At 46.8% G+C, this 144179-nt stretch overlaps 2 protein-coding genes across 5 annotated transcripts; both read right to left on the reverse strand.

Annotated features, from left to right (window-relative positions):
* Positions 1–26133: 26133 nt before the first annotated feature.
* LOC125449579 (oxysterol-binding protein 1-like) lies at positions 26134–94467 on the reverse strand. 2 transcript variants are annotated; one of them, XM_059642778.1, is made up of 14 exons: positions 94024–94467; positions 62829–63037; positions 60772–61022; positions 60068–60266; positions 57075–57186; positions 54620–54674; positions 44457–44645; positions 41920–42165; positions 38222–38342; positions 36590–36693; positions 36231–36326; positions 34494–34678; positions 29491–29708; positions 26134–26542 (listed from the first exon to the last, which is right to left on the reverse strand). In XM_059642778.1, exons 1-14 carry the CDS (start codon positions 94143–94145, stop codon positions 26391–26393), a joined length of 2259 nt encoding a protein of 752 aa, XP_059498761.1. In that variant the 5' UTR covers positions 94146–94467; the 3' UTR covers positions 26134–26390. The 2 variants fall into 2 exon arrangements, with proteins under 2 accessions (XP_059498761.1, XP_059498762.1); XM_059642779.1 differs by lacking the exon at positions 94024–94467 and adding an exon at positions 82800–82919.
* A 13548-nt stretch (positions 94468–108015) lies between these two features.
* Positions 108016–139451, reverse strand: patl1 (PAT1 homolog 1, processing body mRNA decay factor). 3 transcript variants are annotated; one of them, XM_059642837.1, is made up of 17 exons: positions 139310–139451; positions 139072–139155; positions 132067–132261; positions 131106–131213; positions 129995–130072; positions 126000–126175; positions 123455–123550; positions 121609–121789; positions 119172–119295; positions 118054–118151; positions 117075–117134; positions 116080–116231; positions 115727–115886; positions 114486–114629; positions 113415–113506; positions 112625–112774; positions 108017–108156 (listed from the first exon to the last, which is right to left on the reverse strand). In XM_059642837.1, exons 1-17 carry the CDS (start codon positions 139340–139342, stop codon positions 108135–108137), a joined length of 1953 nt encoding a protein of 650 aa, XP_059498820.1. In that variant the 5' UTR covers positions 139343–139451; the 3' UTR covers positions 108017–108134. The 3 variants fall into 3 exon arrangements, with proteins under 3 accessions (XP_059498822.1, XP_059498820.1, XP_059498821.1); XM_059642839.1 differs by lacking the exon at positions 114486–114629 and having other exon boundaries at positions 108016–108156; XM_059642838.1 differs by lacking the exons at positions 108017–108156; positions 112625–112774; positions 113415–113506 and adding an exon at positions 113513–113689.
* Positions 139452–144179: the final 4728 nt, after the last annotated feature.

The raw sequence follows: 144179 nt of genomic DNA on the forward strand, positions 1-144179 counted from the left end.
GGGGGCATAGCTTTAAATTGAGGCGTGAAAGATACAGGACAGATGTCAGAGGTAGTTTCTTTACTCAGGGTAGTGAGGGAATGGAACGCTTTGCCTGCAACGGTAGTAGATTCGCCAACTTTAAGTACATTTAAGTCATCATTGGACAAGCATATGGACATGAGGTGGCAAATGAAATAGTGTAGGTTAGATGGGCTTCAGATCGGTATGACAGGTCAACACAACATCGAGGGCCGAAGGGCCTGTACTGTGCTGTAATGTTCTATGCTCTATCAAGAGTTTATCCCTGTCTGCCTTAACAAACGATACTACATCCACCATCATTTGAGGAAGAGAACACCAAAGATTTGCAGCCCTCAGAGAAAGTGAAGTATCTCAGCTCTGTGTTAAATGGGCATCCCATTAAACTAGGTGATATGGTGGTTCAGTTATTAGCACCACTTCCCTCTTGTCGCCAGGGATCCAGGTTCAATTCCACCCTCAGGAGACTGTCAACGTGGTGTTTGCAATTTCTCTCCCTGTCTGTGGGGGCTCCCTCCGGGTGCTCCGGTCACCACCCACATCCCAAAGATGTGCAAGTTAGGTGGATTGGTCATGATAAGCTGCCTGCAATGCCCAGTGATGTATGGGATAGTCGTTGGAAATGTGGGGACAGGGACAGGGGTTGAGCCTGAGCAAGGTGCTTTTTGGAGGGTTAGAACATTCAGCCCATCAAGTTCACACTGACCACCCAAACAGCATCCCACTTGATAGGCCACATGGCCCCTATCTGAATCTTTTCTATGCTTCCTTACTTCTAAACGATGACTCCCAGTTTTTGGATTCAAGCACAAAAGGAAACATTCTTTCAACATCCACGCAGACAAGAACCCTCACAATCTGAGATAACGAGGTGTCGAGCTGGATGAACACAGCAGGCCCAGCAGCATCAGAGGGGCAGAGGGGTAACAGGAGCTGCAGATGCTGGAGAATGTGAGATAACACGGTGTGGGGCTGGATGAACACAGCAGGCCAAGCAGCATCAGAGGGGCAGAGGGGTAACATGAACTGCAGATGCTGGAGAATGTGAGATAACATGGTGTGGGGCTGGATGAACACAGCAGGACAAGCAGCATCAGAGGAGCAGAGGGGTAACAGGAGCTGCAGATGCTGGAGAATGTGAGATAACACGGTGTGGAGCTGGATGAACACAGCAGGCCAAGCAGCATCAGAGGGACAGAGGGGTAACAGGAACTGCAGATGCTGGAGAATGTGAGATAACATGGTGTGGGGCTGGATGAACACAGCAGGACAAGCAGCATCAGAGGTGCCACGAAGGCTGATGTTTCAGGCCTAGACCCTTCTTCAGAAAAATCTGGACAGTCCAATATCACACTCTCACCTGGGATCAGTTTTTTGACACATGCGCCTAAAGGAGGAACAGGCACCCTTTTTTTCCTGAAGAAGGGTCTAGGCCCGAAAAATTAGCTTCCCTGCTCCTCCGATGTTCCTTGGCCTGCTGTGTTCATCCAGCTCCACACCTTGTTATCTCAGATTCTCCAACATCTGCAGTTGCTACTATCTCTCTTCCCCTTACAATTTGATTTCTAAAAGTCTGACTCTCCTAAACTCCAAGGCACACTTGCCTAGCCTGTCGAGCAGTTCCTCATTCTAGGATTTTATTTTTTTGACTCACAACCAACTTGAAAGAACTTTCTTAGTCAGAGCTGGTGCATCTGTCTTCAAAGAGTATACCATGGTTAAAGTTATGGAAAGCGGAAAGCTTTTTTAAATAAACTGGGCTGTCTTGTCTTTTAAGCTGCTTTCCCTATCATTTCACCACTTTATTTACATTGAGAAACTGGTTTTGAAACCCTTGTTTCTCACCCTCAAAACTGATTACTGGCTCATAGATCCCATTATAGTTCTTAAAATTGAGAGGTTGGAAAATATAGTATAGATAAAGGATGTAAGTGTCCTTGTCAATCAGTCATGAAAGGCAAGCATGCAGATGCACCTAGTTATTAGGAAGGTTAAAGGACTCTTAGCCTTTATGACAAGCAATATAGGATTTTGTAAAGAGCTATGAGCTTGATTTAACCAGAGATCTAGTGGTGTGTGAGCATTTGTCAAATAGCGATCATAACATAATTGAGTTTTGTGTAGCATCTGTAAGAGATAAGCAAAGATCAGATAATAGAATTTTGGATTTAAGGAATGCATATTTTAGTGGAATTAGGCAAAGGGTTGAATATAAATTAGGAAACTCTGCAAAGAGGGAGAACAGCCAAGGAACTGTGGAGAGTGTCTAAAGAAACAATAAAAAGAAGTTTTGAAACTGCTTTGTACCCATGAGAAGGAGAAGCTTAATTTCACAAAACAAAACAAAAATACTACAGCCATCTAAGGATGTACAAGACAGTATAAAATTAAAGGAAACTAAAGTGTTTAATTGGAGTAAGGCAAATTTCCACAGTATGAGCCAATAACTTTCAAAAGTTGATTGGACTAGACTGTTTGCAGGTAAAAGGGCATCCTATAAGTAGGGGGAGATCACAAGTGTGATAAGAGGTCAGAGGCATTTTGCTCCTGTTCGGATGAAGGGTAAATTCCAAAACAACTGCAGATGCTGTAAACCAGGAACAAAAACAAAAGTTGCTGGAAAAGCGCAGCAGGTCTGACAGCATCTGTGAAGGAAAAAAGAGAGAGCTGATGTTTCAGGTCTGGTGACCCTTCCTCAGAGTGAATGGTAAGGCTGGTAAGATTAAGGAATATGGATAAAGATAGATATTGAGGTTCTAGTCAACAAAAAAAAAATCTTCTTTAGGATATTGACAACTTGGTTCAGCTGAAACTCTTAATCTATATGAAGAGTGTTGCAACATTCTTAAGACAGAAATCAGGAAGGCAAAGGAGCAGAATGAGATTGGATTGTCCTTAACCTTGTCTGTCAATGCTAAGAGCTTCTACAAATACATTAAGAGCAAGAGGGTCACTAGAGTCAGGGTAGGGCCTCTTAAAGATCAAGGGTTGTCTTTGTGTTGGACCCCAGGGGAAATGGGTGGTATTGGTTCTCTCTCTCTTCATTTTCCAGAGCTTTATATATGGCATGGGCACACTCCATTTTTGAAGAAGGGCCTAGGCCCGAAACATCAGCTTCCCTGCTCCTCTGATGCTGCTTGGCCTGTTGTGTTCATCCAACTCCACACCTTGTTATCTCATTGATTCTGCTGGCTCTGCACTGAAGCTTGAGGCCTTCTGAGGTTCTCCATCATTTTCTGTTTCTTTAAGAAGAGAGTTAACTGTTCTTGTACATCTGACCAGGTTTGAATAGCAGATTTTCTTCTCTCAATTTGTAAGCCAGGTCATTTTCTTCACTCAACTGTGGAATTTGATGTTGCTTTCACAACGATCTGATCTTTGCTATTATTGATAGTAGATAGCAGAACCTACAGGTAAACAGGAAAGTTGCCGGCCTTGAGCAGAGTTTTAATGAGATGTTTACTGGATGACCAGTGGCCTGTTAATTAAAGAAGCAGTTGAAAATGATTCCTCTGTAATTGGGTCAAAAGTGGGGTTTTTTTTGGGTACGTGAGAGGTGCGTATATCACTGGGTATCTTAGTGTGATTTAGCACATAATTGTGACTGAACAGAGTTGGGTGATGAAGCAAGAAAAGTGAGCATTTGGTTCTGACTTCTTTTAGACAGCAGGGATTGATTCTTATTCCACTACAGAAGAAGTTAGTTATTTAGTCAGTACCTGGTGAGTAAACAGGATTTATTCTATTTCCAAGATGGAAAGTAATACAGAGCATAGAACAATACAGCGCAGAACAGGCCCTTCGGCCCTCGATGTTGCACCGACCTGTGAACTAATCTAAGCCCCTCCCCCTAAACTATTCTGTCATCATCCATATCCTTATCCAAGGACTGTTTAAATTCCATCAGGTGATAATTTTAACAGCAAATGTAAAAACACAAGTAAACACACGCTTGAATAAAATAACTAAGTTTGTAAATTAGAGCCCATTAAGCTCGGCAGGGCTGGTGATGTGAGACAGTTACAGAATGAATTAGTTCCTAGATGTTAGTGTAACCTAGGAATAACAAGTTTACAGTACTCAATGTTCAAGTAGCTTCCCTCAAAAATGTGGGAGCTGAAAGGCTAAACTATAGACATTTTCCACTTCACCTGGAGGTCAAAAATGGACTGTGTATAGGTAGTCTTCTTTCCCAGTCTTCTATATGGCTCAGAAACTCGGATGACTACCCATACCCTGTATAAAGCTCTGGATAAGGAAGGGAAAGTCAACCAGAACCACACTCATCCTGATGGCCACCTCTCTGTGCCTGGCTGCATCAAGCTGTGCATAGGCCTTCGGCACACAAACACCAAGTGTCACTACACACTGGATTCTACCTGTTCCTGGTTTTGCAAAGGATGGAAGTGGCCTCCCTGCTGCAGAATGTCCCACATAGTTGGCATGTTCCATATTGCCTGGCCCTCACGGACAAATTTGCCAAGGAAAACACCTTTGACAACAAATCTGGTGGGAATTGGTCAGCACACAGTGATCTTGAGACGCTGCAGGAAAAAGGCTGGGTGGTTCCTGTCACGTGCTTCCCTGAGCAGACTGTCAAAGTCATTTGACAGAATACCTCAATCACTAGAACTGTCCAACGGGCACCCAGACATGGCTTGCCTAGTGGTGAGAATTGAGACATTTTTCTTGTACGGCCAGAAGCCCTGCTCCACCGCATGTCGTCGAAGCAGCCACGAGGAGGGGAGGCAGAGACTGTCACACATTCACTGAAATGAGTCTTTGCAAAGGAAGTCTGGAGGGAGATGCAGTGTTCTTTCGTGTTGTTGAGGTTGGTCTGCAGCAGCTCTGCGTTGGGGGAGGCTCTGCTCCAACATCTGTTCCCCGAGATAAACATCAACTGCAATTGGAGGACCATCGAGCCGGTGGAAAAAATCTCTGATCTGCCCAAACCCTTGGTGGTCTTCCAGAACGAGGAATTGGCCCTGACAGAGCGTTGCAGACTGGAACATTCCAAGGTCCAGCACTGTGCTGAGAGATGCACTAAAACAATAGAGGGGAAAGACGCCCATCTTCCTGCTGAAGTTAAATGGGGTTGGGGGCTCACTCAGTTCTCAGACTCACTCATCTCCTCCATGTATATAAATAGTGTCCTGCGTGAGGGAGAGATGTCTTTGGCTTTTTGCAACTGCAGGGAAGGTCAGACCCCAAAAGCTGGTTTCTCCCGAAGAGCAGAGGCTGCTTTAACAGCTGTGAGCGTAGATAAAGAGTCTTTTATGAATAAAGTCTACTTTTGCAACAGTGAAAGGTTCTCCACACTTCCTGTTGTTGATGGGTGCTCTCAAAGGACTGTGTCCTTTACACAGGAGCTTTCTCCAAGTCTGTCTCCTCTGAACAAGGGTCTCCCTCACGTTCATACCTCTGTTGCATTTCCTGAGGTAAATCTTCAGGGAGCCTGTGAAACACTTCTGTTGCCCAACTCTCATTCGAGTACCTTCCTTGTGCTGGAAGATGATTTGTTTTGACAGCTGGAACTTAGCAATCCGAAGCGCACAGCTGGCCCAATGGAGTTGGTGTCAGATGATCTCAGCCTTGAAGTTTGTGGGTATTGGTTGCTTGAAGGGCACGGGCGTTAGTACGCTTGACCACGCAACAGATGCAGAGAACCTGTCTCTAACACTATTGATGGGGTTTCTCAAGGGCCTTGAGGTGGTGCCTGCATCAATCGTAATAAGTTCAGCCAGGCAGACCAGATAGAATACGAGCTCCCTGATTGGGGCTGTTAATCTGGTCCAATCAGGGAGCCCTCCCTGACAGATAAGATGATGAGCATCAGACATCCTGTCCAAGGTGAGAGCAGGCTCTGAGGGAGCCGGATCAGTTTGAAGGGCTCTCAATATGTAATTAAATGGCAACTTGGTGACAGGATATCAGCCCCTGAGAAGATAATTCAGTGTCCCTTTGTAATCCAAGTTTCCGAGCCATATAGAAGACTGGGAAAGACGATTACCTACTCACAAGTACCTTGGTGTCACCATGTAGATCAGAATAGTCAAAGATTATCATCCTTTAGCACCCAAATGTGGCACTCACTGATTGGATGCCATGTGGGATTTCTGCATGGTTATCAGCTGAAATATCTAAATGGAGAAATAGAGTGGGTTTAAATGATTGGTAGAATTTGGCCAAATTTTGGAAAATGTGGTGAAAGAGCGAGCAGATGAGGCAAATGGGGAAAAAAACTACTGTGCAAAAGATGAACAGAATGTGACAGGAAGGGGAGAATATACAAATTCAGCAGTGAATCAACAGATAATAATTCCTAATCTGAATGTACATAGCATTCAAAGCAAAACAGCTGAACATAACAATCTTAAGAGTCAGGGGACCCGAAGCATTAAGTATGCTTTCTCTCTACGGATGCTGCCAGACTTGCTGCATTTCTCCAGCACTTTTTTTTTGGTTTCTGCTTCCCAACATCCACATTTCTTTCCTGCTTGCATTTGTTTAAATAACAATCTGGTCATCATTACAGCAACATTGATGCAAGATGACATAAATTGGTACCTGAATATTGAAGGGCCCACAATATTTAGGAGAGGCAGGAACGTAGGGAAAATGTAGAAGAGTGATTCTGACGGTTGCAAAAATAGAGAGCGGTGACCTAATTTCAGAAAACCAGGATGTCCAAATGTGTTGAGTAGAGATCAGAAGTGATACAAGGGGAGAAGTTACACTCAGCAGTGGTGCACAGGGACCTAAACAGTAAAGCACAGTCAGGTCAAACATAATGGGAAAATAATTTGGACAAGAATTTAAAAAGTACTGGAGAAACTCAGCAGGTCCGGCAGCAGTAAATGGAACTAGTCAAAAAACTGCAGAATGGTAATTGTGGAAGATTTCAATGTTTAGACTGGAAAGATCAGATGGGCATGGGCAAAAAGCTCATAGACACCGACTGAAATTGCTGGAGAAACTCAGCAGGTCTGGCAGCATCGGTAGGTGACGGAGGGAGAGAAACAGTTAAAGTTTCAAGTCCAGTATGATTCTGCTGCAGAACTGAGAAGGCTCACAGGACTCAAAACATTAACTGTCTTCTCTCATCCACCAATGTTAAATATCTGAGTTTCTCCAGCAATTTCTGGGGTTTTTTCTGCCTCAGATTCCAGCATCCGCAGTTGTGTTTTTTTTATATTCTTAAGGCATTCATAGAATGGTTTCTCAGAACGGGATGTTCTGGAACTGACCAGAGAGTAACTGTATTCATCCAGGTGTTATGCAATGTGATAGGATTAATGCATGATCTTGTTGCAAAGGCAACTGTGAGCAATAGTGATCATAACAAGGCTGAGATTTGCATTTAGTTTGAGACATCTCACGCAATGGATCTAAGACTTAAATAAAGATGATCATGAAGATATGCAGGGAAGGAGGAGTATCCAGAGGTGGTGGTGAGAAGCGGCTGAAGAGGATTCTGGGAAAAGTTGGCCCACTCACCATGACGGAGGAGATCATGAAGGACCCAGTGCTTGTCAGAAGGAAGAGCGTCCAGAGGGTGACAGTGACCAATAACTGAAGAGGATTCTAGGAGAAGTAAGCTCACTCATCACAACTGAGAAGAGGATCGTGGTGGACCCGGTAGCTGAATGATGATAGATGTCATGATGACTGAGGCTCTAAGTGCTGCTGTTGCGATTAAAGTATGGGCTTTGGAAACTATCTGGTTTTTCTGAGGAGGGCGAGCATTAAGGTAAGATCTTTCCTTTTCTACTAGTTTAATGCATACTAAAGGGGTACTAATGGCAGTTAGTAGAGTGGGGTGCTCCTCCTGTGGATCAAGGGGTAGTCAAATGAGCCTGATAACTCTCGTCTGCAGGAGGTGTGTTCACCTGCAGCTCCTCTCAGAGCTCATGGATCTGTCGGAGCAGTAGTTGAACTCACCGAGGAGCATACAAGAGGTACAACGTTTTATTAGGAGGAGTTTCAGGGATGCGATTGCACCAAAGGATCAGCCAGATGGATGGGTGACCACCAGGAGAGGCAGTCATTGCAGGAATCCCTTTCAACCTACCTGCCAATGCTGCCTCACATTTTCCTTTGCCTTCCTGATTTCTCTCTCAAGAATGCCCCTACATTCTTTATACTGATTAAGAGATTCAATTGAACCAAATTGTCTATGATCTTTTATTATTGACTGGAACATCGATATCTTTACTCATCCATCGTTCTCAAATCTTACCAGCCTTATGCTTCACTAACAGGAACATGCCTCTGAATTCTCGTTCTCTCAAATATCGTTGCATGTTTGAGCTCCTCCCACTTGTCAGACATTGCAGCAGACTGTTTTACCTGTCAACAATCAACTTTTGAAAGTTCCTGTTTCATGCCACTAGAACCCACCTTACTCCAAATAATTTTTTTTAAAAAAACTTTTATGGAAGCCTTATCCTTTTCCATAGCCATTTTCCCATGTTCAATTCCGATCACAGGGCCCAAAGCATCCCCCACTTTTACTCCAGTCACCTGCCTTATTGCAAACGATATCTGGTTTTGCTTCTTCTCTCGTCAGAGCACTTACATATTGATAAATGTGAGATATAAAATTCACGTGCTCACAATCACAGAGTCAGTGGAAACAAAGTCTTGGAAACAAGTAACTTAAGTTTTATTACGACTCTGCAGAATCGGGTGCCCCCCCACCCCCCCCCCAACCCCTCTCCGCGCTGCCTGGGGGGCACACAGGTCAGGGAGTCTCCCCTTTTTATATATCATTTATCCGGCCAGATCCTCCCCTTTTAGCTCCGTCCAATCTGAGCTCCAAGGTGCACAATCTTCCCGTTGCTTCCCTTGTCCCACCCTCTTCATACATCGCATGTTATGTTAATTAAGCAGCATCGCAAGCATGGGCGTAAAAGTTAATATGCATCTCTCATTAGGCATGCGCTTCAACTGTGTCTATTGTGCTAAGCTTAACCTTTTCACCCTCTGGGAATCTTCTAGCAGTTTTGAACCAGTCCATTCCAGTTTCAAACCACCTGGCCCTCACTCCCTTTCCTTATCACTCGGCTCAGTACTAGATGTCATTTTGTTCAGAGCTGAGTAATTCTTTTCACTGCAGTTTAATCATCCTTATCTCTCACAATAAAAACTTTCTTGAACATATTTGACAGACTCATCACCATCCAAACCTTTAACACTATGGTAGTCCCAGTCAATATTTGGAAAATTAACGTCCCCCATTATTACCACCTTTATTATGCTCACATATATCTGAGATCTCTCTTCACATTTGTTTCGCAGAGGACCTATAGCACAATCATATCAGTGCTCTTTCCTTTCTCATTTGTAATTTCGACCCATATATTTTCACTGGAGCATTTTTCAGGAATCTCTTTCCCCAGTTACAACAGTAATGTATTCCTTAATCGAGAACATATTCCCCCACCCCCTCCTTTCTTGCTACTTTTTCTATCCCTCCTATTAGCATCTAATGTTGAGTTGCAAGTCTTGTCCATCTCTCAGCCAAGTTTCTGTAATGCCTGTGATGTCCCAATTTTATGTTCGTAAACATGACCTGAGTGGATCAATTTTACCCACAAGACCCCCTGCGTTGAAATAAATGCAATCTAGTTCCTTAGAGTTATATTCTGACACTCGTCTTTCTTTTTAATTGACGTGCTCTACTCACATTCAGAACCTTTCCCATCAATCCTTCTGTTTACACTGCCATTTGGAGAAGGCTAGTGGAGGAATCTCAGTATAAAGTCTCCTTTAGTAGATTGAGCAAATGTGTTACAATATTAGTCCCTTTCCTGTTTAGGTTAGACCAATCCTTTGCCAACAGGTCTTTTCTATCTCAAAAGACACTCCAATTGTCCAAAAACCTGAATCCTTGAACAATACACCAGTCTTCAGCCATTGATTATCCTCTTTAATCTTTCATTCCTTCCCTTGTTTCAGTTTGGTATTGGGAGTAAACCAGAAAATGCTACTTTTCAGGTTCTATCCTTTTATCTTCCACCTAACATCTTTAATTCACACTGTAATGCTTTAATCTTTTCTCTAAAAGCATTATTCCTACCAATGTGTGTAAATAATGTCTGGCTTCCCAATCTCACCTTTAACAGTATGCTCTAAAAGTTTAGAGACATTCTTAATCCCAATACCAGGAAAGCAACAATCACCCCAAATTTATGCTCATTGCCTCAGAATCTCCTGTCTATGCCCCTGACGCGAGAGTTCCATATAACAACAATTCTATTAAATCTTGTCAGACATTGGCTAAAGTAAGAGGAATCATTCCAATAACAGATTGCCCCTTTCACTTTTATTGGGGACACCATGCCCTTCTACAGTTCCAAAAGCTGAATAGATATTCGATAGAGGAACAGCCACCAGACTTTTGAACCACCTTCTTACCTTTCCCAAGAGTCACCCATCTATCGGACTGATCCTGCTGAGTAATAATTCCTGTAAACCTACTTCACCAACTCACGCTGTGCTTCATATATGCCCCTAATAACATCAAGTCTTTTAAAAAAAGGATGTTTCAATAATACTTTATATTTACAAATAAGCTACCTAGCATTACCTACAGAAAATGTAAAATGGAAAAAAATATATATCAAATGTATAAAATTTAAACTTAGCTGATTTAAGTGAATTAAAAATGATTCCTCTTCAATAACTTCTAAGATAACAGATCCTCTACAGAGCTGACCACACAAAAGAAACTCTTTGGAGCAAAAAAATACAAATCTTTATTTTAAGAAAAAACTTTAGTTTTTCAAAAAAACCTTTGCAATGTAAAAAGACCCCCCAAAACACAAATTTTTCATGTCTGAATTTAGAATTTGAAGGTGTTCACTGTAAACCATGAAAAGCCATTTTTAAAAAAACATCTAAAAGAAGCAATTTGTTTGTTTTGTGTTTTTTAAAACGTTAAACAAAATGAATAAATTTTATTAGTAAAACAAAATGACTGCAATAACTGCTTAAAAAAAGTTATAATAAATAAATTTTTAACTAAGCCTGCAATCCCAGGAATAGCTACCAGATCCACCCCAGCAATATCCATTTTGGTCTGATGAGGAGAAACTGGTGCAGTTTTTTTTCCCCTTTATTTATTCATCAGATGGGGATGTTGTTGGCCAGGCCAGTATTTATTGCCTATCCCTAATTATCCAATTATGAGTCAGCCATATTGTTGCAGGTCTGGAATCACATGTAGTCCAGACCAGGGAAGGGTGGCAGATTCCTTCCCTAAAGTCCCTCAGATGGGTTTTTTCCTCGCAATCAAAGATGAATTTGTGGTCATCATTAGACCCTCAATTCCAGATATTTTGTTGAATTCAAATTCCACCATCTGCTCTGGCGGGTTTCGAACCCAGGTCTCCAGAACATTACCTGGGTCTCTGGATGAACAGTTCAGCGATAATACCACTAGGCCATTGCGTCCCCTTGCTGTACCACAGTTACTGCTGTTGTAAAAGGCTCAGGGCCAGGCTGATTGGTTGCGAAAGATTCACCTCGCTTGGCTCAACATTTCTCTTTTTATTAGAAAATGGCTGCCTCAGAAGTCCTAGTGAAACACCCAGGAGTTTTTCAGGAAGGCCTACAGGCTATCAAATGGAGCCAAGGGGCACCTTACAGGAAGGCCAGGAAGCAAATGCACAACTTTTGTGAGGCCCATCTGGTGGGGGCATTTCTTTCTGCTTCTGCCTTTGCACATGAAAATCGGGAGCTGGAAAGGAACCGTCAAACCAGTTCAATTTGCAAAATGGTGGTCATGACCGTGAAGCCCAACAGTTGACCTTTTGTGGGGACTTTAAGCAAACAGTAAACCGTTTCTTACAGCTGGATAAGCACCCAATCCCTCGCATGCAGGGCTTGTAAGCAAAGCTGGCTGGGTTGTAGGCGGGGGAAGGGGTAGCGTTTATGAAGCTGGAACCAAGCCATGCCTAACTGGGATTGTGGCTGGATGAGGAGTCCCAGAAGTACATTACAATTAACACCCAAAATAATTCATATCAAATACAAGATTGCCATTTGGGGTATCATCATCAGCCTGTGAATTTTTCCAATGGATTGTAGAGAACATGTTACAGCAGCCACCCCAGGTTGCCATTTATCTGGATGACATGCTAATAATCAGGAAGACCAATAAAGAGCACTTGGAGAACTTGTACAGTGCTTAAATGTTTCTCCTGGGCAGGTATTTGCCTCGGAAGGGAAAAATGGGTGTTTCAGGTATCCCACGTGACCTATTTAGGCAACGGATTTGACAAGACCAGGTTACACCCATCGGAAGATGAAGTGAGGGCTATCGAATGTGCTCCCACATCCATACAGCAGCTTAGATCCATCCTGGAGTTTGCGAGTTAGTATGAGAAATTCATACACAACCTGGCCTCTGTCCAGGCACCCTTCCACCTGCTACTGAAAAAGAAACGTCAGCCTTGGAAATGGTCTCTTGGCCAAGTAGTAGCCTTTAGGGAAATAGTTATAATCATCTAAGGTGTTGGCCTACTATGATCCAAAGTGAGAGGTGGTGCTGACATGCGATGTGTCCCTGTACATTATCAGGGTAGTGTTAGCTCATTGGTGGCCCAATAGAGGGGATGCCCAATAGCTAAAGCTTTGCAGATTTCGGTTGACATGCCCAGGTAGAGAAGGTAGGTTTGGTGGTAATCTTTGGTGCAAGGAACTTCCATCAATACTTTTACAGAAGTAAATTTGTAGCAGTAACAGAATACAAATGCCTGTTAGGGCTACTTAAAGAGAGGACAGAGACATGCCAACGCGAGCTTCAAGTCAAGTTCAGCCATGGGCCCTTATTCTCAGCGTGTACACTTACAAGTTGAAACACCATCCAGGAGGCCAAGTGATAAATGCAAAAGCCTTGAGCTATCTCTCACTGGGATACACCTCAAATGGTGCCTGCCCTTGAAGAGTCCTGTTTTGGTTTTAAACTTTCTGGACACCCTTGTGGGGAATATCTGACCCTGGGCACAAAGATGCCATCCTGGAAAAATTACTGCAGTTGGTGGTGATGGGGGTGAACATAAAAACCGTGGCAAGCACAACTGAAACCTTCCTGGACCTGGCAAGACCAGAACACAGGAGAGGATGGTCTATAACTGTGGGGAACAACGGTGATCGTCTCAGGTAAAGGTCACTGCCAGATACTGGCTGAACACCACCGGGGAATCCAAGGCTTTCCAGAATGAAGGTGAGAAGCTGCGTCTGGTGGCCAGGGCTGGATGCTGACCGAGCCACATTGTTGGGGCAGTGTGCAAAGTGCCAATAAAGGACAAAGATTTCCACCTACGTTCATGGGAGTAGCGGAGAAAATGCCAAGCTTGGTTCCATGTTCACTACACCAGTCCTTCCATGGGCTCAAAGTTCCTTGTCATTGTAGGTGCCAATTTGAAATGCTCGAACACACAGAATTCTTGTCAAACATGGGGATGATGACTGAAAAGTCGTGAGCATCTTTTGCAGTACACTGACTCCCAGAAATGTTGTTGACAGACAATGGAACATCATTTACCCAGCAGGGAATGTGTGTGTTTCCTAAAGTCAAATGACATTGGGTGCATAAGTGGTGCTCCATACAATCCATCATCCAATGGCCCGGCAAAAACAGCAGTCCAAACTTTGGAGCAGAATTAAAGAAACAGCCCACAGCCTCACTCGATACCAAACTGTCCTGGTTCCTGTTCAATTATAGGACCAGCCCTCACGCACCAACAGGGATAGATCCAGCAGAATTGCTGATGGGGAGGGGACACTGCATCAGGTTAGACCAGATCTTCCCAGGCTTTGGTGGGGGGATTATGGAGTGACAAGCATCGGTACATCAATGCCGGACTCAGGACTCCACTAACAAGAGACAGACAGTATACCTCAGGGGATGAACTTTGGAAATGGCCCTGCATGGGTAACAAGTCACTGTTGACGTGATGTCAGGTCCCACAATGTGCAAATTTCAAGTAGAGGTGGTGGCCCTGAACAAGTGCAGACACCACACATTGGCTGCTACCCCAGAAACAGGGTGGAAGTTTCCTGGCTCCTCAGAACATCCAGGAAGGCTGTCAGAACCCAATGGGGGTCTGCCCCTCTGGTGAGCATTGAAGGGACCACTGAAGACCAGGTGGGTGCAGATGTCACAGCCTCGTTGCCATCGCCACCTGAAGTTGAAGAAATTTGGCCAAGACGCTGCCAGTGTAAGAGGTGGGCTACAGTCCCGTAAACACTGTCAGCACAGGGGGGAGTCAGAGGAGCTGGACAGGGTGTAAAAGTGCCCCAGGATGGGCCCCTTCTATTCCTGTAGCCTATGTCTCAGGACGTGGAGGGGAAATGGAAGTAGTGATTGGATTGAGGTCAGCCAGGTGGATCTCATGGAGTGATTTCCTTGGTTGAGGCTTTTAATCTGGTCCAATGAGAGATCCCTGGCTGACATATAAACAAGGATGGGAGACATTCTGTTGACTCTGGGAGCCGACTCTGCACATGTCAATAAAAGGATGACTGTATAATGGGACAGTAGCCTTCCTGGGCGCTATTATCTTGGAAATGTTAATGACTAGTACATTAAATATTTCAGTAGAGTTACAATTAAGCCAATCCTCATTTTAATTTTGTCCATATTTTAACTACAGTGTATGAATAAATTGGTGTTTTGCTTCAAGTCTGATCGTTCACCCAATCGACTTGCAACCAGAATGTATTACCTGGCCCTTGTCTTTGAAATAAGAAAATATTATGGTCTAGGTCATCTCCTTGACAATTTTGAGTGGGTTAAAATTGTTTCAGAGATAGTAGGAACTGCAGATGCTGGAGAATCTGAGATAACACGGTGTAGAGCTGGATGAACACAGCAGGCCAAGCAGCAGAGGAACAGGAAGGCTGACGTTTCCAGCCTGCACCCTTCAGAAAAAAAAAGGGTCTAGGCCCGAAACGTCAGCCTTCCTGCTCCTCTGATGCTGCTTGGCCTGCTGTGTTCATCCAGCTCCACACCTTGTTAACTCATGCTTTGAGGGGCTTAGGTCTCATCCATAACACAATATATTCCAATCTCTCTTTATACGACAGTCCCACCATCCCAGGAACAAGTCTGGAGAACCATAATTGAGCTCATGACGTTTATTTAGATGTGAACTTGTAATGCCAAGATATAGAAGGCTATGGGTCAAGTGTTGGAAAATGAGAATATGAAAGTTAGATGGTTGGCTTTAAACTGGTGTGATGCAATGTGTCAAAAGACCTTTCTCTGTGCTATAAATTTATCCCCCTACACCACCAATATTGCACACAGCTTCAAGTAAAATCTCAGCAAGCAAGCATCTTATACAACTGAAACAAAACTTCAATTCTCCTACACTCAAACCCTCTTGATAAAGGTTACCTTCCTCAGTTTGCTATACCTGTACATTGACCTTCAGTGACTTGCTGTGAAAGACAAGGTTCCTTTGTGCCTCTAGACTTTCCTACTTTCATCATACTTTGTTAGCCAATCTTTACAGTATAGGAGTTGGGGCATCATACTGATGTTGGGCTGAATGTTTGTGAGGTCTCTCCTGCCGCATTATGTCCAGTTCTGGTCACCCCATTATCGGAAGGATGTTATTAAGCTGGAGCTGGCTCAGAAGAGATTTACAAGGATGTCGCCAGGAATGGAATGTTTGAGTTATAAAAGGTGAGACTGAATAGGCTGGGTCATTTTTCAGTGGAGTGGAGAGGGTTGAGGGGTGAATTTTCTAGAGGTTCATAAAATCATGAGAGTTATGGATAAGTTGAAAAGCCAGTTTCTTTTCTCCATGGTGGGCAATTTCAAGACTGGGGGTATGTGTTTTAAGATGAGGAAAAAGAAAGATTTAAAACAAATATTAGGGGCAACTTTTTCTTTAAACAGTTGTTTGTGTGTGGAATGAACTTCCAGATGAAGTGATGGATGTGGATACAGTTACAATGTTTAAAAGACATTTAGACAAATACAAGACTAGGAAAGGTTTGGAAGGTTACAGGCCAAGCACAGACAGATGGCACTAGTTAAGTTTGGGATTATGGTCAGCAGGACTGAACAGTTTCTATGCTATTTTACTCTGATTCTTAATCCATGACAATACTTTACCAAAATTAAAAGGATGCATAGGTAATCAACCTCCTGTTGGGAGTATTATCAAAAGACTTAAAAAAACCCAACTATACTACTACGACCAACAAGCTGCTTTCAATGCTGTAACACTCAAATGTTCAACAAGCTCATCCACCATAATTCCCCCTCCCCCATTAGTCCCAGGTAGACAGGATAGTGAAGGAGACATTTGATACACTTGCCTTTCTTGGTCAGTGCATTGATTACAGGAGTTGAGAGATCATGTTATACAGGGCATTAGTGAGGTGACCTTTGGAATACAGCATTCCATTCTGGTCTCCCTGCTATAGGGACCATCTTATGAAATTAGAAAAGGCTCAGAAAAGAATTTACAATGTTGCCAGGGTTGGAGGGTTTGAGTTACAGGGAAAGGCTGAATAGACTGGGGCTGTTTTTCCTGGAGCACTGGGAACACAAGGGTGATTACACAAGGTCTTTTCCCCAGGGTGAGAAAATTTGACAAAACTCCAAAACTAAAGAGCATAGAATTAAGGTGACAGGGGAAGTTTTTTAAAAACGGACCCAAAGGGCAACTTTTCCATGCAGATGGTGCTGTGTGAATGCAATGAGCTATCAGAGGAAATGGTGGAGGTTGGTATGATATTTAAAAGGCAAGTGGGGAATATTCCATCACACTCCTGACTTGTGCCTTGTAGATAGACAGGCTTCAGGGAGTCAGGAGGTGAATTACTCGCCACAGTATCCAGAGTCTCTGACTTGCTTATGCGGCGAGTCCTGTTGATTTTCTAGTCAATGGTAACTTCCAGAATGCTGCTAGTAAGGGTTCAGTGATGATAATGCCATTAAATGTCAAGGGGCAGTGGTTGGATTCTCTCTTATTGGAGATGATCACCGCCTGGCATTTCTGGTGCCAGAATGTTACACGCCACTGGTCAGCTCAAGCCTGGATATTGTTCACATCTTTACTGCAGTTGAGCATGGACTGCTTCACTATCTGAGGAGTTGGAATTGAACGATAGAATAGAATCCTTACTGTGCAGAAACAGGACATTGGGCCCGTTGAAACTACACTGGCTTTCCAAAGAACATCCCAACCAGATCCAGCACCCCTATCTTACCTCTGCAAACCTGCACATCCTGGATGGGTGCGGCTCCAACAACACTCAAGAAACCTGACGCGGCCCAGTACAAGGCATCAGAATCAACGATCCACCACTGATACTTTAGTAGAAGCAGAGTGCATTATCTACAAGATGCATTGCAGAAATGCACCAAGGCTCCCTTAGACAGCAAGTTCCAAATTCATGACCACTTCCAGGACAAGGACAGCAGATACATGCGAACACCAACGTCTGCAAGTTCTCCTCCACAACAAAGCGATTTCAGACTTAAATATATTGCCTTGATTGTCACTGAGTCAAAATCCTGCCACTCCCTACCTATGAGCATTTTGGGTCCATCTACAGTCTACTGACTTAAGAAGGTAGTTCACCATTACCTTCTCAAGGGACAACTAGTGACAGAAACGATGGACTAGCCAGCTAGCAATGCCCACAACGCACAAAGTGAATAAAAGAGGCTGCCTTTAAAAAATCCTTGTGCATCATTCTTCATCTTTACCTTTCTGTTCATCTGTTGTCACGTCCTGGTCAGTTGGCTGGACAGCTGTTTTATGAAGCAGTGTGATGCAAAAATTGGTTCACTGTAACCCTGCAATGTTTGGGGTTGCCATGAAGGACTCATCTCAACCTCTGCCCTTACCTGAGGCATAGTGACTCTCAGGTTGAACCATTACCAGTTATCCCTCCAAAGAAAGGGCAGCCCTTTGGCCTGTTAATGCTCGAGCAAATTTACTTTTATTCCATCCTTTAGCATCTGTCTTCATTCCAAGATATGTTATTGGATGCTGTCATGCACTGCTCTATCTTGCTTTCAGGGTTGGGCATGTTAACTTCAATAAAAATAAGATCTAGAGCATAAATATACATCAGAAAACCAGTGTAAAATATTAACTTACCACACTGAAGGAAGCTGCAAATCATCACAGTAGTCCTGAGCTTCAAACCAAGAACCAATCTATCATTATTTCAGTGTTAGACTTGTGACATTTTCTCAGAATTAAGGCACAGATTTCCTGTTGATTGCTCTCTCATGGTCTTCCATTGGTTGACCACATAATAGGGTTGAAATGTTCGACTTCTTTCAGTCGAGCGTGAACAAGTGTCAAAATAAAAGCCCAACTTATTGTCAATAGACATGTTCAATTTCAGATAATTGAGGTTAGTGGGATGAACTGAGGATGCCACATCAATTAGGAACAAGATCAAATGAGGCAGACTTTAAAGACCTTAAAATAAGGGAACACTTAGGAGGCAGCGATCATAATATGGTAGAGTTCAGTCTGCAATTTGACAGAGAGAAGGCAAAATCAGATGTAATGGTGTTACAGTTAAATAAAGGTAATTACAGGGGCATGAGAGAGGAATTGATGAAAATCGACGAAGCAGAGCCGAGCGGGGAAGATAGTAGATCAACAATGGCAGGAGTTTCTGGGTGTAATTGAGGACACAGTACAGAGGTCCATCCCAAAGAAAAGAAAGATTATCCAGGGTGGGATTAGACAGCCATGGCTGACAAAGGAAGTCAGGAAATATATCAAAGAAAAAGAGAGAGCCTATAAAGTGGCCAAGAGCACTGGGAAATCAGAAGATTGGGAAGGCTACAAAAACAAACAGAGGATAACAAAGAGAGCAAAAAGGAAGGAGAGGATCAAATATGAAGGTAGGCTAGTTAGTAATATTAGAAATGATAGTAAAAGCTTCTTTCAGTACATAAGAAACAAACGAGAGGCAAAAGTAGATATTGGGCCGCTCCAAATTGATCCTGGAAGGCTAGTGATGGAAGATAAGGAAATAGCTGAAGAACTTAATAAGTTCTTTGCGTCAGTCTTCACAGTGGAAGACATGAGTAGTATGCCAACAATTCGGGACAGTCAGGGGGCACAGTTGAGTACAGTAGGCATTACAAAAGAGAAAGTGCTAGAAAAACTAAAGGGTCTAAAAATTGATAAATCTCCTGGCCCCGATGGGCTACATCCTACGGTTCTGAGGGAGGTGGCTGAGGAAATAGCAGAGGCTTTGGTTGTGATCTTTCAAAAGTCACTGGAGTCAGGGAAAGTCCCAGATGATTGGAAAATTGCTGTCGTAACTCTCTTGTTTAAGAAAGGATCAAGGCAAAAGATGGAAAATTAGGCTGATTAGCCTAACCTCGGCAGTTGGTCAAATTCTAGAATCCATTGTCAAGGATGAGATTTCTAAATTCCTGGAAGTGCAGGGTCAGATTAAAACAAGTCAGCATGGTTTTAGTAAGGGGAGGTCTTGCCTGACAAACCTGTTAGAATTCTTTGAAGAGGTAACAAGTATGTTAGACAGGGAAACCCAGTAGATGTTATCTATCTAGACTTCCAAAAGGCCTTTGATACACTGCCTCACGGGAGGCTGCTGAGCAAGGTGAGGGCCCATGGTGTTCGAGGTGAGCTACTGGCTTGGATTGAGGATTGGCTGTCTGACAGATGGCAGAGAGTTGGGATAAAAGGCTCTTTTTTGGAATGGCAACTGGTGACGAGTGGTGTCCCACAGGGTTCAGTGTTGGGGCTGCAGCTGTTCACCTTATATATTAATGATCTGGACGAAGGGACTGGGGGCATTCTGGTTAAGTTTGCCGATGATACGAAGGTAGGTGGACAGGCAGGTAGTACTGAGGAGATGGGGAAGCTACAGAAAGATTTAGACAGTTTAGGAGAGCGGTCCAGGAAGTGGCTGACGAAATTCAATGTGAGGTTTTGCACTTTGGAAAAAAGAATACAGGCATGGACTATTTTCTAAATGGTGAGAAAATTCGCAAATCAGAAGTGAAAAGGGATCGGGAGTGTTGGTCCAGGATTCTCTAAAGGTTAACTTGCAGGTAGAGTCCATAATTAAGAAAGCGAATGAAATGTCGTTTATCTCAAGAGGGTTGGAATATAAAAGCAGTGATGTGCTTCTGAGGCTTTATAAGGCTCTAGTTAGGCCCCATTTAGAATGCTGTGTCCAATTTTGGGCCCCACACCTCAGGAAGGACATACTACCCCTGGAGCGTGTCCAGCGAAGATTCACACGGATGATCCCCGGAATGGTAGGTTTAACGTATGATGAACAGCTAAGGATCCTGGGATTGTAGTCATTAGAGTTTAGAAGGTTGAGAGGAGATCTAATAGAAACTTACAAGATAATGTATGGTTCAGAAGGGGTTCACGCTGGGAAGTTGTTTCCGTTAGGCAGGGAGACTAGGACCCGTGGGCACAGCCTTAAAATTAGAGGGGGTAAATTTAAAACTGAAATAAGACGACATTTCTTCAGCGAGTGCGCGGCGGGCTTGTGGAATTCATTGCTGCAGAGTGCAGGGGGGCCGGGACGTTGGATGCCTTCAAGGCAGAGATCGACAAATTCTTCATCTCAAAAGGAATCAAGTGCTACGTGGGGAGTATAGAGAAGTGGTGTTGAAATGCCCATCAGCCATGATTTAAATAGCAGAGTGTCCTTGATGGGCCGAATAGCCTTACTTCCACTCCTATATCTTATGGTCTTAAGATCAATGGTTTCATCTTTCATGGACAAAAAAATCCATACTCTTTTTCCTAATCTTAATCAGGAGTAAACATTCTGCACATTCTTTCTTTCGTGAGGGACTATATAGGGAAATGATTCTGATATTATCTTTCCACAAGTTCTGAAGCTTAGTGATAAGGTCTAAAAGGCAACATGACCCATTCTCTCCCCCAAAGTTCCACACTACCTAATGCGGCAGGTTTTCTGAAGGGATCTGATAATTCCATTTCAACGTGGTCTGAGCCCACCTAATGGAAAGATAGCTGTGCGGTTATATTTTCATGCCAGCTCCTAACAACAGGATAGTGTTGATAAAAGGACCAGCTCACCAAGAATTGGAAGGATTCCTCTTTCTGCTGGGGGTCTGGAGACAAAAAAAACCCCTCTAGTCACAGAAGTGATACAACTCTGAATTGTCAAAGTATTGCACAGGCAGGGTGTATACAATGAATGGGAGGGCCCTGGGGAGTGTTGGAGAACAGAGAGACTTAGAAGTTCTGGTGTACAATTTCCTGAAATTTGTGTAAAAGGTAAACAGGGTGGTTAAGGCAGCTTTAGGCACACTTTCCTTCATTGCTCAAACCTTTGCATATAAGGGTTGGGAAGTCATGTTGAGGTTGGTGAGGCCTCTTCCACAGTACTGTGTGCAACTCTGAGCACTTGGTTTTCAGAAGGATATTATTAAATAGGAGAAGGTTCAGAAGAGATTTCAGAGCGTTGACAAGAACGGAGGGATAGCATATAAAAACCAGACAAGGACACACCCACCACTTCGGCCACGGGAGCGAGAAAGTTGAGAAAAGACCTTACCCAAGGTTTATAAAATCACAAAGTGCTTAGATAAAATAAATGACAAAGGGGGAGGGAGTTCAAAATTAGTTGTCAGAGGAGAAAGTCTTCTGCACAACAGTGACACGGCCATGTGCAGACCAAACCTGGTATGCTGTGTGCATTTTTGGTCTCCTTTTCTGAAGGACGCTCTTGCTCTTGAGAGATTGCAGCAAAGGTTTACCAGGCTGCTTCTGGGACGGCAGGTCTGTTGTAGGAGGAGAGACCGACTAAGTTAGAATTGTTTTTGCTTGCGTTCAGACAATGAGAGGGGGAATCTCAGAGACATATCAAATTCTAACAGGAGCGGACAGGGAGATGCAGGGAGGATGTTCGATGTGGGGCATGTCCAGAACAAGGGGTCAGAGCATGAGGACTTGGGGTGGACAACTTTGGGTGAAGATGAGGCATTTCTTCACCCAAAGAATTGCAAGCCTGTGGAATTCATTACCACTGGAAGTAGTCCATGCCAAAACACAATACATTCAAGAGGTAACTAGATCTAGCACTTGGGGCAAATGGAACCTAAGGTTATGGGGAGAAAAGAGTAGGCTGACTTGGATGACAAGTTATGATTGCAAAGATTGGCAGAGCAGGCTCGAAGGGCCAAGTCACTACCTCTTGCTCCTATCTTTTATGTTTCTATGACTTAAAAAGGATACAAAGGGAAACCTCTTAAAAAGAAAACAGGGAGGTTCTTGAGTAGAATGAACTTCAAGAGGAAGTGGTGAGCGCGAATATAGTTGCACCATTTAACAGGTATTTGGATAAGTGCATGAATAGGAAAGGTTTGAAGGGATATAGGCCAAGCACAGGTAGGTGCGATTAGTTTAGTTTGGGAACATGGTCGGCATGAACTGGTGGGACTGAAGGGTCTGTTTCCATGCTGCATGACTATTTTATCATTTGCTCACGAATTACGAAGGACTCCAGAAAATATTCAACATGATGCTCAGTAAGGAGTGGTGTACCACAAGGATCAGTTCAGGGTCCTCTTCTATTTGTGATTTTTGTAAATGATTTGGATGTAGAAGTGGAAAGATAGATTAGCAAGTTCACAGATGATATGAAGGTGGGTCAGGTTGTGGATAGTGCAGAAGGCTGGTCTAGGTTACAAAGGGACATTGATAGGATGTAAAGCTGGGCTGAGAAGTGGCAGATGGTGTTTAACTCTGAAAAGTGTGAGGTGATTCATTTTGGAAGGACAAACTTGAAAGCAGAATACAGGGTTAACAGAAAAATTCTTGGCAGTGTGGAGGAGCAGAGGGATCTTGGGGTTCATGTTTACAGTTCCCTGAAAACTGCCACCCAAGCAGATAGAGTTGTTAAGATGATGTATGGTGTGTTAGCTTTCATTAATAGAAGGATTGAGTTCAAGAGCTGTGAAATTAGGCTCCAGCTGCACAAAACCCTGGTTTGGCCACATTTGGAGAATTGTGTCCAATTCTGGTCGTCTCATTACAGGAAAGATGCAGAAGCATTGGGGAAGGTGCAGAGAAAATTTGCGAGGATGTTGCCTGGAATGTGGGAAAGACTTACGAGGAAAGGTCGAGAGAGCTAGGGCTTTTCTCTTCAGAATGACGAAAGATGAGAGGTGACTTGAAAGAGGTGTACAAAATGATCAGAGATTTAGATAGAGTTGACAGCCAGAGACTCTTCCGTAGGGTGGAGGTAGCTATTATGACGGGGTGTAGTTTTAAAGTGAGTGGAGGTAGACACAGGGAGATGTCAGAAGTAGGTTCTTTACTCAGAGGGTGGTAGGGGCATGGAATGCATTGCCGGCGATGGTAGTGGAGTTGGCCTCATTAGGGGCATCTAAGCAGCTATGAGATAGGCATATGGATGATAGTATAAAGGTAGGTATGGAGGTTAGATAGACTTTAGGATTAGGGTAAAAGTTTGGCACAACATTGTGGGCTGAAGGGCCTGCACTGTGCTGTACCGTTCTGTGTTCTGACTCACAACTCACCTTTACAGCAAAGATGTAACCACACTGACCACAAAATCTTTGGCAACAAGAGGCTGCACAAAGGAACCGAAGTCAGAGAGACAGGAAATGCATGAGACAGAAAAATAAACAGAACTGCAGACACATGTAAAGTAAGACAGGCAGAAGGACACAGAAGTATAGAGAGACTCAGAGAGCAAAGACTATGAAGTAAGCTAGATAGATTGAAAGTTAAAAATAATGAAAATATAAAAATGGTATGAAGATTGAGGAAACGTGAAAGATACAAATATGAAGCATGAACATTAGAAAAGATAACGATAGAAAAATGTCAAGATAGCAACAGAACTGTATTCAACCAGAATCATTTTACAACAAGCCCCTCACTCAATTGCAATGAAGCCAGGAGGGCAATCCTGTTTCAAATGAACGGAAACTTCGGAATCAGCCTACGACCACATAAAAGTGGGAGAAAAGGCAAGTGCCAAAGTGACAGGAATGGCAGCTTGTGCCTACCCATCCACCCACACAACCCTCCCACTCTTCAGAGACTGCACCGGTGTTTACAGGGGACAGGGAAGGCACTGATGGTCAGGGGACTGGTATCAGCAGAGTGGGGCCGAAACTGAGGCAAGGGGCAAATGTCAAGCTGACGAAAAGACATGGAGGGCAGCGGAGGGGCAGTGATTACAACATTTAAAAGGCATCTGGAAGCGGGATACGATTAGGAAGGGTTAACAGGGATAGGTGCTGCACATCTCTACGGCTCTAAATTGTGCCAAAGGGGCTTGCAAGGCTCTGAATGGGCAAGCTACTACCCGCTGTTCCTCTGCTGCCCATCCCACATCTGGATTCTGTTCACCACAATCTTCCTCCCAAAAGTGACATCCCAATGCTGACATCCATGACCAGGACAACACCATCCCTCTCCCACAGAAGGTGGGGAAGCACAAAGCAGGGCGCCCCCCCCCAATCACACCGCCCTCTATGTGCAGCTCCAGGGCCCCATCTTCTTCCCCACGCCACGCCCCTTGCTTCAGGGCAAACGCTGGGACAAGCGATGCCTCCCCTGTCAACAGCAACGACGCGCTCGGAAAGAAAATACAAACCAACGCTTACACGGCAGCACCTTTTCACCAGCTCAGGGTGCCCCCGGAGCGTTTTACAGGCAACGAATTACTTTATTGAAATGTAGTCAGTGTTGTAGTGTAGGAAACGAGGCAGCCAGTTCACGCACAGCAAGATCCCACAAACTGCAAATGTAATAAAATGACCGGAATCATCTGCGTTTTGCTTCTCGTGTGATGTTGGTTGACAGCGAAGACAGTGGAACCCAGGCGCCCCGGGATGGGGTGGGGTGGAATGGGAAGGTATGTGGGGGGTGCAGGGGAGTGAAAAATCACTTCCCACACCCCGGCCCAGCCCCCCAAAACTTACTCTTCAAACTGGTGGCTGCAGAATCTTGAACCCCCCCAACCCCCCCCTCCGAGGACAGGGTGGAAGGGAGCACCCATTTTAGCGTCTCACCCCCTGAAAGACCGGCGCGCCCGCTAGAGTGGCACTCCCAGTTCTGCAAGACCGTCTCCTGCGTCGGCCCTGTGCTGTTCCCTCAACGTGGGAGCACCCAGAGCGTGGCCGGCCGGGCTCTGCTGCTAATGGGCTTTCAGCCTCTGAAATCAAGGGCTGGGGGCCTTGGCGATCGTTGAACGATGGCTAACTGCTGGGGGTGGGGCAGGGGACCATATCCACTGTGCCCTCAAACCACACTCTGGTGAGCTGCGTCAGAGGAGCTCAGCTTCTAAGGTAGCAGGGGCAGGGGAGGGGGGGGGGGGGGGGGGTGGGGGTGCAGGAGTGGGGGCTGAATTCAGCTCCTCTGCACTGACCTGCCAGCATTACAGGGAGCTAACATTCCGCTTCCACCATCTGTCCCACATTAACCCCCTACCCACCTTGAACACTCTCCTCTTACTGGATCCAGATGTTCAAAACACCAAGTAAAAACCCTACTCCCACTCATCACCTGAGCAGTGAAAACCAGGAGTGGCCTCCACACCCCCTCCCCTCCCCCCAAGCAACCAATCGCAGGCCTGGGAAGTCTGCCTCTCGTGGTTCTGATGGGATGGGTCACTTTGCACTTTAAAACAAAAAGAGCCCCCGTCCAGCCCCAACACGCAGTCAAACAGCTTTACCAGTGTTCCTCATCCAGAAGTTACCCTAAACCCCACCCGTCTACTGGGTAAAGGCCGACTCCACTCGGTGCCAGGGGAATGCCACCAGTTCTGGGCCAACCCCGCCTGCTGCACCTTAGGAATGGCAGAACACACACACACGCCCTCTTACCCCCTGCGCAGACATCTAGCCCCTTCACCTCACATCTCCGCCCGCAAGCGCTGATGAGGTGAGGGAACAAGTCTGCAAAGAAAGGCGGATGTGTTGACAGATTTTGCTTTTTACAATATACTGGGTGCCATTTTGTTTTTACAACTGGGTTGACTGTAGGCTGAGTATCTTCACCCTGGAGAGAAGAGGGAGGTGAAGTGAGGGGTGGTGAGAAGGTAAAGTTTGGCGGGGGGGGGGGGGGGGGGTGAGAGCTGTTGGAAGAGAAAGTAGGGATGAGCAACCGATGGCCCTGCCCGCCTCAGTTGTCGGGCTCTTCCTGCTGGATCTCTCGCATCGGGGCCATGACAGACAGACAGAAGCGATCGCTCAGTCCAAGTCCGGAGTCCAGCACAGTCGCCCACTCACGCGCGCACACACACACACACACACACACACACACACACACACACACACAAACCCAGCACCAGGCAGCAGCAGGCACTGGACTTCAGAAGATATCCGGGCACAGGTTCCAGTCTTGCTTCTCTTTCGCCTCCCAGTATCCACCCTTGTAGAGATGCACCAGCTCTTTGGTGAAAGGGTCCTCCCGTTTCTCGAACCACAGTGGCCGATAGGATGAGTCCACGGAGTGCGTTTGCCCTGTAACATGAAGCAGGGTTCAGTTTGTGCAGCAGCCCATTGGAATCATTCTACGCCTAAACTATTTTAACTTCCTTTAATAATTTTGATGTAAAATTTGACCCTTAATCTGACTGCACCTCTATGGATAATTCATATCTAGTTTAAAAAAATGAATGGTCTCTGCAAATCCAGTCGATACATCTATTATGGTCAACAAACACAGATTCCCACATTATGTTATCAATATTGCACAAATCAATTAAGATGCTTGTAAAAGGATCCACAAATGCAGGAATGGATATTAAACAGTTGGTTTTATCACTGTCTGATGTTTCCCCACTTCCTGACACGTACAACATGTCTAGCAAAACTCAACCATACGCGTATGCAGTTATGTTTTTTGTATTTTTGCTTGAGTTTTCCTTAGTCCTGAATGACCTGCTACTGGTAATTCTTGAACAACCCACAACACCACCTTTCTGTAACCCACTGGAGATACAACTTGATGAATTTCTGCCCATTTCTCATCAGCGTGAATGTGTGATGGTCTACTTTCTCATCAAGACGCCATTTTAAGATAGTAAACATCCTGGGATACACTCATTCTTCCGTGCACGCTTTTTGAAACAACTGCTTTAGTTTTTCATCTGTTTAATTCAGCTGATTTCTCAACTAAAAATATCCACTTTCTCCTCCACCTGTTCTTGTTTCTCCTCAACTATTTGGTCAAACATAGTGTGATAAACTGAACTTCAACCTCCTTGTTTGTCCACATCCATCTTCCCAGTGCTTCCTCTGCTAACACTGCGATTTCACATGGCCAACTTTATTACAAATGAAAGCACCTGAGCTTTTTGACTTCTCGTTCCCCCTCAGGGGTTTCCTTTTTATCTTGTAGTGAACTATCTTCAACGAGACCTCCTTTTTCCTTACCACCTGAGAATTTCCCTCTTTCCCCCTCGTTTTCGGTCTGAGGCATAGAAATTGGAACTGGAAGCCAAACTTGGATTTACGAACAACTCAAATCAATCAATCGTTGGCCACTTCTGCTGCTAATCCTGTGGTTTTAATTCTCTGCTCTTCCACAAGTTCTCACTACTTCAGAAAGCAAGTTTCTGAACTCCTCCAAAAGGATCTAAGAGCATTGTCTGTCTGCTCTACTTTCAATGCCCTTACCCACCTATCAAAATTACTTTGCTCGATCCTTTCAAACTCAATATATGTTTGGCCAGATTTCCTCCTCAGATTCCTGAGTTGGGAGAGGGGGGCAGTTATTTGTCTTCTACTCAATCAGCACATGATCATTGAAGCACAGAAAGAGGCCATTCAATTTGCTCCTATTTGGACCACGACAGAAGACTTCAAACGTGACTGATTAAAACAGATGGGCTGCTGAAGCTCTTCACTGTGTTCTCACTGGGGGCACAGACAGAAATGGCAAATTTCAAAGCGAGCAATGGCTGGAAAATACCAGACTTGCCATTTGGTTCGTTCACATTTTCTAGAGCATCCATAAACTCAAACACAAAAATCTGTGCGCCATCGGAAAAACAAACACCTCCAGGTGTTTTGCCGAGAAAGAGGGTGGGGAGACAAAATTTCCATGGCGTATTCCCCATGGCAACGTCTCGATCAACAGTACCCTTTTCTCAAGCTATAGAAAAAAAAAAGTGTTTCTCCCCAAGCGAATGGCCTATTGGTATTATCACTGGACTGTTAATCCAGAGACGTTGATAACATTCTGGGGACCCAGGTTCAAAGCCTGGAAAGGCTGATGGTGGAATTTAAATTCAATAAAATACCTGGAATTAGGAATCTAATATTGGCCACAAGTCCATTGTCAATTGTCGGAAAAACACATCTGGTTCACTAATGCCCTTTAGGGAAGGAAACTGTGCCATCTTTACCTGATCTGGCCTCCACATGACTCCAGACCCACAATGTGATGGACTCTGAATTGCCCTCTTGGGCAACTTGGGACGGACACTATGTGCTGCCCTAGCCGGCAAAGTCCTCACCCCGTTAATGAATAAAGGCTTTCAAAAATGTGCCTGCTCTGTGATTGTCTTATGAGCAAAGGTTGGGATTCTACTCATTGGAGTTTAGAAGAATGACAGGTGATCTCAGTGAAACATATTGGATTCTTGAGGAGCTTGCCAGGGCAAATGCAGAGAGGAGGTTCCCTGTCATGGGAGAGTCTAGAACCAGAGGGCATAGTCTCAGAATTAAAGGGACATCAATTGAAGACTGAGATGAGGATGTATTTCTTCTAAGGATGAAGTGTCTTTGGAACTCCTTGCTACAAAGAGCTGGGAGGCAGGGTCCTTGTGTATAATTAAGGGCGAGATAGATAGATTCTTGATCAGTTGGGGTCACAGAGAAAGGGCAGGAAAGTGGATGCAAGGAATATCTGATCAACCGTGATTCCACTGAAGGGGCAACAGACACGAGGTGCCGAATGGCCTACTCCTGATTCTACTTCTTCCGAAGATGTCTTCAGCAATAACCTACTTCCCAGTTTTAGCATCCAATCTACCCCACGTTGCTAGACAGTTCAAGGACAGGCACAGCAGAGTTTCAGCACACATGATGTGGAGCTGCCGATGTTGGACTGGGCGGGGTGGGGGGCAAAGTCAGAAATCACATCTCTATAACAGGTTCTCGTCCAACTTCACCTGACAAAGGAGCAGCGCTTCAACAGCTTGTGATTTCAAATAAACTGGTTGGATTGTAACCTGGTGTCATGTAACTTCAGACAAGGTTCAGTTCAGCGTTTTCGCTACAACATTTCAATCTCGTGAGGCAGGTACAGTAGACAGATACTGAGAAATGATAACTCTTCACACTGTGTCCTCCACTCCCCACCCCAAGGTGCCTCTCCCCCACCCCCACCCCTCTCAACATCGCCACCCGCTTCCACGACACCAGCTTTTCACCCCCTCTGCCCCAGCCATGTCCTCCCTCACCATCTGACATCTTGCTCATGTCCGACTCTCGCTTGCGTCGCACAGCCCGCTGTTTCTCCTCCAGTCGCTGCTTCTCCATGTTGGCCTCGTCCCACCTGCCGTTCTCCATCAGCCTCTGGTCCGGCCGTAAGCGACTGTCGGTGGGGGCCACACCCTCCTCCAGCTCATTTAGGGTCAGAGCGAGCTCCGAGAAGTAGTACATGGATTCCGCACGTTCTCTGGTGGGACAGAGAGGGGGAATTCATTCTGACTCTTCCTACACAGCGGTACACCCCTCCTCCCTGCCAGCTCTCACTCTATACAGATATTCTGTGGTCCCTCTTCCACAATCACCCCTGAAACAGATCTTCTGCTCCACTACTCCATGAAGGAACAGATCACAATTCCATGTCTTCCTCTACTGCTGGGTATGTCACCACAAGTCATAGAACATAGAACAGTACAGCACAGAACAGGCCCTTCAGCCCACGATGTTGTGCCGACCATTGATCCTCGTGTATGCACCCTCAAATTTCTGTGACCATATGCATGTCCAGTAATCTCTTAAATGACCCCAATGACCTTGCTTCCACAACTGCTGCTGGCAACGCATTCCATGCTCTCACAACTCTCTGCGTAAAGAACCCGCCTCTGACATCCCCTCTATACTTTCCACCAACCAGCTTAAAACTATGACCCCTCATGTTAGCCTTTTCTGCCCTGGGAAATAGTCTCTGGCTATCAACTCTATCTATGCCTCTCATTATCTTGTATACCTCAATTAGGTCCCCTCTCCTCCTCCTTTTCTCCAATGAAAAAAGTCCGAGCTCAGTCAACCTCTCTTCATAAGATAAGCCCTCCAGTCCAGACAGCATCCTGGTAAACCTCCTCTGAACCCTCTCCAAAGCATCCACATCTTTCCTATAATAGGGCGACCACAACTGGACGCAGTATTCCAAGTGCGGTCTAACCAAAGTTTTATAGAGCTGCAACAAGATCTCACGACTCTTAAACTCAATCCCCCTGTTAATGAAAGCCAAAACACCATATGCTTTCTTAACAACCCTGTCCACTTGGGTGCACACCAAGATCCCTCTGTTCCTCCACACTGCCAAGAATCCTATCCTTAATCCTGTACTCAGCTTTCAAATTCGACCTTCCAAAATGCATCACTTCGCATTTATCCAGGTTGAACTCCATCTGCCACCTCAGCCCATCTCTGCATCCTGTCAATGTCCCGCTGCAGCCTACAACAGCTCTCTATACTGTCAACGACACCTCTAACCTTTGTGTCGTCTGCAAACTTGCTGACCCATCCTTCAATCCCCTCATCCAAGTCATTAATAAAAATCACTAAGAGTAGAGGCCCAAGGACAGAGCCCTGTGGAACACCACTCACCACTGACTTCCAGGCAGAATATTTTCCTTCTACTACCACTCGCTGTCTTCTGTTGGCCAGCCAATTCTGTATCCAGACAGCTAAGTTCCCCTGTATCCCATTCCTCCTGACCTTCTGAATGAGCCTACCATGGGGAACCTTATCAAATGCCTTACTGAAGTCCACATACACCACATCCACAGCTCGACCCTCATCAACTTTTCTAGTCACATCCTCAAAGAACTCGATAAGGTTTGTGAGGCGTGACCTGCCCCTCTCAAAGTCGTGTTGGCTGCATTTAATCAAGCCATGCTCTTCCAGATGGTCATAAATCCTATCCCTCAGAATCCTTTCTAACACCTTGCAGATGACAGACGTGAGACTTACTGGTCTGTAATTGCCGGGAATTTCCCTATTTCCTTTCTTGAAGAGAGGAATTACATTTGCCTCTCTCCAGTCCTCAGGTATGACTCCAGTGGAGAGTGAGGATGCAAAGATCTTCGCAAGTGGCGAAGCAATTGCATTTCTCGCTTCCCAAAGCAGCCGAGGACAAATCTGGTCCGGGCCTGGCGACTTGTCAATCTTAATGCTTGACAAAATTTTCAGCACATCAGCTTCCTCTATCTCTATCCATTCCAGCATGCACATCTGCTCTTCAAAGGTTTCATTCACTACAAAGTTCGTTTCTTTCGTAAAGACAGAAGCAAAAAACTCATTTAGGGCTTCCCCTACCTCCTCAGACTCCACACACAAGTTCCCTATGCTATCCCTGATCGGCCCTACTCTTTCTTTGACCATTCTCTTATTCCTCACATAAGTGTAAAATGCCTTTGTGTTCTCCCTAATCCGTTCTGCCAAGCCTTTCTCATGCCCCCTCCTGGCTCTCCTCAGACCATTTTTGAGCTCCTTCCTCGCCTGCCTGTAATCCTCTCGAGCTGAACTTGACCCTAGCTTCCTCCACCTTATGTAAGCTACCTTCTCCCTTTTCACAAGAAGCTCTACCGCTCTCGTCATCCAAGGTTCCTTTATCTTACCCCTTCTTGCCTGTCTCAGAGGGACATATTTATTCATCACTCGCAACAACTGTTCCTTAAACAGTCTCCACATGTCTACAATGCCCTTACCATGGAACAACTGCTCCCAGTCCATGCTTCCTAACTCATGCCTAATCGCATCATAGTTTCCTCTTCCCCAATTAAATATCCTCCCATTTTGCCTCATCCTCTCCTTCTCCATAGCTATGTAGAATGTGAGGCAGTTATGGTCACTATCACCAAAATGCTCTCCCACCACAAGATCTGATACCTGCCCCGGCTCGTTTCCGAGCACCAAGTCTAGAATGGCCTCTCCCCTCGTCGGCCTGTCAACGTACTGAGTTAGGAAACCCTCCTGAACAGACCTTACAAAAACAGCTTCATTCAAATCTTCTGCTCGAAGGAGGTTCCAATCAATATTAAGAAAGTTAAAGTCACCGATTACAACAACCCTACTACGTCCGCACTTTTCCAAAATCTGTCGACCTATGCTTTCTTCAATCTCCCTGCTGCTATTGGGGGGTCTGTAGTAAACCCCTAACGAGGTGACTACTCCCTTGCTGTTCCTAATTTCCACCCATACTGACTCAGTAGGCAGATCTTCCTCGACAATGGAAGTTTCTGTAGCTGTGATACTCTCTCTGATTAGTAGTGCTACACCCCCTCCTCTTTTTCTCCCCTCCCTATTCTTTTTAAATGTTCTAAACCCTGGAACATCCAGCAACCATTCCTGCCCCTGAGAAACCCATGTCTCTGCTATGGCCACAACATCATAGCACCAGGTACTGATCCATGCTCTAAGGTCATCACTTTTATTCCTGATACTCCTTGCGTTAAAGCAAACACACTTTAACTGATCCCTTGGTTCCTTCCCACTAGCTGGTCTACGTCTTGCTATTGCCTCACCTGCATCGACTCTCACCTCCGGTATACAGCTCAGGTTCCCACCCCCCTGTTTAAACCCTCTCAAACTACTCGAGCAAACCTTCCACCCAGGACATTGGTCCCCTTCCAGATGCAACCCGTCCTTCTTGTACAGGTGCCACCTTCCCCAGAAGGCATCCCAATTATCTACATATCTGAAGCCCTCCCTCCTACACCAGCTGCACAGCCACGTGTTAAGCTGCACCCGCTCCCTGTTCCTCGCCATCTCGTGGCACCAGTAGTAAACTAGAGAACACTACTCTGTTCGTCCTGCTTTGCAGCTTCCATCCTAACTCCCTGAAATCACTTATTATATCCTCAATCCTTTTTCTGGCTATATCATTAGTGCCAATATTTAGCAGGATTTCTGGCTGTTCGCCCTCCCCTTTTAGAACCTTATACACCCGATCGGAGACATCCCGGACCCTGGCACCAGGGAGGCACCATACCTTCCGGGAATCCCGATCCTGACCACAAAATCTCCTATCGATTCCCCTAACTATCGAGTCCCCTACCACGAGTACTTTCCTATTCTGCCCCCTTCCCTTCTTTGCCACAGTGTCAGGCTCAGTGCCAGAGAACAGACTACTATGGCTTTCCTCTGGTAGGTGATCCCCCCCCCAGCAGTATCCAAAACGGTATACTTATTGCTGTATACTTTATGCTTTGAAATTGGGCGCAAAGCACCCTTTACTGTTTTAAACTGAACGGAAAGGTTTCCTTACTCTTAAATGGAAAGTAAAGCTCTGTCAATATTGTCCCCAAACACACACAGGACAGGGACAGCACAGGTTTAGATACACAGTAAAGCTTCCTCAACTCAATCTCTAAATAAAACTGTTCTTACTCTTTCAAACTGAAAATAAAGCTCCTCTACATTTGTCCCCTTTCAAACTCTCCCAAGGCTGGAACAGCACTGAGTTTGATATAAAGTTTCCTCCACAAGGTAACCTTAAACACTCGCTGGATAGGGACATAGATAGCAAAGTGTGAAGCTGGATGAACACAGCCGGCCAAGCAGCATCTCAGGAGCCCGTCGAGGCCCGAAACGTCAGCTTTTGTGCTCCTGAGATGCTGCTTGGCCGGCTGTGTTCAAACAGCTGCACACTTTGCTATCTTGGATTCTCCAGCATCTGCAGTTCCCATCATCTCTTGGATAGGGACATCACAGGTTCAGGAACAAAGAATCAGACAGGACTGAAAAAGCCCATCAGTCCACTCAGTCTGTACCCCACTGCTACCTACCTTAGCCCCGTGTCCCCACAATAGGCCAAGAATGTTATGACACTTCAAGGTGTTCATCCAGGTACTGTTTCAAGGTTGTAAGGGTTTCCACCTCAACTACATTCTCAGACACACTTCCAGACCCCTATCACAGTGGAAAACATTTTCCCTCAAGTCCCCTCTAAGCTTCTTGCCTTGCACCGAGAAAATGCCCACTTTATTGATCCCTTCAACTGCTTTGTCCACCCTGCCCATGGTTCTCAATCTTACACACCTCTATCAGCTCCTTCGCTGCGCCGAAGAAAACAACCCGAGCTTATCCAGCCTCTCTTCATTGCTGAAATGCTCCATCCCATGCAACAACGCTGGTGAATCTCCTCTGCACCACTACAGTACAGTCCCATCCTTCCTACTGTGCAGTGACCTGATGTAATTAAAAATTTAAAAATTGGGTGAACACTCACGGTGCTTTGTGCCTTCTCCAGAGCTCCTTCCCTCGCAGAGTCTCGTACACAGTCTTCTGCCTCCCCTCTGCACTGTTCTCCCCTTTGCTGCTGTGCAGGACCCGCGAGTATTCCATCTTTTCGTCCCACGTCCCAGAAAGAATGAAGTGAGCTTTCCCCATGCTGTCTGTTACAACGCCAGTGACCTACAGCCCCATTGGTTAAACATAAACACTCGCATTAGGGTGATCACTCCACATCACAAACATACAAATCCCCAGCTGCCGGGGCGATCTTGCTTTTCTTTTCATTTTGTAATTTGCCAGAATTAATGATGGAACTAAGCCCCTCGCTCACTGTTAGACAGAGACGTGCTTGTATGGTTTGAGGGGCACTGGTCGACAAAATATGGGCAGGGTACGGTTCCGAAAACACCGCAGGTAGAACAGACATTCACCCACGCAGTTGGCATCACTGCACCAGACGTGAACCCAAGCTGACTCCCTACTTCAATTCATGTCCAAAATAGGCAGGTTCAGAGACAGTCTCGATAGAGGTGCTATGATTACAACTGATGTTACTACTGGATGAGTCAGACCCTGATCTGAAATCTGGCTCGGTCAATCACATTTTGATTTCTATTCATTTGAACAAGATGTTCTTTCAAATGAAAGATAAACACGAAATATGGCAGAATTGGTTTTGACAAGAGTTTATTGTTCTAACAGAACAAAAATCAAAATGGAATATATTTATTTACTTATCACACAAGTTTAGATTCTGAAGCACACTGTAAAATACCATTATTCCAAAAGTACTACTTTACAGTATTAACAAGACAGATTTCCCTTCTCTATCAGGCTGATAGGGTTCAATTCAACTATGGTTTCAATCTCTAGTCTTGAGAATCTGATAGCCTCTTCAAGTCATCAGACAATGCATTTAGACCTTTTTCAGCTTCAAGTAACTCCTTCAGAGTTTAAACCAAACAGTTCTGATATGGAACCTGAAAACTAAACCCTTTACATGAAGGTACTTCTGAACAATTCAAAACTATCTCCCATTCTCAGGAGCAGTTGTCTTAAACATTCACATCAAATAAAACTTCTGCAAAACCTGCCAAATTGAAATTCAACTGCAAGTCATTTTCTCTTAAAAGCAACTGTCCTCTTGAAAACCACAAGTCTAATGCACAACTGTTTACTTTATTTGTAACTGATGTAATCAACCATCCCCACGCAAACAAATTTCCCATTTACCTCCCAAACCCTTCACAGACAACTGAAATCCATACCTTACAATAAACGATATTTAAAAATACAGATGAAGCTCACACCTCTTTAACCACAAAGGAAATAGGTACAGGTGGTCTCAGGAGGGGATTTGAGCACTCAGGGTTACCGATAGAAGTGCAAGTATCAAGTGATGCCAGAATTGGACGTGGACAAATTTCAGAGGAATGTTGGACTGCGAAAGGTTGCAAGGATGCAGAGGGGAGGTGACAACACCAGCGAGGGGCTTGAACAGAGAAATGGTCAGGTTGATCAGACGACATTGTAGTCAGTAGGCAAAGTAGAGTGCTGGGCAATGAGACTCAGTTGATGCTCTTTTCACTTGGGGAGTGTTAAGAAAACTGTTTTGATGGAAGGCGAGGACCAAAAGAGGTTTGGGATTGAATTGGAAGTTAAGATGGGAGGAGGGCTGACAAGCCAAGGTGCCTTGCCTCTCTTGGCTCTCAGTAGCGTGATAGAACCCTACCTTCCTTGCCACATCCCGAGAGAAATAGCTGTAAGGTGCGAACTTCAAGTGGCACTTGTCCCTTGTCTTCCTGTTGATGATGTCAACTTCCCCACTCTGTTCACACACAAAACAAAAGTAAGGTCTTTATGATGAACTGGACAATGTCAGGGTCCTGCAAGAATAGAAGTTTGCTGAGTACTGAGCCTGAGGCACAGCTTATGGTTCCAACCCTCCAACAGCATCGCGCTCCCTTTCTGAGCTTCTCGACGCCCAGCCACGGTTGTTTCTACCGACAACAACGCGCGGCCAGTTGGGCTGCTCATCATCATCCCAATAGGATCGTCGCGCGACTAAGGCCCACACAGAGCCTTCCTCACCTGGTCGATCCACAACTTGCCCACTATGATGTTGTGCACAGTGGTGGTGACTTTCTTCCACGTGTAATGGTTGCCACTTTGATGGAAGGCGCAATGGATGGTGCCTGCAGCACAGAAAGGTGACATGTCAGTTAGTGTGTTTGTGACTCCTGTCCTTACCTAGTCTGGGGCGGTTCCACGTGACTCCCAACCTTAAACGGTCTGTTCTGAGGAACTGCCACCTCATCATTAACACACGCGCACACACACCAAGCAGAATCACACAACTGTTTTGGTGCAGAAGGCCGCCAATTGGCCCATCATGTCTACACTGGCTCTCTGATCATGTTTGACGTATTGCCGTGAGTTTGCTTTTTCCTGTTGCACGCTATTTAAACGGGAACAATCTCCCAGTACTTTCCTGAATGCCTCAGTTTAACCTACCTCCAGCTCCTTCCAGGCGCTGCACTCCACAGCCTAATGACCAACAAGGTCTTCCCCACCTCACTTCTGTTCCTTTTGCAAAACACTCCACCACTAGTTTTCAATCTTTCCATGAGCCAGAACAGTTCCTCAAGGGTCTGTTTCTACGCTGCTTGGCTCCACAAAGTGTATCACATCTCACACTTCGGCACCGAACCCGCCATTCCACCAATTTGTCTCTGTCCGTTCAGAGTTCAACTGTCCTCAGTTAATTATCCAATTGCCTCCTGCACACCAAGATCAAATTTTTGTGCGCATCAAGCAGGAAAAGGAAGGCACCCAGTGTCAATACCCGGGGTCCCCCATTACAAGTTGCACCAGCCTGAAAAATACCCAGCGAACATCATTGTTTCATATTCCTCAGCCCATTTCACACCATTGTTACCGACCCACTTAATCCATGAGCGCAACCAACCATTTTCCCCCAAGACTGTTCAGTAGCTCTGTACTGAATGGCTAGAGGGGATTCGGAAGAGATTTACTAGGAATGTGCCAGGAATGCAAAGTTTGAGCTATGAGGAGAGGCTGGATAGGCTGGGACTTTTTCCACTGGAGCATAGGCAGAGGAGAGATACTTTATAGAGGTTTATAAAATCATGGAAGATATAGATAAGGTTAATGATAGGTGTCTTCTCCCTGGGGTTGGAGAATTTCAAGACTAGAGGGCATATTTTTAAGGTGAGAGGAGAGAGATTTTTAAAAAGACATGTGGGCCTTTCTTTTAAAGAAACAGTGTGGTTCACGTGTGGAATGAACCTCCTGAGGCCACAGTGGGTGTCGGTATAGTTAATGTTTAAAAGACACAGACAAGTACATGAATAGGAAACATTTAGACGGATATGGTCCAGGAGCAGGCAGGTGGGGCTAGTGTAGTTTGGGATGACAGCTGAATGGACCTTTCAAAGTTCAAGTCTAATGCTGACCTCACTGTTTGTGCCTCTCCTCCATAACTGTAACTTTGTATTCACTCTATTACCCTAACGCACTTTGCACGCTATGATTTGCCTGTATTGCACGCCAAACAAAACTTTCACATCGAATCCAACCATGGCCCGGGGAGTGGGGGGCAACGACCTCACAGGTAAAGGCAATTCTGTAAAGCCTGCAACTTTGCACAGAAGAGACATGCATGCCCAACTCGACAGCCAGGTTTGACTACAATTCACTTACCCAGGGGCATGATGGAGAGATACTTTCCCCTGAATTTGCTAGCGATAGCTATCTCTTGCCTCAACGTCCAGCCATACTTGGAATCTACATGATGTGCAGCAGCCGGAGGATGGTGACTGACCTGTTTGGGGAATAACAGGACAACTGAGGGGGAGTGGTCCACAGTAGCACATCATCACAATTGTCAGGGAGGGGGTGTTACATGTCACCTTCAGCACCACCTCAGATTCGAGTACAGGAACAGGGAGGCAACGCTACAACTCTACAGTGCCTTGGTGAGACCACATCCGGAGCACTGTGTTTTAGTCTCCTTACCCGAAGAGGAACATCAAATATAGGGATTGCTGGAAAAGCTCAGCAGGTCTGGCAGCATCTCTGGAGAGAAATCAGACTTAATGTTTTGGGTCCAGTGACCCCTCTACAGAACTGAGAGAAGGAATGTTCTTGCTGCAGGGGCAGTGAAGGTTTACCAAACTGATTCCAGGACCAGCAGGACTGACACACAAGGAGAGGTTGAAGCAGTTAGTGTTAATTTTAAACTGCAGTTTAGAAGAATAAGGAAGGAGGAAAACTATGAAATTTGAATTATGTTTATTGTCACGTCTACTCAAGTACAAAGTACAGGAGGATACTGAAAAGCGAGCAATGTCACTAGACAAGGCACTATCTTAGACACAAAGTACCTACGCACAAATCTTAGATACAAAAATAGATCAGGTGTGAAAATAGAGAAATAAAGAGGAAAGCTAGAAGTTCTCCATTATCTTCCTAATTTATACTATGAGGAACTGTAAAGAAATAAAAGTTAAAAGATAAATAACTAAAGAATCAAAGTTAAAAGATAAATGTTAAAATCCTTCTACAGCCTGCAGTGCCTCCACGCTGTGGGTTTTCCACATGTGGACTCCCTCTCCCCACACTGCCAGACTTGAGATCTGGGACAGGCTGACCACATTGGGTCCCGAACTGCTGGCCAACTCCTCCTGCCAGGACTAGACAGGGCAAACTCAGGAAACCAGTGGTATGGGTGGGATCCAAGACTAGGGATAAGGGGTAAATTATTTAGGAGGGAGATGAGAAGAAAATCCTTCACCCAGACAGCGTGATGAGCCTGTGGAATTTGTTACCAAAGAAAACAACAGAGGCCAAAACACACAGATTTCAAGGAGGAGTCCTACACAGCCCTTGAGGCGAATAGCATCCAAGGAGATGGGTGAAAAGGAAGATCAGGCCATTGAGTTGGACAATCAGCCATGATCATCAACAGCAGAGCAGGTTTGAAGGGCTGAATGGCCTACTCCTGCTCCCATTTCCCATGTTTCGACATTGATCGACAATGCACCTTGAACGAGGAAGGCTCTTCGGGGGCATCTAGTTTCAGTTTTCAAAATCTCCTGTCATCGTTGCAAACAGTGATCTCAAACAAAGTATGAAACACAACACCTGATACTGTGGGGGAGGCAGGTAGTCTTACAATATTGATCTGGACGGGCATTCAGAATGCCAGGGCATGGGAGGCAATGGACCAAGTCCAAGTAAATGGGACAAGCATAGGTCAGCGCTCATTGATCAGTACAGACATAACAGACTGAAAGGCCATGTTAGTATGCTGTACGAAGATGAAAAGAGCATCAGCCCCGAGTTGAACCAGTCCACCCACTTCTTCGCACTGCTGGCAACGTATGGATTTTAAAATCTGCTGTCGTTAGGGATAATGTGAGTTGTCTTTTCTTTTAATTTCACAATGTGGCAAAGACTAGTGACAAACCAGACAACTGAAAAGCTTTAAAATCCAACAAATGACGACTAAAAAGATACAACAGAAGAGAAAATAAACTAGGAGGACAAATTAACAAGAGGTTTATAATGAATAAGGTGAATTAGACAAGGTCTTTTCCCCAGGTTAGGGGAGTCCGAAATTGGAGGACATGAGTTCAATGTGACAGGGAAAGGTTTAAAATGAATCAAAGAGGCCACTTTTTCAGAGGGTGGTGCTTGAAAGGAACAAGCTGCCAGAAGTGGTGGGGGCTGGTACAATTACAACATTTAAAAGGCATCTGGATGGGTACACAAATAGGAAGGGTTTAAGAGGGATACAGGCCAAACGCTGGCAAACAGAACGACACGAGGCCGGATTGGCCCGAAGGGTCCATTTCCATGCTGTATAATTCTGTGACTAAAGTGGCGAAGAAATCGCAGATCATTGAAAAAGCTCAGGGTTGGAAAACTGCCAATGTTACACCTTTACTCAAAAAGGAAGGGGAACAAAAATAGGCAACACTTGAGGCTGGTTCGCTTAAGATCTGTTGTTGGGGAAACGTTAAATGTAAGGGATGTAATAGCAAAGCATTTAGGAACACAAGTAGAGCCATTTGACTTTGTTTATGGGGAATCATGCCTGACAATTTTACTGTCACTTTTGGGGTGGTAACAAGCTGTAGGTCAAAGGGATCTGGTAGATGCAATTTAATAAGATTTTTAAAAGACATTTGATAAACTATTGCACAAAGTTAAACACTCATCTTTTAGCAAAGTGGGGGGGGGGGGAAACTAATAGAAGTTATCAAATTGGGATAAAAGGGATCATATCAGGGTAGTAACCTGCTACTAGTGTGCCGCCCCATGGATCGGTGCTGGGGCTACGATTGTATACAAGTGAATGACTCTGATGACGGGAGTGAGTTTCCTGTAGCCAAGTTTGCAGACGACAAGAGTAGGTGGAGGGGTGATGACGACACAGCAGTTCCCAGACAGATACAGCAGGTTACGCGAATGGGTGCTTTGGCAGGAAAAACAGAAGACTAGAACATTATTTAAACAGGGAAAGGCCTCAAAACAGACAGGGATTTGTGGGTCCTAACGCACGAATCACAAGAAGCTAGTATCTAAGTTCAGCACGTCGTCGGCAAGACAAATGAACTGTTTCCCCGTATTCCAAGTACAGCTGAAGATAAAAACAGGGAGGCGCTGCCGAAAAAATTTAAAAAAACTGCTGACCAGACAATGAACAGTTTTGTTGCTGTCATCCAGAGGGTGTCGCTGGGATTGGAGACTTAACAAAGAAAGTTCACGAGGTTAAGCGCAAGTATAGAGGGATGTTCTGGCACAGGAGGTTGAGAAGGTCAGGCCTGTACTCACCAGGGCGCAGCAGAATGACAGGAGACCTTACTGAAACATACAAGATTCTTAAAGGGGCTTGACGGAGAAATTGCTTCCCCTTGCGGGGGCATCCGGGAGATTGTGCTTTTTTTCCCCCCCCACTTAGGAGCAAAGTGAATCGAAAAAATTCTTCACCACAGAGGGCAGTCAAGACTGGGACGTTAGCACTTTCAAGGCTTAGACAGACAGATTTCTCTGGAATCATGAACAGAAATCAAGGTTTAGGAGGAAAATGAAGCTGAAGGTCATCAAATCATCAAGAGATTTACTAAGATGTTGCCTGGTATGGAGGGAAAGGAAAGGCTGAGGGACTGGAGGCTGTTTTCGTTAGAGAGAAGGTGGTTGAGAGGTGACTTAATTGAAACATATAAAATAATCAGAGGGTTAGATAGGGTGGATAGGGAGAGCCTTTTTCCTAGGATGGTGACGGCGAGCACGAGTGAGCATAGCTTTAAATTGAGGGGTGAAAGATATAGGACAGATGTCAGAGGAAGTTTCTTTACTCAGAGAGTAGTAAGGGAATGTGTGCATATATTCACCTGTTCGCAGATCGACCTGAAGCCTTCGTCTTCCAGCCGGTCCAATTCGAAGGTCTCCCCAAGCAAAGGGTTGAAAGGCTTTCCCGTTCGGAAGACGGTGGTGGAGTATGAGGACACAGTGAAGGCAGCCACGTAGCACAGCTGCTCTAAGGCATTCTCGCACTTGGAGGCTTTATCCAGGAGCTCGTGATACTCCAGGTCCTCCGTTAGTCGCTGCAGCATCGACAGGGGTTCGTTGAAGTTAACCTGCAGGAGTACACGGGCGGAAGTGTCACAACACGGAAAGGAGGGAGGACAGAACGAGACAGGTACAGCACCTATTACACAGGTTCGACTGCACAAGAGGTGGCCATTTGGCTCCATCAAGCCCATGCTAACCATCTGCACAGCAATCCTGCACGTACTGTGACACCTCTCTGTCCCACCAGCCCTGTGAACTTGTACCATTTAAGTGCTCATTTTTCAACATATTGATCTTTGCTGCACCCTCACAAGAAAGGTTTAGAGGGATATGGGCCAGAAGCAGGCAAATGGGGCCAGTTTAGTTCAGGAAATCCAGTAGACACTGGTGAGTTAGACCGAGGGGTCCATTTCCACGCTATATGGCTCTACGGACAGTGATTTACAGGGCAATACCAGCGTTTCATTCTGCGTATACCTCCCACGTCTACATGGGCAGTACTTCTGAAAATGGACATCAACACTGGGAGAGGTGGGCACAGACCTTTACAAAAGCTGGTCATTGCTACTCACTGTGGAAAGGCAGCTCTTTCTCAAACCGTCCCCTCCCACACTTCCTGCCTGATATCCGAGACTCCAAGTCATTGCATTTTCAAACAGAGATGTATTAGCACTGGAGCGGGTACAGAGGGAGATTGACCAGACTGTTGCCTGGGCTGGGGAGTTTCAGTGTTGGAAAGAACCAGACAGACTAGGACTGTTTTTCTTAGAACAGGGAGATTGAGAGGGGACATGATCGAGATGAATAGAATGATGAGGCTTACACAGGAACAAACATTGCCCCTTGACAGAGGGGCAGGGAGCATAGATTTATTGTAAGGGGGAGAAGATTCAGAGGAGACTGAGGAAAAATGTCACCCAGACGGTGGCAGGAATCAAGAACTCATGAGGATGGTTGAGGCAGAAACGCTTATTACGTGGAAGTCTTTAGATGTACACCTGCGATGTCAAGACACACAAAGCAGACACAGTAGTGCCAGGGAATGGATGCAGTGGATTCACAGAATCCCTACAGTGCAGAGATGGGCTATTCAGCCCACTAACTCTGCACCGACCCTCTGACAGGCAGCCTGTCTAGACACCCCCAACCCTACCCTATCCCTGTGACCCTGCTAAATCCACCCAAACCTGCACTTCTTTGGACTGAGGGGGGAAACCCATGCAGTCACAAGAACATGCAAACTCCACGCAGACAGTCGCCCAAGGTTAGAATCGAACCCGGGTCCCTGGCACTGAGAGGCAGTAGTGTTAAACCACGGAGGCACCGCGCCATCCGTGATACAATCAGTTAACCGCCCAAAGGGTGGAATCGAACCCGAGTTCCAGGAACTGTGTGGTAGAAGTGCGAACCACTGTACTGCCCTGATCAGGATTGGGTTAGGCAGTTGTTTTTGGCCAAGGCCTAAAGACCTTTCTCTGTGCTGTCAGTTAGACTCAGACTGACTGCAAAGCAATCTCTTGCACTTGCTGCAAGCACCCACTGCAAATGGAAAGCCAGGACCAACAGGACATCAGTCTGCATCCGAAAGGAAGCTAATAAAATGTGAGGCTGGATGAACACCACAGGCCAAGCAGCATCTCAGGAGCACATCCAGGAGGAGCATCCTCTCTGATGAAGGGTCTAGGCTCGAAACATTAGCTTTTGTGCTCCTGAGATGCTGCTTGGCCTGCTGTGTTCATCCAGCTTCACACTTTATTATCTTGGATTCTCCAGCATCTGCAGTTCCCATTATCTCTGCATCTGAAAGGAACTTTGGCTTGGCCACTTTTGAAACACTGCATTTAGTTGTGGCCTCCCTGCTTTAGGCAGGATGTTGTTAAACTTGAAAGGGCGCAGAAAAGACTTAAGGATATTGCTGGGGTTCGAGGGTTTGCCCTCTAGGAAGGGGCTGAATATTATTTCCCCTGGACTGTCGTTGGCTGCGGAGTGACCTTACACAAGTTTGTACAATCATGAGTGGCACGGATTGGGTGAATTAAAAAAAAATCTGGATTGGTACATACATAGGAAGGGCAACAGGGAAGTGGGCTGAATGGGTCAACAAGGTGATGTGGAAGATTAACAGAAGGTCACCTTCAAATAAAAAATTGAGGCCACTAATTGAAGGTGGGGGGGGGGGGGGGGCGCGAGATTAGTTTAGGATATCTGGTCAGCATGGACGAGTAGGGCCGAAGGGTCTGTTCCCACGCTGTATGACTATGCGAAGTCAGGACATGGTGGGCTGGTTTACACCACCAGTGACGGCTCAGCACGGTTTCTGCCCATCCCAGACCACTGTCCTGAGCGCCACACTCACGGGCATGGGAATTTTGGATAGCTCCTTGCCGATGCAGTTCTTCATGATGCTCCAGAGGTTGAGGCTGTAGTTGGGCTTGTCAGGGATGCTGGTCCTCCGGTTCCGCTTGGTCGCTGGCTCTTTGCTCACCAGTTCAATGGTGCTGGTGCTGGAGCTAGTGTTGCTGCTGGACATCTGCTCATCTAACAACTGAGCACAAGGAGAGAGAGGGGGGGAGATGAGGAGGAGGTGGTGGTGGAGGAATGGGGGAGAAAGGGAAAAAAAAAACTTAAGTCATGTCATCACCTGGCCAAAGCAGAACACAAAAGCGGCCACTTCAGGAATAAAACAATGGGGGAAATACAGGAAGGGGAGGGGGAGGACGGGTCCTTGGGTGGTACAAGCGGACCAGGTTAGGGGTCAAAAAGGAAACTAGAGGAAGCAGGGAAAAGGGAAGGAGGAAACGGGAGACTATTTGGAGAGGGGGGATGAAGCGAAGAGATACCTCTCTTATCTACGACCCTGAGACTCTGTCAGTCTCCGTTTGGTCTGTCTTGCTATCCGCTCGGGCTCTTCCTTCCTTTTTCCTCCTCTTTCTGTCTTTGTCTCTCATTCTCATTCTCATTGTCTGTATCTCTCTCTTTCACTACCAGCCATCTCTGCTGCTTCCTTCCTTCCTCAGCTCCTTCCCCAGCTCAACTTCCCTTCCTCCTGTGCCTCTCATGTCAGCCCAATGTCCGCTCCTTTTCTGACATTCCTCTTCACTGACAGACAGTCTAAAAAACAAGAACAGCAGCCCTGTGCCTGGGCGGGGGGCTGAGGCAGGGGGACAGAGGAGTGGGAAGGAGGCAGGAGTTTTTGGGGGGTTGGGGGGTCACACAGGAAACAGAACACGCATGAAAAGTAGAACAAGTTCAGACCCCAGAAAATGCAACATCAAGTTCAATGCTAGGATTCCCGTTTCAGCAACATCAGGATTTAAAACTGTTTAACCGGCAATGTAGGAATAGGCCACTCTGCCCCTCAATTCATGCTGCACTCATGGTTTATCTGCCCCGACATCTCTATAGGTCCCACATTACACAGCCCCTCAGGCATCTTCACCATTCTGACATTTAGTGTGCAACCTAGTCGACTTGTTTACTTCCTTCATATCCCCTGACATGTACCTAAATAGTTCACTCCAACCAACCAGGGAACAGCCACATCCACATCGAACGGAAGTAATTATTCTGGAACTTCCACTTGGATTTCTTAGTGGTAGTTTTGAACTGGTGGCCATTGACTCTACTGACTGGCAAAGTCATCTTCACCAATGTCCATGGGATATACAAGCAGAGGCAGGCCACTCAAACACCACTTAAGACCCCTCTGCCTCAATCTCCATGAGACTGTGGCCGAGCTGATAATCCTCAACTCCACGTTCCCGCCTTTTCCCCATAACTCTACGCCCTCACTGATTAAACCTCTGTATACCCCGGCCTTGAACATAATTAACGATGCACCTCAACGGCCCTTGAAGAATTCCACAGATTCACTACCCTCAGAGGAAATTCCTCGTTACCTCGATTTTAAGAGTGCAACTCCTTGTTCTGAGATTACAACCTCTGATCCAAAATTCACCCAAAAAGGAGCCAAATTTTTTGTACCTACCCCACCAATGATGATAGGATCCAAACAGAGTGGAAACAGACCATTCTGATGTCTACACCGACACTCAAACAAACATCCCACCCAGATCCACAGATAGTTGGAACTGAACTCAGATCTCTGGTACTGTGAAGCAGCAATGCTAACCATTCGGCCACAGTGCCAGCCTTCTATAGGTCTTCGATGTTTCAATAACGTCGCTCTCACTTTTCTGTATCTCAGTGAGCACGGGTACAATCTAGTCACTCTCTCCTCATAAAGGCACTGCCTCTATAACCAGTAATGACCCTAGTGAACCTTATGGTCTGCGTAATTTCCCATTCCCATATGTTATTCCATCTGCCAATATTTTCACCACTACGCACATAACATGTCTATACCCCTCTGTAGGCACCTTGCTGCTTGCCTTCTACCCCTTTTGTCTCATTTGCAAACTCAATAGCATATTCACTTCCACCATCCTAGTCGTTAACATGTAATGCTATTATAACCGCAGCCTCAACACTGATTCCCGTGACACTCTCAGGTTTCCACCCTGAACATGTCCCCATAACCCAACTGCCTCCTATCCGCTAGTTAGCCCTCTCAGTAAGTAGCTGTGTGGAACCTTATCAAATGCTTTCTGAAAATCCAACGATATTACATCTGCTGGCTCCCCTTTATATACTTTAAGCCTGTCAAACTGGACAGCAACAGTTCAAGGAGGCAGCTGACCACTACCTACTCCAGGGCAACTGGGGATGTGCAATAAACACAAACAGCAACCCCCAAGTCCCATGAATAAATAATAAAATTTCTGACACATTTATCATCAATAATTTCCCCTTCAAGAAGCCATGACGACACACTTAAATACTTTACGTATTTCCAAATACTCTACTACATCCTCAACAGCATTTACCATCTTTCAATAATAGACATTAAGCTGTGTGGCCTATAGTTACCCATTTTGACATCTCTTTAAAAAGTAGTGTTACACTGGCAGCTTTTCATTCTTCTGGGACTCTTCTAGGAATCTAAGGCTTTCTGGAAGATTACTATCAGTACACTGCTATTTCCTGGAATAGCGTAGAAGGCGTTCTGTCACCCGAAGGGGTTTTATCGGTGTTTTTAATCCCATTAGTTTCCTGAGCACGTCCTTTCGCGTGCTAGTTATTGTACTTGTATCCTTTCCCCTTTTTGCCTGCGCAGTCATTTTGAAATGATAGTAATGTCTTTAACGGTAAAGATGAACATCAAGTATATGTTTCAACTGTTCTGCTGTTTCCTGGTTCCTCATTATTAGCCTCACAGTTTGTTCTCCCTCATTAAAATTTCTTGGGTCATCTTTCCCAACTATCTCATAATACCTATTAAAACTTGCGTGATAGCTATAACCTACAATTCACTCTGATATCGCACACCTTCTCCTGGGCCTCTTTATCCTCTGTACAATACGGAGACCGGAACTACTCTCAGAAACTCAAACAAATGCAATCTAACCAGTAAACTGCACAAAGAAAACTTTGCACAACATCTCTGCACTTTTACGTAATAAGCCTCAGTGCTGTTTCTTTACCCCCCCCCCCAACAAAAATGGTTTCATAACTACATAAATGTATTTATATCCCCAGATCCTTCTGCCAAGCGAGTAGCAGAAGTTGACTCAGTGCGAAAGTACAGAGGGGAAACGAGGTAAACTACAGCTAGATAGGGCGCTGGAGGCGCCAGATCGGGCGTACTGTGTACAGCATGGGTCTCCTTATTTGAGAAAGGACATACTGGCAGTGGACGGGGTGCAGAGGAATTTCACTAGGTTGACTCCTGAGTCGAGGGGATTGGCTTATAAGGAGAGACTGAACAGACAGAGACCATAGTCACTGCAATTTAGATGAACGAGGGAGAATCTCACAAACACAAAATTATGACGCTAATAGACAAGATAGAAGCAGGGATGGTGCTTCCACTGGCAGGTGAAACTGGAATGAGGATGCATGGCCTCAAAATAAAGTGTGTGTGTGGGGTGGGGGGGGGTTGCAGATTTAGGACTGACTTGAGGAGGAACTTCTTCACCCAAAGTGATGCGAATTTGGAGAATTCTCCACCCAGTGAAACTGTTGAGGCTTCCTTACTGAGTGTTTTGAAGGCAAACTTAGATCTTTGAACAGTAAAGGAATTAACGATCATGGTGCGGTGGAGGATAAGGAGCTGAGTCCACTAAAAAGAGATGAACGGCAGAGTAGGCTCGATGGGCCAAATAGCCTACTCCTGCTCTTATTTCTTATGTTAAAAAGGCAATGTGGAAAGTCCATGAGATGGGTGGAACCAACTGGATACCTCTGTCGGCCAGGAATTGCTCACACATTAAAAACAGTGCTTGTGAACACAAGTTATCAGAGCCCCAGCCACAGTCTTGCTCTGGCTGGAACCGGGTCAGGTCGGGGGAAGTGACACATGGCATAACTCCTTACTTCGTGGAAGAGTATTCAGGTAATCTTAATGGTGACCTTGGGTCAGAGCTTACAGTGAAAAGACACAGGCTCGCCTGATGAGCCATAACCAAGGTAGATAGATACGACAGTTTGGAAAGACAAGGAGAAGGAATAAAATTGAAGGTATTTGGACTCTAGAGATCAACCTTTGCTGAAGTGGAGGACCCTATGCTTGGAAACTTGGAGATTACAGAGTACATAGGGAATCCCTGGCCAGCACGAGGTCCTATTCTCCTCCAAGATCTTTAACTGTTCAGGGAACCTCAGTGAGGCCTAGTGGCTGTGCACACTGATTTTTGTCTTGCACGCTTGCTTTTAACCCTTTCTTAACCAAATGGTGTGAACTTACTTCTATTTTAACTAAACTAATAAAGTCAGTGATGAGTTGACGCAGATTTGCGCTGAGCTAGAAACTGTTGCCGAGGGCAGTTACACCAGGCAGCAGTGTTTCAGAAGAGCTGGCACAGGCATGGAATTGCAGCGTTCCAGCTCCATTTCGCTCATTAACTGGCAGCAGAACAACAATCACATACAGCGATCAGAAAGGCATCTCAAACTCGAGGGAAAGCTCCACATAAAACACCTCGGTCCTGCAGACTAGAATCAACTGTCCCGGGGTACCACGAGGTCAGATGCAAATACACGTGTGGCAAAGCAGTTTGTTCTGATTTGTCCGCGCTCTTCAGCGATCTCACCCTGCACAACACCTCAGCACCGCTGCAGCAGGGAAGGGCATTCAGCCCTGGTCTGCACCAGCTTTGGGAGAGCAATACAGTTCAACCCCCTCATCCACCTCAGTGCCAGAGCCTTTGCCATTTCTCTTGCAAGCTCACTTTTGAAACCCACAATTGTAACCGCTTCCATTAGCGTCAGGGAGCACTGCTCTCAAATTTTGGTCACTGCGTTACAGGAAGGATGTGGAGTCTTTACAGCCGGTGCAGAAGAGGCTTACCGGAATGTCGCCTGGACTAGAGGGTATGAGCCATAAGGAGAAGCTACAAAAACTCAACTGCTTTCTCTGGGGCAGTGGAAGCTGAGGGGAGTCGCGATAGAAATCAATAAAATTACGAGGGGCGTAGATAGGGTTGACGGCCAGAATCATTTTTCCCCCCAAGAGTTGAAACATCTAGTACTAGAGGGCATGTGTTTAAGGTGACATGGGGGGGGAGCTCAAGAGTTGTGAGGGGCAAGTTTTTTTTAAAAAAGAAACAGTGGTAGGAATCTCGAACACACAGCCGGGGTGGTGGTGGAAGCAGATACAATAGGGGCATTTAAGGGGGTTTCAGACAGTCATATAAATAAACAAGGAATGGAGAGATATGGACCAGGAGCAGGGAGAAGGGATTAGTTTAACATGCCGACACGTTCAACACATCATTGTGGGCTGAATGGCCCGTTCCTGCGTTATAACGTTCTGTGCATGTACTCCGGATCCTTGTCAGTCACTGCATTTAAAAAACCTTTCTTCCTGTTGTCTCAACTACTTTTGCACTACATTCCACTTCTGCCAACATTAACTCTGCACACCCAGCATAGTGCCTTAGCCAACCAGGGTAGCAATCTCAGAGTTCTCGCTTTCAATACAGTAACCCACGCTGGTTAGATGTTTCTGGTGGATGCACTATAACTTGGACCCAACTTGCAGCTTTCATCTCGCAGACGGATGAAAGAAATTGCAGATCGGCAAGAAGTGGAAAAGACAAAAAAAATCAGACAAAAAGAAAGCAGGAGAAATGCAATCGACTTTAACGGGGGGAAGCTCCTTTGCCTAAGGAAGGTCTCGCAAGGTAAACAATTGAGCCTCAGGGACATTTTAAAAAGATTCAACTTAGAGAGAGGCCTTTCACTTTCACTTTCAGTTTCAGGCAGTTCTGCCAAACTTTACATGTGTTAAAGAATCCTGACAGAGGAAGAAGACAGTTAGATTTGCCAACATGTGATTAAGAGAGTCAGTGACAGTCCCACACCAGAAACGTTTAAATAAAATCCTGAACAGATTACTTGAAGCGTTTAAGGTCAGATGTATGAATTCTTCAGATGAAGTTACCAGATTTTTCAGACTGAGTGTTGAATAAGAAGAAAACCTGTCAAGGCATTACAGAAAATCATTTTCCGACAGAAGTTCTGCACAAGTGGTGGTTTTGAGGTACCATACCAGGGTGTTGGCTCTAGAGTTAACAGGATGATATTTCACTGTGGGCTTCAAAACCCTTAAACTTGTGTTATCAGTAAATAGCCTTATTTATTCAATGTAATCTCACTTTTGTTGAATTAACCTCAGTTCTACTGTTAGAATGGTTTACGACACTGCTTGCTGATGTCTCAGAGAGATTAAGCCCAATTAAGCTCGGTTTCAACCCGATATCTGGTTTATCCAGTAACAATCTCAGCTGGAATTTAACAATCTGAGCAGTCAAAGGATAATCAGACGTGACCAACTCAGGACTAAAACGGAGATCCGAGCATGGAGGCACAGTGTGGCTTAGGTATTAAACTAATATCTTGATTCTGTCTTCATCAAGGAAGGCAATGCTTCCAAACAGGAGGGAGCTGAGACACTGGAAGGTGGAAGCATTAGAAAGTTATCAGGACCAGATATACGAAACCTAGGACAATGCTGACGCTGGAAAGTGCAGAAGCACTGACCCAAATTCTCCAATCCTCAGGGTTGGTGTCGGAGAACTGTGCCCAGACCGCTCCAAACTTTTCCTATTCATGTACTTATCCAGGGGACTTTTAATTGTTGTAACCGTACCCACATCCACCATTTCTTTGGGAAGTTCATTCCACAAGTAAACTGCTCGGTTTAAAAATAATTGTCCCTCATTCTTTAAATTCCTCTCCTCTCACCTTAAAAACATGCCCTCTAATCTTGAAATCCTCATCCTATGGGTAAAACACTTGGCATTCACCCCTATCTATACCCCTCATGATTTTATAGTTTAGTTTGGGATTATGTTTGGCATGGACTGGTTGGACCGAAGAGTTTGTTTCTACGCTGTGTGCCTATGACTGGACAGTTACGCATGATAAGTAAGGCTGTAAAGGATAAATGCAGCGACTAAAGGTTAAAACATAGCTGAATCTGGAAATTGAGACATCTTTCAAAAAGATCAATGGCAGAAATAACAGTTCATTAGGTAAGGGAGATCAGCACAGGCTAGGAACACTTTTTCTAGATGTGGACACAGACTGCTGGTTATGGCAATCACATCGCTTGAGGAGAAATCCAGAACCCCAGGCTAACCTTCTGGTGAAGATGGTTCCAAATCTCACCACAGCAGATGGTGGGATTTGAAATCAAAAGCTAGTCTAACAGTGACAGTATACCCATGGCTGTAAAAACCCAATTAATTAATTGGTGCCCCTTTTGGGAGGAAGTCTGCCACCCTTACTCCAGGCCCACAGCAATGTGGTCGACTATTAACTGCCCTCTGAATTGATCTAGTAAGCCACTCGGTTGTGTCAGACCATTATGAAGACCATAAACAAAAGTCACGAAACTAGAAGGACCAACACGCATTGAGCTAGACACTGGAAATGACAACAACTCAGCTCTGACAAGATGCAGAGTCCTCCTCACTGACACCACGGGGAAGGGGGATTGCAGTAAAATTGGGACAGCTACCATGCACAGCGGTCAAGCACCAGGCCAAGAGTCACAGTATTTCACTTTGCAGACAGTGCCCCACACACCACTGACCATCGTAATCCGTGGGTGTGTGTCCTGTGTCACGCCACCAGCAGCAAGGAGCAACACTGTGGTATACAGGCAAGAAAAGGCTGCCTGGAAGGCCTCAAAACTGATAAATGTGGCAATAGGTCACACATAAATGGGCGGCACAGTGGCTCAGTGGTTAGCGCTGCAGCCTCACAGCACCAGGGACCTGGGTTCGATTCCAGCCTCAGGTAACTGTCTGTGTAGAGTTTGCACATTCTCCCTGTGTCTGCGTGGGTTTCCTCCGGGTACTCCAGTTTCCTCCCACAGTCCAAAGATGTGCAGGCTAGGTCGATCGGCCATGCTAAATTGCCCATAGTGTTCAGGGGTGTGTGGGATGCTCCAAGGGGTGGTATGGACTTGTTGGGCCGAAGGGTCTGTTTCCATACTGTAGGGATGGAAATCCGGGGGAGATGTAATTTTTACTTAATTGAAACATATAAAATAATCATAGGGTGAGACAGGGTGGATAGGGAGAGCCTTTTTCCTAGGATGGTGACTGTGAGCACGAGGGGGCAGAGCTTTAAATTGAGGGGTGAAAGATATAGGACAGATGTCAGAGGTAGTTTCTTTATTCAGTAGTAAGGGAATGGAACGCTTTGCCTGCAACGGTAGTAGATTCGCCAACTTTAGGTACATTTAAGTCGTCATTGGAGAAGCATATGGACGTACATGGAATAGTGTGGGTTAGATGGGGTTCAGTTTGGTATGGCAGGTCAGCACAACATCGAGGGCCGAAGGGCCTGTACTGTGCTGTAATGTTCTATGATTCTATTCTGTAAAAGTTGCCTGTGCCCACAATGCCGACACTACATAAATGATTGAAAAGAAAAGGCACAGTTTGACAATTTGCAGATGATATGAAACGTGTAAGTGCTGATGAGAGTAGAAATGGACTTCCGGAGTTACAGGCATGCTAATGGAACAAGCAGACCCATGAAGAACAGTATTTGATGCAGTGATGTGGAAAGTGCTGTATTTTAAGAAGAATAAGGACAGGTAATGGAAAATAAACACACATTTCTGGAGGTAATAAAGTGTGAAGCTGGATGAACACAGCAGGCCAAGCAGCATCTCAGGAGCACAAGCTGACGTTTTGGGCCTCGACCCTTCATCAGAGAGGGGGATGGGGAGAGGGAACTGGAATAAATAGGGAGAGAGGGGGAGGCGGACGAAGATGGAGAGAAAAGAAGATAGGTGGAGAGGAGAGTATAGGTGGGGGGGGTAGGGAGGGGATAGGTCAGTCCAGGGAAGACGGACAGGTCAAGGAGGTGGGATGAGGTTAGTGAGGGCTGGATACCTTCCTTTAAATGCATACTAATTACTGATGGTCACAGAACAGTTTGCAAGAGTGATAGAGGAAAAAGCACGCGCGATCCCAGTCTTTTATCAATTGAGGAGGTAGAGGACACAAAAGCGAGTATATTAAGAATAACATTCTAAGACTAAGGGATAAACAATACAGGAACGAGGTGAGGAAGAACTTTTTTTCCCCCCACAGTTGAGAGCCTGGGGAATCCTCTCCTACAGGACGCTGTCGGGGCCAGTTCGTTCAATATATTCAAGAGAGAGCTGGACATGACTCTTGAGACAAAAGGGAACAAGGGGTACAGAGGGAAAGCAGGAGCGGGATACTGAAATTGCATGACTAGCCACGATCATAATAAACAGTGGTGCAGGATCAAAGGGCCGAATGGCCTACTCCTGTAACTATTTTCTATGTAACACTGTTTACAACTGAAGTTGAGTATCTGCTCGTCAATCAGGCAGGACGCAAAGGGCGTTTGAGAAAAGAGAAGATTCAAGGGAATGGGAGTGCTCGGGGGTGGGGTTGAAGGCGGGTAGCTGTGCCAACTTTCGTGTCGGTGGAGAGGTTCTGATAGGGGCGCCCGAAGTCCTGAGGGATGTTGATGGAGTCGACAGGAAAGGAGAAGCTTTTCTTTCTGGCAGCAGGGTCAAGCACCACAGGGTACAGATTTAAGTTGACAGACAAATGAACCAAAGGCTTTAAGAGGACTCATTCTGCAGCAATCATTCGGATCTGGATCACACTGTGCGCAGAGAGCAGTAGACCTGATCGTGGAGTAAGCAGAGACACTAAACATCAAATGACCTGCCTTTGTGCTGTACCTATTCTGTGGACCTGTTCAGGACTCCTTAACTCTCTTTCACTCTCTGAAATGGTCCTCTCTAATGTCACTGAACAGGAAGCTGGCCCTGAAGTCTACCACAGGTCTATCGAACAATCTCTTGCGAAATCCTGGGGGTTCCCGTTTGACAACAACCAAACACCAGAGAAAGAGATGGCCACCCCGTGAGGTGGTGAGTGGAAAATAAATACTTACTTGATCCTCGAATGTTCCCTCACTGCTGGCTCCACTGATATTGCTACCCGTCCGCCTGCAATTAAAGAGCCCATATTACTGACAGCAACTTCATGCAAACAGCTCCTGCCTCCTGTCCAAAGTGGGAACCAACTTCTTTAGCAGCAAGTATTCAACAAACTATGGTCCAAAAGGAAACCAAGAGCTCTCCAATGAGATTTAAAAAGGCAGCAGCTAGTCAGGCAGCAATGAAAATCGCAACAGGTTACAGTTGGAGAAGTGGCGAGGCCGTGGAGGTTCATTGGGGATAGAGACGGTTACAAAGAGAACAAGATCATTGCACACCGCGGAGGAAGTCGCGGAGATAGAGGCGCTAGTCGTGGCTAGAGGAAGTTGAGATAAGGGAAGGCTGTAGGGACTGAAGGAAGAGAAAAGCATTCAAAAGGGAAGTACGCCACTCAGACCCACAAACCTGTTGTGCTGTTCAGTACGATTATAGCTAATCTGTTTGTTTTAACACTTCCTTCTATCCTGAAGAACACTTGACAAGTCTTATCCACCTGTCTCAGCATTATTCAATGAACTCAATCCACTCCCTTCTGAAGCAGAGTTTCAAAATCTCAACACCTAGACAAACAATTCTCATTTGACTTGACATGTTAAAACAGCGTCCCCTAGTCCTGGACTGACCAGCTGACAGAAAACATTTTCCCCGCATCTGCCTCGTAGATCAAGCAAAATCTTATGGGTTTCAATCAAGTCACAGCTTGCTCTTTTAAACTCAAACGCAGGCTATCCAACATATTGTTGTAAAACAACCTATCAATCTAGTAATTCTCCTCTGAACCACCTCCAAGGCATTTACTTCCTTCCCTATACAAGGGGAGGAATACCGCACAGTATTCAAGACGTGCTCTCACCAGCCCCCTCTATAACTAAAGTGTAACATTCTTACTTCTATGTTCAATTTAACTTATAATTAAAAGACAGCATCTCATTAACCTTTGAGATTGTGTGCTGTACTGGCTTACTAACTTTCAAAAATCACAGCAGAACAATTAACTCCCTCTGCATCCTGGAATTTCACAGTCTTTCTCCATTTGAAAGAAAACACTGCATTTTTTTTTCTTCCTGCCCATTCTCCCACAAAACTCCAGACTTCTGCCCACTCACCCAACTGATCCTTGCATCTACCTCATCTTTCATCTCTGCTCCACACATACTGACTATGTAGCTCGGTGTCATCTTGAATTCAGCGACTGTGTCTGGGGGCCCCCCCCACAACCAAGTCCAAGTCCTTGCTGTAATTGTGAAATGCTGAGGCATCAGCAGACACATTTGCAGGACTCTATTTGTTAGATCATGCCAATCAGAGACAGACTCAACTCACTTATGAATTCTGTTTTCTGTCAGCCAACCATTCTTCCATTCACCCTAAGATTTTACTCCCCATATCAACGGTGCTTGTTTGCAACAGCAGCCTTAGATGTGACATTTCATCAAATACCTCCTGGAAATCCAAAATGTACTACGTCTCCAGACATGTCTTTATCCAGCATATGCTACTTCTTTCAAGACCACTTATAAACGTGACTTCCTTTTGCAGAGACCATCCTGATTCTTCCCAATTACCTTCAGGATTTCCAGGCACACAGCTATAAAACTCTTCAATGATCGATTCTAAAATCTTTGCCATGACAAACGTCCATTTAACTGGTCTACAGTTCCCAATTTCCTACTCCTCCATCTTCTTCAAGATTTGCTGCTTTCCAGACTAATGAAATCTCTCCTGAATCTAGCGAACTTTGGGAAATTGGCATCAACACATCTATTACCCATATTAATAACCTCTGAAGACCCTGCCACGAAATCCATCTGGATAACTAGCTTCCTCCTCTACAATACAGCATGAATCAACTCAAATCAGCCCCAAATAATCTAGTAAGAGAGATAAGGAAGATTCTAAGGACTGGAGGTGGTTATATGGGTTGGGAGCACCGGAACAGTCAGAGATACACAAATTAGAAACAGATCATTCATGCAAGATTCCAAAACTGAACAACGATCTACAAGGTGATGGGAACACAGACGATGAATGGGAAACAAGCTGGACACTTGAGGAAAATAAACCTGCAGGACCAGAGGCCTTCAGAAGGGAAAAGGGACTGACAGGATTGGCCTGCAGAAAGTTGGCATGGGCTGAAAAAGGGCTCCTCCTGGGGCGATCTGACTAACACCATGGGACACCCTGCAGTTGTGAAAGACACAAGATAAGCTGTAATTAATTCCTTTTTGTTATTGGTCGGATGGAGTGTCCTAGGTTCCTCGGCCGCAGCTGAAACGGGGATGGGAGGAGCAAGCAAGAAACCTACCCAATGGCAGAGTTCCTGGCCAGCCCAAGACAACGGGGCTGACCAAAGTACCTAGTAAATCAATGACCACCACACCCCGGACCTTTCCTGGCAGAGGCACTGACCTGTGGTACCGCGAGTCCGCCTGGACAGTGATAAACTCCGCCACATCCTCCATTGCGTCAAAGAATTCATTCTCGTCATCCTCGTCACTCAGATCCCGGCTACTGGTGCTCCCTGAAAACACAAAGCTTTTCACCAGAACAGGAGGACAACAGTGAGGAAGGAAGGAAGGAAGGAAGGAAGGAATCAGCCAGAGGTGGATGAGAAAGAGCAACACACACACACACAAACTATCAGCAGTCTTGCATCCCTCAGTTGAGGTATTTTTTCTTAGAAGGCAGGTCAGAGAAGGTGCTCTAGGTTGGTGGGGAAGGAAGGATTGTTTAAGATTAAGTAGGGACTCTCTTCACTGGACTTTAAAAGAACGAGAGGGGATTTCATTGAAACATATCAAATTCTTAAGGGGCATGACAGGGTATTTCTCCTCATGAGACAGTCCAGGGCCAGAGGGTACAGTCTCAATAAAGGAGCCTTTACCTCAGCACGTTGTAGATGGGGGGGGGGGGGGGGGGGCTTGTGTATATTTAAGGCTGAGATGGATAAATTCTTAATTAATCAGGGCATCAAGGGTTATGGGAAAGTAGACATGAGGAAGACTGGATCAGTGATGATTATGCTAAATGGCACAGCAGGTTTGAGGAGCTAAATGGCCTATTTGTGTACATTTTCCCCCCGCTTTTATTCATTCACAGAATGCGAGCACAGCTGGCCAGGCTACATTTATTGCCCATCCTTAATTGGCCAGAAGGCAGTTAAGAGCCAACCACATGGCTGTGGGTCTGCAGTCACATGCAGGCCAGACCAGGTAAGGATGGGAGTTTCCTTCCCTCAAGGACATTAGTGAACCGGATGTGCTTTTCCCAACAATTGACAATGTTGGGAAAACAATTGACACAGTCATCATTAGGTACATGACAAGGAAGGGTTTATCGGGATATAGGCTAAATTCTGGCAAATGGGACTAGATTGATTTAGGATATCAGGACGAGTTGGACCAAAGGGTCTATGTATCCATGCAGTACATCTCTATGGCTCTATATAAAGGAGTTTGCAAAGATACCCTAAAAAGGGTAGAGGAGACTAGAATGGGGGGGCACCTCTGTAGACAAGGGCAGGTCATTTAGGCTGACTGCCTGTTCTAACGTGACATGACCTCAATAATTAAGAGCATAAGATACAGGAGAGACAATGGCCGTATGGTCCATCAAGCCTGTTCCACTGCTCCCATTCACAAAGATTATGGTCAATCTTCTGCACAAGTTCTACTCTTCTGAACATTCTCCGAATCATCTCATACTTTGAGAAATCAAAGTATGCCATTAAGACCAGCTTTGAATACACCAGCTTTGAATACACAGTTGAGGGAGAATCTGATCCTTCAGTCTAGACTCCAAAAAAAGGAAAACATGCCCTCCAGCACCTACTTGTTGTGCCCTTTCAGAATTTTACACGTTTCAATGAGAACATCCTCTCCCTCTTCATAACCCTTCAGTATTTAGACCCATTTCATACAAACTCACCGCGGTCTAATTCCTAAACTTAGGTCATCTCGTGAACCACTACGTCGATTTCCACAAGGCAACACACAATCATCCGGTGGTCTATTTTTGTACTATTCAATTTCCTGATTCTTCCTCCCCAGAAAAGAGCCTGATAGCCTGTGATACTCCATTACCAGGCAGACCAAGTAGTGACCTTATAAAGGTTTATAAAGTCAGGAAGATAGATAGAGTAAACAGCCGAGGTCTTTCCCCTGGGGCAGGGGAGCCCAGAACTAGAAGGCATAGGTTCAGGTGACTGAGGGGCAAGGTGTAAAAGGAACCTAAGAAGCAATTTATTTCTCCCCCCTCCCCCCACACACAGAGGGTGGCACGTATATGGAACGATGACACGTTACAAAATCCTCTCATGGGATGCTGGCGTTGCTGCCAAGGCTAGAATTTGCTGCCCATCCTTCACTGTCCTTGTGGTGGCAGTGGAAAGATGCCTTCTTGAGTCACTGCACCGGCATTCGGATAGACTTAAAGCACCCCTGGAGGGGAGAGTGAAGGAACTGCAAAACAATTCCAATTCAGGGTGGGATGGGGCTTCCAGGGGAACTTGGAGATGGTGGCACGTGACAATGCTGCAGCTTGAAGAGGTGTGTTTAGTCCTCGTTTCTTTCAGGCAGAGAAACTGGGGAAGGTGGGGAAAACGAAGAGGTCACGAGCAGTCTATCAGAACCTGTGTGAAGCCATGGACGTTCTTGAAAAGTTGGAAGAACGAAAGCAGCCTGAATGTGCGTGGTCAAGCTCTGACCTACTGAACCGAGGATTTTAGGTTTAGCTTGTAGTTAGGGTCTTCAAGAAATGGAAGCTATTGCTTCCATCCCTCTTAATTACAACCAAAAGCTGGGGGTTCTTGCCCTGGGCTGCTGGACTTCACGTGAGATATAAAAAAAATCATTTTTCCAATTTGCCTTTTTGTCATGAGTGCATTAATGCGATGTTACTATATTGGAACAGTTAACTAATAATAACCACTGTAATCCATCAACCATTGTTATGTTTTCAAAGAGTTATTCCAAGTTCTTTCTTTTGTTGTATCTTAACTATAGGGTTTGAATAAACGATGCTTTGTTTAACAGCGAGTAGTTTGACCAGTCTCATTGCATCTGGAACAGAATGCCTCACATTTACCTTTAAAATAAGAAAAGTTTAACGTCTTAGGCTACTTTCTTAAAATATCTGGAGGGGTTCTGGTCCAGTTGATACTAGACGTTCCTATGGATCTGCTGCCCTTGTCCTCCCAAGGCGGCTGAAATCACACTGCCATCAACAAAATAATAAGTGCAGATTCCTGAAGGCCCACACTGCAGCTGCTGTGCATTGCGGTGGGATGGGGGGTGTTGGGGGTGAATGTCAAAAGGGAGCAGAGAAGGGCGGCACTGAAACACACAGGGTGAGTCCCGCGTGGAACGCCACCTGAAGGCGCTCGCTCAGCAGTGCCCGCTCACCTTTGACAGAGCCGACACTGAGCGTACTGCAGGGTGGCAGGACCGTAGCGCCGCGGAACGCTCGCTCCAGGTTGTTGTGCTGCTTGGCCAGCTGTTCAAGGGTCTCCTCCAGCCGGATCCGCTGCTCCCGCTCATGCTGCAGCGCTTTCTGCCATTTCTTACTGTGAGTCTGAGCCAGGAGCAGGAAGTCCCGGCATGCCTGACACAAAAACAAGACAGAAGGGAGGATTAGGCAGCAGTATGCATGGACTAAACGCATCCTACCACACTGAAAAGGAGTTGTATTAACATCAGGCCAGATACAGTCAATGATGTAGCACGGGGGGATGGGGTGGGGCTTGTTGAGAGAGAGGGGGATTGGGGGAGTTACCTCAGCAGAAAAACAGGTCAGCAACACAGAGCACTGGGGGAAGAGAGGTTACTGAGTGACATGACAGAGGGGAATGAATCTCATTGGAAACAGAGTGCTATGGGGAACAGGGTTACTGAGTGACAGTGTTCTTGAGCTGCATTAACTTCAGCAGAAACAGGTCAATAACGTAGGACACTGTAGGGAGAGGGGTTACCAAGTGGGCATCAGAGAGAAGGAATTAACCTCAGCGGATACACAGGTGGTCCTGTAGGGTATGAGAAGAGAAGTTCCTGAATGGCTTTGGTAGAGCCGATATGGGAGCTGGGAACGTGGGGAGGGAGTGGCGGCTCACATTGATCATGGCGTTGGAGGTGATTCGGAAGAGCGTAGCTCGCTCGTTGACTTGCTTGATTTTCTCAGAGCTCTCCGGAGGCAGCTTGAGGTTCTCCAGCTCGCTGAGCGAACGCTGTAAGGCCGTGCCGTGCTTCGCAATGAGGTCGTTGCACGTCGATAGATCCTCCACCTTGCTAGTGAGGGTCCTCAACGTGTTCTGCACTTCTGTCTTATCCGTCTGAGAGGCCGGCTCCTCATCGGCAGAGTCATCTTCAAATTGAAACAGTGAATTAAATCACACAGCATGTTGGAGAAGTCAACCTTTCACGTCACCTGCTCAACAGGACAGTTAACGGCTCACTTACCCCCCCACTGGGAAAAATCATCTTTTGCATTCCCCATTCTCCTCTGCCTCTACCGAGAAAAGTAGGACAGTCTCCCTATCACAGGCAGCCAAGTGGAGTAGTTAATTCATTGGATCACAGGGTGGTACGGTGGCTCAGAGGTTAGCACTGCTGCCTCACAGTGCCTGGGACCCAGGTTCGATCCTACCCTCGGGTGGCTGCCTGCGTGGGAGTTTGCACATTCCCCACCTGTCTGCGTGGGTTTCCTCCAGCTTCCTCCCACAGACCAAAAATGTGCAGGTTAAGGTGGATTAGTCCTGGGAACAGGTCGGGGTAGGGGTCAGTGCTGGGCCTGATTGGCCTGCTGCCACTCTGTAGGGATTGTATCATCTCTCCACGACACAGAAAGCCGTCAGTTCACCTCACATCTCCTACTCCACACCACCTCGAGCAGGACAGGTAAACCCGTACACCCCAACACCACCAGCCCCCCCAACCCCTTACCTCCAGAGGGACCCTTAAAAACTCATCTCCATCCTACATGCCTCAGGCAAAACAGTTTAACTCCACACTCCCAGTGGTACAGTCAAATGCTTCAGTTCCCAGTTCCTCCCCTGACAAGAAGTCAGTTCTGCAGTCACCGGGACATCTCACCCCTCATCCGGTGTCTGAAACAGTTCATTCAGTCAGCGATTCATGCAACATGCATTTCAGAGTGCTGGGTCACCATTTACTGCCCATCCCTAACTGCGCTAGAGAAGATGGTGGTGAACTGCCTTCCTAAACAGCCACAGTCCATTTGGTTCAGGTAGACCCAGATTGCCATTAGAGAGAGACACTGATGGAACAGTGGTATATTTCTGACACAGGATGGCAAGCAGCTGAGAGGAAAAACTTACAGGTCAAAGTAGTCCTTACAGTTTTAGTCCTTCTCGATGGTAGTGGGTTCAGAAGTGCTGTCTAAGGAGCCTTGGTGAATTTCTGTAGTGAGTCTTGCAGCTGGTACACCCTGCTGCTACAGTGGAGAGTGGTCGTGGCACCAACGAAGCAGGCTGCTCCTGGTGGTACCAAAGTGTGGAGCTGGATGAACACAGCAGGCCAAGCAGCATCTTGGGAGCACAAAAGCTGATGTTTCGCCCCTAGACCCTTCTAGGCCTGAAACATCAACTTCTGTGCTCCTAAGGTGCTGCTTGGCCTGCTGTGTTCATCCAGCCCCACACTTTGTTATCTCGGATTCTCCAGCATCTGCAGTTCTCATTATCCCTGCTCCTGGATGGTACTAAGTTTCTGGAGCGTAGCGGGTGCTGCACCGATCCAGGTGAGTGAGGAGTCCTCCATCACACTCTTGACTTATGGATAGTCTTTGGGGAGTCAAGTGCATTACTTGGTGCAAGATTCCCAGCTTTTGGCCTGCCCTTGTAGCTCACACTCAGCTAACCATTCATGTCCCACTCTCGTAGAACATCACAGCACAGTACAGGCCCTTCAGTCCTCGATGTTGTGCCGACCTGTCATACCGATCTGAAGCCCATCTAACCTACACTATTCCATGTACATCTCCTTGAGAAAAGGAACCCCTCTGCCAGGAAAATTCATCCTGTACCCTCCTCCCCACACAAAGACAGTTGACAGTTGAGCCCCCTCGGGCCCCGCTGGTCCCAAAGCGGTTATTACTCACTGCATTTTGGCCCGGTGTCCCCGGGATGGCTCATCTCACACCGCCACCTCTCACCTGATTCAGCTTGCATCTTGACAGCCTTGGCCTTGGCCAACTCCAGGGCTGTGATCCAGCGTTGCCTCTCAACCTCCGAGCTGGCCTTTAGGTGGTAAGTCTGGGCTCCCCCATTGGAGATGATGAAATTGCACGAGTCCTCCACTGTGATGTTGGCCGTGGCGAGGTTGATCGTCCCACGGCACGTGTGCCCCATCTCTGCCTGGGTCCTTGGGGTTGGGTTAGGACAAATGCAGGGGAGAGAGACACACAGGACAGACCGGGGTTTTTTTTTTGGGGGGGGGGGGGGAAGGGGGGCAGCAAGACAAAACACGGACAGTGAGGGAGCAGGCAGACAGTGAGAGGGGTGGGGAGAGGGAGCAAGAAAGAGATAGATGGTTAAACAATCTACACATGCAGTGTATTCAATGCAGGGCACACTCGCTCTGCTCATTGTTTCGGTGGATCAGATTTTGGCTACAGGCCGAGAGATAAGTAGCAAACAACCTTCAGAATAGGTAATCAAATCAGTATGGTTGGGGGGGGGGGGGGGGGGGGGGGCGCAATTAAAAATAACACCAAGCAGCCTTAAAATTATTTTAAAATTCTGCACCCACTGTCTTTTGGCGGGAATTCAAAAGACATTCAACCCTGCGAAAATAAAAACAGGCGACCGCTTATTTTTAAATTATGACCCCTTTATTCTTGATTCTCCCACAAGATGAAACATCCTTTCCACATCCACCTGACCACAGCCCATTAGGATGCTGTCCATTTCAATCAAGTCACCTCAGACTCGGACGCCCAGAGGATACTAGTCCAGCCTGTCTAGGCTTTTCTCATAAGGCAATCTGTACTAAACCTTCTCTGAATTGCTCCCAATGCATTGATAACCCTCTATCAGTATAGTGAACAATCCTGTACACAGGCCCACAGTTGTGGTCTCACTAGTGCCTTCTATCCCTAAACCTCTCAACTTGTCTATTTAGTTCCGCTCACAATAAATCATACCATTGAATGGGCTTTCCCGATCACCTTACATCCCTGCGCACTAACCCTGTCATTAATTCACTGGGATACCCAAAGCCCTCTGCGTCTCAGAGCTCACTGTTTAGATAATATGCTTCTTTTATATTCGTCCTGAACCACACAGATAACTTCACACGGGACACCAGCAAAACCTGCCGTTGCTCTTCTTCCCAGAGTATCAGTCAAATCCTTTACATCAAGTGAAGACAACTAGACCTCAATGTAAATCTCCTGGAAATAAGCAGCAACAACACCCCTCCACCAACTAGGGCAGTACTCTTGGGATTCCATTCCCTGCAAAGTGTTCCACAATATTCAGAGGCTGGGAGATATTACACAAATACAAGAGAAAAAAAAATGAAAGTTACCTAACTCCCCACCTGTCCACAACCTGGCAAAAAAATGCACCCCTTCAAATCAGGCAAACTGCATATCCCCTTTGCTGCCCATTCAGACTGTGGAGTTAGCCCAGACAACATCAAGATTAGTGGTACAGGGGGCAGTCAAGGCGGCTAGCTAAGACTAGACCAGATTCCATACAGTGTGGGAACAGGCCCTTCGGCCCAACACGTCCATGCCACCCCTTGGAACATCCCACCCAGATCTATCCCCCTATAACCCACATACCCCTGAACACTACGGGCAATTTAGCACGGCCAGTCCACCTAGCTTGCACATCTTTGGACTGTGGGAGGAAACCGGAGCACCCAGAGGAAACCCACGCAGACACGGGGAGAACGTGCAAACTCCGCACAGACAGTTACCCGAGGCTGGAATTGAACCCGGGTTCCTGGCACTGAGAGGCTGCAGGGCTAACCACTTAGCCACCGTGCGAAGGGATCGTGATCAACTGGGGCAGAGGAGTGGCAGATGGAGTTTAATTTGGATAAATGAGATGTGTTACATTTTGGTAAAACAAACAAAAGGGCAGATTTACACAGTTAATGGTAGGGACCTGGGTTACGGTACAGAACAGAGACCAAGAGATTCAGATACATAATGAGTCACAGGTAAACTGGGTGAGAAGGCATTTTGCATACTTGCCTCATTGCTCAGACCATGGAGGGTAGGATTCGGGATTTCATGCTGACGTCGTACAGGACATTGGTTAGGACCGTTCTGGAGTGTGTGGCCAATTCTGGTTGCTTGTTATGAGGAAGGTTATTATTAAATGGGAGAGGGATGCACATTGGCTCAGTGGTTAGCACCGCTGCCTCTCAGTGTCTGGGACCCAGGTTCAATTCCACCCTTGGGCAACTGTGGCGAGTTTGCACATTCTCTTCGCATCTGCTTGGGGGAGGGGGGTGTTTCACCTGGTGATCTCACACAGTTCCAAAGATGTGCAGCTTAGGTGGATTGGCCATGTTAAATTACCCATTGTGTCCAGGGGCATGCTAATTAATGGATCAGACTTGGGAAATGTGAGGTTACAGGGAAAAGAGTAGGGAATGAGTCTGGGTGGAATGACCTCAGAGGGGAAGTATGGAATTGTTGAGCCAAATTGGCCTGTTTCCACACTGTAGGGATTCTATGAAAAGATCCGAGATAAACTGGAAAAACAGACGACATTTCCCCATCCCACCCACCAGGAGCGTAGCAGGTTGGCGGAGGTGACCTTACAGAGGTTTACGAAGTCATGATGGGCAGAGGTAATGCAAATGGATGGCGTCTTTTCTCTAGGGTGGGGGAGCTCAAAACTAGGAGACATATCTTAGGCTGAGTGGAGAAAGGTTTAATAAAAGGACAAGGCGCAACTTCTTAATATTCAGAGCGGTTCATGTGTGAAATAAGCTGTGCAAAACCTGGTGGATTCAGATACAGTCACAATGTTTAAAAGACATATGGATAAGGATGGGGGTGGGGCACAGGGGGCAGAATCTGGGCCAAACACAGGCAGTGAGGACTAGTTTAGTTTGGGAACATGATAGGTATGGACCAGTTGAACTGAAAGGTCTATTGCCATACTGCATGGCTGTCTCCTTCTTAATAAAGATGCCTAAAATCTACTTATCTCCCCCATGTTTCAGGTCACCTTGCAAAGCCGGACATGAACTATTTATTGAGCAAAGTCTCCCCGTGAAGCGCACTCTGAAAATTCAAAGCAAACTTGTGACAAGACTATTTACTTCCAGCGAAAAATGCAAGTCGTGGCTGCTGCAAACAGAGGGGTGTGTAATGTATACAGCAGCCACAAGGTGGAGCTGGAGATAGCAGTTGGACGAGAGGCGGACTGCCCCAGGCGGAGCCACGGGCGCCCTCTGCTGCTCATCAGAAACATTGCAACTCCCATGGCTGAGGCAATTGAAGACGCCTCCACCATGTTCATAAAGTGTGAAGCTGGATGAACACAGCAGGCCCAGCAGCATCTCAGGAGCACAAAAGCTGACGTTTCGGGCCTAGAGCCTTCATCAGCGAGGGGGATGGGGTGAGGGTTCTGGAATAAATAGGGAGAGAGGGGGAGGCGGACCAAAGATGGAGAGTAAAGAAGATAGGTGGAGAGAGTGTAGGTGGGGAGGTAGGGAGGGGATAGGACAGTCCAGGGAAGACGGACAGGTCAAGGAGGTGGGATGAGGTTAGTAGGTAGGAGATGGAGGTGCGGCTTGGGGTGGGAGGAAGGGATGGGTGAGAGGAAGAACCGGTTAGGGAGGCAGAGACAGGTTGGACTGGTTTTGGGATTCAGTGGGTGGAGTGGAAGAACTGGGCTGGTTGTGTGGTGCAGTGGGGGGAGGGGAGATTTTGAAGCTGGTGAAGTCCACATCGATACCATTGGGCTGCAGGGTTCCCAGGCGGAATATGAGTTGCTGTTCCTGCAACCTTCGGGTGGCATCATTGTGGCACTGCAGGAGGCCCATGAAGGACATGTCATCTAAAGAATGGGAGGGGGAGTGGAAATGGTTTGCGACTGGGAGGTGCAGTTGTTTATTGCGAACCGAGCGGAGGTGTTCTGCAAAGCGGTCCCCAAAAACAACTGCACCTCCCAGTCACAAACCATTTCCACTCCCCCTCCCATTCTCTTGATGACATGTCCATCATGGGCCTCCTGCAGTGCCACAATGATGCCACCCGAAGGTTGCAGGAACAGCAACTCATATTCCGCCTGGGAACCCTGCAGCCCAATGGTATCAATGTGGACTTCACCAGTTTCAAAATCTCCCCTTCCCCCACTGCATCCCTAAACCAGCCCAGTTCGTCCCCTCCCCCCACTGCACCACACAACCAGCCCAGCTCTTCCCCCCCACCCACTGCATCCCAAAACCAGTCCAACCTGTCTCTGCCTCCCTAACCTGTTCTTCCTCCCACCCATCCCTTCCTCCCACCCCAAGCCGCACCCCCATCTCCTACCTACTAACCTCATCCCACCTCCTTGACCTGTCCGTCTTCCCTGGACTGACCTATCCCCTCCCTACCTCCTCACCTATACTCTCCTCTCCACCTATCTTCTTTTCTTTCCATCTTCGGTCCGCCTCCCCCTCTCTCCCTATTTATTCCAGAACCCTCACCCCATCCCCCTCTCTGATGAAGGGTCTCGGCCCAAAATGTCAGCTTTTGTGCTCCTGAGATGCTGCTAGGCCTGCTGTGTTCATCCAGCCTCACGTTTTATTATCTTGGATTCTCCAGCATGTACAGTTCCCATTATCACACGCCTCCACCATGTTTGCAGGTACAGATATAACATAGTGCCTACAGATCTCAGTACAAGTGGGGACAGCTTCGGCTCTGGAGATTCAATGGGCCAAGGACCCAAAACGTAACTTTTTCAGGCAGAGGACGGTGCGCGTATGGAAGGAGCTGCCAGAGGAAGTGGACGGGGCTGGTGCAGTTACAACAGTCAAAAGGCATCAGGATGGGCATACGAATTGGAAAGGTCTGAGAGAGCAATGGGCCTCTGCTGGCAAATGAGACCAGGCCAGATTGCAATGTCTGCTTGGCATGGGCCGGCTATACTGCACTGTATGAATCCATGACTCCCATAAGGATTTCATAATTCTCTTTCTTCCAGCTCAGTCTGAATACTTGGACAACCTCTATCACAAATTTACTCAGCTTTCTCAGAAACAAATCTCAACTTCTCCAAGCTGAAGACAGATTGGAGGCTTCTCATCCCTCAGATAATTCCTGAAATGTGTACAGAACAGTGTACAGTCCTCCAGCTGAGGTCCAAGAAGTGTGTCTCTCAAGTTCAGAATAACCACCTTGTTCTCTTTCTTTTCGCTCATAGCATGAGGGCGTCACCGGCTTGGTCAGCATCTACTGCCCATTCCTAATTGCCCAGAGGTCTCTGAAGTGAAGTTCAGAAGCCAACTGCTAGGAGATCAGAAAACGCAGGTGGGCAAGTGAATTAGGACTTAAACAGCCACAACCACACCAAGCCCTTTCCTTCATGGGAGTGTTTGAACTGAAGTAGGACAAATGGCAGCATTTCACCGAGCCCCACCACCCGGCTCTGCACCCCTCCCACCCACATGACAGACGATCGTGAAGCAATTAAAACAAAGGCCTGTTTACACAACAAACAGGTGAAAGCCACAGCAGATGGCACTCAAAGCACTGTATTTGCACTGTTCAGTGTGGAGGTTGGGCACAGAAAGAAAGGAGACAGACAAAAACAAAGACTCTTTCACACCCTGTCTCACACGCGAAAAAGAGCAAGCAATTGACGGACTTGACAGCGACAGAGGCCAAGACAGAAAGAAAACAGACAGACACAGCAGTGCCTAAAAATCAAAGGCGTTCTCTCAAATTACGAAATGCAACTCTGCCACCTCGGCCAAGAGTCCAAACAATCAGTGTCAGCTTATGCCAGCAGCGCCAGTCAAGGTGCTCAGGAGACTGCATTCACGAGTGACTTATCTTATCTGGGCAAGGTAAAAGGTTGCAGGAAGCAGTATTATGAACACGGTTAGAGACAAGACAGAAGTCTGCAGATGCTGGTGTCCACAGCAGACAAACAGGAGGCTGGAAGAACACAGCAAGCCAGGCAGCATCCTACTCTGTGGTCACTGATCTGCACAGGATCCTGATTCATAAGTTCAGAAGAGATAGAAGCAGGAGTAGGCCATTCAGCCCACCAAGCCTGCTCTGCCTAATTTTCACCATTTCCATAAAAAAAACAATCTTGTAATGCCAGGGATTAGACTGCTAAAATTCACTGCACTCTCTCTCTAATCCTTCCTTAGGAGACGAATAAAATGCGTGTAGCACTTTAGGTGCAGTCTCACCAAGGATCTCCAACTGCAACACTTCTTTTCCTCTACATTAGAACCCTTGGACAACGAAGGTAGACATTTTCCTGTCTTGGTTTTTGTACCAGATGCAAGTTTGTTGCAAGTCGTAACAAAAGGAACTAGATGCCAACACTTCGCAACCTCACACATTTGAGAAATATTCTGAATGGACAAGATTTATCCTGAGCTACCTTGCCCTTTCCAAGTAGCTCAGGAAGCTTCAACAATCTGCTTTTACATTCCTCCTTAGCTTGTGCTCATATTCTCTCGAAATCTTTTATCAGTTTCTTGGTCATACTGTGCTGCAATCTACAATGTTCCTAATCCTCAGGTTTACCACTTTTTCTGGCATCCTTTAAGCCAATTCCTTTGATCACAATGGTTCATTCATCTTTCTTGCTGGGTATTTCTGGAATCCAGTTCCCCTTTTGAAAGCAGCCAACGAACTGGCTTCCAATGCTCTTTTAGACAACACACTCCAGACCACAACACTCCGAGCACAAAATTCTCATTACTGGCCCAACCCCACGCTTTTGTCAATGAAGTTAAATCCAATGTCAAGGATTACTGACAATCTCCTGACAGCAACAACAGTTTTGCCTCAGCAACTTTATAGAACCTCCCACAATTCTGAATTACATCTGACTTGAAACTACAGTGCTGCAAAGAGAACATCAGCTTTGGAGAGGGTGCACAAAAGTTAACCAGGGTGCTGCCCAGATTAGAGGGCATCAGCTATAATGGAGAGGCTAGAAAAGCTCGGACTGTTTTCTCTGAAGTAGCAGAGGCTGAAGGGAGACTTGACAGAAGGCTATAAAATTATGAGATGCATAGATAGGGTTGGCAGTCAGAATGTTTCTCTCCCCTCCTCCCTCCCTCCCTCCCCCCCGAGTTGAAATGTCTAATACTACAGGCATGCATTTAAGATTGAGAGGAGAATGCTCAAAGGAGATGCGAGAGGTAAGTTGTGTTTGTTTTAAAAACAGAGTGTCAGGTGTGTGGAATGTGTTGCCAGGGGTGGTGCAGACAAATGACAGGGGCTAATAGATAAGCACATGAATAAGCAAGGAATGGAGGAATATGGACCAACAGCAGGCAGAAGGGATTAGTTTAATTTCGGCACCATTTCAGGACTACATCATGGGCCAAAGGGCCAGTTCCTGTGCTGTACTGTTCCAGCATCACTCCTTCAAGCTTCCCCCACCCCTAGAATCTGGGTTCTCCCTTCCCTGGTAAGAATACTCCATCACCAAACATCCTTTCAACCAATTAGGGATGCAAGTGTTTCAGTAGGAAAGCTCATAGTCCAAAGATGCAAGGGACTCCTTTGCCTGTTCGATTACACATGGGGCATAGGATCATTTACGGAAGGGTCAGAGAAAGGGATGGTTTCAAGTTTTATTGAGAAAAGGGACATTTCTTAGAAACTAGGAACACCTCACAGGAGACCCTGCCACAGTTTGCCGCCCTGTCACAGCTGACCCTACCACGATCTGTAACACTGCAGGGTTGACCTTCCCCATCGGTACAGCTCTCCCTAACTAGTGGCACTGTACTCTCAGACTAGAGATGCCCTCAGCTCTCAAATGAAGCTTGATTCTACAACTTTCTAACTTGGGTGAGAGTATACCAGCCACCAAGCTACAGCTGACCCTCCTTCAATGCTTTCATTGAACAATCTGATTGTCACAAATTTGGCAAGGTGCACTTTCAAAGAGTTTAATAGTCCAGGGAGCAGCGCGAGTCACTATGATTCATCTTCCAGTCCTGGGTTAATGAATCACCTGGGAGAGATAACAGTGCCCTGACCTCCAACTGACAAAGGCCTGCACAGAACACTTGATGAATATCTTTCACAATACCGCTTCTGATACCAAAACAGAAGTGCACTGTCTAAGGGCCATTAAAAACAGTGATACAAGTCTTTAAAGGAAGGTAAGTGGAAAAAAAAAACCGAGCTATTCACAACTATCTTTCATACACGTTAATCATCCAGTCTGTGGACATAATTTCACAGTTTGCAAATTAAGTGAGGCTCTTTAATGTAAACAGGGAGTGCGCTAACAGGAACTAGACTGGTGCAATGGACGTGTGACAGGTGCAGTATAATGCAGAGAAAACGCAAACCAACTCACTTTACAACAAAATACACACAAACCGTACAAGATGGACATTCTGTTAACAAAGAACTGGGTTTTAGAAAACGGGTACAGATGCTGTCGGGGAATAGCACTATTGAAATGTGGAGATTGTTTAAGGAATGCACAGAGTGGGCTCAATATGTTTGACCCCAGCAAGTGAGGAAGATGCGGCTGAGTGTTGGAGCCTTGGTTCTCAAGAAAGGTCGAATGACGGGTTAACAGGAAGAAGTATGTTTATATAAGGTTTAGGAAACAAGGAACGGAAGAGACTCTAGAGGAATACAAGTTATCCAAGAAGGAGCTGAACTTGCAGCATGGTTTAGTATCTGGGACTTCAATGCTGTGGCTATTTGAGAGTTGGATAGAGCAGGGGCAGGAATGGTTGTTGCAGGTTCTGGGGTTCAGATGTTTCAGCAAGATTAGGGAAGTGGTAAAAGAGGTGGAGGTGTGGCATTGTTGGTCAAAGACAGTACTATAGTGGCAGAAAGGATGTTTGAGGAGGACTCATCTACTGAGGTAAAATGGGCTGAGGTTAGAAACAGGAAAGGAGAGGTCACTCTGTTGAGAGTTTTCTACAGGCCTTTGAAAAGTTCCAGAGATGTAGAGGAAAGGCTTGCAAAGATGATTCTGGATAGGAGTGAAAGTAGCAGGGTAGTTAGATGGGTCAGTTTTTGTCCAATGTGTGCAGGGGGGTCTTCCTGACACAGACTGTAGGTAGGCAAACAAGTGGCAAGGCAACACTGGATTTGGTACTGGGCAATGAACCAGGCCAGGTGTTAGAATTGGAGGTAGGTGAGCACTTCGGTGATAGTGACCACAATTCGGTTACGTTTAGCAATGGAAAGGGATAGGTATATACCACACGGCAAGAGTTGTAGCTGGGGAAAAGGTAATTATGAGGCAATTAGGCAAGATTTAGGATGCGAAGGATGGAGAAGGAAACTGCAGGGGCTGGGCACAATTGAAATGTGGAGCTTGTTCAAGGAACAGCTACTGCATGTCCTTGATAAGTATGTACCTGTCAGGCAGTGAAGAAGTGGTCGAGTGAGGGAACCGTGGTTTACGAAAGAAGATGAATCTCGTCAAGAGGAAGGAAGCGGCTTATGTAAAGATGAGCCATGAAGGCTCAGTTACGGCACTTGAGAGTTACAAGTTAGCCAGGAAGGGACCTAAAGAGAGATCTAGGAGGAGCCAGGAGGGGACATGAGAAGTCTTTGGCAGGTAGGATCAAGGAAAACCCTAAAGCTTTCTATAGGTATGTCAGGAAAAGTGTGACTTGAGTAAGATTAGGGCCAGTCAAGGACAGGAATGGCAAGTTGTGCATGGAGTCCAAAGAGATAGGAGAGGTGCTAAATGAATATTTTTCATCAGTATTCACACATGAAAAAGATAATGTTGTCAAGGAGAATACTGAGACACAGGCCATTAGACTAAATGGGACTGAGGTTCAAAAGGAGGTGGCGTTAGCAATTTTGGAAAGTGTGAAAACAGATAAATCCCCTGAGCCGGAGGGGATTTATCCTAGGATTCTCTGGGAAGCTAAGGATTGCAGAGCCTTTGGCTTTGATCTTTATGTCGTCATTGTCTACAGGAATAGTGCCAGAAGACTGGAAGAGAGCAAATGCTGTCCCCTTGTTCAAGAAAGGGAGTAGAGACAACCCTGATAGTTACAGACCAGTGAGCCTTACTTCGGTTGTGGGTAAAGTGTTGAAAAGGATTATAAGAGATAGGATTTACAATCATCTCGAAAGGAATAATAATTTGATTAAGGACAGTCAACATGGTTTTGTGAAGGGTAGGTCGTGCCTCACAAACCTTACTGAGTTCTTTGAGAAGGTGGCCCAACAGGTGGAGGAGGGTAAAGCAGTTGATGGGGTGTATACGAATTTCAGTAAAGTGTTTGATAAGGTTCCCCACGGCAGGCTATTGCAGAAAATACAGAGGTATGGGATTGAGGATGATTTAGCGTTTTGGATCAGAAATTGGCTAGCCATAAGACGACAGAGGGTGGTGGTTGATGGAAAACGTTCATCCTGGAGTTCAGTTACGTGTGGTGTACCGCGCGGATGTGTTTTGGGGCCACTGCTGTTTGTCATTTTTATAATTGACCTGGATGAGGGTGTAGGCGGTTAGTAAGTTTGCAGATGACACTAAAGTTGGAGGAGTTGTGGATCATGTGGAAGGATGTTGTAGGTTCCAGAGGGACAGAGATAAGCTGCAGAGTTGGGCTGAGAGGTGGCAAATGGAGTTTACGCGGAAAAGTGTGAGGTGATTCACTTTGGAAGGAGTAACAGGAATACAGAGTACTGGGCTAATAGTAAGATTCTTGGTAGTGTGGATGTGCACAGATCCCTGAAAGTTGCCACCCAGGTTGATAGGGTTGTTAGTAACGTGTACGGTGTGTTAGGTTTTATTAGTACAGGAATTGAGTTTCGGAGCCATGAGGTCATGTTGCAGCTGTACAAAACACTGGTGCGGCCGCACTTGGAGTATTGCGTACAGTTCTGGTCGCCGCATTATAGGAAGGATGAGGAGGCATTGGAAAGGGTGCAGAGGAGATTTACTAGGATGTTGCCTGGTATGGAGGGGAGGTCTTATGAGGAAAGGCTGAGGGACTTGAGGCCTTTTTCATTAGAGAGAAGGTGGTTAAGAGCTGACTTAATAGAGACATACAAGATGATCAGAGGATTAGATAGGGTGGACAGTGAGAGCCTTTTTCCTCGGATGAAGATGCCTAGCACGAGGGCACGTAGCTTTAAATCGAGGGGTGATAGATATAGGACAGATGTCAGAGGTAGGTTCTTTACTCAAAGGGTAGTAAGGGCGTGGAATACCCTGCCTGCAACAGTACACTCACCAACTTTAAGGGCACTTAAATGGTCATTGGATAAACATATGGATGATAATAGAATAGTGTAGGTTAGACGGGCTTCAGATTGGTTTCACAGGTCAGTGCAACATCAAGGGCCGAAGGGCCTGTACTGCACTGTAATGTTCTATGTTCTAAAGGGCTTTGAAGAGATATAAGGGGGCATGAGAAAACCCTGGCAGGTAGGATCAAGGAAAATTGCCAAGGATTTTTACATGTATGTGAGGAATAAGAGAATAACCAGAGAAAGGGTAGGGCTGATCAAGGATTGTAAAGCAAATTTGTGCACAGCCTAAAGAGATAGGGGAGGTCCTTAATGAATACTTTTCTTCGGTATTCACAACTGAGAGGGACTGAGTTGTAGAGGACGACAGTGTGAAACAGGCTGGTCGGCTAGAGGAGATCAATGTTAGTAAGGAAGATGTACTAGGAAATGAGGAACTTGAAGACAGATAAGTCCCCTGGGCCTGATGGGATTTATCCAAGGATTCTATGGGAAGTGAGGGACGAGATCACAGGGCCTTTTTGCCCTCACTGTCCATGGGTATAGTGCCGGAAGATTGGAGACAGGCAAACGTTCAAAAAAAAGGGAATAGGGATAACCCCAGAAATTACAGGCCGGTTCATCATACGTCAGTGATGGACACATTATTGGAAAGGGCTGAGAGATAGGATTTACAGTCACTTGGAAAGGCACAGTTTGGTTCGTGATAGTCAGCATGGATTTTTGAGGGGTAGATCATGCCTCACAAACCTTACTGAATCCTTTGAAGAAGTGACCAAGCACGTAGATGAAGGTACAGCACTGGACGTGGTATACAGAGATTTAAGTAAGGCATTTGATAAGGTTCCCCATGGTACGTTCCTGCAGAAGGTATGGAGGCACGGTATAGGGGGAAACGTCGCAGACTGGATTCAGAATTAGCTGACATTTAGAAGGCAAAGGGTGGTAGTGGAAGAAAAATATTCAACGTGGTGCTCAGTTACGAGTGGTGTACCACAAGGATCTGTTCTGGGTCCTCTTCTATTTGAGATTTTTGTAAATGCTTTGGATGAAGGAGTGGATGGTTGGATGACTAAGTTCGCAGATGATTCAAAGGTGGGTCACATTGTGGACAGTGCGGAGGGCTGTTGTAGGTTACAAAGGGACATTGATAGGATGCAGAACTGGGCTGATAAATGGCACATGGAGCTTAACCATGAAAAGAGAGAGGTGATTCATTTTGGAAGGGCAAACTAGAAAGCAGAATACAGGGTTAACAGAAAGATTTTTAGCAGCATGGAGCAGCAGAGGGATCTCAGGGCTCTTGTCCAAAGTTCCCTGAAAGCTGCTCCCCAGGTGGATATAGAGTTGTTAAGAAGGCATATAGTGTGTGACCTTTCATTAATAGAGGGATCGAGTTCAAGAACAGTGAAGTTATGCTCCAGCTATGCAAAAGACTGGTTCGGCCACATCTGGAGTATTGTGCCCAGTTCTGGTCAGCTCATTGCGCAAAAGATGTAGAAGCGTTGGAAAAGGTGCAGAGGAGATTTACCACAATGTTGCCAGGAATGGAGGGAAGGTCTTAGGAGGAAAAGGTGAGAGCGCTAGGGCTTTTTTCTTTAGAACAACAAAGGATAAGAGGTGACTTGATAGCAGTGTACAAAATGATCAGAGGTATAGATAGAATGGCCAGCCAGAGACTTTTTCCTAGGGTGGAGGTAGCTATTATGAGGGGACATAGTTTTAAAGTGAGTGGAGGTAGATATAGGGAAGACGTCAGAGGTAGGTTCTTTACTCACTGGTTGGGACGTGGCATGCATGTAGGGTAGTGGAGTCGGCCTCATTAGGGGCATTTAAGCGGCTATTAGATAGGCATACGGATGTTAGCATAAGCTAACAGTGGAGGTTAGATAGACCTTAGGTTTAGGGCACATGTTCGGCACAACATCGTGGGCCAAAGTAACTGCACTGTTCTATGTTCTACAACGGGTTTGAAGACAATTTTGAGAGTGATGCGCAGAGTTACAGAGGGTAGCACAGATTACAAAAGCAATAAAGCTCCAAATTAAACCTCTTAAATGATCAGAAGGGTGAGTGAAGCCAGAGGATAGTTGGAGGAGTACTAAAGACAAGAGAAATGCTGGAAATCACAGTGAGTTAGGTAGCATCCAAGGAGAGAGCAAGCTAACATTTTTAGCCGAGCTGACTCTTCAGAGCTGTTGTGAGGTGCGGAGGGATAATATTTATACAATAGTGTGGAGGTGGCGTGCTGGGGGAGAAAAGGTGCTGATAGATTCAAATCATTTAATCTGAATCTAAGAATGACAGAACAACGGTGTGTCTAACTGCCAGACTGGAAAGAACAGGCATTCCTTCTGGGGTGGAAGGAGGGTAGAGAGGACATGGTGACAGAGAATGCAACAAGTACACCTAAAAGAAAGGGAAGGAATGAGAAAGGGCTCCCAATCTGAAGGTGTTAAACCCAATATTAAATCCAGGAAGTTGTAAAGTACCGAGTCCAAAGGATCAGGTTGTTGAGTGGGTGCAGGGGAAGGCGCTGGAGAGGTGTTAGGTGATGGATATGGTGGGAGTGACAGACTAGTGAAGGTAGTTCTGTAGTTACCCAGGATGTCACCTGAGTTCTTTGTCTGTCTAACATTTCCTGGTTAACTATCCTGGAAAGTCATGCAGAACTGGCCACAGTCTCCAAACAGAGTACAAGGAGACTGAATGTAATTTGTAAGACACAATTAGGCACAAAATTGAGAGCAGAGGGGCAGGACAATACAAGGTTGTGGGGAAAAAGGCATCCTTTCTTGCTTTAACATTCCACAAGTCCTACAAAATAACCAGAGCTGTTACTGCTACGACATGCCAGGGGTCAAAACTGCTCCTGGTATTTTCACAACTCCATAATGGGAGAGTTTTCAATGTCAGCCACTGCATTTGCCATGTGAAGCTGTATTTCTGCTCAGTAAATAATAAATGAGCAAACAATACCATCTCTGGACACACAATCCCACTATTCATGTTCACACCACATATGCACCTGTACTTCACTCTTTCGGGTTTTCATTTGGCAGAAAGGTGAGATGAAAAGCCGAGAGGGCAGGTGCTGTCGTCACAGCGGCTTAGCTATTCCCCTGCTTGCTCAGGTAAATTGAACACACAAGATACAATCCATGACGGGCTACCATGCAACTAAGCCAAGACATGATCGATGTCCATTATCAGAGGAACACAGACAGAAACAGGTCAATGACAGAGGACTGAAGGGTAGGAAAACATCATAGGAAAAGGAGATGGCTATACAGTCCCCATTAAATCTGCCGCACAGGAACAGCAGGACCCTCGAGACTGCTCTCCCATTTAATAATCTCAAACACTATTCAGTCATCAATCCCTTCTAAGGAAGGGTCAGCGAACCTGAAACATCAACTCTGGGTTTCTCTTCACAGACGCTGCCAGACCTGCTGAGCTTTTCCAGCAACTTCTGTTTGCGTTCCTGATTTACAGCATCCACAGTTCTTTCGGTTTTTATTTACTATTCAGTCACCTTTGTTGCACCATCCTTTAGGAGCAAACACTTACCCATTTGGGATTGGAGTACAGGGAGTATCCAATTGACAAACGTCTGACTTGCGAACACTCATACTTAAGAGGTATAATTTTGAAGACCCCGACATACGAACATTTCTTGTCCTCACAAATTGCTACTTTGTGTTGACCCACATTGTGTCCCAACTTGTACAAACCAACTTGCAAACAGGCTCTAGAATGCAACCCGTTGCAAACTGGGGACCGCTTACATACTAATCAAGCTTGCCCTGACCACTGTTCGAGGTGGGTCCTCCACATATCTCCAACTCCCTCCTTTCCTAGGCCATACCCACAAAGGCAAAAGAAACAGCTTTTCTCTTCAATCTCAGCAAAATCATTAAAAGAAATTCAAAGAAGTGATTGGACCACAGTTCACATTATTGTGGTCTCCAGACTATAAAATGGACAACAAATGCTGCAAAGATTTAGTAGAGTAACTCAGGGTCCAACAGGAAACTCCCAGGAATCTATAAACAGACTCAGGCCCCCTTCTCTGGAAGGGCAAATTTTAAGGACATGTTCCAATAACATTCTTTCAACTGTTTGTATTGTTTTCATACAGATATTTCCTTACTTCGGGGGAAAGGGAGGTGGAGAAGACCAAAAACAAAGTGGCTTCAAAGTAGTCACTAAATAATCTCATGGGTAACTCAAAAAATGTGAACAATTAGCTGAGGCTTCTTTTAAAGAATTTTATTTGTGGGATCTGCGCATCATTGCATGGGCCAGCATTTATTGCCCATTCTAAGACACCCTAGAGAACAGTGGAGAGCTGCCTTCGAACAATCGTAGTACGTTTAAATTAGATTGATGCTCAATGCCATGAGAGGATTCTGAACCAGTGATGCTGAAAGAACAGCAATATATTTCCTAGTTAGAACGTTGAGCACCTGACAGGGAAACTTGCAAGGTGTGGCGGCATTTTCCTGTACTTTTCTCCTATGGCAGTGGTCATAGGTTCGGAAGGTGCTGCCTCAGAATTGCTGCTGGATTTCTGAAGTGCGTCTTGTAGATGGTACACACTGGTGTGACTGAACGTCAGTGGTGGAGGGATTAGACGTTTGATCTGGTTGACTGTCATGGCTGATTCAGTGGCATAACAGACCCACAGGACTGAATGACCAACTCCCTCTACCAATCCTTATAAATGTATGCACACTGTAGGGTAAGGGATAATGTTCTGACAGTATGAATTCAAATTTCACTACAGCAACTAGTGGGATTTAATTGAATTGGTGACTCAGAGTTAAGCAGCACAGAAACAGACTCCTTGATCCAACTTGTCCACGCTGACTAAAAATCCCAAACTGACCTAGTTCCATTTGCCTGCATTTCGTCCATATCCTCTAAACACTTTCTGTTCAGACACCCATCCTGATGTCTTTAAATACTGTAATTGTACCCACCTCTACCACGTCCTCTGGCAGCTTATTCCATACACACTGTGTGAAAAAGTAACACCTCAGGTCCTTATTAAAATCTTTCCCACTCATCTTAAACCTGCACCTTCTAGTCTTATACTCCCCTACCCTGGGAAAAAAGGCCTTGGCTTTTCACCCTATCCATGCTCATGATTTTATAAACCTCTAAGGTCCACCTTCAGCCTCCAAACCCCAGGGAAAATAGCTCCAGCCTATCTAGCCTCTTCCTGGCTACATCTTGTCTCAAAATCTGTTCTGCATCCTCGAGTTTAACAACATACTTCCAATAGGAGGGCAATGAGAATCATATGCAGTATTCTAAAAACTGCCTAACCAATGTCCTGTTAAGTGCAACATGACCTCCCAACTCCTATGGTCAATGCACTGACCAATAAAGGCAAGCACACTAAACACCTTCTTCACCATCCTGCCTACCTGAGACTCCACATAAGGAACTATGCACCTGCACCCCTCAGTACCGCAACACTCCCCTTACAATTAAAAGGGTGCATATGTCCTGCCCTGATTTGCCTTTCCAAAATGCACCACCTTACACGAATCCAAATTGAACGCCATCTGCCACACCTCGGCCCATCCAATCAAGATCCTCTTGCGATGTGTTAATCATCTTGGCTGTCCATTACACCACCCATTTTGCTGTCATCTGCAAACTTACTCACCATAATCGAGACCATAAAATTAATTCTGATTGTTGCAAAAACCCAGCTGATTCACTAGTGCTCTTTAGAGAAGAAAACCTTCAATCCTTACATAGCCCCATCTTGCCCCACATAAAGGTTTCTCCGTGTGGGTGAATATCGTTCCCTTTACAGTTATTCAGCTTTGGCTTCCTCACAATCCCCAGAGAAATACCTGCATTAAGACATATCAAATGTTTCAAATAAACTCTATCCTTGGATCACTCCTCAAAGTCCTCTTTTCCCAAGAAAGGAGTACCAGTACGTTTGGGGATTCCTGGGTTTATGTATTCAGCTCTGTCCATGCCTGCGTCAGTATTAAGGTGAGTGGGTGGGGTAACATTGGGAAAGAAAGTGAAGCGGTAACATTACAAGAGATGCAATCCGTAACCCCATGTGAACATCCTGGAAACATGGATTCAAATCCCACCCTACCAGGCAAAGTAAAATTCGAATTCAACCAAAGTCTAGGATCAAAAGTTAACCTTGTGGCAACCATGTAATGACTGTCTGTTGTCATAAAACCTATCACTGGACCAATAACTTTAAGAAAGGAAAGCCACCACCCTCACCTGGTCTAGCCTTCAGGTAACAGCAGAAATGCGGGTGACTCAGAACTACCTCCTGAGCAATAGGGATTGGCAATGCTGACCGAGACAGTGGCACCCACACCCTCAGACAGGAAAAACTAAAAAAGGGGGGAAAAAAACAACAGAACAAAATGCCCTGGGTTTTCCTAACTAATCTGTGAAATGGCCTAAAAGCCAAAGGGTTTAAGGCAATTAGCGATGGGAAACAAAGGCTGGCTTTGTCATCTACATCCTATGAACGAACAGAGAATACATTTTAAAAAAAACCTAAAACTTCTTGTTTTGCGGGAGTTTGCCGTTTGCACATTGGATGCCCAATTCCCTAGATTACAGCACAGGCACTGTTTCATATCAGTGGCAGCACATCCCTTTAAGATGGCCAGTATTGTGTAAAGTGGTACAAAATGTGCCTTTTTCCCTTTATTGCATGGAATGCAAATATGATGGAACAATTGGGCCAAATGGTCCCATTTGTATGACAGGTCTGCTGCAATTTTACAAAATTGCTTTAAAGGTAGCAACAGAAGGGCATGATGAGGCGTGTAAGGTGAAAAATGGATTAAGCAAGAAAGGCAAAGGTCCAGAGAAAGATATGAACTCCAGTCTGGGTGAAGTATAAAAGGCGCAGAAGTTATGCTGCTTTATACAAAACTGCAGTGCGACCCCATATGGGCTAATGAGGGGAGATCTGGGCACCAAAACCTCAAAGGATATACTGGCCTTGGAGTGAGTACAATGTAACTTAACATGAATGACCTCTGCACTTCAAGGGCTAAGTTATCAGGACAAATTATCCAATTAGGCCAGTTATCTCTAGAATTCAGGAGCTTAAGGGGTGATCCAATCAAAGACTTCAAGGTATTAACAGAAAAAGACAGGGTAGATACAGCTAAACTATTTCCACCTGTTTAGAATTCTAGAACTCGTGGGGCATCGTCTCAGAATTAGGGCTGGAACATTCATGGGAGGTGTTAGGGAGCGGTCTGACACACGAAAAGTGAGGGGGGTTTGGAACTATCTTCCATAAATGGTGGTTGATGCTGGATCAGTTGTTCATGTTTACTCCAAGATAGATAATTTTTTGTCAGGCAGAAGTATTTGGTGACATAAGCCAAGGGCAGGTATGTGCAATTAGACCACAAAACAGCCATTGAACAAGCTCAAGGCGCTAAACAGTCAACACTTGTCCCTATAAACAAATATCCGATACATGAAATAAGGTGCCCGCTGAGAAACGTACTGAAGCATTCTCAAAACTGAAGAATCAGAGGCCAAGATAAAGCAGGGAATAAACAGATGCAATCAAGATGTTCTCACTCAAGAGCAGAGCAGGCTCATTTGGCTAGCTGGCCCAACGTATTCCGACGTCCTCATTGGAATACACAGAGCAGGATGGCTAAAGGGACCGATGGAGTGGCGTTTATATCACTGGACTAGAAATCAAGACAGCGCAAGCTCAAATAACACCATGGTGCTATTAGACTTAGAGGTCAGCTTCATAATTAGCCAAAGAAAATTTTCTTCAGGACCACTGGGATGGAGCAGGGGAACAAGTTTCTATCCATTGCTCTTCTGAAGAGTTGGCATGGCTCCTCCAACACTGGCAACATCCTTAAAACTTTTCTGAACACTTTCAAGTTTAACAATATCTTTCCTGTAGCAAGGAGACCATAATTCAATGCAGTATTCTAAAAGTAGCCTAACCATTTCCCATACAGTCATTACATGACCTTCCAATTCCTACACTCAATGCACTGACCACTGAAGGCAAGCATACCAAACAGCTTTGCTATCTTGTCGACATGGGACTCCACTTTCAAGGAACTACGAACCTGCACTCCAAGGCCCCTTGGTTCAGCAACACTCCCCAGGACCTCACTCAGTCCGTAGGTCCTGCCCTGATTTACCCTGTCCATGTGTAGCAACTCAGTTATCTAAATTAAACTCCACGTGCCACTCCTCAGTCCATCTGATCAAGATCCCGTTGTACTCAGAGATAACCTTCTTCACCGTCCACTCACCTCTAATTTTGGTGTCATTTGCAAATTTTCTAACCATGACTCTTGCATTTATGTGAATAATTTGGATGTAAATGAGAAAATGCACTGGACCCAGCACCAATCCCTGCTGCACACCACTGGTCACAGGCCTCCAGTCTGAAAAACAACCCTCCACCACCAGCCTCCATTCCCTACCCTCTCCCCAACCAATTCTGTATCCAAATGGCCAGTTCTCCCTGTATTCCATGATCTAAAGGTGCTAACCAGTCTACCATGAGGAACCTGTCAAATGCTTCACTGAAGTCATTACAGATCACATCTACTGCTCTGCCTTCATCAATCCTCTTTGCCACTTATTCAAACAGCTCAATCAAGTCAGTGAAACACAATTTCCCCATGCACAAAGCAATGATGACAATCCCTAATCAGTCCTCACCTTTCCAAATACACGTGAATCCTGTTCCTCAGAATCCTCTTCAACAACTTGCACCACTGGCACAAGGTCACCAGTCTGTGTTCTCCGGCTTTTTCTTATCAGCTTTCTTCAATAGTGGCACGTTAGCCAGGCTCCAATTTTTCTGCAACTCACCCGCAGCTATCGATAATACAAATATTTCAAGGAAGCAGCCCAGCAATCATTCCCCTAGCTTCGCACAAAGTTCTAGAGTAAACCTGATCGAGTCCTGGGGATTATCCAACCTTTGTGCGTTTTATCATGTCCAGCATGCCCTCCTCTGTAACATGAACACTTCAAGAAATTGCTATTTATTTCCCCGCAGACAGTTGCTGTGGCAGTCACTCAGAGAGGTCTTAAAGAGAGAATTAAAAGTGATTGCCAAAAAACCAAAAACATCAAAACATTTTTGAACATAGAATTTCCACGATTTAGAATATGATGCCTGAAAGGGCTGCAAGAAATTGTTTTAAAAGGGAAGATATGTATTTCAGGCACTTAAAAAACGGACAGCTCTACAGGTCAATAGCAAAGGGAAGCAGAACAAACTGGATAGCTCTACCAAAAAGCCATTACGTCACAATGGGCCAAAAAGCCTCACATGGACGTATCCCCATCTCTAGCCTAGGGGAGCACCTACAAATCCCCTAATCTCCGTGTGAGAATGTTTTGCATGTCACCATTGCTTCTAATCATCAATTACCTTAAATCTGTGCCCGCTCATTGTGTCATTCCAGCATCAGACAGTCTCACCACTAGGCCATCATTGAGGAGGTATTATCACTGGACTGTTAATCTAGGAGGCCCAGATAACACACTGGGGATGCAAGTTTGAATCCTGCCACAGCAGATGGAATTTGCATTCAATAAAATTCTGGAATTAAGAACCTAATGATGACCGTGAATCCATTGCCGATTGTCAGAAAATCCCATCTGGTTCACTAATGTCCTTTAGGGAAGGAAACTGCCATCCATATCTGGTCTGGCCTACATGTGATTCCAAGCACACAGCAATGCAGTTGAGTCTTAGCTGCCCTCTGGGCAATTAGGAATAGGCAATAAGTGCTGGCCCAGCCAGTGACGCCCTCGCCCCATGAATGAATAAAGGAAAAACTCCACTTGCGATCTTCAGAACTCTATTTCAGTTCCTCTGGAGCTTTTCACTGATGAAAATAGGAACCCATTCTCTTCTTCACATCTTATCCAACATCTTCCTATCCTTTCTAGAGTCTAACATCCAGAACTAGCTGTAATCCTCCAACTGAGGTCAAACTAATGTTTTGTCAAGTTCAACCTAATTGCCTGGCTCCTGCACTATGCTATAACCAAGGATACTGTAAGCTAAGTTAAGCAAACACTCAACCTGTCCTTTAACCTTCAATGATTGTTGGACAAACACACCTGGGGCCCTTCAACCATTTAAATAGTTATTTTTTCTCTAGATCCAAATTAAAATCGAGCCACTGAATGATCCCAGCCTGCATATCGTTCTTTAGAACAGCCTTCAAGGATCATTACCAGATTTGACACATTCACAATTTAATCCAAGAGACCAGTAAAATGCAAAACTCAACCACGAGGAGATAAACACCATGGATACAAATTCATGGGAAGATACGTAAATCCTGGAGATAGGAATGGAGTTTAGTGGGAAACTGGCGTGTAGCAAAGATGCAGGATTGGACCAAATGGCCTGTTCTGGTTTAGGAGACTCAACAGAATTGTAGTAATCACTAAATCTGGTCAGTTTAACCTCATCGGTCACCATGCCTCAGGCAATGGGCAAGCTTGAGAAGGCTGCATCTTCACGCTAAACTCGATGGCCACAGAAACGGAACCGGTACTGTTCATATACTCAAACAGCACAGAAGATGGCCCTTTGGTTGTTAGGATCTGTGCTGTCAAAAATACACTACAACCTATACTAAAGCCACTTCTCCACCTAGTCCCATAGCCTCAAATATCATGACCCTTTAAGTACTTCCTGAAGGTTATGAAGTTTCCCACCTCAACTACACTCCCAGTCAGTACATCCCAGGTCCCCACCCTCTGGTTGAAATGGCTTTTTGCGAAATCTCCTCTAAACCTCCTGCCCTGTATATTTGTGCCCCTTGTTAACAGCCCTCCAACTAAGAGGAGCAGTTGCTTTCTATTCAGCCTGTTCATGTATTCACATGTCCTCAATCTTAAATATCTCTTCAACTCACCTCTCAACCGTTTCTGCTTAGAAGAAACCATCCTGAGCTTATCAAGCCTCTGTTTCTAGCTGAAATGCTCCAACATAGGCAACAGCCTGCTGAATCTCATCTGCACCCCTTCAAGTGCAATCAGATCCTTTCTATAGCATGGGGACCAGACTTAGTACTTCAGCTATGACCGAAGCCAAGTTCTGTACAGTTCCAACATGTCCTCATTGCTCATATAACCTAAGCCATGACCAATAGAGGCGGGTGTGCCATAAGGCTCAACTACTTATTCGTATGATCATTTTCAGAGATCTGTGCACAAGCACCCCAAAATCCTCAGGCTTCCTAGTTTCATGCCATTCATTGAGGACTCTTGTCATCTTCATTCTTCCAAAACACCATCTCACGTTTATCAGGTTTATAAGTTGCATCTGACCAATCCATCTCGTTCCTCCTACAACCTAACACCTTCCTTCTTACTGTTAATCACACGGCCAATCTTTGGCATCCAGCAATTAGCTTATTGTCCGCAAGCCCCAGCTACACCTTACCCAACGTTTTCATCGACGACATTTTTAAATATCACAAACAGTAAGGGAGCCAACACTGCTCTCTCTCCTACACCAGTGCACACCAGATTCCTGGCAGTATCACTCCACATCACAACTTATCCACCCAGTCTATCGCATAAACCAGAGTATAAAGTAGCCCATCTGATTGGCACACTATCTGGCATCGCCACATAATCGCAGCAATGAGGGGTCTACAAAATGACTGTAGTAACTGATCAAGTCATTACTTCAACGTCATTAGTTACAGTCCTGGACACCCACACCCCACCCACGAATTCTATGAAAGCACTGCAGATGCACTTAGACCCTGAAGGCTGCAGATCAAGAAATCGGATTACGATCACCTCAAGCATAATTTGTGATCCCAATAAAGGCATGTTTGTAAAACTTTGGGATGAGACGGCCCCACACAGTCCTGGCTATCACAACTCTGACGCCGATATCCTGACTTGCTCAATCTCTGCACACACTGGTCTACACTTGTTTGCTCATCTCTCCCTGGCCACCAGGTCCGAAACCTAGCCCATTACACCCTTATCTACGACTCTGTCCAACCCTATCTCTGACGTTTCCCAACCTAAACAGCCTTCCCTATCTCCGTAACCATTGCAGTCTTGACAGCCCGTCCTATCTCCAAGTTCATCCAGTCTCTGCAACCCCACTCTTGTAACCTCATGCTCCAACTTCCCTCAAGTCTTGAGTACCTTGAGAATCTCTGATTAGAATATTGGAATCATTCCACCATTGGTGGCCATGCTTTCAGCTAAGACCCACAACCTCGAATCCCATCCTGAAGCCCCTATGCTTTTTGACATTTCTTCCTCTTACAGATGCGCCTTAAAAACTACTTGATTGGCCAGGCTTATCTTTTGAAAGCACCTTTGGACAACTTGCTGTAGTTATAAACATTCTTAAGTCGATAGCAAACATCGACAGATTTCTCCCTGGAAAGCAGCCAGAGTTTCCACGTTGAATATTGACTTTGCAGATGGTGCGAAGGTTATGGGCACGATGCTATGGATAAGCATGTTAAATCGTGGTCAGGGAGCACACCCCAGGCATGTATTCAGAATTTGCAGATTACAAGGTGATCTGTTCAAGATAATTAAAGTTGACAGTTTCTACATCAACTGTATTTCTTCTTGTGGGCTTGGCAGGGAAGGAGGGGGAACACAGAGCAAAGGGTCACAATTGTCACCTTGGTGTCTAGCCTTTAAAGGGTCATGTCAGGAAGCATTAAATGTGAACAGTCATCAATAGCCAGATAAACAGAGACCTCTATCCCAGGCCCGGCAAAAAATTCTTTTCAATCTGTGTGGTCAATTGGAAAGCTCAAAAGGGGAGAGATAGTTGATCATCTGCGATTTAATTCAATCTAGTAGAACAGGCTCCAATGGGTTGAATGGCCTGCCCCACTCTGATGTGTTTTCTGTCAGATTGGCAATTGACATAGCAAGACGAGTGGGATTTCAGACTGGGCCCAAGTGTTTACTGGGACAGAGTCACAACCTGCTTGCAAAAGCCACTCTCTCCCAGGGCCAGAGTGGGTTTATTGCATCTACAAGGGTGGCCTGAGGGGACAGACTGAGAAAAAGACAGCTCTAAAAGCAACCTGGGTCCAGGAAACAGCAGACTGCCTTAACAGAAGGTGAGGATTATAAGTGATTGATTGGAACACAGCCAAGTATTTTTCACAGAGGAAAGGACAGGCCAGTGACTCAGTTCAATGGTCCTGTATGGAATGTGACTGTACTTCCTCGTTCAATGCTGCCACACCAGGACACGCTACAGGAAGTAAAGGCCAAGCATTTAGATTTTTTTAAAAATTCATTCATGACACGAGGGGGTGGCTGGCCATGCCAGCATTTATTGTGGTTCTGGAGTCACATGAAGTTCTGACCAGACAAGGATGGCAGTTTCTTTCCCCAAGAGACATTAGTGAACCAGATGGGTTTTTCCGACAACTGACAATCATTTCATTCAACTCTCAATTCCAGACTTATTTAATTGAATTCAAATTCCACCATCTGCTGTGGAGGAGTTCAAACCTGGATCCTCAGAACATTGCCTGGGTCCCTCAAGGCCATCGCCTTCACCTTTATATGATATTGTAAACGCTACTCAAATATACCTTAGCACCAAACTCCATAAGAGATCTAAATTTGATCAGAAGTGGAGCTTCATCAACATGGTCCTTCCCGGTCTCCACACAGGAACTATAAGGAATTCCAGAATTTAAAGGGCTCCACAGGGAGACCTTGTTTCAAATAATGTGGGCAGCCTTTGGCTCCTCATTGAAGGATGGATGGACCTAAGCTGGGGGTGTGGATTGGAGCTAGTTGGCCAGGCTATCCAAGAAATGAGCTGGTTGCCTGATAAGAAAGAGCGGACAGACTGACCAGAAGACTGAGACACTTCCAGAGCTTGAGGCAATAAAAGTCAGCAAGCAAAGTCAATGAAGCGTGGAATGGTTTTGTCAAAATTGATGTGAGAAAGCTATTTAATCTCTTGGACGAGACCAAAAACAAGAGGACAGACTGGACTGGAATGTTTCTTTGTCACAGGGAGAGCAATCAAGTCTCTGAATATTTATGCAGTGGACACATTCTTGTTAGACAGGGGGAAATCACAGGCTATTGGAAATTGGGAACACAAATACATCAACCACAACCTTACTAAAGGGCATAAAGAGTCAAATGCCACCACCTACTCTTGCTGAAATGTTCACACAATCGCGTTCGGACATCTAAACACAGAACCCAAGAGTGAGCTCAGAAAGTGTATCATGTATTTCATGCATGCGCACACAGGAGGCACTTGAAAGGGACAGGACGGTGACAGGCAAGCAGGACATGTCAGCTGAGAGCACAAATTGGGATCGGCACAGTTTTGGTCCTGGGGGAAGGGATCTGCAAACAGATCTGGGCACGAAGACCTGCTCCACTGATCGACTGACTGGTAACTCACTCACAGGCGCGCACGTGCACGCACACACACACACAACGAGCAGGTCGAACAGAGTGGTGAATACTTGCCCATACACAAATGATGGCCTGTCAGGATGCCGCCGAGAGTTCAAGCAGCATGACAGAAATGCAATTTAAAGTTCCGAGGCCAGTCTCCTCTTGAAGACGAGATCAGACAGGAGACCCACTACAAGGGAAAACATCAGGGCAAAGATGGAGAGCAGAGCATGCAACGCACGAATAACAAATGCTCAAGAGTAGTTGGGTTTGGAGCATATCAAAAACAATGTGCTGGGTACCTTCAAAAAGCAACAGACCAAGTGGCTGACCAAACAAAAGTTCTGTCAGAGCAAGCACAAACTGTTCTTCCACATTTTCCTTTTAAAAGGTTTGTGAGATTTGAGCGGTGTGATCTTGGCCAGCATTTAATTCCCATTCCCGATTCCCCAGATAAGAGTCATTGCTGTGGGTCTGCAGGCCTGGATGGCAGGTTTCCTTCCCTAGAGAGGACATGCGTGAACCTGAAGGATTTATCATAATAATTAGCACTTGGTTACCTGGTCACCACTGGGCAAGTTTTGTTCAGTTTATTAAAAACCAAATTAAAAAATGTCACCAGAGATTTGAACCCTTGCCTCCAGAAACTTAGCCTAAGTTGCTGGAGTGATAGTCAGCAACATTTCTGCAACATTCCCCTTGTGGGGAAGTAGCAAGTTTCAGGGCATTAATATCAGGTCATTGCTTATAGGTTCAACAAGATATTGAGGAACAGTTTCTTTACCCAGAGGGGTGAGAACGTGAAACCATCAACCACGGGGACAAAGATCAGCAACAAGTGAGGAAAACCGCAACAAATAGTCCAAGAATGAAAGCTGAGAGTGGGCTAAAATACCTGTTATGGCAATTCCAACTCAGGGAGATCTGGTTTCATTAGAAAAAAACCCAGTACACATCATTCAAAGCTCTGAATAATTCAGGTTTACAAACATTATTCGATCACACGAGGCCACTATGGTCACAGCACTTTCACTTCCACCGTCCCAACCCAGAGGGGAACTGGATTGAGGGGCTGGAATCTAAATTATGCAGGAGGGTGGAATTTGATCAATGAAACAGACACCATCTGCTTCTGAGCTCAGCTGCTAGTCTCTCCACTCTTACGGCTACAGAGTGTTCTGTCAGCTGAGTACACACACAATAGAGTTCACAGCGCAGGACAGGGTCGAGAAAAAACAGGCCCAAAGTTTTTGAAACACAACAAGGCCCAGGGAATCAGACTTGCGTAACTGGGAATGAAACAATTTGTCACAATCAGAATCTCAGTACTATTAACTGAACAGTCAAGACCAGTCATGTGGTCTTATTAACGGAACAGTCACGAATGTGGTGCTCGAGATTATTCATAGCAGAATAATGTACATAGCTGCCCAGAATGTTCCCATGGAATGACACAGCACCACAACTTGGGTAACCACTAAAGAGACTGTCAAATGCAACCTGGCCCAGAATTTACAGTAGCTGCAGTCACAGGGCCCAGGTCAGTGCCAAGGGAATTGCAGTCTTTTGGATGAAACATCAAACCAAAACCCAATCCATTCCCTCTCCAGTGGGACGACTTCGAGAAAGTTTAGTGATTTGGGCCTAATCTCTATCCTCCAACTAAAGGAGGATAATAACTCAGGCGATCCCTAAGACAGACATTTCTTGGAGTTCGGTGTGCACAGTTCGGAGTTATGTCTCCAATATTCCAACAGCAGCTGCAGTTCGAACAATGCCTCATTGGTCATTAAGTGCTTTTGGACATCCTGAGGTCATTCTTTCAGATTTGACCTCGGCTCTCCTGACACGTACGCTGCTGGCCATGCGCTAGAGCAGACTCTGAAACTTCACCCAGATACTGGGCAATGACTTGATGTTTTGTGACACTTGTTTTCAAAAGAGAGTGCATTATTCCGGGGGGCTCCTGGGGCACAAAATTCCATCCAACAGGAAACAAAACTAAAGAAGTGGACGAAGTGCATTAAGAGCGCCTCATTCTATCCTGCAGCAGGTACAGAGTTTCACGAGACAGGGAGACACAGCCTGCTTCTACTATGTCTAAGTGTCCCATTTACCCTGAAGGACATACTGCAAAGTATTTATAACACAAACAGGTCAGCCCACTGGTACTCCACACCCCATCCCTCAGTATCTCGCCCTAACAACGCATTTGTCAATCCCCTCTCCCTTGAATGTGTGTCTAACTGGCTTAAGTGCAGCAAGCCACTCCCTGTCAGTCGTGAATCAAATATCCTGATTGTAATACCCACACCTCCACAAAATGTTCTAGACTTGACTGCCTGTGAAAACACTACCTCTATATCTACCCTAAGGAATGTGCATACATCACCCCTCAGCCTTTTCTCAACAAACGTAAACTGCACCCTGTCTGGTTATTTCTGATAGCAGAACTAAGAGGTTAAACCTATCACTCACGTGAATTTTTCTCTTGCGTATTCTCCAGTACCTCCTCTATCTCATCGTACAATGTGGAACCCAGAACTGTCCAAAGTAACCTTTAGCGTCATACGGAAACCAGAACAGACCATGGTAACTCCCCGGGCAATATGGAAACGGGTACCATGCAGTATCTCCTGGTGAGACGCTGATACTGGAACTGCGCACACGTGGAGGTCTTTGCAAGTTTCTGACAAATTTAGGGTAACTTCTCCTCCAGAAATGAATTCCGCTATGAGACTTGAATTTTTACAACAGCCACACTATCACCAATTACAACCATTCGCGTATTTGCAAGTGACAGATACAGACCTCTCAACCCTTATCTCTAATCCCAATGCAAACTGTCTGTCCAAACAGACTGCAGCTTCAACAATCTCATCAAAAACTCCTGCCTGACCAACTGGGACATGAAAATTCCTTGTTCATTTCAAAACATGTCCCTCTCTGGAAGGCCATTTCAAGCAGGCAGGCAATCCAATAACTGGCTGACCTGTAGAGCTGTACCGAGAATTGTTGGCTCGCAGAACCTTGATCCTGCCAAAGGAAGCAGTGAAGCAGACCCAGGAAACCCCCAAGATAATTCTGACCACGCAGTGTGCAACGTCAGCAGCAAAAACAACTACTCCCCGTTTCCTCACCACTCTCCCAGTCTTCAGTTGTCCCCTCGTTCTCTCTCTCCCCCTTCCTCTCTTCACTCCTTACAGCCCTCTCCAGCAAGCCCCTAAGTAGTCACATGGCTCGAAGCATTATCATTACCAAGTCAATCGCCTAAATATTTTGATATACTTTGAACTCTGAAGAATGGTCACTGGACCAAAACGTTAATTCTGCTTTCTCTCTCCACAGACGTTGCCAGGCCTTCTGAGTTTCTACAGCAATTTCTGTTTTTGTACTTAAATGTAGTGAAAGCTCCCAACTACCTTTACAAAGGGTGATTCCCAAAGACTCACTATCCACTGCATTTTTTAAAAATCTTCAGTCCCATCCAACCTTCCTGCTGTTTATCTTAAACTTACACTCGCTGGTCATCAGCACGTCAAAAAGGAAAACATTCCTTCCGATAGATGCACCCCTTAAATTGGCACATCTAAACCATGCTCCCCCTTAGTCATCTTTGCTCTCTCTCCCCCCCCCCCCCCAACCACTCCGGCTCCCTCCCCACTATCTCTCTCTCTCTCTCTCTCCCCCCCACCCACCCCACTCCGGCTCCCTCTTCCCCCTCCCCCCCCACTCCGGCTCCCTCTTCCCCCTCCCCCCCCACTCCGGCTCCCTCTTCCCCCTCCCCCCCCACTCCGGCTCCCTCTTCCCCCTCCCCCCCCCACTCCGGCTCCCTCTTCCCCCTCCCCCCCCCACTCCGGCTCCCTCTTCCCCCTCCCCCCCCCACTCCGGCTCCCTCTTCCCCCTCCCCCCCCCCACTCCGGCTCCCTCTTCCCCCTCCCCCCCCCACCCACCCCACTCCGGCTCCCTCTTCCCCCTCCCCCCCCCACCCACCCCACTCCGGGTCCCTCTTCACCACCCCCCCCACCCCACTCCGGGTCCCTCTTCACCACCTCCCCCCCCACCCCACTCCGGGTCCCTCTTCACCACCACCCCCCCACCCCACTCCGGGTCCCTCTTCACCACCACCCCCCCCCCACCCCACTCCGGGTCCCTCTTCACCACCCCACCCCGGCTCCCTCTCCCCCCCCCCACCCCACTCCGGGTCCCTCTTCACCACCCCACCCCGGCTCCCTCTCCACCACCCCACCACTATGGCTCCCTCCCCAATTACTCTCCACCACCCCACCACTATGGCTCCCTCCCCAATTACTCTCCACCACCCCACCACTCCGGCTCCCTCCCCACTTTCTCTCCCCCCCCGACCACTCCGGCTCCCTCCCCACTTTCTCTCCCCCCCCCCCCCCCCCCCCACTTTCTCTCCCCCCCCCCCCCCCCACTTTCTCTCCCCCCCCCCCCCCACCACTCCGGCTCCCTCCCCACTTTCTCTCTCTCCCCCCCCCCCCCCCCCACCACCACTCCGGCTCCCTCCCCACTTTCTCTCTCCCCCCCCCCCCCCCCACCACTCCGGCTCCCTCCCCACTTTCTCTCTCCCCCCCCCCCCCCCCACCACTCCGGCTCCCTCCCCACTTTCTCTCTCTCTCTCTCTTCCCCCCACCCCCCACCACTCCGGCTCCCTCCCCACTATCTCTCTCTCTCTCTCTCTCTCTCTCTCTCCCCCCCTCCCCCCAACCACTCCGGCTCCCTCCCCACTATCTCTCTCTCTCTCTCTCCCCCCCCCCCCCCAACCACTCCGGCTCCCTCCCCACTATCTCTCTCTCTCTCTCTCCCCCCCCCCCCCCAACCACTCCGGCTCCCTCCCCACTATCTCTCTCTCTCTCTCTCCCCCCCCCCCCCCAACCACTCCGGCTCCCTCCCCACTATCTCTCTCTCTCTCTCTCCCCCCCCCCCCCCCAACCACTCCGGCTCCCTCCCCACTATCTCTCTCTCTCTCTCTCCCCCCCCCCCCCCAACCACTCCGGCTCCCTCCCCTCTCTCTCTCTCTCTCTCTCTCCCCCCCCCCCCAACCACTCCGGCTCCCTCCCCTCTCTCTCTCTCTCTCTCTCTCCCCCCCCCCCCCAACCACTCCGGCTCCCTCCCCTCTCTCTCTCTCTCTTCCCCCCCCCCAACACCACTCCGGCTCCCTCCCCACTTTCTCTCTCTTCCCCCCCCCCCACACCACTCCGGCTCCCTCCCCACTTTCTCTCTCTTCCCCCCCCCCCACACCACTCCGGCTCCCTCCCCACTTTCTCTCTCTTCCCCCCCCCCCACACCACTCCGGCTCCCTCCCCACTTTCTCTCTCTTCCCCCCCCCCCACACCACTCCGGCTCCCTCCCCACTTTCTCTTTCTCTCTCTTCCCCCCCCCCCAACACCACTCCGGCTCCCTCCCCACTTTCTCTCCCTCTCCCCACACCACTCCCTTCCCCAGCTCTCTTTCCCGTTACCTGTAGTAACTGAGCAGCCCGTTGCTCAGCACGAACCACCGCCGCTGGTAGCCCTTGATGTAGTTGGTCCATTTGAAGAGCCAGCCCTTGTAGGTGTCCGATGCCGACTTCAGCTCCGACATGGTGGCTTCTGTGTGCCGGCCCCCCGGGGGCCCTCCCCCCGGAGCGATGCCGCCGCAGCCTCCGCTGGGGATGAAGGTGAAGGCGTCCCCCCTCCACCCGGGGCCTACAGGCCGAGGCCTTGGGGCTGGGGGCTGGGGCCGGGGCCTTGCGTTGGGGAGAGGGGCGTCGGCCCCGCCGAGTTAACCTGTGACGGCCCGCTGCAGTGGTGTGGAAGCCCTGCGACTTGCCCAGGTCGCCGACAGAGACACGGACAGCAACACGACCGCCGGTTCCCGAGCGTCACTCCAGCCCCGGCCTCCTCCTCCCGACAACACCACACCACACCCCGCCCCCTTCCCTCCATTCCCGCTCGCCCCATTGGCCCAGTCGCTAGCGTCAGAGCTCCTCCTCCTACCACCGGGGTCCCTCGGTCTCGGCCTGTCTGTTGGTTGAAACGTCTGTCGCTCAAGGTTCCGCTGGTTAATTGGTCAAAACTCCCGTCTGTCAGCATGCATGGGTTCCGCTTCTCGCGTCCCATTGGCGTGGTCCACCGTCCATCAAGGTCCCGTTCTCTGATTGGTTACACCAACTGTCTGTTAGGGTGTTGCGGAAACATGGCTTAGATCGCCGATTGGTCAGCCATCAGTGCCGTGAAAGGCACTCCACTACTATTGGACAATTAAACGTTAATCATATGTCTGATCCACCCCCTGCCAGCAGTTCCCAATATTCCTTGTCTCGTTGGCTGTAATGAATGTCAATCAGACAATGGTGCACTGGTTCCATTGCTGATTGGTCAACCTACGGGCTTCGGACGGTCCGGCGTCAAAGTGTACTGTCAGCCAATGATCTGGTCCCGCCTCTGACGTCCTCCCGTTGGTCAACATCTCACGTCCATCAAAGAACGAGGTGAGATCATGGCGTTGCGTGGGTCGTATTTGGAAGGAGGCGGTGCCCCGCTCGGGGAAGGTGTGACCGAACGGACGCGCCGCTCGCGCCTTCCCATTGGTGGAGCGCCATGGCCTCTGCGGATGGCCACTGGAGGGAAACATCACACCCAGCCACAGCCGGAGCCCGGGCGTCACGGGGTGACGTGGCAGGAACCTGGCCCCGCCCTCCAGCTGCGTTCCAGCAAACCGATAGGGCGACATGTGGCAGGACAAACGCTTTGCCTCGATTCGTCCACGCGGCTATCAATCAAAACAGTCAGGGGTGTGGTCAGCAAGCTGCTAAACTGTTGCAGCCCCTGCTGCACTGAGACAAATCTCAGGATTTGGAGCAAATCTGTATGCTCAGGTCAGATTCCCTACAATGTGGAAACAGGCCCTTCAGCCCAACAAGTCCACACTGCCCCTTGAAGCATCCCACCCCCCCCTTCCCAAACACCCCTGAACACTACGGGCAATTTAGCATGGCCAATCCACCCAAACCTGTGGGAGGAAACCGGAGCACCCAGAGGAAACCCATGCAGACACAGGGAGGATGTGCAAACTCTGTGAATACCTCTTCCCCAAGTGTTCAAGGATAATGGATATCCAAAGAACTGGGTCAGGAGATGCCTACAGGAACAGCATCAGAAAGATTCTACACGCCCCAACACACTCATCACACTACCCTACATCAGGAACATGTCAGAACCCACCACAAGACTCCCACGGCCGCTGGGCATCAGAGTGGCACACAAACCCACATCAACCCTACGACAAGTGCTCACCCGTACTGTCCCGCCATGGACTGGATCTACAAGATCCCCTGCGGAGACTGCGAGAAACACCGCATTGGCCAAACGGGAAGGAAACTGACAAGAGCACGTGAACACCAACTGGCTACAAAAAGACACGACCAGTACTCACTCATCTCAATCCGCATGGACAAGGAGAACCAACACTTCGACTGGGACTACACCAAGATCCTGGGACAAGCTCGGCAGAGACAAGCACGAGAATTCCTGGAAGCATGGCACTCCACTCTATGAATAAACACATTGAACTCGACCCCACATACATTCCACTGTGGACGAAACCTGGAAGTGAGGCAATCCATCTCAACGGACCCCAGAGTTTAAAAACCAGGTGGGAAAACACACCGACACTTCATCAGAGGCTGCTCTGAGGATGTTACCCAGCATGGTAACGAAACGTCTGCGGAACAACCAACCTCAGCACTGAAACAAAATCAGAGAACAAGAGTCCCAAGGAGGGACAAGTCTCCAGGTATGTGGGTTCGAATCCCACCATTGTAAATGAAGAAATTTTACTTCAATTGTTAAAAATCAGCAGTTAAAACTAGTCACAAGATATAGGAAAACGTCATTTATATAAGTACATGAATAAGAAATGTTTGGAAAGTTATGAGCCAAGGGCAGATAAGTGGACTAGCTAAGTTTGGATTACACCCACTTCTGAAGAATGGTCACTGGACCCAAAACATTAACTGGGTTTTCTTGTTCACAAATGCTGCCAGACCTGCTGAGCTTTTCCAGCAACTTTGTTTTTGTTCCTGATTTACAGCACCCGCAGTTCTTTTGTTTTTTATTTAGTTTGGGTTATGGTCAGTATGGACTGGTGGGACCAAAGGGTCTATTTCTGTGCTGTATGAAAGGGCCATTTGGCCCCTCAAGCTCACTGCACCATTCAAAAGGAAGATAGTTGGACTGACATTCCCAAATGTGACATTCCTCACACAGCATTTCCTGTTACATTTTTGCCCGTATCCCTTGATTCCCCGACTGGTCAAGAATCCATCTCTCTCAGCCTTAAAAACACACAACACTCTGCTGCCACAGCTCTCTGAGGCAAGGAGTTCCAGGGACTCTCCACCCTCTGTAAGAAGAACTTTTAAGTTGGTGTCTGTTTATTCTGAGCCTATGCCCTAAGGTACTTGACTCTCCCACGAGGGGAACCATCTTCTCAGCATTTACCCCTTTAAAATCCTGTACATTTCAATAAGATCACTTCTCGTTCTTCTAAACACCAGTGAGAAGAATCCCAACATGTTTAGTCTTTGATCATGAGTCAATCCCTCCATACAGTGGGGCCATCTCAGTCAAACATCTCTGAACTGCCTCCAATGAAATGATATCTTTTCCAAAATAAGGGGAACCAAAACAGCTCACAGCACTCGAGATGATGTCTCACTGGCATCTTGTACAGTTGCAGTAAGACTTCCCCACTCTTATATCCCAGACCCCTTGAAATAATGGCCAACATTGCATCAGTCTTCCTGATTCCCTGCTGCCCCTGTGTGCTAGATGTGTTTCATGATCAAGTGTCCCCAAGTCTGTTTGTGTTGCAGCTTTCTGCACTTTTTCTCCACTGAAATAATACCCTGTTCTTTTAGTTCTCCATCCAAAATGAACAGCTTCACTTTTTGCCCACTTACTAAACCAATCAAAATAATTTTTTTTTTCTGAAGAAGTGTCTAGGCCCGTCTAGCTTTCCTGACCCTACGATGCTGCTTGGCCTGCTGTGTTCATCCAGCTCTACATCTTGTTATCTCAAAATATCTCTGTAGACTGTTTGTCTCCCACTTGCAATCCACCTTTCTATTTTTGTGCCCTCGGCAGTACGTTCACTTCCTTCCTCCAAGTCACTAATATATATATTTTAAACTGATTGCTGTGGACCCCAGCTGATTACATGTTTCGAACCTAAAGACATCCCTGATCTACATGCGCGGTTTCCTGATCATCAGCCAATTCTGTATCCATGCAAACATACCACCCTGCTACACCTGAGTTTGCATCTTATGACTTAACCTTTTGTGAGGTACCTCACCAAACGGCATCTGGAAGTGCAAGTACACATCTAATGGTTACTCTCTGTCCCGCTCTGGTTGAGATTTCCTCCAAAATCTCTAATAAATGAGTAAGACGTGATTTCTCTTTCATGATTAGGTCATGATTTTCCAAGCATCCTGCTGTTACTTCCTCAATTCCAATGCTGTTCCAACAATAGGTGTCCGGCTGATTGGCACGTAATTACAGACTTTTTGCTTCCCCCTCTTTTTGAACACATGTCACATTAGCAGTTGTGGGGTTATGTTCAATGATGGCCGGCATCCATGAGTGGCAGAAATAGCCACAGAAGCACAGTTCAAAGCAGCGAGAGAATCCCAAGTACAGCTTGACAGTGGCCTCTTTTATACCCAGATTTTATATGCATAAAATTTTTAGCATTATGCTGTCACATAAGTGTATCTATTGCGTACAGGTTTGTGTGACATCTGTCCTAGGGAAGCAGCAGATGGTTTAACCACTTGCTAAGTGTCGCCTGTTCCTCCCGATGGGATTACAATGCTCGTCTGGTCTCAACTTGCACAATTAAGAGGTGTTGATCCATCTCTTTTTAAAGTTAGTCATATTGGTAAAAATACTAGACTATATGATCCAAGTAAGTGAGACGTTATACATGTACTCAATAAAAATACAGAGGATATTAAACTGATCTCCTGCAACTGGGTCATGAGATTTCACACACTATTGCCAGTTTTGACAGTTTCCACATGTTCGTTCATGCAGCTTCACAGAAACCCTCTTACAGAGGGAAGCAACCGTATTTAGTATGCATTTAAAAAGTACATACTAATGGAGGAAACGGTTTGATGTTCTGTAACTATGTGGATCCCGAAAGATGGTTTATAAACTTTCAGTAGTTTTGAGTGAGATATGGAGACTTGCTGGCAGGGGTGGCATTGTTCTGAGCAGGTTACTTATTCAGGGGTAGACTTTGATACAGAAACAGGTCTAAACACAGCTTGCAGCATGGTGCTGATAGAATTGAAAGCTGCAAAGAAACAGCAATGCGTTGGAAGGGATGTGTAATTTAGTTTATCTTGTAAGAGTAAAGAATACTACAAAAACACAGTTTTATGAATGAGGGAACGAAAATCCAGTACAGTAAACACAATGCACGTGAGTGAGTAATTAAAGAAAATCACAATATCTCTCAAAATCCTCTGGTCCTTCTCCAGAATCCAACAACTTTGGGAAAATCACAAGCGATGCATCCACTATCTATGTAGCCACTTCTTTTAGGATCCGAGGAAGCAAGCCATCAGGACCAGGGGACCGAACAGTCTTTAGCCCCATTAGTTTGTCTAAGGCTACGTCTTCAGTAATGGCGATAGACCTTAATTCCACCCTGATATTCTTTCGTGTTAATGGGATAAAATGTAGAACATAGAAATGTACAGCATAGGAATAGACCCTTCAGCCCACGATGTTGTGCCAAACATGATGCCAAATGAAACTCATCCCTTCTGCCTGCCCTTGGTCAATGTCCCTCCATTCCTTGCATATTCATGTGCTTATCGAAAAGTCCCTTATACATCTCTGTTATATCTGCCTCCACCATCATACCTGGCAGCACGTTCCAAACTCTTACCACTCTGTGTGTAAAAAAAAATTGCCCCTCATGTCTCCATAGAACTTTCCCCCTCTCACCATAAATGCATGCCCACTAGTATTAGACAATTCAGCTCTGAGAAACAGATTCTGACCAAAGATCCCATCCATTTGCGTAATTTTATAGATTTCTACCTAGGCTCCCCTCAGCCTGCGCTACTCAAGAGAAAACAACCTGAGTTCTTTCTCGCTTCTCCTTAATACTTCATACCCTCTAATCCAGGCAGCATCCTGGTAAATCTCTTCTGCACCCTCTCCAAATCCTTCCTGTAATGCGGTGAAGAGAATTGAACGCAACACTCTAAGTGCGGCCTAACCAAAGTCTTTTGAAACTGCAATATGACATCCTGACTCTTGTACTCTATTCCCCGACTAATAAAGGCAAGCATCCCATATGCCTTCTTTGATACCCTACGTACTGGTGTGGCCACTTTCAGCGAGCTTTGGACTTGAACCCCAAGATCCTTCTGTACATCAATGCTGTTTGGAGTCCTGCAATAACTGTATACTTTTCCTTAACATTTGATCGCCCGACATGCAGCATTGTCACACTTACCCAGTTTAAAGTCCACCTGCCGTTTCTCTACCCATATCTGCAACTAATGTATACCCCACAGCATCCAATGACAGCCTTCTACACTGTCCACAACTCCATCAATCTTTGTATCATCTGCAAACTTACTAACCCACCTATCTGCATTTTCATCCAAATCATTTATATATATGACAAACAATAGAGGTCCCAATGCAGATCTCCGAGGAACACCACTAATCACAGCCCTCCAACCTGAAAAACACCCTTCCACTACTACATTCTGTCTTCAATAAATTCTGAATCCACATGGCCAAGTCACTGTGGATCCCATGCATCTCAATCTGCTGGGTGAGCCCACCGTGAGGGACCTTGTCGAAAGCCTCACTAAACTCCATGTAAACAACATTCACTGCTCTACCCTCATTGATCACCTTCATCACCTTCTCGAAAAATTCAGTCGAGTTAGTAAGACAAGATCTGCCCTGCACAAAGCTATGCCTCGTGTCCCCAGTTGGGCGAAATGTTCAAATCATTCTCCACCATAAAGGCGAATGCAAAATATATGTTTCATCCCACTGACATTTCCGAAACTGCCTCCCCAGATTTATTTTGTAAGGGGCTTACGTTCAATTCAATATCTCACTTCCCGTTTAATACATAGTAAATATTTTGTTCAGCCGTACCTACGGGATCAGGAATGTACCAATTGATCCAATATTCCAGATAATCCACAGGTCCATACCACCAAGGGAAAAACATGCACTCAGTAAGAGAAACATAATGCAGGGGGTTACACATATCACCGTTAGTCTTTATTTACAGCATAAATCACTTCAATAATAATGAGACTGTGCCTCAGATAAAACTTGCTGGGAGAGCGCCTTCCCACTTACACCCTTAACTGCTCAGACATAGTGATACTTGAGAGGAAATTGACTTGAAATTCAATCACCTGTTGATATTTCATGTGGCCAGTTGATTGAACAACAAATATATTTACATTGAGGACAATAAATTTAAAAACGATTAAAACTGGACAGAGCAATACGGTAAACTTTGTGATATCTGAGGTGTATAATTTTTGCCCGTTTATTAAGAAATGGTTCCAATAAGAATTAGTATTAAGTGAGTCAGAGTTGGGTTCCTTCAGACATATCCCACTCAAACAAAAATAACGCACGTTCCAAAATACTGTACCGTACATGCACAGCACTATGTATACCTAAGTTGCAAAATAAATTGTATCAGTAAATATGAACAAGTTTTGAGAAGATTTGTAGCTCAGGTTGAGGTTCTGGATGTGAGTTTGCTCGCTGAGCTGGAAGGTTAGTTTTCAGACGTTTCGTCACCATTCTAGGTAACATCATCAGTGAGCCTCCGACGAAGCGCCGGTGTTATGTCCCGCTTTCTATTTATGAATAGATATTTATATTTCTGAATAAATAGAAAGCGGGACATAATACCGGCGCTTCGTCAGAGGCTCACTGATGATGTTACCTAGAATGGTGACGAAACGTCTGAAAACTAATCTTCCAGCTCAGTGAGCAAACTCACATCCAAAATATGAACAAAATGGAACATAGGGAAGATTGTGTGTAATCTGAGATGGAGGATTGGAAAGAAATTGTGGCTGTAACAGCTGCTCCTTTTTCAAGGTATTTTTGAATTTGAGGAGCAGTAATCACCATTTTATAAGTTGTTGCATTGTTTTGGAAAACTATGGGGAATAAAGATCAAAACAATGCACTCGGAAAGGGATTTAAATGGAGAATAAACCTACACTGCTGTTTGACTCAGCCCTCAATTTGCACAGTTACGACCTCTGCAGTTTAATTTCCCATATTTCTGGACATTGGAGTTCATCAAAGAAAAATGAACAAACAGCGAAATTCACAGCTGACCTGGGAGAAACCTATGTGGCAGAGCTCAGAGCAAGGCAGCAGCTAAGTGACATTTTCAAAAAAAATGTAACCTTACTGTTTATTTCATAGTTACAATGGGTAGGGTGGGCTCTTTTTAAATAATATGTTTTATTGAGGTCTGTCTTTTGATTAAACTTTTAAAAATATGAAATGTAGGTAATAAGTTAGCCTGGAGCAACTTTTTTTTTTAAGAGCAGTAAGAACGTGCTACTTTCTGTGTCTGTAGATAGTTGAAGTGGAAAGATGGCCTTTGGTAGAATGAATGCGTTCCTCCTGTTGGATGTGGGAGATTAGACCGAGTTTGTATGTTACTGATTATTACGTCTGCAGGAAGTATATTTGCTTGAGAATCCTATCGGAACACATGGATCGGTTGGAGTGGCAGTTACAGAATTTGCAGAAGCTGGGGGTGTGATGGATGGCAGCTGTAGGAAAGGACAAAAGCCGCAGATACTGTCGGGTAGATGGGTTACTGCCACAAGAGGTAGGCAGGTAGTGCAGGAGTCTCCTGTGATTAGCCCCATCTCAAACAAATATGCTGTTTGGGGGTTCAAGTCTCCAAAAGTAGCCACACAAGTATATAGGTTGGTAAAGAAGGCACAGAGCACGCTTGCCTTTATTGTTTGGGAAATTGAGCACAAGAATCAGGATGTCATGTTGCAGCTTTGTAAGAGTGTGATGAGGCCACACTTAGAGTACCGTGTTCAATTCTGGTCACTACACTACAGAAAGGATGTGGAGGTTTTGGAAGGGGTGCTGAATAGGTTTACCATGAAGCTGCCTGGATTACAAGGTATGGCTTTATAAGAAAGGGCTAGAAAAACTCAGAGAAAGTAAAAACTCAGAAATTTCGCAGTGGGGTTAAAATACTTAGAGAGGTAGTAGGAACTTCTGATGCTGCTTGGCCCGCTGTGTTCACCCAGCTTCACATTGTATTATCCTAGAAAAACTCAGTTTGCTTTCTCCTGAGCAGCACAGGCTGAGGGTAGACTTGGTAGAAGTCTATACAATTATGAGATGCATTGATCATTGTCAGTCAAAATCTTTTATTTTCCCACCAGAGTTGAAACGTCTGAAACTAAGGGGCATACATTTAAGGTAAGAGGGGAAAAGGTTCAAAAGAGATGTGAAGGGCACATCTCTTTACACAGAGAGTGGTAGGTGCCTGGAATGCATTGCCAGAGATAGTAGTCAACGCAGATATAACAGGGGTGTTTAAGGAGCTTTCAGGTAAGTACATGTATATGCAAGGAATGGAGTGACATGTGCCAAAGGCAGGCAGAAGGAATTGTTTAACTTTGGCATCACATTCGGCACAACATTGTGGGGCAAAGGGCCTACTCCAACGCTGTGCTGTTGTATGTTCTAAGTTGTGTGACAGCTTTTGAGATGAGTTTGAAAATGTAAGAGTGTATGAGTATGAGAGCGAATGTGTGTTTGCACGTCTGCGTGTGAGACACTATGTGTTGAGAAAGTGCCTGCAAGAAAGAGTGTAGATTAATGTAAGATGAGAGTGCAGAGTATTGGGGGGGGGGGGAAGGTGTGTGCATGCGTGTGGGTATGTGTGCATGTGAGAACATCTGTGTGAGCCGAAATGAGATGAGTGTGTGAAGTGAGTGTGTGTTTGTGTGAGATGTGTGTGTATGTGAGAGTTTGAGTGTGAGACTGTGTGTTTGAGTGTGGGTGTATGTAATTGCATGTGTGAGTTTGCACGTATGAGTGTGTGTTAGAGTACGAGAGACAGAGAGGGACAGTGTGAGATAGAGCGTGAGTGTGATAGAAAGCGTGTGTGTTAGACCGTGTGCATGTGTGATTGTATAGGTGAGAGTGCGGAGATGAGTGTGAGTGCACAAGACTGTTTATGTATGTTAGATTGATTGTAGAAGTCTGAGTATGTACAAATGTTAGAGTAAGTAGTTGTGGGTTTGCATGTAAGAGTGTATGTGTAAGTGTGAGTGTGACTGAGAGTATATAATTATGCATTAAACGTGTGTGTCTGAAAGGGTGTTCGTGTGTGAAAGTGAGAGCATTAGGGTGTGCTGGTGAGATTGTGAAAATGTAATTAAGAAGGGGTACGTGAGTGCGATTATTAGTGGGAGTGCATTACTGTTAAATTTAAGATTGTGAAGCCACAAATATAACTATTGATCCTCACTTTAGAATCCTCGGTGAGAATTTTATCTCACCTCTTTGTCGGTTTTTACCTGGTTGGAATTCCCTCACCAAGACTTTTAATTACCACCAAGTGATAAGTTACACTTTGGGAGTGTGTTCCAACAAAGATTTAATGATATCTTAACATGGAATGACTTGTGATTTCACTTTAACCCCATTTCATGAATTGATAGCCACAAACTTCGAGTTGTGGTCTGCCTGTATAAGTGACCTTTACCCCCAACACCTACACCCTCAGTCCCTCCTCGTGTTGTATTCCTGGCTCCTCCTCTCTCCCAGCATCGCCTTGTCCGACACACCGTTCCCAAACCTTACCCACCGTAAAGTTTTAATTTTGGAGTTAGGGATTGTTCAGTTGCTCCTGTGGGAGTTTTTAAACTGTGAATTCTCCCATCCTGAGGTCCATCCAGTCAGGTAGTGCTGAGACATGCCAGCAGATGGAGCTGGTCAGTCCACAGAAACAAACGCAGCGGCGCATGTGGACCTACATTACATTTTGTTCATTTTCACTGATGCATTTTGTTTTGCAGCTTAGGAACGCAGAGTGCTCAACATCTATAGTACAGAATTTTAGCCCGTGCATTGCTTTATTTTGAGTGCTAAGTGTCTGAATCAACCCCACACACAGCGAATTATCCCATCCAGGAGACGTGTCTAATTTCACGCATACTTTTCAACATACAGAAAAAGCAAAACGTGAAGTCAGTCAGTCAGGGTAGCATTTTATAAATTCCTGCACTTGGGATAAAACAAGCCTGCCTCCAGGTGAAAACTCAGATTCTGAATAAAGCTTCATGCCTACAATTCAGTGTCTGACCTTTTGTATATTCCTATCACTCTGCTTGGTTGAAGCTTGGAGAGTTAGCCAGACACTGCTGAAAATTTAGTTATCTCAGGACAGTGACTTTAAACAGATTCCAGAATTTGTACCTTAATCAAGACTTGCATATCCCTTCGAACAGAGTTCTCCTTATCCTGCTTTTGCAAAACAAGCCTAACATTCCTATAGTGTAGGAATGTATGAATGAAAAAAATCTTTTTAACACACTTGGCCCTTTCCAACTACCATGTTGGCTTAGATTAAGGGGACAAGTGTAATGTCTCTAGGGTCATTAACAATACACACGTTGGATGGGAGGGAAAGCCAGGAGACGAAGAGAGAGGCTGGAAACGGATTATGGACAGATTCAGAGTGGGCAAGGAATTGGCAGATGGAATATAATGTGGAGAATTGTCTGTAAGCAGCAGAGACTTCCAAACCAACTCAGTGACACATCAAAATCCTCGTTCCCTGCCCTGTCCACACTTGCAGACCCTGAGGTTTTGTCCCTGAGGGAGGGCAGTTTTCAGTCTGCAGATTATGACATTGCAATGTGAAGGTGCTGAGCGTAACAGAGTTTGCTATACCTTATAATATATACTTTGCTGTCTGTATTGTGTGAATTACGTTTAAAACACAGACACACATCACCTCAGTCTCACTCTGACTGTCATACAGTCTCTCACTCACTCACCCACCCACCCACCCCAAGCTGCTCGCTTCACAAAGCCCCCAATTGCAGTCTATCCTGTTGCCCTTTCAAAAGTACAACAGACCACCACAGGTTCCCAAGTTGTAGATAGATCTTTTTTTTAATGAAAGCGAAAACAAGGTTGAATTTTGGTCTAAAAACATTACTGGAATACATTGTGTAAAAGCAAAACGCTTTCCCTGTGTCCATGAACATCACACTGAAGACGATATACAGAGAATGACAGGGAAAGAGGGAGGGAAAGAAAAACTTTTAAAATAAAACACAGAAAGAGAATCACAGCCTAGCGCAGTCTGTGTGTGCTTGAGGGCATAGCAAATATCGCCCTAGGTTTAACCAATGTCACCTTCACACACACAGCTCAGAGGTTAAGGATTCATTACCAGCTAAACCCTACATCTTTCCAACTCAATACTTAAGGGACTTTAAAAAGGCAACTTGTTAAAATATATTTGAGCGACTTTTCATTTCTTAAAAAGTGAGAGAGTTCATGTTCCTCGATAAGGAATCAGGTGCCCACCATGAGAAGGTAATGGACCTAAAGAGAGTTGCATTTGGGATGTGGGGTGGGAAAGGAGCTAAGAAATTCAAGGGTATCCCTCTCCCCCCCCTCCCACTGAGGAAGGTTTGTTCAGAAACTCGAGGAGCAAAAAGTCTTTGTCACCAGTATGGGGAACTGTTGAGCGCGTGGCAGTAGGCTGGGGGTGTTGGCAGGATGTGCAAAGACCTCCACTCAGCTGTTGGAGATGAAGAGTACATGGGTTTAGCATGAAAACCATAAACACATCAGAGTGCGTGTGGAATGGGATCACACTGTTCATGCACACACATATGTGCCTGTGTATGTATGTGTCTGACTGAGTGTGTGCGCATGTGTGCCTGACTGAAATTACGCACGCATCCACGTGTGTGCACCTGACAGAGAGCATAGCCTTTGCCTGGCTGAGTGTATGCATGTGCACGGTGTGCTTGTGTGCACACGTGTGGTGTGCATGTGCGCCTGGCTGAGTGTATGAGTGTGCGTGGCGTGCTTGTGTGCACACGTGTGCCTAGTTGAGAGTGCGTGTGGGTGTGCTTGGCTGAGAGTGTGCGCGCATACATGTGCCTGACAGTGTGTGTGCCGATGTGTCTGTCTGCCAGTGTACATGGGCATGAGTGTGTACGTGTGATGGAGAGAGTTTGAGAGAGAGAGAGAGAGAGAGAGAGAGGGAGAGAGGGAGAGAGGGAGAGAGGGAGAGAGGGAGAGAGGGAGAGAGGGAGAGAGGGAGGGAGGGAGGGAGGGAGGGAGGGAGGGAGGGAGGGAGGGAGGGAGGGAGGGAGGGAGGGAGGGAGGGAGGGAGGGAGGGAGGGAGGGAGGGAGGGAGGGAGGGAGGGAGGGAGGGAGGGAGGGAGGGAGGGAGGGAGGGAGAGAGAGAGAGATACAGAGAGACACACAGCCAGTGTATAAAGCAGCTCCAGTATCATTAATGCACTTCACATCACAGAGATACAGGGCAATCCCAAACAGTACTGAAGGCAGGGGAGAGCATGCCTTCTAATTCAGAGATCCCCGATTGAGCAGCGATGCCAGCCTCGCAAAGTGACCATCTCCCATTCGGCCTTGAGCAGGATATCGGGGCTGTGTACTGAATGGACGACCCAAACTGTACTACAACACCCAAGCTCAACACACTCTCCCTACCTCCGACACTTACAGAATGGCCTGGCCTTTACCATGTGAAAGAAAAGCTGTGGTAAACAGACCTGGGGCAGGGGGCTGGGGGGGGTGTGGGCAGGATAGGAGGAGGCAAACAGACAGAGGGGAGCACACCCCACCCACCCTGTTATCTCCATCGTTGCTCCGTTTGAGATGGTAATAATAAAAACAAAGATAAGATTGAGTCTGGGGGTAAATAGCACCCCCTTCACCTCATTCCCCAAACAACTTGCCCCGCTCTCCCGCTTCCCCCAACACCCCACACCACCGCCAAACACATCCTGAGTCAGATGGTGCCAATGTGAGCCCGAGCGGGACACTGGGAGGCAAATGCATAGGGAATTGGGGAGTTTGGGGCTAACTGGCAAGCAGCAGGGGAAAGCACAGGGAGTTCCAACAGAGCCTGGCTGCAAGTCTGCGCACGTGAGGACCCACCCCAGGTTGGAGGGAGTGATGGTGTATATAAATGAAAGTCAGCTTCCCTGCACTTTAGCCCCACCCCCACCCCACATCCACACCACGCTCCCCCCCCACCCCCCCACGTCTCTCTCCCCACCCGCTCGGGGCCTGAGAAAAATGAAGTAGGAAAGTTCTGTCGGATCGGAAGCCGCTCGGCAGCCCTTGCTGCGTGCCCCCACCCCTCCCCCCCTCCCCAAATTGGGGGTCACCAGCGAACTGTGCCCACCCAGGAATGGCACTGCCCGACAGCCGGTTGGTTGATGTCTTCGCCAAAGCATCCCCTCTTCTACCGCGTTTTCCCGGACAACCTGTCATGGGGAGAGGAACAGAAAGAAGAGAAGGAAGGTCAATGGTACCGATCGAGGCCGACCAGGGGTTCATGGGAATTTTTGAGAGATATTGGAGGCAAAGAGGAAACATGAGCAGGTGACCCTTTTAACAAAAAGACAGTGGTAAATACAAAAAGAAAGCAGGCAATCATGCGAAGAGGAGTCAGAAGATCATTCAGATTGTATGGAAGAGTAAAGACCAAATGGTGTTTAAGGACACAAAACAGCATGTGAGAGAAAGATCGTTAGGAATACAAAAATAGTTAGGATTTCTGCAGATAACTTTTTAAAAAGTTAACGGAATGAGCTTTGTTCCCTTTCAAAGTGTGTCTGAGGAATTGAGCATTGGAGAGAAGGGAGATAGCAGATGGATTTTAGAGGTATTTGCACTGTGGAAGATACCTAAAGAGAACGAGACACCGAGGGGTTCAGGTGCATAATTCTTTGAAATCTGTATCGCACACAGGCGGGGTGGTCAAGGCGGCATTTAGCATGCCTGCCTTTGTCGCTCAGCCCTTAGGGTGCAGGAGTTGGGATGTCACGTTGAGGTTGTACAGGACATTGGCGAGGCCTTTCTGGAGCAGTGCCCAGTTCTGGTCGCCCTGTTACAAGCCGGTGGGAATTCAGAAGAGATTTACCAGGATGTTGCTGGGAATGGATGAACACAGCAGGCCAAGCAGCATCTCAGGAGCACAAAAGCTGACGTTTCGGGCCTAGACCCTTCATCAGAGAGGGGACTGGAATAAATAGGGAGAGAGGGGGAGGCGGACCGAAGATGGAGAGTAAAGAAGATAGGTGGAGAGAGTGTAGGTGGGGAGGTAGGGAGGGGATAGGTCGGTCCAGGGAAGACGGACAGGTCAAGGAGGTGGGATGAGGTTAGTAGGTAGCTGAGGGTGCGGCTTGGGGTGGGAGGAAGGGATGGGTGAGAGGAAGAACCGGTTAGGGAGGCAGAGACAGGTTGGACTGGTTTTGGGATGCAGTGGGTGGGGGGGAGAAGAGCTGGGCTGGTTGTGTGGTGCGGTGGGGGGAGGGGACGAACTGGGCTGGTTTAGGGATGCAGTAGGGGAAGGGGAGATTTTGAAACTGGTGAAGTCCACATTGATACCATTGGGCTGCAGGGTTCCCAGGCGGAATAGGAGTTGCTGTTCCTGCAACCTTCGGGTGGCATCATTGTGGCAGTGCAGGAGGCCCATGATGGACATGTCATCTAGAGAACGGGAGGGGGAGTGGAAATGGTTTGCGACTGGGAGGTGCAGTTGTTTGTTGCGAACTGAGCGGAGGTGTTCTGCAAAGCGGTCCCCAAGCCTCCGCTTGGTTTCCCCAATGTAGAGGAAGCCGCACCGGGTACAGTGGATGCAGTATACCACATTGGCAGATGTGCAGGTGAACCTCTGCTTAATGTGGAATGTCATCTTGGGGCCTGGGATGGGGGTGAGGGAGGTGGTGTTGGGGCAAGTGTAGCATTTCCTGCGGTTGCAGGGGAAGGTGTCGGGTGTGGTGGGGTTGGAGGGCAGTGTGGAGCGAACAAGGGAGTCACGGAGAGAGTGGTCTCTCCGGAAAGCTGACAGGGGAGGGGATGGAAAAATGTCTTGGGTGGTGGGGTCGGATTGTAAATGGCGGAAGTGTCGGAGGATAATGCGTTGTATCCGGAGGTTGGTAGGGTGGTGTGCGAGAACGAGGGGGATCCTCTTGGGGCGGTTGTGGCGGGGGCGGGGTGTGAGGGATGTGTTGCGGGAAATACGGGAGACGCGGTCAAGGGCGTTCTCGATCACTGTGGGGGGAAAGTTGCGGTCCTTGAAGAACTTGGACATCTGGGATGTGCGGGAGTGGAATGTCTTATCGTGGGAGCAGATGCGGCGGAGGCGGAGGAATTGGGAATAGGGGATGGAATTTTTGCAGGAGGGTGGGTGGGAGGAGGTGTATTCTAGGCAGCTGTGGGAGTCAGGCAACCAGCTTGTAACTGATGTCCAGTCATGGGCCTCCTGCACTGCCACAATGATGCCACCCGAAGGTTGCAGGAACAGCAACTCATATTCCGCCTGGGAACCCTGCAGCCATATGGTATCAATGTGGACTTCACCAGTTTCAAAATCTCCCCTTCCCCCACTGCATCCCTAAACCAGCCCAGTTCGTCCCCTCCCCCCACCGCACCACACAAACAGCCCAGCTCTTCCCCTCCACCCACTGCATCCCAAAACCAGTCCAACCTGTCTCTGCCTCCCTAACCGGTTCTTCCTCTCACCCATCCCTTCCTCCCACCCCAAGCCGCACCCCCAGCTACCTACTAACCTCATCCCACCTCCTTGACCTGTCCGTCTTCCCTGGACCGACCTATCCCCTCCCTAACTGCCCACCTATACTCTCCTCTCCACCTATCTTCTTTACTCTCCATCTTCGGTCCGCCTCCCCGTCTCTCTCTATTTATTCCAGAACCCTCTCCCCATCCCCCTCTCTGAAGAAGGGTCTAGGCCCGAAACGTCAGCTTTTGTGCTCCTGAGATGCTGCTTGGCCTGCTGTGTTCATCCAGCCTCACATTTTATTATGTTGGAATTCTCCAGCATCTGCAGTTCCCATTATCTCTGTTGCTGGGAATGGATGGTTTGAGTTTAAGGTTTATGCTGGATAGGCGGAGATGTTTTTCACTGGAGCTTAGGAAGTTGAGAGTTGACCTTACAGAGGTTGAGAAAACAGTGACAGGCATGGATAGGGTGAATGGTAGGTGCCTTTTGCACAGGGTGGGGGATTTCAAGAGGGGGGGCATATTTTTGAGGTGAGAGGAGAAAGTTTAAAAAAAAAACATGTAGGGCAAACTTTTTACAGAGCGGCTCGTGTGTGGAATGAACTTCCAGAGGAAGTGGCAGATGCTGGTACAGTTACAATGTTTGAGAGACATTTATACAAGTACATGAATAGGAAATGTTTGGAGGGATATGGGCTAAGTGCAGGCAGGTGGAACTAGTTAAATTTGGGATTACAGTTAGCATGGACTGGTTGGACCGAAGGGTCTATTTCCGTGTACTATGACCCTATGATGCAGATAGAGAGCAAAACACAACTATCAATTGGGGAGCAAAAAGTAGCTGGAAGGGGAAAGGTAGAACTCAAGGAAATAACAAGCACGAGGGAATTGTTACTGTGGACATTGTCAGAGCAGGGAAAGTCTGATTCAAAAAGACAGGAAACTAGAGACCAGTTCGTTAAACTTCTGACACAGGAAATTGTTTCGAAGCTGTGATTACAGACTTTACGGCCGGGGACTAAGAGAAATTCAAAGTCATCGGGTGCAATCAACATTTTTGTAAAAGAGAAATCAAGTTTAAAATCAACTTGGCATTCTTTTAAGTAATATCTTGTGGGTAAAGGGAAGTTGGCGGACATATTGTCCTGTGATTTCTGGAAGGAATTTAATAGGTGCCACATCGAAGGTCACCGTGGAAAATAAAAGCTCGCCAAAGCTGGGGGTAATACATCAGCATCAATAGATGAATGGACAGCTAACAGGAAACAGTGGGCATAATGCGGTCATTAGGAAAACATAGTGTGCCCCAGGAATCAGTCCAAACAGGCCTCAACGCTGCACAATTTTTAAAAGTGTTTTGGAAGGGCACATTTGCTCACTACACAAAAATTAGACGGGAAATTAAGTTGTGAGGGGGATACGAGGAGGAGAACTGCTGCAATTCTCAACCCTACAGCGCTATGGTTGCTCAGCCATCGAGTTCATTCAAGAGCAAGGTTGGTTAGTACGCGAAGGCGTGGTGGAGATCGGCCGGAGTGGGAGGGTTTAATTGGTCATTTTTCTTTGTTCTTTAACGCAATGCAGGCACCGCTGTCTGGGTCAACATTCTCTGCTCGCCCCTGACTGCCATGGATCAGAGTGGCTTCTGAGGCCATTACATGCAGCACTGAAAGATAAACCAAGTGGCTGTGGGTCCGGAGTCTCACGTCAGATTTCCTTCCAGAAAGGACGAGAATGAACGAGATTGACTTTCACAACAAAATCTCCAATTGTGTTGTGACCACTGTTTGCCAAAACTATCAGACCTCGATTGACTCACTGAATTTAAATTCCGCCAGCTATCTCACTAAGACTGGGACTTCTGGATTACTTATCCAGAAACATACACACGACGCCAGCACTTCCATCAACCTGAGGGAGCTGGGCACATTCAGCGGTTGAGTCCATTCAAGGCCAAAATTGATGGGGCCAAAATTGATGGATTTCCGGCTACAAAGGGAATGGGGGAATGTGGGGGACTGGGTGGAAATGTGCAGCCATTATTTTAACCAACGGGCAAGCAGGCTTGAGGGGCTGAATTGCCGACTCCAGATCCTATCTGTTCATAAATGTTATTCATTAGGTATCCCCAACTTTGGAACACCCTGAGGTAGGGCTTCCTACTTTCCATTCACAGCGTGGTGCTCCCTCCTTCTGTCTGATACTTACTCTAACTTGGACTCAAGCGCGTTCAGTGTCTGCCGGTCAACGTAATGAGAGAAAAGTGCCAGGAGATTTGTGGGCACGAACGACGGTTTGGCCAACGATGCCGGTGGGAGCTTCAGCAATACCCGGATCACAGCGAACACCAGCTCTGTCCTGGGCAGGAAGGAGAGAAGGGAGTGCAATCAGACTTACAAAGGGCAGGGACAAACAGGTTACAAAGTCCATGGCTGAGCTCGCAATTAAACCCTTTCCTAGTTTCAAACATGGCCACGCCCGGCTCATTCACCTTACTGTCAGCACCACCTTTTCTGGATGGCTAATCTCTCCTTCATGTGGGACACCCCATAATAATCCATCCCTGGCTCAATCACCCTGCCACCACATCTCTACTGTGACAACTGTATCGCGTTTACTTCCACCACAGCCATCTACCTCGCAATGTCGCGTGTCATCATACTGAGAGCCTTCACTCCAGCCTTGTCAACTCGATTCTCGAATCTAACCTCGTTGATTCTACGACTCGTGTCTGCTGCTTTCCAAGTTTCCATTACAACCTTTCCCATTTCCTCGTTTATTCTCCCCTCCCGTCCCATGGCATGGGCTTCAGAGTTGGGATCGTTGCAAGGGAGGAGGGGGGGGGTTGAGCTCACCCCTGGATTAGATATGGCACGCCGAGGTGGGAGCGCAGCCTGGCTCCATCTTGGGTGGGCACAGGCAACAGGATCAAACGAGTGGCTGAGGAATGAAAGCTGACGAAGCAAAGCGGATATCGAAGCAGCCAGTTGAGACTCACCACCGGTTGTCCTGCATGAGTTCGCTGGAAGCCTCCGAGCTCTGCAACCTCTCTCCTTGGCTCAGAATCATGTAGAACAATGTCAGGCCGAACTGGTGAAACATTTTGCAATCAATCATTCAGACAGAGAAGAGGCAGGATTGCGTCCAAGCAGTCACGTTTAGATGCTCAGTGTGTCTCAAAACGCGATGGCCTCGAGGTGTTGTCGCTGGACTGTTAACCCAGAGACCCAGGTCACGAGCTGAAAGTCTGGGTTTGAATCTCGCGACAACAGACTATTGAATTTAAATTCAATTAAAAAAAGTGGCATTAAACAGCTAATAATCACTAGTACATTGTTGATTGTTATAAAAATCCATCTGGCCCTTTAGCTGCCACCTCTATCTGAACTGGCCTACATGTGACCCCAGACCCACAACAATATGGTGGGCTCTTAACTGCCCTCTGGGGCAATTAGATTGGGGCAATAATTGCTGGCCAATGAAATCCTTCAGCACTATTACTGCCAGAACGGACTGCCTTGTACATACTAAAAAAGTGAAGCCAGCGTCATGATTGGGACCAATAACCTGTTTACAGGGAGACTGATTGACCAACACTGGCCACGACACTACAATAACTCGGCTACACTTCTCCCAAAGAGTGGGCTAGTTCCATCCCTCTGACACAGAAGATCATTCCTTGGGTTAATGCCCCTTCAGAAAGAGAATCTGTCAATCAGCGCACCGCTATCACAGTCCTGTCCTTCCAGATCCAGAAAGAGACCGCTCCATTCGGCATTGACACCCTGATGGCGAAGATCCTTTCTCGAGTATTGACCTCTCTCTCTGTAACCTCCTCCAGCCCCTAAATCTCCTTATGTCACCTCCTCCCCAGCCCCCACACCCCCTCCCTATTTCTGGAACCTCCTCCAGCCCCTCTGTTACATCCTCCAGCCTGTCACCTCCTACCTGTCTTCCCTTACTGTGTCAGTTTACGCCTAAACTCCCTCTCCCGTCCCACATTTCTCAGCCAGTCAGCCCTCCAGCTGGTTCTCCCCAGGGCTGACGGCACCCCTCTCCATGCCATTACCTTGTTCTGCAGGATGTTCGGGAAGTGGTTCCCAGGTTGGCCAAATGGACCGGATCCAGTCAGCTGCTGTAGGAGCTCTGTGAGAGCAGTGGACGGGAGGCGACTGATCAGGATGGAGCAGGCCTCAGTCAGACAGGGTAGCACCTGGAGACAAGGGAAGGCAGCACCTTGATAGGGCACAGGCAGGCAGCACAAACTCTCCCTCAGGCCCGCACGTGGCCAATTCCACTGCCATCCCAGCCAGACTTCAGGGCATCCAGCGCAGAATCAAAAGGAGCCTCCTTTGTTTCAAACAGAACAGCCCAGGATGGGACGGCCTACTGCGCTCAGAAACTGACCGTGAACTTGAAGCGAGGGTTTTGCAATGGAAAATATGGGCCATTCCATCCTGCCCCCATGCAATGTTCACAATTATCAACCAAACTCCATGCTCTGTTCCTAATTACTCTCCAAACCCTTCGATCCCTTTAGCCTCAAGCTGGATAGCGATCTCCTTTGTGAAACCAGTCAACCATTTCCTAGCCTCAATTGTTCTCTGTAGCAGAGAACTGCCACAGAATTGCTCTTGCAGACATCTTTCCTCATCTCGGTCCTAAATGGCCAACCCCGTGCCTGCTAACTGTGACCCCAGGACAAATCCAGCTACCCTGTCTACGAGACTCACCCACACCCAGCCTTGTTGTTTTTGCATAGAATCCCTACAGTGTGGAAACAGGCCCTTCGGCCCAACAAATCCACACCAACCCACACAGCATCCCACCCAGGCCCATTTCCCTATAACCCACCCTAACCCGTACATCCCTGGACACTACAGGACAATTTAGCACGGCCAATCCACCCTAACCCGCACATCCCTGGGCACTAGGGGACAATTTAGCACGGCCAATCTACCCTAACCTTTGGACTGAGACGAAACCCACACAGACAGGGGAGAATGTGCAAACACCACCCAGATAGTGGCCCCAGAGTGGAATCAAACTCAGGCCCCTGGCGCCGAGGCAGCAAGGTTAACTGCTGAGCCGCCAACTTCTAAACTCCAGTGAATATGTGTAACGTCTCGCCCAGAGTGATGCTACTCGCTACCCTCAGGCTACAGGATGATCCTTGACCCCTCAACTCGTTGCTCCCCTCCCCCAAAACCAGAAGAATCCGGTTGTTTGGCTGTTGGATGCTATGCAGTGTTGTTCTCACCTTTGGACGCCCCTCCCTCAGCCAACACCGTCCAGCGTGCGGTCACTCACCTCGTCCTGGCTGTCCTTCTTGACCAGGTACGGGAGGTTTCGGGCGGTAGCTAACACCACGTTGGCAGCCTGCTCTGTGCTGAGGAACAGCAGGACCTTGGCAGCCAGTCGTTTGCCCTTGCGGATGCACATGACCTGCACAAAGTGGTCGTCGCTGACTCTGCAGGATTGTGGGGAAAGGCGGGGGGTGCAGAGGAGGCTGTTACAACGGGACAAGAATCGACACCCTCCCCCGGTCCCCAACCCCCACCCCGTTTCCTCTGACCCCTATGTCTCCCCCGCCCGCTCACCTTCACTGAGCCCACCTTGCTACCCCACTCAGCAGTGCGCGCGCGCACACAACACACACATACCTCTCGGTGCTGGCAGCCTGCTTGCCTCGCAGGTTCTCGTACATCTGCGCAATCTTGGCCTTGCGGTGTTCCAGCACGGCCGGCCGCTCCTCTTCAGTTGCCTGCAGGAACTTCTTCTCCAAGTCCTGCACCTCCAGCACCAAGCTGTACGTCTGAAGAGAGGGGGAGCAAGTTGTAAAGGGGCAGGGGTGGGGTGGGTTTGGGGGGAGGGGCGAGGAGACACAAGGAGGTCACAGCACAGGCGGCACATTGGGGCAGCACAGTGGCTCAGTGGTTAGCACTCCAGCATCACAGCGCCAGGGACCTGGGTTCAATTCCAGCCTCGGGCGACTGTCTGTGTGGAGTTTGCACATTCTCCCCATGTCTGCGTGGGTTTCCTCCTACAGTCCAAAGATGTACAGGCTAGGTGGATCGGCCATATTAAATTGCCCGTAGTGTTCAGGGGTGTGGAGATTATAGATGGACGGCTCTGGGTGGGATGCTTCAAGGGACGGTGTGGACTTGTTGGGTCGAAGGGCCTGTTTCCACACTGTAGGGAATCTAATCTAATCACAGTAGACAAGCAAGGCCCACGCCAGGAAGATTTAACAGTGCCACTTGATGCCTCGTGCAGCTTGGGGGGAGGGGGACGGTGAGTGTTGGAAGAGGAATAACGGAGGTGGCGGCAAATTAAAAGTCCCGAACACAGCAGGCACTTGATGGGTTGATTTACCAGGAGAGAGGGTTCAGTGAGTGGCACTGTGAGGATGCTGGATTCATCCATCAGGAGAGATGGATCAGTAACATCTCTCCCTTCGCACTGAGTGACAGGGAGGGAGCATCATTAACACTGGTAAAGATACTGTTAGTTATGTGGGCACATCATGCAGGGGAGGGGAGTGAAAGCACGCAGCGAGGGGTAAACATTGATTTCGGAGCGCATGGCATCTGATGCCAGTCCCAGAGATCCACTCAAAAGGGATGCCCACTGGGATATTGGGATGGAGAGCACTTACCCGCTCGATGGTGAAGAGTGTCTGCCGCCTCTTGTCCCTCACTTGCTTCTCTTTTGTCTCCTAAAGGAGAGGGAGACATTGAGACAGGGAGTAGGGCAGAGGGTCAGAGTAATGAAACGTACCGATTTCTAAACCACTCTGCTCTTGGGGAGAGCAGCCCCAATTGTGCTCAGTCATGGACACTATCATTAAGATAAGCAAAAGCCTGGGCTACAATGCTGAAGTCAGTACGAGTGAGGGACGACTGCAAACCTCGCTCCCTACTCCAGCCCACAAACTAGCCCCCTCAATTCCAACAGCTGTGCGAGGGAAGTCTCCAAATGGACCTGCATCTCTCAGAATCCACAGCACAGGGAAAGTTGCCAAGGGAGCGGCAAATCCTCAATACCACCCCCTCTCGCCCTGCCTCCAGGCGAGATCTTCAACTACTACCATGCTCCCCAATCCCTTCCTCAGTGTCACTGCAGGCTGAGTGGTCTCTGGAAAACCTGCAACCCTTGGGACAATGCAATACAGCACTCCAAATAGGCCTGCAACCATCCATATCTGAACACTCATTCCCTCGCTTTCATGTGGTGTATTTCTGAAGGAGATTCCCAGCTAAGCATCGACACGCCTGCCATCAACACCTTCAAACAATGTCACTGCAGGGAGGTCTCCAGATAAATGGCAGCCCGCACCCCACACCCACCGCCCTTAGACCCTGTTTATGAATCCAACGCTTCAGCAGAATGCAAACACACATCTTTGAGCCATTGGATAATCTTGTGTATCTGCACCCAAGGAACATTGCTGTTGATGTTTGGGTCGGTGTCACTCGCAGACAGGGTCCTCTGCTTCATAGGAAGTCGCATGAAGGAAGACAATGATCCACAGAATCACGGACGGTGCAGCGTGGAGGGAATGGTTCCATTCTCTGGATTAGGTATGGAGGAACGAAGATTCGAAAGGAATGGGGAGGAATAACAAGGCAACTTACATCATCGTCGGTGCGCGTTGTCACCACAGCATCAATCATCTTGCGAGGATTGTTCACGCTGGACACGGTGAGTTTCCCCAAGGAGCCCTCGAACTGCACTGTAAGCGACAAAACAGCCATCAGCAGTGGGCACTCTCAGGGGCTCGGACGCACGTGGCACTAACTGGGCAAGCATGTCGGTGACCAGCCTGCACTGCCCTCGAGGAGCTGGTACACAAAACACCATCCCCAGCTGCAAAAGGTCCCTTTGCCCCCGGCAAGTCGCAATATCATTGGGGAAGGATTTTAGGATTTGGACCTTGGGACAGTGAAGGAACGGCAGCGATACGGAATCCTCTCAGGAAGGTGTGCAGCCTCTCTGAGGGGAACTTAAAGGTGGCTGCGTTCCAGGCATTGACTGTCCTTCACAGACACATCCCTATTGACTCCATCAGGCAGCTGTAGGTTTTGTGAATTCAAACTCTCTTATAGCAAACCAATTGTTCTACACAAATACAATTCCCTGCAGGACCCGCTCCCTATGCAGAAGACAATGCCGTCAGGGAGCAGCTCTTACACCCCTCCCTAGCACTGTAACCCCCTCCGGCCACTACACCCCCTCCCTATCTCTGTAACCCCCTCCAGCCCCTACATCCCCTCCCTATCTCTGTAACCCCCTCCAGCCCCTACACCCCCTCCCTATGTCCCTAGTTCTAATTGCTCCATCTTTCGCGCCCACTCCTCTGGCTGCCTGGTTGCGAACTTTTTTGAAACCCCCTTGTTAAACATGACCAGTCTCCCCCCTCTATCACTGAAAGGCACTATTGAAATCCGAAGCATTTAGACCAAACTTGGGGTTGCCTGTCACATCACCTCTGTGGCTGGTGACAGAACTATTTGCTGGCAAGCACTCTCGTCAGGTCTTGGTGGGGAGTTGAATGAAGCTGGGGGGGGGGGGGGGGGGGGGTGGTCTCCATTCAGGGTGCTTTCGGAGAGCCAGATGCCGCAGCTGGAGGGCGAGGGTGCCACAGGGCGCAGTTGAGAAAGACAGACGGCAGTACGTGCCCTGCGCCATCCCATTTCCCCTGGCTGGCCCGTGACCTGAGCTGGAACGTGGGTAAACCACGCAGTCAGATTACCTGGCCGGTAGATATGCTCCAGCTTGGCCACCTGCGGCGTGATCAGCTTCATGCGCTCCTTCTTGGGGCCCTCGTTATTCAGGTCCAGAGCAGCCTGCTTCTTCTCCAGCCTCTCAAAGTAGTTCTACAGCGGCAGAGAGCAAGAGGTTGAGCACAAGGCGCAGGATTCAAGTCACAGCTGGTGATAAAAACTAAACCTGGAATACATGTGTCTCAGTCACAGCAATCAGAAACCGATCGGTTAAAACAGAAGCAACAGCTGTAGGCCGTTCAGCCCTTCAAGCCTGCTTCACCATTCAATACAATCATGACTGACCCAAGGTCGAACTCCACATGCTTGTCTTGGGCCCCTATCCCTTGATAGCCTTGTCTAATAAAATATGTCGCTCAGATTTAAGTTTAACAACAGAATTAGCATTGGCTACTGTTCTGAAGGTGAGTTCCAAAGCTCCATTAGCCTTGGTGTGTCTAAGTGTTTTCTCTCTTCTAAATAACCTTGATCTAACTCCTATATCTACAATCTTCAACCAGCAGGAATAGCTTCTCTTTATTCACCCTGTCTTTCCTTGTTTCGACCCTGGAAACAGTTTCTTATCCACCCTGTGTTTCCCCCGTTTATATCCTGAAGGCCTTGCTGAGATCATCCCTTAACCTTCTAAATTCTAGAGAACTAAGGCCTCATCACTCCTCACAATTTAACCCCTTGAAGTCCAGCTAACATCCATGGCTGAGACATCCCTCCCGTGATTAACAAAATACTGCAGATGCTGGAAAGCTGAAAGACACACAGACGCACTCGCACACACGAAATGCTGGAGAAACTGTGCGTTCAGCAGCCTCAGTGCTGAGCTTCTCCAGCACTTCCTGCATGTTTCAGAAACTGTTACCGATGGCCTCAAAAAGCCACGTGATTCACTCACCCAGACCCAGAGTCAAGTGCTTGTAACTGCCCTCTGAAATGGCAGAGAAGTGACTCAGCCCAAGGGAGATTCAGGGATGGAGCGACAGCAACCAGCCATACAGCAGAGCAAGGTCCACCTCCCAAAACAGCCGATTTAATAAAATTCATTACTCACTAAATCAGCTGGAGTACTGCAGACAATTCTGAGCGCCACAGGGGAAAGATGCAGAGGCTACAGAAAAAGTTTGTCCTGATTTTTTTTTAAAAAATTAGATTAGATTCCCTACAGTGTGGAAACAGAGGGATGTTAGGCTCAGGGATAGAGAGAGAGATCAGGGCTGTACTCCTGGAGATGGCAAACAGGTGACTGACATCAGATTTTTCCAATTGGCTTAATACAGCAGAGATGGAAAAGGGGGTCAAAAACTTGCAACTGCAAAATCAAAATCATTGGGAGAAATCTTGTTTCACAGTTCACGGGAGGTCCACAGCTGATCCTCTTGTTCCACAAGGAATGTGGAACACGAGGATGAAGAAACGGGGCAGAGAGATGGTTAACACCGCTGCCTCACAGCACCAGGGACCCAGGTTCAATTCCACCCTCGGGCGACTGTCTGTGTGGAGTTTGCACATTCTCCCCGTGTCTGCGTGGGTTTCCTCCTGGTGCTCCAGTCTCCTCCCGCAGACCAAAGATGTGCGGTTAGGGTGGACTGGCCGTCCTAAATTGCCCATGGTGTTCGGGGAGGTGTAGATTACGTGGGTTATAGGGGGATGGGTCTGGGTGGGATGCTCTGTGGATTGGTGTGGACTTGTTGGGCCAAAGGGCCTGTTTCCACATTGTAGGGATTCTATGAAATGCTCTATTTTTCTACGAAAAAATTTCAAAGGTTAAGGGTGAAATGGGATATGGGATGAAGTAAAATTGCTCTTTGAAGCAGCCTACCTCTGCAAGCTTTCTGATCAAATCTAGATCATTAATATATACAACGAACCGAGCAGTGGGTCTCTGAACACACACTTCCTTATCACAAAAGCAACTTCAACCTGTTGATCTCTCGGAGATCACAGTTCAATTTGTCGTGAGCACAGTTCTGGCCTCAGTTACCAAGAATCGCAAAGAATGAGAACAGGATAGAAAGAGGCGATTTAGCCTAACCTGTCTTTTAGAATGATCTTCATCAGCCTCTTCCATCACTTCATCTCGCCCCCTCAACATATCACGATTATTACGTTCTGCCTCATATGCTCATTCAGATTTTGCTCAAACACACCTGCATTACTTACCTCAACCACTCTCGCTGCAGTCACAAGTTCCGCACTCTCGAGGTGAAGCTGTTTCTCCTCATTTCAGTGCTGGGTTTATTCATCATTATCTTATATATTTATGGACTGCAGTTGTGGCTCCCCCACAACTCCTTACTCCTCCTAACCATGAAGTTCCTTGAGAAGCTAATGTGGCACCGAGCTGGGATTCGAACCTGCTCACTGCGTGTCGGTGCATCCGAAAATGCCAACGGCAGCCCGAGGCCTCCGTACCTGATAGTAGTAATCGTCCAGGTAGGGGTCAGCGCTCTGTAGCTGCATCATTTGGATCTTGCTGACCCATTCCTTCTCCCGCTGGGTCATCAGGTTGCTATAGGGGTCTTTCTTCGTCTGCTCGTGGTAGCTGCCCCTGCTGTGCCTGTCTCCTCCAGAGCAGTTCTGACCTCGGTGTTGACTGAGAGAGGGAGAGGGGAGCAGAAAGGAAGAGAGAGGGATGCTGAGAAAAACAATAGGCTGTAAAGGAAGTGCGAGGCAGATAGAGACCAAAATCTCTTTGCGAGTGGTGGAATTGACATCTGGGATGACACTACAGCTGCGCTGTTCACCAAATCTACTTTACTTTCTGTTCTGTGGTCCCACGTTTCCTTGGTGTTTGGGACCAGGTACTGAAAATGACCACCCCACTGCTCCAGGCCAGAAGGTCTCACTATACCTGCCTTGCTTTCTCAAGGGGCAGCAAATCCTATAGAGGCAATCCAGCAATGCTCGCATTTGAACCGATCGGTAATAACGTTTCCGGGAGATCGATATATTGGATCACTTGCAGAGTGCAAGTCTCTGACCTAAACATTCCTTGCCTTTCTCTCTGTTGTCACTTCTGTTTCAGGCTGGGCATCCTGGATCCAGAATTCTTAAACTCATGGGGTCTAGTTTCCAATCCTCCCCCCAGTTGGAAAACAAGTTCTCATTATTTAATTTATAAAAATCCTTTTTCAATGCATCCGCCAAGGAAAACAGGCCTAATTTTGCATTAGGAAACAAAGCAGAAATTGCTGGAAAAGCTCAACAGGTCTGGCAGTACCTGTGAAGTGAAAAAACAGTTAATGTTTTGGGTCCGGTGACCCTCCCTCAGAACCGGACCCAAAACGTTAACTCTTTTTTTCCCTTCACAGATGTCGCCAGACCTGCTGAGTTTTTTCCAGCAATTTCTGTTTTGTTTCCTGATTTACAGCATCCGCAGTTCTTTTGTTTTCTAATATACCATTATCTCCACATGAACTGAAATGCTTCAGCCATTGTAGTCAATCCTCCTCACAGACTAGGCAAGCCCTTGAAATCCCACCCAGATTCAGGCGCTGAGAAATGCACGCTATCAGAGAAGGTGAAATCCCTCCCTAAGTGGTGGTGCTCCAGCAAATTTCTACCTCACCTTTGCCGAGGTCTGGAACTGGACACTTGGGGAAGAATTACAGAATTCCATGCAATGTGGAAACAGGCCTTTCGGCCAACCAGGTTGGTCCAAAGGTTACCTGGAGGAGCACAGCAGGCCAGGCAGCATCAGAGGAACAGGAAAGCTGACGTTTTCGGATGGGTCCCTTCTTTTTTCCTGTTCCTCTGTTGCTGCCTGGCCTGTTGTGTTCCTCCAGCCCCACAGTGCGTTATGCATGACAGTCCAAAGACTATCCCAATCAGACCCACCCCACTATCATATCCCAGTGTTTCCAGCTGTTAATCCACACAGCCTGCACATCCCTAGCGACTATGGGCAATTTATCACAGCCAACCCAGCTAACCTTTCAGAGATAGTAAGAACTGCCAATGCTGGAAGTCACAGATAATGCGAGGGGCTAGAGGAACATAGCAGGCCAGGCAGCATCAGAGGAGGAAAAAGGAAGGATCCCATCCCAAAACGTCAGCCTTTCCCGCTCCTCTGATGCTGCCTGGCCTACTGTGTTCCTCCAGGTAACCTCTGGGAGGAAACCGGAGTACCTGGAAGAAACCCACAGAAAGAATGTGCAAACCCTACGCTGAAATTGAACCCTGGGTCCCTAGCACCCTGAAGCAGCATCGCGCCCTGCTGAGCCACCATGCCGCCCTCATGCTGCCGGGAGTCACTTACTTCCTGGAGTTCTGCAGCTGGAGGCGTTGATTGAGGAGCCGCCGGTGCTGGGGGTGCAGGTGGGTGGTGTCTGCCCGGAACATGGACTGGGAAGACCTGGAAATGCCAGAAAGTCGAGGTAAAAGTCTTTCGCAAACACAGCCGAACAGCGTGCGCTGAGACAGGGCCTTTCACACAGCAAAACCGAGACATTTCACAAGCAGCAAAAACGTCAAACTGGGAGAGAACTTCTGTGAAGGTTCCCTCCACTTTATAATGTGCCAAACCCACTGAAGGAAACAGGTTTTAAATTTGGTCACTTATTTTTAGATTTTTTTAGATTCCCTACAGTGTGGAAACAGGCCCTTCGGCCCAGCAAGTCCACACCGCCTCTTGGAGCATCCCACCCAGACCCATCCCCCTATAACCCGCACACCCCTGAACACTACAGGCAATTTAGTATGGCCAATCCACCTAGCCTGCACATCTTCGGACTGTGGGAGGAAACCGGAGCACCCGGAGAAAACCCACGCAGGCACAGGGAGAATGTGCAAACTCCACACAGACAGTTACCCGAGACTGGAATTGAACCCGGGTCCCTGGCGCTGAGAGGCTGCAGGGCTAACCACTGCGCCACCGTGCCACCCCTTAGCTAACAAGGCAGGCAAGTCAGTACAGCAAGTTCCCATAAACAGTGAAATGAGGTTTTAACCCGTGAGATTGGTGGGGATCAAATATTAATGAGGATGCCTCCGCGACTCTCCTTCATTGCTTCCGAGAGAGGCTGTGGGATTTTTTTTAATTTGCAGGATACACACCTTGGAAGCTGCATGGATTTATGTCCACAGATTCACCTGGAATGCACCTTTCTCTCTTGTTCAGGGCACGGTGAATGTCACTCGTTGGGACAACATGTATTGCCCAAAATTAATTGCTATCAAGAAGTTTGTGGAGAGCTGTCTTCTTGAACAGCTGCAGGGGGCACGATGGTATCGTGGTGTTATTGGAGGACTAGTCATCCTGAGACCCAAATGTAATGCTCTGGGAATGAGAGTTAGAATCTCACCACTGCAAACTGGAATTCAATCCCGTCATCAATAGTTAGGGGAAATAAACCTTCTTGGTTCACTGATGTCCTTTAGGGAAGGAAACTGCAGAACATGGTGCTTTGAGAAACCATCCCGGAAACATGTATGAACTTCTTACCTAGCTACATTTATCTGTCTCACTTTTCTAGTCTACAAGCAGGTGGAACCTTCTCGTGATGGTTGCTTTGTAACAAGGTGCCATTATTTCTTCGTACATACTCCATCCTACCGTGGAGTCACTGCTCAAGGGCCTGTACACCACAGCCACAAGTGTTGCTTGCCTTTATTATTTGTGATCTCCACCCAAACTGCTACCACGTTCTGGTTCTTTGACCACAGTCCATCACTCCCAATTCTGCTCATCCCATCAGTAAGTAATGGAGCCGCCCATTTACGCTTTCCTCACCTTCTGTCCTCTGTCAGTGCTATATTCTCTTCAACACTCAGTTCTCAAACTGTCCTCTTTCAGCCAAGTGTCTGTGAAGGCTGTTCGAGGGTGCTGACATGTTCTGTTTGTTTGGACTGTTATATGCCTCCCGCCCCAGAAACAGTCTGTGTCGATATGCAGCAAGACCTGGATGGACCCGCGCTCATGCTGGGAAGCAGCAAGGTGTATTTGCACAACGCAAGCGTTGGGCCACACTCGCACCAAGAACAGAGGTGACCGTCTTCTCTGGAAGTTTTTGGGCTTTACAATTGCTGAATCTCCCACTGACACAGACGCATTAGGGCTCTAAGAAGTGACGACCTCGGGCTAAGCGCTAAAGGAGTTGAACGTGCAGTCTCGAGAGGGGAGACTGCTATTTATGGAGCCTTCACTGACAAAACAGAACATGATACCAAACCAAAGTGTTTGTCCAAAAATGTTGTGACTGAGGGGTGGGACAAAGGTGGGGCCTGGGGCATGGGGCAAAGGGCGAAGGGGGGGGGGGGGCAAACCAACAGTGAGGCAGGGTGGGGGGGCGAGGGCGAGACAGAGAAAAAGAGCATGCATGAGAGAGCGCGAGAGATGGCAGGGAATTCCCGAGTTGAAGGCTAAGGTAGCGCTCAAAGCTACAATTGCCGACAGTGCAGCAATTAACATGGAGAAATGAACAGGGGCCCACAACTGGAGAGGTGCAGAACAAAAGGGAAAAAAGAAAGAGGATGGTCTGAGCTGGCAATGAGAGGAAACAAGAGCTGAAGCGTTAAACCCAAGCTATGATCTGTACAGTTAGTGAGCACTGATGAGGGAGGTGGTGCGACAGGTGAAAGGAGACAGAGTTCATAAAGAGGAGGCAGCATCTTGAAATGAGGTGATGCACAGTAAGTAACGGGAAGCTGGGTGGCAGAGGGTTCATACTGGATATAGTGACTACCAGACTGTCTTTAAATATTCCTCCACAACTGGGCACCAAACAAATGGGGTGCAAACCAACGTCCTCAGGTGACAGTCACTGAAAGAGCCCACCTCCACCCCCCCAAAAGGCCCACGGTACCTGATGTTTTGCAGGTGTCCAGTTGCTGCCGGGCTGAAGTATGGCTGGAAACCAGTGATGGGCGGCATCATCTGTCCCATCCTGCTTTGCAGCAGGCTGGTGTTCATTGCCGTCAGCGGGTTCCCCACTAACCCTGGGACTCGGGCAAAGTGGCTGGGTGACATCCTCCCCGTCTGCTGTTGTGGGGGCAAACAAGGCACAAAGTCAAACACAACAGGCACCGAGGGTCAGGTCTGCACCAGCAAGGGGAGCAAGAAGACACATCCGCCGGCGGGGGGGGGGGGGGGGGGGGGGTGCGCGCGGAGGGACAAGATCACAGGCACAAGATTTCATTTCGGCACAAGCACCAACCCACTTTCAATGCTCCCATTTCCCTCTGTCATGCTCAAGAGTTGTGTCAGTTTGAGGGTGATCAGGGTCAACGAGGTCTAAGACACATACACTTACGACTGTCAACTGCATCAAAGTTAAGGAAGGCAGCGTACTAGTTTTACAAACCCACTAAAATCACCCTCACTTCACCACTGGTCCCAAGGTGAGAAGAAATCCTCAACCCTGTCCCAATCAAGCACTCCCCGTGCAGGTATAGCATAGGGTTAGATATGAAATGAAGTTCCATCTACACTGACCTCAATAAACACCTCTGAGACAGGGTTAGACACCAACAAAAGCACTCTTGAATCTGTTAAACTGAAAGTAAAGCTCGATCTGCACCATTCCCATCAAACACTCCCAGGATAGGGACAGCAGATGGTCAGATAGAGTAAAGACCCCTTTATACGGTTTCTGTCACAGCACGTGGACGACAGACTAATTCCAGTACCTTTAGAAATGTGACAGCAGGTTAAGTATTGGGTGCATTGAATTGTCCAGCTGGCATGTGCTTGAATACAGCCATGGTAGAACTCCAAGGCCAGACAAGCAAGGTGTTCTCGCAGCATCCAAAAACAGAAGCCACAAATGAGCAAGCTCAGATTTTAATATCGTTGATGAATTAAACATTTTAGTCAAAACGTCTTTGCCTTGAACTCACCAGAACTCTCAACAAACAAGACAGGAAGGCAAAACTCATACTGTAGAAGAGTAGAGTAGAGTGTGAACAGGTTGGCAAATAGACTGATTGGTGGAATGGTTCCCATGGAGGATGCACCAGCTAATGATGGCAGTTAACTAACTGTCAAGGTTTGTTTAAATTTTGAACAAGGCAAAAGAAGTTTGGAGAAACGTTTTTTTTTAAAAAAAACTTAGTTTGGTTTTGCTAGCAACCATCAGTTCTGAGGAACAGTCATCAGATCCGAACTGTTAACTCTGATTTCCCTTCAGAGAGGCAGCCAGACCTGAGCTTTTCCAGCAGATTCCATTTTTGTTTCTAATTTGCAGCATCTGCAATTCTTTCAGTTTTTATTTCAGTCAGACAATTATAGACATGCACAGCATGGAAAGAGACCCTTCGGTCCAACACGTCCATGCCGACCAGATATCCTAATAAATCTTGTCCCATTTGCCAGCATTTAGCCCATGTCCCTCTCAGCCCTCCCTATTCAGACATCTTTTAAATATTGTATTATTGTACCAGTCTCCATCACTTCCCCAGCAGCTCGTTCCATACACAGACCACCCTCTGTGTGAAAAAGCTGCCCCTTAGATCCCTTTTAAATCTGGTCCCTCTCACCTTAAACCTATGCCCTGTTGTTTTGGATTCCCCCACCCCAATGAAGACTTTGTCTATTTGACCTATCCATGACCATCATGATTTTATAAAGCTCTATAAGGTCAGCCCTCGGTCTCTGACACTCCATGGAAAATAGCTCCAGTCTATTCAGCCTCTCCCTATAGTTCAAACCCTCAACCCTTGCAACATCCTTGTAAATTTTTTCGAAATCTTTCAAGTTTCACAACATCCTTCTTATAGCAGGAGACCAAAATCGCACGCAGAGTTCCAACAGTGGATGAACCAATGTCCTGTACAGCTGCAACATGACCTCTCAACTCCTATTACTCAGTGCACTGGCCGATAAAGGCAAGCAGACCAAACGTCTTCTGCACTAGCCTATCTGCGACTCCACTTTCCAGAAGCTACAAACCTGCACTCCACGATCTCTTCCTTTGACAACACTTCCCAGGAACTTCCCATTAAGTGTATATGCCCCGCACTGATTTGCCTTTCCAAAATGCAGCACCTCACATTTATCTAAATTGATACTTCATCTGCCACTCCTCGGCCCATTGGCCCGTGTGATCCAGGTCCCGTTGTACTCTTCACTGTCCACTACATCGCCAATTTTGGTGCCAATCGTATCTCCTATCTTTTAAATGGAACAAGAACAGGCTACTTTGCCCTTTGAGACAGTGCCGCTATTTATGAGACTAATCTGATCTTAACCCCAGCTCTGCATTCCCGCACGTTCCCCAATCAACTTTCATTCCGTTGGTCATTAAAAAAAAAATCTGTGCCTGAAAAATATTTATACATTCTGCATCCACTGCCTTTCAGGGAAGCTTCATAAAATTCTCTCCAACTGCAAATGGTCCTATCGGATTAGGCAATAGCAAACATGAGACCTCTGTTCAAGAAAGGATGGGGATCCAAAGAAGGAAATTATACATTGTCATTGATTCTAGTGTTTTCAGAACAAGCCAAACTCTTACTAATTTTTTTATGCATCCTTAAAGTCAAGCAGCTTGACCAACTGAATTGCATCCAGAACACACAACTTTAAAATAAGGAAAGGTTGGGCTGAGGCTGAATTTTCTGAATACATTTTGAGAGACGTTTCATCAGGTCCATAACACTGTGTACAGGCTAGGCCTGCATCCATTGCAATTTAGAAGACTGAGCATTAATCTTCTTCAGATATACAAGATTCTGAGGGAACTATACAGAATAGCCATTTCCCCTTGTGGGGGTGACAAGAACTGGGGGAGCAGGGGGGGCACAGTTTTAAAAAAAACAGGGGTCTCACTGAAGATAGAAATGGCAAAAAATACTTGTTCATCTCAAATGGTAATGACTTTTGAGAACTTCAGAAAGTAGCGGAGGTAGGGACATTAATATTAATGAGGCGCAGGTACATAGAGTCTTAATGCTCAGTCAGATGGTACCTTCAACAGCAGTCACTCTCTGTTTCATGTACATATCCAGAAATTATGATGGTCATCTCTTGGGACGTCGGCTGTCAGGTATGATTTGGATAATTGGACTGTTAGGTTGCTGCTTGACTTGCCTGCAAGCCAGCCTTCCCAATTTTGGGACATTCCTCAAAGTCCTTGCAGGCTAGCTTCCAGTGCAGGGGTTGATATGGAGTGGCTTGTCCAGTTTCAGACCTTTTTTTTTGCTCCCTTTGGGAGTGGTTTGATTCAACTCAGTGGCCAAATAGACGAGTTCAGAAAGCAACTGAGAATCAACCGCATTTGTTTGGCTATGGAGACACGTGTGGGCCAGACCGGATAAGATCTCCTTTGATAAAATACGTCAGTGAACCAAGATGGGTTTTGTGGACAACGCGCTTCACAATCACTATTAAATTCACTTTTGGTTCAAATGCATCAATGGTGGGATTTGAACCCAGATCCCAGAACATTCACCAGGGTCTCTGGACATCATCATCACTGGCTTCCACAAGGAAATAACAGCAACCAGAAAAAGGTTGCTGAGATCCATGAGCTCCACCAGGACTAATCCAACGACTGCGCGGCGCTCCCTCAGCACCAACCCTCCGACAGCGCGGCGCTCCCTCAGCGCCGACCCTCCAAAGACACTATAGTCCCTTTGGTCTGATTTTGGGATTGTTAATTAACAATATGGTTGGGGTGGGGGGGTGTAACTGTTGACTGAGAGCAGAAGAACACTAAGTGTTGACACCTCCATGTATCATAAGCTCTGCATCATTGAGAGATGGGAGACATGAACTAAGCAGAAACAGTGTCTTTGGACCCAAGGGAGGTCATTAACTATGGTATCCCTGTAAGGTTCATTGTTTCCCAGCCAACCTTACCTGGGCCGTTCCAAGCAGAAGTGGATTCAGCACTTGCGTGACGCTGCCCTGGAAATGGTGGCGACGTAGTGACGAATTCTGTAAGACAGGGAGAAAGCAATGGTAAGGTCCACAGATATCCCAAGATGATGTTCATCCAGTCACTGCCCTTGAACGACTCCAACAACACACCCAATGTTCTCCTACTGTCAGACAAAGTGTTTCCAATTGCTCTTGAACTACACTCTCCTCTTACCGCTCTTTCCCACTGTCTGCAACAATCCTCAATCATGGTGTCCCCTTTGCTATCTAATCTGAGTGCTATCGTTCCATGATACAGTCTCATATCACGGCAACAGATCCTTTGGTCCAACTCGTCCATGCTGACCATAATCCACACTGAACTCATCCTACCTGCCTGTGCTTGGCCCATATGCCTCGAAACATTTCCTATTCCTTGCCTAAATATCTTTCAAATGTTGTTGGGTCCCTGCATTCAACACTTCCTATGGAAGTTTGTTCCACGCACAAACTAGAATGTGTTAAAAAAAAATTACCCTTCATGTCTTTTTTTAAATCTTCTCACCTGACAAATACGCCCCTAGTCTTGAAATCCCCCGCCTAAGGGAAAAGATACCTCCATTCACCTTATCTATGGTCATCATGATTTTATAAACCTGTATGAGGTCAACTCTCAACCTCCTACACTCCAGTAAATCTTTCTCTCTCTCTCTCCCGCACCCCCGCCCCCACCACCACCCACAAAGCCCCTTCTCTTCCTCCCCACAGAGTCACCTGTGTCATATTATGTACAGACTCACCCTCTTTCCCTGCCTTAACCCAACAGTCTTTCCTACCACACATTTCAGCCCTTCTGTCCCAGCTCCCCTTGCACATTTACCTCCTATCTCCTTCCACGTTTAAATACATTCTCACCACCGCGAGTCAACTTCTCTCAGTCTCCCTCACACGTACTCCCTAATCCTGTTACTCCCCCTGTACGTTTTGTCCTCACCCACCCACCACTATGTATCCTCCTGGTCTCAGGTGTATTGCCCTCCCTTACACACAACCAACTCTCTTCGACAACCCCCACCCGACCGCACCGCAGCCCGCTTGGCAGACTCCTCACCGCAACGTTCAGCAGCTGAGTTGGTGACATCCGCTCATTGAAGGGGGCCGAAAATCGCTGGTGAATCGGAGCTCGCACGCGGACAGGGGTGGGGCACAGGATGGATGGCTGAAAGACCAGACAAAAAACAATTACGGCCTAACCCCAAGGGGCACAAGGAGACGAATCACAGCCCCAACTGAGAGAAAGGAAAGAGAGCAGTTGTAGTAGCGATATGAATTTACAGAGATAGGAAGGTTGTGTAGGCTGGAGGAAGTAACGGAAAGACAGAGGGATGTAGTGTCTGGAGGAGGTTACAGAGATTGGGAGGGGTGTAGGGGCCGGAGGAGGTTACAGAGATGGCAAGAATTGTAGAGGTTGAACAAAGTTAGAGATTTCTTTCATTTATTCATTTTTGTTGGATGTGGATGTCACAAGGGGGACAGCATTTATTGCCCGTTCTTAGTTGCCCCTAAGAAGTTGGTGGGCCTGCCTTTTTGAACGGCTGCAGTCCACCTGCTGTCATTAAGGAGGGAATTCCAGGATTTGGACCCAGCAACAGTGAAGAATGGTGATATACTGCCAAGTCAGGATGGTTAGTGGCTTGGAGGGGAACTTGCAGGGGGTGACGCTCCAGTGTATCTGCTGCCCTCGGCCCTTCTAGATGGAAATGGCAGTGGGGAAATGGGGAGAATTCTGTGGCTGGAGGAAGTTAGAGATAGGGAAAGCTGTGGAGGGCAGAGGAGATGACAGTGATAAGAAGGGTGGTAGGGTTTGAACTGAGTTTAAGATAGGTGGGGGAAAAAAAAGAAAAAGAAAATCAGGGCATTTGTAAACCAGGAGTCTATGCTGATCCAGGGGCACAGGTTACGGTGGATGGGCAGGATTTTGCGGGATAGAAGGAAGAGACAGCGGGGAATGCCAAAACAGAGTCAAGGGTGAGATCCTGCTGTCAATGAGCTGCAAAGCTATGCAGACTTACCTGCTGGGTGGCGGTGTGGCCCACGTGCTTGGGGGGTGTTCCGATGGGGGCCGTTCGCACAGGAGGGCTCCCGATCACGGGGGATGAGGACCTGGGCGGGGGCGCTCGGTCCGACAAGTCCCGCTCTTCGTTACGTCCAAAGGCTGGTTTCTTGGGCAGAATGGAATCTTTGGAGCCAGACAGAGCCCGGCTGTCCTACAGGAGGAAGGAAGGGATTGTGATACAGCTCAGCCAGCCAGCATTACACTCGCGCACCATTCAGCCCTTTGAGCCTGCTACGCAGAAACAGAAGGAAGCCATTCAGTCCCTTCCCAACCTTCTGTAAACTTGTCCACGGGACATGAACATCTCTGACAAGACCTGCATTTGTTGCCCCTTCTTGGCTGCCATTGAACTCAGCCAATCCAGAGGGCAGTTCAGAGTTAAGCATATTGCTGTGAATCGAGAATCACATGGAAGTCACAGCAGGTAAAGAGGCAAGATTTTCTCCTTTGAAGAACACGAGCAGGCTGTTACAAACAATGATGGTGGTCATATGGTCACCATCACATCAGATTTTAATTCTAGATTTTTCTGACATTGAAGTTTCACTACCCACCACAGCAGGATTCAAACCCAGAACATCAGTCGAGATGTTAGGAAGCAGTTCTGCCACACAAGGGGTGGTAGAGGTTTGGAACTCTCTTCCACGAGTAGATGTCTGATCAGTTGTTAATTGTAAATCTGAAACTTCTGTGGAGGAAAAATGTAAAGGGATTTGGGCCAAAGGCAAATATATGAAGCTAAGCCCTGGATCCGCTAAAAACTCACTGGATGGCAGAAGCAGCTTAAGGGGCTGAATGGCCCACTCTTGTTCCAGCATTGTAACAGCAAATGGCCCATTGAACCCATTCTCGTGCTTGTTTCAGAGGAACAGAAAGAGGCCTATTCAGTCTCTTCTCCAGTCTGTTACACAGAAACAGGAAGAGGCCCATTGAACCCCCATCTCAAGCTGGCAGCACAGGAACAGGAAAAGGCCCATTCTGCATCTCATCAAGATACAAAGCCACACCTCAAGCCTGCTTCACCATTCAATAATAACAATGTCCAACCACTGGCTAAACTGTAATTTCATACCATTCTTCAATTTCCTGGGACACTGAAATATCATGCATATCAGGGCAAGCATTACAACAAACATATACCCACAGACCTCTGGGGCCAGACCATCCAAAAATTCACAAGCCTTCGAGAGAAAAGCTTCCTTCACCTGTCGGCCCTAAATCATCAGCATCTCATCCTGAAACTGCATCAGTGTATTGCAGACAATATATAGCTTGGAACTACTGTGAACAGGATAACATGCATTGTCAAAAAAAAAACCATCCAGTTGGCGGAATGGGACTGAAGGTCGCAGATAAAGTTCAATATGGTGTACAAATTGATTTTGGGAGCAAGGATGTGGAGAAGCAAAGTTTAAAAAAAAAATAATGTTCAAAGGGACAGAGATCTCACGGTACAGGTTCTAAGCTCCTTGAAAGCCAAGTCGCAGATAGTCAGGATAGTGAAAGAGGAATTTGGTATGCGTGTCTTTATTGGTCAGTGCATTGAGTATAGGAATTGGGAGGTCACCTGGTGGCTGTACAGGAATTGGTTAGGGCCGCTTTTCGAACACTGTATTCAATTCTGATTTCTCTGCTACCAGAAAGTTATGGAACTTGAAAGCGCTCAGAAAACTTTTTATTGGGTTGGAGGGTTTCAGCGAAAGGGAGAGGCTGAATAAGCTGGAGGTATTTTCCTGGAGCATTGGAGGCTGAAGGATGACCACCTACAGGTGTATACAATCATGAGGGGCACGTGGTGAGCAATCAAGGTCTTTTCTTGAGGTAGGGGAGTCCAATACTAGAGGGGCATAGGTTTCAGATGAGACGGGAAAGATTTAAAAGGGACATGAGGGGCAACATTTTCACACAGAGGGTGGTGCATGTATGGAATGAGCTGCCAGAGGAAGTGAAGATAGGTACAATTATAACATGTGAAAAGCACTGGATGGGTACATGAATAGGAAGGGTTGAGAGGGATATTGGAAAAATGCTGACAAATGGGACTAAATTAATTTAGGATATCTGGTTGGCATGGATGATGTAGACTGAAGGACCTGCTTCCATGTTATGGCTAACTCACCTGCACGCTGATTTTGATTAATAAAGACATGGACAAGCTGGGAGTCAATCTTTCTCTCCACTTTGCTGCTTCCTATTTCTCCTCTTCACCACCTGTACAATGTCTGTACTACTCGAATTGAGGCCTCCCAGCTTTCAACCATACCTCCACTGCTGACTGGCATCAAATGACCAGTGCCTAAAGTAGCAACCTTTCTTCCCTCCACACTTAAAATGCACTTCCTAACACATCTCGTCAAACTTTCTGAAGTTACTTGATTTCTTTCCCCATAACGTAGTGCCAAAACATTTCAACATTGATGTTGAGGTATCATTCTCAGTGTCTTAGGATTAGTGACCGTGGTCAGCATGCAATACAGAAACACACCAATTCCTCCTACTGCTCTCCTCACTCCACTTGTGTCCTGCCCCATCACTTCACCCATTGTCGCTCGCTGCCTCAGCAAAGTCCTTTGAATTATCCAGGTTAACCTGGGGCAATAGCGCCAGTAACCAGGTGTGATGCTGGTAACTGGCTGCGACATTGCCTTCTATTACATCTCAAACTCGGACACAGCATGTGAGCATCTGCAGGAAGTGGTCCCCCCGCCCCACCAAACGACCTTGCAGCAACAAAAATAGTACCTCTGGTCTCCTTGTTACAAGAGGGATATTATTAAGCTGGAGGAGGTTCAGAAGAGATTTACCAGCTTGCTGCAGGGAATGGAGCATCTGAGGTTGGATAGGCTGGGATGATTTTCACTGCAGTGTAGGAAGTTGAGGTGTGACCCCGTAGAGGTTTATAAAATCACGAGTACCACCAATAAGTGAATGGCAAACGTCTTTTGCCTAGGGTAGGGGATTTCAAGGCTGGGGACACATTTTTAAGGTAAGAATAAGATTTTAAAAAGACAAGGGGCAATTTTTAAAAGAATAGAGTGGCTCGTGTGTGGAACGAAATTCCAAAGGAAGTCAGGGATGCAGGTACAATTACAATGCTTAAAAGGCACTGAGATAAGTTCATGAATAAGAAACGTTTGGATGTTGGCCAGTACGGGCAGGCAGGACTAGTTTCAGAGATAATGGGAACTGCAGATACCAGCTTCAAAATCTCCCCTTCCCCCACTGCATCCCAAACCCAGCCCAGTTCACCCCCTCCCCCCACTGCATCCCAAAACCAGCCCAGCCTGTCTCTGCCTCCCTAACCTGTTCTTCCCCTCACCCATCCCCTTCCTCCCACCCCAGGCTGCACGTCCATTTCGTACCTACTAACCTCATTCCTTCTCCTTGGCCTGTCCGTCTTCCCTGGACTGACCTATCTCCTCGCTACCTCCCCACCTATACTCTCCCCTCCACCTATCTTCTTTTCTCTCCATCTGCGGTCTGCCCCCCACCCCCCAGTCCCTATTTATTCCAGAACCCTCACCCTATCCCCCTCTCTGATGAAGGTTCTAAGCCCGAGACGTCAGCTTTTGTGCTCCTGAAATGCTGCTTGGCCTGCTGTGTTCATCCAGCTTCACACTATTATCCAGGACTAGTTTAATTTGGGATTATGGTCGGTACGCACTGGTTGGTCACAAGTGTCTGCTTCTGTGCTGTATGACTCGAGACTGCTGACTCAGCTTTCTGGGTGCGGGGACAGAATCCTTCGAAGTACATTCACATTTTATGGGGAGATTCTTCTGGAGCGTACTAATAACTATAAGAGGGAGGGGGATGACCTAGAGGTCTGACAATGAGACTCTGCAGAGTCTCAATGATTGTTTAAACATTTACTGGTTGTACAGGGTTGGGAAGAGGGCCCCTGGGCTGGTGTGAAGGGTCTTTGGTTGTTCCAATATTGAGAAAGGGGTTCCTTTAATTGTCTCAGTATTAAAATAAACAATCCCTTTTTCAGTTCCAAGGAAGTGTCACTGGATCCAAAAACGCTAGCCCTCTCCACAGATGCTGCCCAACTGCTGAGCTTTACCAGCATGTTCTGTTGTTTCAAGTCATCCTTGACCAGCTCAATATATGCAGCATGGTTGAAGACATTGCACAGCCCAGACGCCAGCTGTTCGCTTTCAACAGGTCTGTACTTGTCTCTGCATTCCACACAAGGCTCCAACCGCCCTCACATCAGCAACAGATCTTTTTAGTCCTTTTCTCACTGCGCTTATCCTTAAATACTGTAACACTGCTCACACCAAGTTCAGTCTGTGATTGCAAGTTTCAGATTCTCATTGCTCTCTGGGGACAGTAGTTTTTCCTACATCAAAACCAGTATTTATTGACTGTACCTAGATGCTCTTGACAATGCATTGGTTAGCTACCTTCTTGAACCACTGCACTCTAACGGTATTATCACTGGACTGGTCATTCTGAGACCCAGATAATGTTCTGGTGACCTGGTTCGAATTCTGCCACGGCATATGGCGAAATATGAATTCAATAAATTGCTGAAATTAAGAGTCTGATGATGACCATGAATCCAGTGACAATTGTTGGGAAAACCCATCTGGTTCACTAATGTCCCTTAGGGAAGGAAACTGCCATTCTTACCTGGTCTGGCCTACATGTGACTCCAGACCCACAGCAATGTGGCTGACTCTTAACTGCCTTCTGGGCAATTAGGGGTGGACAATAAATGCTGCCCTAGCCAGCAATACAGTCATCCTGTGAATGAATGAATAAAAAGAAGTCCAAGCGTTTTTAGGGATGGAATTCCACTGTTTTGACCCAATGACACTGAAGGGACAGCAGTGTGTTTCAAGTCAGGATGATGAGGAGCTTAAAGGGGAACTTGAGGATGGGGTGCTCATAGCTATCTACCTGTCCCATTCATTTGGAAGGTACAGTCAAAGGAGGTATGGTGAATTTCTGCAGTGCATCTTAGAAATAGCACACACTTATGCCATGGATCAGTTGGACTGAAGAGGTCTGTTTCTATGCTGTACATCCCTATGACTCTAAGTTTTACAGCATCCATTGGATAGCAGGGACAGCAGAATTGAGCACAGTATCGTAAAAACGGCTTGAACGATGTCCTGACATCTCAACTCCTGTGCTCAATGCACTGACCAATGAAGGCAACCATTCCAGACACCCTCTTTGCTATCCTGTCCTCCTGCGACACCACTTTTATGCACATGTATGCACCTGCTTCTCCCGGTCTCTGTTCACCAACACTCTCCAGGGCCCTCCTGTTAACTGTACAAGTCCTGCCCTGGTTTGTATTTTCAAAATGCAAAGCCTCACATTTATTAAAATTAAATTCCATCTGTTGTACTCTGAGGTCACTGTCCAGTACCCCAATTTTGGTGTTATCTGCAAACTTACTAACCAGTCCTCTTGTATTCAGATCCAAATCATTCAAAAGCAGTGGACCCAGCACCGATGCTTGTGGCTCACCGCTGGTCGGTCACAGGCCCCCCAGTCTGAAAAGCAACCCTCCACCACCACTCTGTCTCCTAGCTTCAAGCCCAATTGGCCAGCTCCCACTGGATTCCATGTGGCCCAACCTTGCTAACCACTTGACAATGCCTAACTTTACTGAACACCTTGCTAAAGTCCATTTAGACAATGTCTACCATTGTGCCTTCATCAATCTTCGTCACCTTTTCAAACTCAATCGAATTAGAGAGACATGACTTCCCACACACAAAGCTATGTTGACGATCCCTAATCAGCTCTTGCCTTTCCAAATGTATGTAAATCCTATCTTTCAGAATCCCCTCCAACAACCTGCCCACCACTAATGTCAGGTTCACCTGCTTGGTTCAACTTGGTGAGGGGAGTGGTAAGCTCTGGAGCGCAGGTCTCCAGTACTATTGCTGGAATGCTGTTAGGGCCCATAGCCTCTTCAGTATGTCTGACCATTTCTTGAAATTATGCGGAGTGAACTGAATTGACTGATGATTGGCATCTACACTAGGAAAGGGCTGCAAGGGCCTTATCCTGCCACAAGTGGGGATGTACGATCAGACCACCTCAACAATAAGCTGAGGGCTGAGTTTCAGGGCTTCACTAACATGCTGAGGGTGAGAGATCAGTCTAAATCAGCTGCAGACTAGAGACTGAGTGTGAGGACCACAGTAACACATCTGGGGATGAGGGATAAACCATAATCTAGTTGTAAGCTGGTGCTGAGTGTGCACAGACAGATAAAGCACCTTGATTTCTTCCCAGGTTGACCAACAATATTGCTAAGAAAATGAACTATCATCACAGGGTCAGAGCCCGGACAACACCTGCCCTATTAGTCACATACTGGATGACTTCAGCTAAATATTGCCCTTTCAAATTTGCTTTACACTTACTCCAATGCTCCTCAACCCTTCTTAAAAAGAGGTCAGAACAGAGCACAATTCTACCAACCTCTATACGTATAGTTCTTTTCAATTTCATTCTTCCAGCAAAGCATCCTAATGCTTAACTAACTTTACCAATTCTAAATAACAATTTTATTCACCATCCTTGCCACTTTTAGCATGTAATCTATCTGCAGCAGGTCTGATTTATTGTACTCCCTGCCCTCCTGATAAAAAGTCGAAAACGTGTGCTTTCTTTGCTGATGTTGCTACCCGTTCTGACATTTTCAATGGTCTGTGCATTTATACGCCCTGTTCCTGCTCCCCTTTTTGAACTGCACCTCCTATTTTATAGGGATGAGTCAACGAGACACACACACCATGCATTACCACCAACATCACAACACCACCACCCCCCCCAACCCAATTTTAAATAAGCAGAAGGACTGTTCTCCAAAGGAATGCACATCCTCAGGCAGTAGCTGCAGGAAATTAATTTTGATGCTGTTAACAAAGAAAGCAGCAAAGTTCAGTTAGCAGAAATCGAGGTGAAATAAACAAGCAAATCTACTTACCTCTAAGTGGGAAAGAAAAGGATTTCCGATTCCACCGAACACCATGGGCCCTTCCCACATGCTCGAGTTCAGTCGAGGGGGTGCCTGTGAGCAAGTTGCAGGGGTCAGTGAGAGACTTTTAAACAGGTAGGGATCATACAGCAGCAGTGTCTCTCTAAAATCCAGCCTGACTGAAACTGGACAAGGAGGGACAGAGAGCTGGTGCTGTGTGACACCGCAAACACGAGGCTAGACCCACCTGCAGCGGAGGGTGGGACGGCACTGCCCTCATGATGGCCGGGTCCTCCAGGTCGCTGTCGATGACCAGCTTGCTGATGCTCTCCGCCAAGTTGTTCTCCTTTAAAAGGTCGTCTGGATCTCCTGTCGGATCGCCCAGGCCATCGTGCTGCTCCTCCCAGTCCTCTGCAAAAGCCAAACTCAAGAGCATCAGATGGAGCTTAGGCTTTCGTTCTGAGCTAACTTCCTCATTCAGGAGCAATCCAACCGTAAATACAAGTCTCCCAAATCATAATCGGCCCACTGCCTAAAGACAGTCACCCATAACACACAGCCAATGTACTGATACTCAAAGACCTCCTCAAATCTGAGTTCTCAAGTATCTTTTGTAGACTGTAGCTTTTTCATAAAATCGCCAATAGTGTATTCCAAAACAATTCAAACAAGGCATTACAGAAAATACAACAATGCTCAACATTATCTCCATTGAGCATATTGCAGTAAGTGCTTCAACATACTTGCACTGCATTTAATAACTAGAGTACTTCTCAAAGGGGTTGATGGGTTCCTGGACTAAGGGGCTGCTGTGGGTCAAAAACTCACAAGCTTCCAGCAGTTAAATCAGTGCTTTCCACCAAACTGATGACCCTCCACCAGCAGTAGTTTCTATTTGACTTGGTATGCATCCCCAGGAACAGCACTTACAGCACAGAGCCCAGACACACTGCTACTGTTGTGTTGTCACAGTGTGAGCGGCAGCTAGACCCCAGTCACAGTAAGGGCAGTCAGAGGTAGAGGGAGTCAAGAATAGAATATCTGAAAATGAACAATGAGTGGGCATCTGAACAAATCGCAAAGGCCTTGACTTACCCACTGCCCCAGGCCCAAACGTGTCCTCGTTGAACTGGTCGATATCATGATCTTCCTCTCTGAGAGCTTCTTCATCTTCCTCGATTGGGCTGTCATCGAGGGACTGAAACAGGAAGATACATATCGTTACTGGCACGTTGAGACTTGGGAATTCCTCAGGAATTGAGGAAACTGGACCTGCGCCCTCAAGAGTCTGGAAAAATGGCAGACAAGTCCAGTGAAGCATGGAGGAAAGTTGCAGAAAGGACACTCCCCTGGCAGGCAGCGGGGTCAAGAGCCAGCCGACATGGTCTCAGGAAAAACAGCCAACCTATTTAGGACTGACATGACTTGGAAACTCCTGACCCAGTGGGTGGTGAATCTTCAAAATTCTCGACCCAAGAGGACTCAAGTGTATTGAAAATATTGAATTGAAAATACTCCAAAGGCAGATCAAGAAACTTTTGGACATTAAAGGTCATAAAGAATACCGAGATAGTGTGGGAAAATGGTGTCATGGTGGTTGAATGGCAGAGCAGATTGCTAGGCCAAATTGCCTACCTCGCTTCTATTCACTCTGTTTTCACTTACAGAGTTTTGGTCCCAAAAGCACTACGATAGTTGCTGCACACTGTCATCACCTTCATTTAATAAAAGGAGTTACTGTGCTCATTTCTGGCCTCCACGTCACAAAACTACTGCGCAGAGTGCATGTCTCCATATCTCACAGAGTCACTGGGCATAGGTCTGGTCAGCTTGTCATTCTGGGATTAACTGCTTACTGTTCTTGATTCCATTTCACACATGGCAACATTGTACACATTCCAATCTTCAACTATGTATGGATGGTGAGTTGCTTGTAAAGTGGTGGTGTTCCCATGTATTTAGGGCCAAAGTGATTGGAATTAGATTTTGTTGTCACGCGTGCTCAACTAGAATTGTTGTCCTTCTCCTCCTAAATCCTAACAGTCATGGATTTGGAAAGTTCTGCCAAAGGAGACTTGGCGAATTTCCGCAGTCCACCTTGCAAACAGTACATAACGCAGCTACAGAGCATTAGTCACGGAGGGATTCAATATTTGTGGATGCGGTGCAAATCAAGTGGACTGCTTTGTCACAGACAGTATCTTGAATGCATGTAACATTCAGAGTATGCCCAACCACAGGTTAATGGGTATGATTTTATAGCCATTATTATTTACAAGGAACTCAAAGCTGGGAAATAAATATTCAGGGCTACATGGCTTTTCAAAGGAACAGACAGGAAGCAAGGATGGTGGTTGGAAATGTTGGTACAGGAAAGTAGAATGACAAGAAATGATTTTTATTTACAGCGTACAAGATACACATGGGTGGTGGTAAGAAATAACGAGGAGAAGGCTGCACTGGTAGCAGCAGTAAAGAGGTCCGTAAACAGCAGCTATAACAAAGGTAGTATGTTAACCATGGCTACTGTTCATCTTAATGTAGATTTGGGAAAAGCAGATTGGCAGAGATGGCCATGAGGAAGAGAATTCAGAGTACTTTGGATAGGTTCCAAGAAAAATAATCCAACAAATAACTGTGGGAGATGGAGATTTGAAAAACAGAAACACCCACCAACCTTCATATCCGAAGCATCATAAGCCACCATTTCGGGGGTCAGGGTGCCACCAGATGTCTATCACCTACCCACACCTGTCAGCAATCCGCATGACCATTCCCCAGGAAACACAGTTCACTTGTCCTCTGCTCTCAACACTGCAGCGCCCTCTCATGCTATGCAAGGTGGTACACTGTCTGACTGTTTACCACCTCCTTCATTATCCGAAACCCTAGACACAACATCCAGAGATAGCAGGAATTCACCTGCACTTCATTTAATCTAGTCTGCTATATTTGTTGATCACAATGAGGTGTCCTCTACCCTGGGGAAATGAAAGACAACCTGGTGACCTCTGCACTACTTTTCTAACTTCTGGTATTACATCCTGTTCCGCTTCTGACGTGTTTCTTGGTTAGAATGTATAATCTTGGTAATCACACGACTTTATAAACACCAGACTAGTTGAATCAAGGGACTCAAAATCACCAGGAATGTCAAAATACAACTGATCACTGAAATTTTCTCCTGAATTGTTAGCTTGGACATCTATGGAGGACCACCTCCAATTCTATCGCCCTCACTCATGCTTTGTGCACTTTTTGCAATTTGCTGAGTTGGATAAAAGTAGCTGTTGATCAATATCTTTTCTAAGACATCTTGATGTTTCAAGGCCCTGAAGGCGAACTTACATACCCAAAGGCATTTGATAAGGTGCCACACAGGCCAATTGCCAATGATTATACATGTTCAGCACCATTCATGATAGCTCAGATATTCAAACAGTGCATGTTCAAATACAGCAAGATCCGGACAATACTCAGGCTTGCGCTGATAAGTGGCAAGTAATATTTGCACCACACAAATGCAAAACAAACAGCATCTCCAATAACAGGCAATGTAATCATCACCCCTTGAATATTCAATTAAGTTACCATGACTAATCCCCACTATTGCAGTGAGCAACTCATCTTCCTGACTGCCCAGAGCCTGTCCACCATCTACAAGGCACAAGTCGGGAGTGTGAGGGAATACTCCTTACTTGTCTGGATGTGCGCACTCAAGAAGCTTAAAACCTTATGATGTAGGAGCTGAATCCACACTACCCTGGCTATCAATGTCCTGAGGATTACCATTGACTGGAAACTCAACTGGACTTGCCAAATTAGTACAGTGGCTGCAAGACCAGGTCAGAGGCTAGGAATACAACAGTGAGTAACTCACCTCCTGACCCTCCCAAAGCCCGTCCACCATCTACAGGGCACAAATCAGGGATATGATTGAATGCTCTCCACTTGCCTGGATGGAAGTAGCTTCAACAACACTCGAAGTTCAACACCTTCCAGGGCAAAGCAGCCCATTTGATTGGCACCATATCCACTCTCTCGAGCACTAATGCTCAGTGGCAATAGTGCATACTGTCTACAAGATTCACTACAGAAATTAACCACAGATCCTTCAAAGGCACCTTCCAAACCCATGACCACTTCCACCTAAAAGGACAAGGGCAGCAGATACACCGGAATCCCACGCCCTACAAATTCCCCTCCAAACCAGTCACAATCCTAACTTGGAAATATATCATCATTCCGTCACTGTTACTGGATCAAAATGCTGGAATTCCCTCCTTGTGTAAGTCTACTAAAAGCAGATGGAATGCAGTTCACTACCATGTTCTCAAGCACAACTGCAACGAATCCTGACCATACCCAGCAAGTGAATAAGAAAGGCTACAAGGGTGCACGGTATTGAAGGCAGTCTACTGGCGTGGACATAGGATTTGCTAACGCATAGAAACAGTGCCATGATCATGGGGACATTCTCAGGACGGGTGGAGCGTTATGGGGCCAATGCTGGAGCCACAATTATTTACAATTTAATGTAAATTACGATTTAATACAGTTAATGACTGGATGAGGAAAGCGAATGTACTCTCAAAGTTTGCAAATGACACAAAATAGTTGAGCAGTCAAGTAGCGAGGATGACAGAGTCTGAGGAGAGATACAGGCTGGCCAAATGAGTGTGTATTCCAAGTTTTTGCAATGTGGAAAGATCTGTGGTTACGCACTTTGGCAGGATGAATGGAGAAGTTGAATCCTATTGAAAAGGAGATAGACTGCAGCAAAATACAGAACAGAGGAGTCTAAGAGACCTTGTGCATGAATCTAAAAAGCTAGCAAGTTCAGTGGGGAAGCAGGAAGGAAAATGAAATATTGGTCCTTATTTTAATGGAGTATAGAAGTTTAAAAAGGTTGCCTAAAACTATGCAAGACCAGAACTGATACATCATGAACAGTCTGAACTCCTTCTCAAAGAAGAGGTAAACTGGCATTGGAAGCAATCCAGAGAAGAGTCACTGAGCTGATACTGTGTTTGGAGGGTCCATCTTATGAGAAGAGGTTGAGTAGGTTAGGACAGTACACATTGGAGTTTAGAAGAATGAGATTCTAAGGGAATTTT

The sequence above is a fragment of the Stegostoma tigrinum genome, chromosome 46 (genome assembly GCF_030684315.1).
Source record: "Stegostoma tigrinum isolate sSteTig4 chromosome 46, sSteTig4.hap1, whole genome shotgun sequence".
In the NCBI taxonomy this organism is placed as follows: Eukaryota; Metazoa; Chordata; class Chondrichthyes; order Orectolobiformes; family Stegostomatidae; genus Stegostoma; species Stegostoma tigrinum.

Coding starts and splice junctions, on each gene's coding strand:
- LOC125449579 (XM_059642778.1), bottom strand. CDS start 94,145: ATGTCGGAGCTGAAGTCGGCATCGGACACCTACAAGGGCTGGCTCTTC. Junction 60,267..60,771: donor CCTCCAACGCCATGATCAAT/GTGAGCCGCCAC, acceptor TTTTTGTGTCAG/GCATGCCGGGACTTCCTGCT. Junction 36,694..38,221: donor TCTCTCCATCATGCCCCTGG/GTAAGTGAATTG, acceptor TCTGTGCTGCAG/GCACCATCCATTGCGCCTTC.
- patl1 (XM_059642837.1), bottom strand. CDS start 139,342: ATGAGGGCAGTGCCGTCCCACCCTCCGCTGCAG. Junction 121,790..123,454: donor CAGCTGCAGAACTCCAGGAA/GTAAGTGACTCC, acceptor TCCCTCTCTCAG/TCAACACCGAGGTCAGAACT. Junction 108,157..112,624: donor GCGCTTGAGTCCAAGTTAGA/GTAAGTATCAGA, acceptor TCCCCATGACAG/GTTGTCCGGGAAAACGCGGT.